General features: G+C 33.9%; 6 protein-coding genes and 1 long non-coding RNA gene across 8 annotated transcripts; 6 read left to right on the forward strand and 1 right to left on the reverse strand.

Moving 5' to 3' along the window:
• Positions 1 to 6,810: 6,810 nt before the first annotated feature.
• On the forward strand, positions 6,811 to 28,564 carry LOC128191147 (uncharacterized). Its single transcript, XM_052863209.1, has 3 exons — positions 6,811 to 7,094; positions 27,495 to 27,591; positions 28,366 to 28,564. The coding sequence occupies exons 1-3, from the start codon at positions 6,998 to 7,000 to the stop codon at positions 28,508 to 28,510; spliced, it is 339 nt and encodes a 112-aa protein (XP_052719169.1). The 5' UTR covers positions 6,811 to 6,997; the 3' UTR covers positions 28,511 to 28,564.
• Positions 7,465 to 20,959, forward strand: LOC128191148 (uncharacterized). Its single transcript, XR_008244417.1, has 4 exons — positions 7,465 to 7,772; positions 14,693 to 14,777; positions 19,892 to 19,963; positions 20,484 to 20,959. It is a non-coding gene; the product is annotated as an uncharacterized LOC128191148 (long non-coding RNA).
• Positions 28,565 to 37,907: 9,343 nt separating the features above from the next.
• LOC128191468 (uncharacterized) lies at positions 37,908 to 40,676 on the reverse strand. The gene is made up of 2 exons (XM_052863547.1): positions 40,193 to 40,676; positions 37,908 to 39,245 (listed from the first exon to the last, which is right to left on the reverse strand). Exon 2 carries the CDS (start codon positions 39,095 to 39,097, stop codon positions 37,916 to 37,918), a length of 1,182 nt encoding a protein of 393 aa, XP_052719507.1. The 5' UTR covers positions 39,098 to 39,245; positions 40,193 to 40,676; the 3' UTR covers positions 37,908 to 37,915.
• Positions 40,677 to 43,380: 2,704 nt separating this feature from the next.
• Positions 43,381 to 45,658, forward strand: LOC128157065 (inositol oxygenase-like). Its single transcript, XM_052819420.1, has 2 exons — positions 43,381 to 43,727; positions 44,725 to 45,658. The coding sequence occupies exons 1-2, from the start codon at positions 43,511 to 43,513 to the stop codon at positions 45,390 to 45,392; spliced, it is 885 nt and encodes a 294-aa protein (XP_052675380.1). The 5' UTR covers positions 43,381 to 43,510; the 3' UTR covers positions 45,393 to 45,658.
• Positions 45,659 to 52,546: 6,888 nt separating this feature from the next.
• On the forward strand, positions 52,547 to 66,745 carry LOC128157152 (MAGUK p55 subfamily member 7-like). 2 transcript variants are annotated; one of them, XM_052819568.1, is made up of 18 exons: positions 52,547 to 54,001; positions 58,368 to 58,437; positions 58,642 to 58,760; positions 59,309 to 59,386; positions 59,898 to 59,981; positions 61,481 to 61,612; positions 61,709 to 61,790; positions 62,038 to 62,123; positions 62,368 to 62,442; positions 62,544 to 62,740; positions 64,360 to 64,415; positions 64,510 to 64,596; positions 64,679 to 64,765; positions 65,123 to 65,203; positions 65,569 to 65,662; positions 65,775 to 65,883; positions 66,247 to 66,387; positions 66,506 to 66,745. In XM_052819568.1, the coding sequence occupies exons 2-18, from the start codon at positions 58,395 to 58,397 to the stop codon at positions 66,680 to 66,682; spliced, it is 1,728 nt and encodes a 575-aa protein (XP_052675528.1). In that variant the 5' UTR covers positions 52,547 to 54,001; positions 58,368 to 58,394; the 3' UTR covers positions 66,683 to 66,745. The 2 variants fall into 2 exon arrangements, with proteins under 2 accessions (XP_052675528.1, XP_052675529.1); XM_052819569.1 differs by having other exon boundaries at positions 62,368 to 62,433.
• A 3,304-nt stretch (positions 66,746 to 70,049) lies between these two features.
• On the forward strand, positions 70,050 to 90,731 carry LOC128155564 (uncharacterized). Its single transcript, XM_052817333.1, has 54 exons — positions 70,050 to 70,376; positions 70,705 to 70,794; positions 71,360 to 71,436; positions 71,531 to 71,704; positions 71,993 to 72,136; positions 72,583 to 72,696; positions 72,786 to 73,046; positions 73,165 to 73,288; positions 73,410 to 73,596; positions 73,698 to 73,838; positions 73,928 to 74,282; positions 74,370 to 74,673; positions 74,781 to 74,904; positions 75,000 to 75,206; positions 75,302 to 75,514; positions 75,621 to 75,889; positions 75,969 to 76,119; positions 76,235 to 76,453; positions 76,543 to 76,696; positions 76,791 to 77,047; positions 77,159 to 77,185; positions 77,291 to 77,488; positions 77,752 to 77,887; positions 77,992 to 78,029; positions 78,134 to 78,269; positions 78,614 to 78,837; positions 78,934 to 79,095; positions 79,190 to 79,382; positions 79,496 to 79,741; positions 80,276 to 80,496; positions 80,602 to 80,707; positions 80,795 to 80,911; positions 80,987 to 81,125; positions 81,244 to 81,421; positions 81,508 to 81,781; positions 81,895 to 82,081; positions 82,183 to 82,400; positions 82,533 to 82,777; positions 82,925 to 83,078; positions 83,307 to 83,494; positions 83,589 to 83,732; positions 83,825 to 83,996; positions 84,097 to 84,229; positions 84,686 to 84,807; positions 84,936 to 85,075; positions 85,178 to 85,325; positions 85,430 to 85,633; positions 85,860 to 86,066; positions 86,309 to 87,088; positions 87,182 to 87,394; positions 87,512 to 87,607; positions 87,905 to 88,230; positions 88,330 to 88,540; positions 88,705 to 90,731. Exons 1-54 carry the CDS (start codon positions 70,228 to 70,230, stop codon positions 88,992 to 88,994), a joined length of 10,287 nt encoding a protein of 3,428 aa, XP_052673293.1. The 5' UTR covers positions 70,050 to 70,227; the 3' UTR covers positions 88,995 to 90,731.
• Positions 90,732 to 92,278: 1,547 nt separating this feature from the next.
• On the forward strand, positions 92,279 to 104,054 carry LOC128156333 (nucleolar protein 58-like). Its single transcript, XM_052818431.1, has 14 exons — positions 92,279 to 92,434; positions 92,609 to 92,685; positions 92,915 to 92,967; positions 93,218 to 93,342; positions 93,500 to 93,636; positions 97,058 to 97,122; positions 97,453 to 97,587; positions 97,699 to 97,844; positions 100,846 to 100,972; positions 101,161 to 101,324; positions 101,443 to 101,577; positions 101,963 to 102,024; positions 102,234 to 102,433; positions 103,774 to 104,054. Exons 1-14 carry the CDS (start codon positions 92,390 to 92,392, stop codon positions 103,845 to 103,847), a joined length of 1,545 nt encoding a protein of 514 aa, XP_052674391.1. The 5' UTR covers positions 92,279 to 92,389; the 3' UTR covers positions 103,848 to 104,054.
• Positions 104,055 to 105,845: the final 1,791 nt, after the last annotated feature.

Raw genomic sequence — 105,845 nt, forward strand, 5'->3', positions numbered from 1 at the left:
CAGAAATTTTCTATTCATTATTAAATTGTAATGTGTAATGTAACTCGTTACTTTAACAAAGTAATTGTAATTAAATTACATAATTTTGTAAATATAAGAAACAATATCATTACATGTATATCCTTTGACATTTTTTACTGTATACAATTAATAACTCCACGTAGCAACTGAATGAAAGCAAAAATGAACATAAGAATATTGCTATCAGCTCTATGCAATAACAGATAGTTGAATACATTGGTTATTATTATACTTTCATGTTAAATACTGAAATCTGATTGGTTTAGACGCTGTTTATAATCCGTTCTAATACCCTCAGCGTTAGCAACACACTTGTCAACGGGTAACATAACAAATTGTTACATGCGCATAAATTATGCGCATACGGTTCGCCGCAGAATTCAGGTCATTTTTATATAAAAGCAATAAATTTTTCTCTAATATTATGACATTCAGTATAATAAAATAAATAGTGCCTGTTTGGGAGGATAACAGTTAAAATTGACACCCCTCGAAAACCATTGTCAACCTCCGCTTCGCATCGGTTGACAATGGTATTCTCGGGGTGTCAATTTCAACTGTTACCCTCCCAAACAGGCACTATTTATATAATAGTACAGTCATGCAACATGTAACATATCTATTCAACTATAAGAATTAATACTATGGAATAATTGTTAGAGTATTATGAGCTGGTCAAATACGGTCAGCGGTAATCAAATCCAAATAAACGCGGAGGGCATTATGATAGATTAGATTCCCCCGACCGTATTAGATTACCTCGAGCTCATGAAATTCAAAGAATAGTACCTTAATACTTAATTTATATAATTTTCAGCAAAAGTACTTTTAAATAATTAGAATAGTCCTTGATAATATGTATTGGACTTAAACGTTTGAAAATCGATTCGTTGTGTTATAATAACAGACATAGACGCTGGAAAATATAAATGTGTATGTGTAACAAGATCTAGAATATTAAAGTTCTTATGATAAGAATTTAAAAAAAAAAGTCTAGGAAGTCAAAAATCAATTTATGAATCGTAATTCGTAAACTATGTGATTGGCAGTGCATACAATTTTTAATGGTCAAGCTATGGTTAAAAATTCCTTTAAAAAGATATAAATAATAACACAGAGTTGTATAGTATACATGTATATTGGATATATGTATGTAAATGTCAAAGATATTGCATGTAAAGTTTGAAGAAAATTGAACCATAACATTGAACGTCATATCTTGAAAATGATATTGTAATTTTAAGATCAACGTGAAAAAAATCCTAAAGATCACTGCATTTCCTTGTAACTGACCTAATCTACGCAGATCTGGTTTTCTGGCCTGCTATTTGATGAATATTCTTGGAGTTTGTTCCGTTAGGTATGAAGAGAGAGAGAGATATACTTGGTCTGATTACGCTAACCAGTGTTGAGGTTAAAGCTGGCATAAGCTGGAACTGTACGACATTGGCTTTATTAATTAGTGTATAATCCAACTATACGTATAACATGCCGTAGGTACGCATATCATCGGGATTTTCATTAATGAAGAAAATATCAATTAATATGCAGTTTTGGATTATTTTATAGGTTGCTACACGGGAAGACTCACTTGCTCTTCAAACATTGATGTTTTACCCGCTGAAATACGATCTGAATAAATATAAAGAGCTGTGTAAACTTACGAACCTGCAGAGGTCGTCGCCATCTTATGATATGCGTACCAAATGGTACGCATATCGGCTTAACACAAGTGCTTATAGTACTTTGCAGAACTCGGTCAAAGACAATGAATGTACTAAAATGGGCGTTACTGATTGGTGCATACGGCTCTTTAATCCTAAATACCAATTTCTAAAGGGACATACATATCTTATAGCAGTAGGAACTATCACAACAAATGACATACTTTCCAGAAATTTGTTAAATATTAAGTAAAATTAAAAGGTTTGAAATGTGTACGACATACATTTATGTGTTAAAAATAAATGCTATCATTATATAAGGGCAGTAATTTGCCTTCTTATAACTTCTTAATGTTGGACAAAAACTGAGACAAGAACTTGCAAATGGAATACTAACCTTGTAACATCTCTGTAACGGCATGTACGAGGGTTGTCCCCAAATAGCGTAGACAATTGGCGTTATTCAGATAATCGAAGACACAGGAAGATGAAAATTGTGCCACAAAGAGTTCAAGTAATATGCTTTTAAATTATGTTTTGAAATCAAATTTTGTTTGAAATTTAATAAGTGAAATGAAAGCATGCTAGATCATAAATTCAACATGCGGTGTCATGTCAAACACGAAAACTTAAAAACAACATAATGAAATGAAAATTATATTGCGAGTCAAAATACTTCTCAAATGAAGAATTTGAAGTAAAAAATACATTCAACCTTGTTGATGATTTTGTTATTTACCCAGAAAATGTTTTGGCTCACTTGATCTTATCGATCTTATCTTATCTTATCCCCGGGGCCATAAAACTTAAACAGCTCACTTTTGATCTCAGTCTCACTTTTCCACTATATGTTCCTTTTGTAAAAGTGAGACTGAGATCAAAAGTGAGCTCATCTAACTTTTATGGCCCCAGGGCCAGGTGTTCTTCAGGAAATCTGTTCATGCATCAATGTTTCCCTGTAACCAACGTCAGAGGAGCATTTATTGAGAGCACAGGCGAACAATTGTGGATCAACTCGGACAATTATTATACACCGGTACATGTTTGAGAGGAATGTCATTCTAATATAAAGTATAATTCCGCCAACCTCTGTTGGATAATGTACAAAATGAAAAATGCTTTGAAACTTGAGTACATGGTTTCATATCTTATGGTATTCCAAAGGAATGCCATATCCACGTTTATGAGAATTGGACTAATTGGAGAAATTTTAGAATTTCAGAGTGTTCTGATGGGTTTAAAGAAGAAGACACTTGGTCAAAAGAGGTTAACCGCTGTTGAGGTTGAAGCTATCGTGTTCATGGCTGGAGCTTTTTGGCGCAGGCTTTATGTGTAAGATAAATAGTCTAGGTCTTATGTGTGTATTTTTATAGGAAACTTGAACATCGACTAAACTGGTATGTAAAAGGTACTAAAAATACTTTAAAAAAATATCAAACTTAAAAAGGACTATTTAAATATTGTTATGCTCTGACCACCCGAAGAATTCAAAAATCTCTTATTTTTATGTAAGGCGAGGATAGTTGTTTAAAGTTAATGCATAATTTAATACGCATTCAGAATTAAATGAATTATGAAATAAGATGATATGCCCATCATATATATTTATTAGCCTATGCATTATCAACAAAATAAGGATATGTTTGTGTGAGTAACACATCAGACAATACATTCAATGAGATTCATATCTCGTCCACATGACCAGCATGGGGAATCTCTAATGCATGTAATTCTGAGAAAACCTTTATTATCTTATCATGCTCTCAGTTAAGCCATTACTTGACTCTAGTGTTATGTCACATTGTACGTTTTGAATGTGTCGAATAGGTATAAATGAAATGAATATTGTCATATTGTAAATTTTAATACTACTTCCACCCAGTAATTTCCAAATTCACAATCCGACAAAGCAATGGATTAAAAAACAATTTTTAAGCAAATAAAATTCCAGCTTTACTCTTAACTAGCTGAAGATTGCAATATTTAACCTATCCATCAACAAATGGCTGAAAAGTGGACACCATGCACTGACCAACTTTTAGTTTTTGAGATTTTATGTTCTGTACTTGTGTGAAATTTGCATACAAACCATTTATTGATTTTTTATCTTCTGACAGCAGTTTTTGGTCAGTTTTTGGTGTCAACAAGGCAGTTCAAAAATGTCCACATTTTTGGTCCACATACCGGTATATGGCGGACATCTCCTTTACACAAAGAAAAATTTAGGACCAACATTCAAACGGTTTTGGGTTTTTTTTTCTTCAATTGTAATTCTGCCTATTTTAGGTGTTTTTCATTTGAGTGCAGTAATAAGCCCTACTTCAACTTCGGTAGATTGACGATGGTGAAAAGTTATGAAAGGAATATTAACTTTACTTGTCTAGATAGATATCTGGTTCTATGAAAACCCTTGCTTAAAATGTACCAGCTAAGTAGATCGCGGGGATGTTACTAGATTGATGAAATCATGATTAAGATGATTGGTCCTCTTATCAATAATAACCACAATTAAAACTTGATGCCTAAATTATTGCAAACGTAAATTCTTGGTGACAAGATCGTGATTCAAATTTAAGCTTTTGGTTTAGTATGTTAATGTTCAAGTGGGCTTTTCTCAAAGATAAAGACTTCAACTGGTGGATAAGACAGCAGATATTGAATATTCTAAGGAATATATTACATTCGTAACTCACTTCTAAAATTGGTGCAAATTATCACTAAATGGTACTGTAAACTGTCACAATGAATCAAACACGCACGCCCACTATCCGCAATGTTGCCCATCATCACATTCTCGAAAGGGAAATCCCCATTTCAGCTAAATAAAAAACAAAACTCCCCGAAACCAAACCATATACGAAATCCTCGGCAAATAAGTCCGAGAAAAGTTGCCTTTCAGTCAATATGTCATGTCATTTGAATCATTTGTACTTTTAAGCTGAATGGTAGTTTATTCAAGATGATTATTGATGTAAAATTAAACAGTTGGGTACAATAAAGGTATTTCTAAATTTGCATTCTAAAAATTATAAACATTGCGTGATAGTATGTTACCACACGCATATTAGTGAAGGCAACAACCATCTCTCAAATCGATAACAAAATAAAATTGAATATACATATATTTACATTATCCAGTGTCTTTGCCTGTGATATCACTACATATCGATTTTGTACAATAAAACCCATAACTTCAAATGACGTATAAATGAGGCGCCAGCGGGGTTTGCTTTTTATTTAATCGTACAATGGCATAACATTATATAAATATATGTAATACGGACTCATTCTTTGAATATTATGAGGTGATAATTTCGGTCGGGGCGTAATCAAATCTATCATAAAGCCCTTCGGGCTTTATTGGATTTGATCACGCCCCGACCGAAATTATCACCTTATAATACTCAAAGAATGATTCCTTAGTCCTTAAATAAACAAATCGAATTTCACGATTTTGATCTTTGTCTGTCTGAATCTGATAAAATATATGACTTTGTTCTTATTCCTTTTTTAAAGCATCACAGCCAGGAAATAACAACAAAACTTATAACCAAATACGAAAAACTGTCAAAGGAAGTTAGAATAATTTTAAAATGATTGTTATAGAAGAAAACACGTATAAAATACTAAAATGCGAATTCCCTCTTAATTGATGCATTTTGTCCAAGTTATTTCTTTGATATCTTTTACTACATACTGTAAAAGTACTAGTCGAAAGTAATTCAATTTGAAACATCTTTTTCCGGATTTAAATTTTGTCGTTTCGATTTTTAATCACAAGAGATAAGCTTCATTTCATAGTGCAGTCAAACTTCGTTATCTCGAACTAGATGGGTAGCTGAGTATTCGAGATATAGAGAGTAGAATACTTAAAATATAAGTAGTTGGGACTTACAAATCACTTCGACAGATCCATTGTATTCAAGATATCATTGTTCGATATATCGAAGTTCAACTGTATATACTTTCAAAACCAAGAATACTCTTTTAAAAAAAGGAGGTATGTAATTTTTTAACATCATATCCATTGTCTTATACGCATATCCAAGCTTCAGAATACACCTACCATTTTACTTTATAGCTATTATTGAGTTTATTTAGTTTATTTAAAAATACATGGTCTTTTTTTATCATGTTTAATAATAGAAATTGTTTTCCAGTTGCAAATAAATACGTCTATGTTCCAGATATCATTCAAAATGATGAATGTATGATTCCTTTTTTTACAATAGTAATACCATATTCTAATTGGATTTAATTCACTCCAACAATATTTCTTAAAATAACAAATTTTAGTATCTTCAAATTGCTGAAATCTAAGGCAGATAATGCACCTCTGACTGTCTATCACTGTAAATATTAATACTGTACAAAACAAAATATATGATTTATATAAGCTATAGTATAAGAATGCTACGTGTACATTTGCAGCGATACTCCATTCTTTGGTATGAGAATGTACATACTTTAGTATTAGTACATAAGATAAAATGATGTTAGAGCCATCTTAACAAGACCTTGGACTTTCAGTAGGCCGTTACTATCTATTTCTTGCGTCAAAAGAAGTTAAACATGACGCGGTTTTAAGCGAAATATACATCGATTTTGTATTCTAAGCTCAAAAACCAGACATATGTTGTTGAGTTCAAAGAGCCATGACTGAGCTGTTTGACACAACTACCCAAAGTCCAAGCTCCTGTTCCATTGTTATTGTCAGTTACTGACAGTTGTTTGACATATTATATACGTTTTGGGGGCATTAAGCAGTGTTAAGGTACAATTAAAAAAACCTTGCAACGTTATAGTTACATCACACATATTTCAACCTGCAAAAGACCACAGTATATGTCAATGTTATCTGTTTATGCCAATGACAAGTATGATTTAGATAAACTTTTACTCATTAACCTTGATTTTATTATTAACACTTAGTTTTTAAACAAATGTAACACTTCATACCTTGTTTAACTAATTAAATAAAGAATACATAGCTATTTATGCATCTTAAATTTGTTTCTTTTCAGTACCGGTACCATACCTAAAAATGATTGTGATGAAATTAAAAAAAAAAAGTTTCAATATCAAAACATGTTCTGGTATTTGGTATAGAATTTGACTGTGGTTCAACTATGGATTATCAGCAGTACTTACACCTAAGATCTTCCGTATAAAAACTTTACGATATATCATAAAAACAAAATTACGCGATACAATATCACTTCAAAGACAACCCTATGACATCTTCTGCAACGTCTTGCACCTGATCTTATCTTTGAACACAGAGCTGGCGATCTTCAGAAATTGTCACAGCAATGACAGGGCACGTATTACAAGAAGTGGTTCTCATCTGCACGTTCATCAGTTTCTTCTTCATACCAATGTCCGGAGGAGCATTCATTTCGAGTACAGGTAAAATGTTGCAAATTCATTTTGACAATCATTCAGTGAAGTAATTGAGTGGAGGTCGTGAAATAGACGGAATATAACTTTCCCCAATCAACGCAGTGGGTTGGTGTACAAAAATGTAATGTTTCTACATGTCAAGTGATTGTTTTATTTGTTATTATGTCATTTAACTTGTTAAGGTTTTTGAACGCAGATGAACGGCCAATTTTCTCAGGTTTTTGATGTAAATTTAATGCTGTTTATTGACTAGGATTATTATGCTAATATGTGCCATTGATGTTTATAATACTAGCGATGGCATATGAGATTATATCCTTTGTTTTGCAATGTTAATAGTTTTGAACGAGGAAAATTACCCTGTCAATGTGTGTGTGTGTGTTTGTAAGCACCTGAATACCACTACACTAGTATGAATACACACGTTTTATCCCACTACATTTTTTCTTCCCACTACATGCACCCGTGTAGTGGGAAGTAAAATCATTCGGAAACGTTATTTCTCATCGTACTTGATTCAAAAAATATAAAATCGGACTATGTTTGGGTTTCCGGTGTGTATGTGAATTTTTTAACACGCATCGTGGAGTCCATAAGAGTACTTTACACACTTTCCTCCATTGGATATAAATAGCGCATGCGCAATCGGAACTTCCTATTCGAAGATGGAAATAATTGTTTACAGTAAGTATCATTTTTTTTCTTCGATATCTAGATAAATCTGGTAAACGACTATAACAAGGTCAGGCATTGTCTTTCCTGTTAAGTTTTTCACTGATAAGAGAACACGAGATCTAATTTTGACATCATGCGATTGCCATATTCATAATCAAAGAAGGGATCGTAACTTATTTAGAATTAAAATGTGTCTATTTTATTTCAAGATTTATTTAATTATGGAACAGATTATTACTTATATTTTTAGGGATATATCAGTACCTTCTTAGTGGCCGAAATTCGGCCCCATTCCTAATCAAAAATAGGTGATATTACTCTCAATTTAGCGGTATTTTTTCCCAACTGGTTAACACTGAGCCTATATTTAATTCTTTTAAATAAATAATATGTATTACAAGCAAAATATGTGATCTTTTAACCTCAATTAGCAGAGCTTTTATCACAATACCTGTTTAAAAACATTCTGTAAACAATGCCAACTTTTAATCCTAATTTCCTCTATCTTTCTAAAAAATCGTAATGCTGTGTTCTGTGGAATCGTTATGCTGTTTCCACATACATGTACTTGATTGAAATTTGAGTAAAATAAAATGAAATAAGCATCATGAGTTATTTTGGATATAAATTTGATTTCAATTAGTGATATGTATTCTTTCATCAAAGGGCAGTACATATACATCAACGATTTTTTCTAGTTATTAGAATCAGATTTCTGGTAAAATACCTTTTCAATTGTACAATTTCATTAAAAATACGGATGAATTACGTTACATATATTAATACCAACAGATTAGGGAAAGTTCCTTTTAAAAAGTGATTTAGTAGGAAATACTGATTTTTATCATTAAAATGAAAAGTATGAGTTTTCTCATGGGGTTAAATTTCAAAATAAATGATATTTTACTTAAGCTAATGGTGATTATTTCTTTATATTAGTATGATCTAAGATAATTTTGGGTACAGATAATGATCCAAAAAGATTTAGAGAGTTCCCTAAGTGATTAAGTGTACAGATTGATTTTAGAACATTAAAATGAAAAGTACAGGTTTCCTCATTGGGGTCTAAGTTCAATAGGAAAGGATTTTTACTTAAACTATTGATGATTATTTCTTAACATTAGTGTAGTTTAGGATAAATTAGGGTACAAATATTGATTAAAACAGATTTAGATGGTTTCCTAAGTGAATAAGCATACTGAATTCATAACGTTTGAATTAAAATTATGGGTTTCTTCATGGGAGTCTAAGTTCAATAGAAAAGGATTTTTACTTCAACTAATGGAGATTATTTCTTAGTATTAGTGTAATTTAAGATAAATTAGGATACAAATATTGATTAAAAAAATTTAGGGGGGGGGGGTCCTAAATAAATACTATACTGATTTTAGAACGTTAAAATGAAAATTAAGGGTTTCCTTATGGAAGTCTAAGTTCAATAGGAAACGATTTTTACTTAAACTAATGAGGATTTATTCATAGTATTTGTGTAATTTAAGATAAATTAGGGTACAAATATTGATTGAAAAAGATTTAGGGGGTGTCCTAAGTGATCAAGTATACTGATTTTATAACGTTAAAATGAAAAATATGGGTTTCCTATTGGGAGTCTACATTTAACAGGAAAGGATTTAACTTACACTAATGGTGATTATTTCTTAGTATTAGTGTAATTTAGGATAAATTAGGGTACAAATATTGATTGAAAAAGATTTAAGGGGTTTCCTTAGTGATTTAGTATACTGATTTAAGAGTGTTAAAATGAAAAATATAAGTTTCCTCATTGGGGTTTAAGTTAAATAGGAAAGGATTTTTACTTAAACTAATGATGATTATTTCTTAACATTAGTGTAGTTTAGAATAAATAAGGGTACAAATATTGATTGAAAAAGATTTAGACGGTTTCCTAAGTGAATAAGTACCGGGTATACTGAATTCATAACGTTAAAATGAAAATTAATGGTTTCCTTATGGAAGTCTAAGTTTAATAGGAAAAGGTTTTTACTTAAACTAATGAGGATTAATTCATAGTATTAGTGAAATTTAAGATAAATTAGGATACAAATATTGATTGAAAAAGATTTAGGGGGTGTCCTAAGTGATCAAGTATACTGATTTTATAACGTTAAAATGAAAATTATGGGTTTCCTCATGGGATTCTAAATTTAACAGGAAAGGATTTAACTTACACTAATGGTGATTATTTCTTAGTAATGGTGTAATTTAGGATAAATTAGGGTACAAATATTGATTGAAAAAGATTTAAGGGGTTTCCTTAGTGATTTAGTATACTGATTCAAGAGCGTTAAAATAAAAAATATAAGTTTCCTCATTGGGGTATAAGTTCAATAGGAAAGGATTTTTACTTAAACTAATGATGATTATTTCTTAACATTAGTGTAGTTTAGAATAAATAAGGGTACAAATATTGATTGAAAAAGATTTAGACGGTTTCCTAAGTGAATAAGTATACTGAATTCATAACGTTAAAATGAAAATTAATGGTTTCCTTATGGAAGTCTAAGTTTAATAGGAAAAGGTTTCTACTTAAACTAATGAGGATTAATTCATAGTATTAGTGTAATTTAAGATAAATTAGGATACAAATATTGATTGAAAAAGATTTAGGGGGTGTCCTAAGTGATCAAGTATACTGATTTTATAACGTTAAAATGAAAATAATGGGTTTCCTCATGGGATTCTAAATTTAACAGGAAAGGATTTAACTTACACTAATGGTGATTATTTCTTAATATTAGTGTAATTTAGGATAAATTAGGGTACAAATATTGATTGAAAAAGATTTAAGGGGTTTCCTTAGTGATTTAGTATACTGATTTAAGAGCGTTAAAATGAAAAATATAAGTTTCCTCATTGGGGTCTAAGTTCAATAGGAAAGGATTTTTACTTAAACTAATGATGATTATTTCTTAACATTAGTGTAGTTTAGAATAAATAAGGGTACAAATATTGATTGAAAAAGATTTAGACGGTTTCCTAAGTGAATAAGTATACTGAATTCATAACGTTAAAATGAAAATTACCGGGTAATGGTTTCCTTATGGAAGTCTAAGTTTAATAGGAAAAGATTTTTATTTAAACTAATGATGATTAATTCATAGTATTAGTGTAATTTAAGATAAATTAGGGTACAAATATTGATTGAAAAAGATTTAGGGGGTGTCCTAAGTGATCAAGTATACTGATTTTATAATGTTAAAATGAAAATTATGGGTTTCCTCATGGGAGTCTTAATTTAACAGGAAAGGATTTAACTTACACTAATGGTGATTATTTCTTAGTAATGGTGTAATTTAGGATAAATTAGGGTACAAATATTGATTGAAAAAGATTTAAGGGGTTTCCTTAGTGATTTAGTATACTGATTTAAGAGTGTTAAAATGAAAAGTATGAGTTTCCTCATGGGGGTCTAAGTTCAATAGGAAAGGATTTTTATGTAACCTAATGGAGATTATTTCTTAACATTAGTGTAATTTAGGATAAATTAGGGTACAAATATTGATTGACAAAGATTTAGGGGGTGTCCTAAGTGAATAAGTATACTGAATTCATAACGTTTAAATTAAAGTTATGGGTTTCTTCATGGGAGTCTAAGTTCAATAGAAAAGGATTTTTACTCCAACTAATGGAGATTATTTCTTAGCATTAGTGTAATTGAAGATAAATTAGGATACAGATATTGATTAAAAAAATTTAGGGGGGGGGGGTTCCTAAATAAATACTATACTGATTTTAGAACATTAAAATGAAAATTAAGGGTTTCCTTATGGAAGTCTAAGTTCAATAGGAAAAGACTTTTACTTAAACTAATGAGGATTAATTCATAGTATTTGTGTAATTTAGGATAAATTAGGGTACAAATATTGATTGAAAAAGATTTAGGGGGTGTACTAAGTGATCAAGTATACTGATTTTATAACGTTAAAATAAAAAATATGGGTTTCCTATTGGGAGTCTACATTTAACAGGAAAGGATTTAACTTACACTAATGGTGATTATTTCTTAGTATTAGTGTAATTTAGGATAAATTAGGGTACAAATATTGATTGAAAAAGATTTAAGGGGTTTCCTTAGTGATTTAGTATACTGATTTAAGAGCGTTAAAATGAAAAGTATAAGTTTCCTCATTGGAGTCTAAGTCAAAAAGGAAAGGATTTTTACTTAAACTAATGATGATTATTTCTTAACATTAGTGTAGTTTAGGATAAATTAGGGTACAAATATTGATTGAAAAAGATTTAGACGGTTTCCTAAGTGAATAAGTATACTGAATTCATAACGTTAAAATGAAAATTAAGGGTTTCCTTATGGAAGTCTAAGTTTAATAGGAAAAGATTTTTACTTATTAATAAACTAATGAGGATTAATTCATAGTATTAGTGTAATTTAAGATAAATTAGGATACAAATATTGATTGAAAAAGATTTAGGGGGTGTCCTAAGTGATCAAGTATACTGATTTTATAACGTTAAAATGAAAATAATGGGTTTCCTCATGGGATTCTAAATTAAACAGGAAAGGATTTAACTTACACTAATGGTGATTATTTCTTAGTATTAGTGTAATTTAGGATAAATTAGGGTACAAATATTGATTGAAAAAGATTTAAGAGGTTTCCTAAGTGATTTAGTATACTGATTTAAGAGTGTTAAGATCAAAAGTATGAGTTTCCTCATGGGGGTCTAAGTTCAATAGGAAAGGATTTTTACTTAAACTAATAATGAATATTTCCTAGTTTTAATGTAGTTTAGGATAAATTAGGGTACAAATATTGATTGAAAAAGATTTAGGGGGTTTCCTAAGTGAATAAGTATACTGAATTCATATCGTTTAAATTAAAATTATGGGTTTCCTCATGGGAGTCCAAGTTTAATAGGAAAAGATTTTTACTTATACTAATGATGAATATTTCTTACCATTAGTGTAATTAAGGATAAATTAGGGTACAAATATTGACTGAAAAAAATTTAAGGGGTTTTCTAAGTGAAAACATACTGATTTTAGAATGTTTGAATAATAAGAATGGTTTTTCTAATGAGGTCTAAGTTCAATAGGAAAGAACTTTTACTTAAACTAATGCTGATTATTTCTAAGTGTTAATGTAGTTTAGGATAAATTAGGGTACAAATATTGATTGAAAAAGATTTTAAGGGTTTCCTAAGTGAATAAGTATACAGATTTTAGAACGTTGAAATGAAAAATATGGGTTTCCTCGAGGGAGTCCAAGTTCAATAGGAAAGAATTTTTACTTAAACAAATGATGAATATTTCTTAGCATTAGTGTAATTTAGAATAAATTAGGGTACAAATATTCACTAAAAAAAATTTAAGGGGTTTCCTAAGTAAAAACATACTGATTTTAGAACGTTAAAATAGAAAGTATGGTTTCTCTCATGGGGGTCTACGTTCAATAGGAAGGAACTTTTACTTAAACTTATGGTGAATTTTTCTAAGTGTTAATGTAGTTTAGGATATATTAGGGTACAAATATTGATTGAAACAGATTTTAGGGGTTTCCTATGTGAATAAGTAGACTGAATTCATAATGTTGAATTAAAAATATGGGTTTCCTCATGAGAGTCAAAGTTCAATAGAAAAGGATTTTTACTTAAACTAATGGTTATTATTTCTTAGTATTAGTGTAATTTAGGATAAATTAGGGTACAAATATTGATTGAAAAAGAATGAAGGGTTTCCTTAGTAATTAAGTATACTGATTTTATAACATTAAAATGAAAAGTATGAGTTTCCTCATGGGAGTCCAAGTTCAACAGGAATGGATTTTCACTTAAACCAATGATTATTTGTTCTTAGTGTTAATGTAATAAAGTATAAATTAAGGAATAAATATTGACTTAAAAATATTTAGGGGGTTTCTGAAGTGAATATTAAGTATACTGATTTTAGAACGTTAAATGAAAATTATGGGTTTCCTCATGGGACTCTAAATTTAACAGAAAAGGATTTTACCTAAACTAGTTGTGATTATTTTTTAGAATTAGTGTAATTAAAGATAAATTAGGGTACAAAAATTGATTGAAAAAGATTTTAAAGAGGTTTCCTAAGTGATTTAGTATACTGATTTAAGAGTGTTAAGATCAAAAGTATGAGTTTCCTCATGGGGGTCTAAGTTCAACAGGAAAGGATTTTTACTTAAACTAATGGTTATTTTTTCTTAGTATTAGTGTAATTAAGGATAAATTAGGGTACAAATATTGATTGAAAATGATTTAAAGGGTTTCCTTAGTGATTTAGTTTACTGATTTTATAACCTTAAAATGAAAAGAATGATTTTCCTCATGGGTGAGTAAGTTTAATAGGAAAGGATTTTTACTTAAACTAATGGTAATTATTACATAGTATTTGTGTAATTTAGGATAAATAAGGGTACACATATTGATTTAAATAAATTTAGGGAGTTTTCTAAGTGATCAAGTATTCTGAATTTATAGCATATAAATTTACTCATGGGGGTCTAAGTTCTAGTAGGAAAGAATTTTTACTTAAACTTATGGTGAATATTTCTTAGTGTTAATGTAATTTAAGATAAATCAGGGTAGAAGTAAAAATCCAAGAATATTTATTAGGTTTTTGGAGTGAATAAGTAAACTGAATTTTTAACGTTGAAATGAAAATCATGGGTTTCCTCATGGAGGTCTATTTAGTTCAATAGGAAAGGATTTTTATTTAAACTATAATGGTGATATAGGTTTTTTTTTAAATAATCAATTACATGTACATAATATCTACTGATTTTTTCAAGTTAAAAGCAAAAGATATTGGTTTCCTCATGGGGGTCCAATACTATACAAAAGGATTATTTTATATACTCACGGTGATTATTTCGTTGCATTAGTGAACTCAACATGTAACCGATATTATTATTCTTTTTTACATTTTCTTTTAGAGACTCTCAAAACCAAAAATTTTGTTTGCAAATAGTGACTGATGTGTGCCTTATGATGTAGATCTTGGATATTGTGCTTTTCCAGGTAATGAACAATTTTTTTTTCTTATTGTAAACAAACACATGCTTAAGAGAGAGAGAGAGAGAGAGAGAGAGAGAGAGAGAGAGAGAGAGAGAGAGAGAGAGAGAGAGAGAGAGAGAGAATTAGATTGAAGGGGAGAAATAGTGAGATGACTTAATACAGCTTATTTGTATAAATGAAGTAATTTTTTTTATTTAGATATTTTACCTGAATGTCACTACATGCGTGTAAATAACTAAATGTGATGTCAATTTGAAAGAGAAAGAGAGAAGTCGATAGACACTAAGTTTGATTTAAAGGAATTAGATTGGAAGGGATAGAGGAAAAGAGAGAGAGAGGAATTATTGAAAAAAAAAATGAAGCATTTTTTCTATTTAGATATAATACATGAATGTCACTACATATGTGTAAATAACTAAATGTAATGTCTATTTGAAAAAAGTCAGAAAACTTGATAGAAAATAAGAAACAAAGGAATTCGATTGGAAGGGAGAGAGGAAGTGAGAGGACTTATTACAACTTTTTGTTTAAAGTGAGGCAATTTTTTTCTATGGAGATACTTTATCTGAATGTCACTACGTGTGTGTAAATAACTAAATGTTATGTCAATTTGAAAAAGAGAGACAGATAACTTAATAGAAAATATGAGTAAAAACATCAGATTGGAAGGGAGAGAAGAAGATAGAGGACATGTTTTTTTGTTCAAATGAAGCAATTTTTTTCTTTAAAAATGTTTGCCTGAATGTCACCACATGAGTGTAAATAACTAAATGTGGTGTTAATTTGAGAGAGAGAGAGAGAGAGAGAGAGAGAGAGAGAGAGATTAATAGAAAATAAGAGAGAAAGAAATCAGTTTGGTAAAGAGAGAGAGATAGATAGAGGATGTATTAAAACATTTTATTCAAATGAAGCAATTTTTTTTTGGCATTTTTAGCCTGAATGTCACTACATGAGTGTAAATTACTAAATGTGATGTTGATATGAAAAAGAGAGAGAGAAAGAGAGAGATGTCAATAAGAAATAGAAGATAAAAATGTCAGAGTGGAGGGGAGAAAGGAAGTGAGATGACTTAGTTGATAGAATTAGATCAAAAGGGAGAGAGGAAGAGAGGGGAATTATTAACATTTTGTTTAAACAAAGCATGTTTTTCAATTTAGATACTTTACCTGAATGTCACTACATGTGTGTAAATAACTAAATGTGATGTCTTTTTGAAAAAAGTCAGAGAAATAGATATAAATTTAGAGATAAAGGAATTAGATCGAAAGGGAGAGAAGAAGTGAGAGGACTTATTACAACTTTTTGTTTAAGTGAAGCAATTTTTTTTATGGAGATACTTTACCTGAATGTCACTACATGTGTGTTAATAACTAAATGGAATGGCAATTTGAGAGAGAGAGAGAGAGAGAGAGAGAGAGAGAGAGAGAGAGAGAGAGAGAGAGATAAGAGAGAAAGAAATCAGTGTGGTAAAGAGAGAGAGATAGATAAGAGGATGTATTAAAACATTTTATTCAAATGAAGCAATTTTTTTCTTTTGGCATTTTTAGCCTGAATGTCACTACATGAGTGTAAATTACTAAATGTGATGTTAATATGAAAAAGAGAGAGAGAAAGAGAGAGATGTCAATAAGAAATAGAAGATAAAAATGTCAGAGTGGAGGGGAGAAAGGAAGTGAGATGACTTAATACAACTTTTTTGTATAAATGAAATAATTTTTCTATTTAGATACTTTACCTGAATGTCACTACACACGTGTAAATAACTAAATGTGATGTCAATTTGAAAGAGAGAGAGAGAAGTTAATAGACACTAAGTTAGATTTAAAGGAATTAGATCAAAAGGGAGAGAGGAAGAGAGAGGAATTATTAACATTTTGTTTAAACAAAGCATGTTTTTCAATTTAGATATTTACCTGAATGTCAGTACATGTGTTTAAATAACTAAATGTGATGACTTTTTTCTGATGACTTTTTGAAAAAAGTCAGAGAAATAGATATAAATTTAGAGATAAAGGAGTTAGATCGAAAGGGAGAGAGGAAGTGAGAGGACTTATTACAACTTTTTCTTCAAAGGAGGTAATTTTTTGTTGTTTATTGAGAGACTTTACCTGAATGTCACTACATGTGTGTTAATAACTAAATGGAATGGCAATTTGAGAGAGAGAGAGAGAGAGAGAGAGAGAGAGAGAGAGAGAGAGAGAGAGAGAGAGAGAGAGAGAGAGAGATATTAATAGAAAATAAGAGAGAAAGAAATCAGTTTGGTAAAGAGAGAGAGATAGATAGAGGATGTATTAAAACATTTTATTCAAATGAAGCAATTTTTTTCTTTTGGCATTTTTAGCCTGAATGTCACTACATGAGTGTTAATTACTAAATGTGATGTTAATATGAAAAAGAGAGAGAGAAAGAGAGAGATGTCAATAAGAAATAGAAGATAAAAATGTCAGAGTGGAGGGGAGAAAGGAAGTGAGATGACTTAATACAACTTTTTTGTATAAATGAAATAATTTTTCTATTTAGATACTTTACCTGAATGTCACTACACACGTGTAAATAACTAAATGTGATGTCAATTTGAAAGAGAGAGAGAGAAGTTAATAGACACTAAGTTAGATTTAAAGGAATTAGATCAAAAGGGAGAGAGGAAGAGAGAGGAATTATTAACATTTTGTTTAAACAAAGCATGTTTTTCAATTTAGATATTTACCTGAATGTCAGTACATGTGTTTAAATAACTAAATGTGATGACTTTTTTCTGATGACTTTTTGAAAAAAGTCAGAGAAATAGATATAAATTTAGAGATAAAGGAGTTAGATCGAAAGGGAGAGAGGAAGTGAGAGGACTTATTACAACTTTTTCTTCAAAGGAGGTAATTTTTTGTTGTTTATTGAGAGACTTTACCTGAATGTCACTACATGTGTGTTAATAACTAAATGGAATGGCAATTTGAGAGAGAGAGAGAGAGAGAGAGAGAGAGAGAGAGAGAGAGAGAGAGAGAGAGAGAGAGAGAGAGAGAGAGAGATTAATAGAAAATAAGAGAGAAAGAAATCAGTTTGGTAAAGAGAGAGAGATAGATAGAGGATGTATTAAAACATTTTATTCAAATGAAGCAATTTTTTTCTTTTGGCATTTTTAGCCTGAATGTCACTACATGAGTGTTAATTACTAAATGTGATGTTAATATGAAAAAGAGAGAGAGAAAGAGAGAGATGTCAATAAGAAATAGAAGATAAAAATGTCAGAGTGGAGGGGAGAAAGGAAGTGAGATGACTTAATACAACTTTTTTGTATAAATGAAATAATTTTTCTATTTAGATACTTTACCTGAATGTCACTACACACGTGTAAATAACTAAATGTGATGTCAATTTGAAAGAGAGAGAGAGAAGTTAATAGACACTAAGTTAGATTTAAAGGAATTAGATCAAAAGGGAGAGAGGAAGAGAGAGGAATTATTAACATTTTGTTTAAACAAAGCATGTTTTTCAATTTAGATATTTACCTGAATGTCAGTACATGTGTTTAAATAACTAAATGTGATGACTTTTTTCTGATGACTTTTTGAAAAAAGTCAGAGAAATAGATATAAATTTAGAGATAAAGGAGTTAGATCGAAAGGGAGAGAGGAAGTGAGAGGACTTATTACAACTTTTTCTTCAAAGGAGGTAATTTTTTGTTGTTTATTGAGAGACTTTACCTGAATGTCACTACATGTGTGTTAATAACTAAATGTAATGTCAATTGGAAAATAGAGAGAGAATTTAATTGAAAATAAGAGAGAAAGAAATCAGTTCGGTAGAGAAAGAGAAAGATAGAGTATGTATCAAAACTTTTTGTTCAAATGAAGCAATTTTTTTGCCTGAATATCACCACATGAGTGTAAATTACTAAATGTGATGTTAATATGAGAGAGAGAGAGAGAGAGAGAGAGAGAGAGAGAGAGAGAGAGAGAGAGAGAGAGAGAGAGAGAGAGAGAGAGAGAACAAAAGGAAATAGAAGATAAAGAAATCAGCTTAGGTGAAAGATAGGAAGTGATACTTAATACAACTTTTTTGTATAAATGAAATAATTTTTCTATTTAGATACTTTACCTGAATGTCACTACACGCATGTAAATAACTAAATGTGATGTCAATTTGAGAGAGAGAAAGAGAGAGAGAGAGAGTGAGAGAGACTAAGTTAGATTTAAAGGCATTAGATCAAAAGGGAGAGAGGAAGAGAGAGGAATTATAAAATTTTGTTTAAATAAAACATGTTTTTTAATTTAGATATTTTACCTGAATGTCACTACATGTGTGTAAATAACGACATGTGATGTCTGTTTGAAAAAGTGAGAGAAATTGATAGAAATTAAGAGATAAAGGAATTAGATCGAAAGGGAGAGAGGAAGTGGGAGGACTTATTACAGCTTTTTCTTCAAAGGAGGCAATTTCTTTTTTATTTATTGAGGTACTTTACCTGAATGTCACTACGTGTGTGTAAATAATGAAAAGTAATGTTCATTTAAAAGAGAGAAAGAAGTTGATAGAAAATAAGTTAAAGATAAAGAAATTAAAGCGGAAGAGAGAGAGGAAGTAAGAGGACTTATTAAAACGTTTTGTTTAAATCAAGGGATTTTTGTTCTATTGAGATACTTTACCTGAATGTCACTACATGTGTGTAAATAACTAAATGTGATGGCAATTAGAGAGAGAGAGAGAGAGAGAGAGAGAGAGAGAGAGAGAGAGAGAGAGAGAGAGAGAGAGAAGAGAGAGAGAGAGAGAGAAAGAGAGAGAGAGAAAGAGAGAGAGAGAGAGAGAAATCAGTGAAATTGATAGAAACAAAGTTAGAGACCAAGACATTTTTGCAGAAGGTAGAGAGGGAGTGAGGGGACTTATAAAAGAAATGTGTTCAAATGAGAGAGAGAGAGAGAGAGAGAGAGAGAGAGAGAGAGAGAGAGAGAGAGAGAGAGAATGTAGAACATAATAACAGCTACAATATTTGAACACTTTTATAAAGGTCAATTATACATTTCTAAAAACTTCCTTGTATAACAAAACATAACCCTTTTTTATAAAGAGTAAAAAAAAGTAAACAAAATGTTTTTTTTATGTTCATTGTTGTCTTATGCTTTCAGGAAAAATATCCAAGCTACATGAGGTTTCCTGAGAAAAGTGTTATGATAAAGTCTAAGATTATACATATTAAGGTAAATGTATAAATTAAATGTTCTTTCTTAAAAAGAAATATGCACGAGAGAGAGAGAGAGAGAGAGAGATTATTATCTATATTATATTATATTATTTATATATATGTCATAGAGTGTAGATACGATGCCCCTGTGAACTGAGTTAAGGCATTAAAAAAATTGAGAGATAGGGAAAAGTTAAAATAGAGAGAGAGGGAGATAGTGTGTGAATTTAAAGTTTAAAGTGAATTTTTAACTTAATGCCTCTACATGTGTTTTTCATTGATAGTTATGAGAGAGAGGGACAGAGAGAGAGAAAGAGAAAGATAGATAGATAGATAGATAGATAGATAGATAGATAGATAGATAGATAGATAGATAGATAGATAGATAGATAGATAGATAGATAGAGAGAGAGTGTGAGTAGTGATACCTTTTAGTATTGCATAAAATCTGAAAAAAGTACACTTAAAAGCCTTGCTCTACAGAGATGAAACACATTCTCAGAATTTTTATTTTGACAAGTATTTTTGTGTTGCAGCACCAGTGTTCAGACAAAGGTTAACTTCCTAGATAGACGGTTGAGGACCAATAGTGTCAACGGAAAAAAATCTACGCCATGAATATTGCTTTAACCAATACTGGTTTAGAAATGAAAATGAAATTCTGGTACAATTTTTATTGATCGTGTGGTTTCATGTATTCTCCCAAAATGATGATATGAGAGAATCAATACACTTTTTACGTGTACATGTACGTGTAAATTCAGTAGCATTGAAAGTTGGGTTACACAATGTACATATTTTGCTGTTTTAATGTTCCTAAACGATCATATTGCCTTGTTCATATTAATATTTAGATGTTTTAGTAATACTCAATAAAAAGTCAGAGTCTAATGTTATGTCTTAATTACTTTCATAATCATTGATATTCATTTTTATTTAATGTATCAACATCTCTACGTCAAAAAAATACATGCGCGGATCCAAAAAAAACTTCAGGGGTGTCGGACGGTTATTTGAGTTTGTCCGGAGGGGAGGGGGGGGGGGTCCCAGGCATATTTTTGGTAATTTTATAACGTAATTTAAAGAAATTTGAATTTTGCAAGGGGGGGGGGGGGTCCAGACCCCCCTGACCTCCATCTAGATCCTAGCATGAAATAAGCTTAGCTAATGCATGATCTTGTTTTTGTATATGCCTTGCAATATTATGTAGAAATAATCCATGTGATTGAGCATTTTGGTGTGAATAATTGCATGAATTTTTATATCATAATCTGTAATTTTACCATTAAAACTAGTGTTCTACTCAGTAGTTGTGCCGTCAATCTGTCTTTAAATAACCATACAGCTTTGGCTGAAAATGAAAGATGATGGATGCTTATATATGCGTGTGATATACATGTACATGTAGGTAGAAGTGGCCTGTGATAGGATTTCTCTTTCAATAACTAAACTGCCACGGTCCATTAGTTGTTCTAATAACAACATTCGGTTTTAGCTATTCAAAAATTAAAAAAATAATTGAAAAACAAATAATTGGGTTTATTCAAAGATTTATAGGTTTGTTACATGCACCTTGAAATATTTCGCACTTTGAAAATAAATCAAAGTGTGTTACTAGTAATTTTGGAACCAGTTAAACGCGCTTTTAATTTTTTTTCAAAGTGCGTTGATATCGTCGATATTTTAAAAAACTGTTCAGAATTTGGTCCAAATAATTGATACTTTTATTGATATACAATAACTGATTGTTTTAACCTTGGTTTGATATTGTTTAGCTCAATGGGATATATTTAAAAAAAAAGAACCCAATGCATTCTCGGCTTACTTTATAAACAGTTCTCGATTAGAATTTTTTTCTCATAAGCTTCCGTAGTTTGACAGTTTACACAAGAACAAATCAGGAGTTTTAAATTATCCAAATATGACATAAACTGCATCGCGTAGCAATTGCCTTTTCCTTTTTTGTCTATGCAGCAAAATTAATGTACTTCTTATCTGATACATTGGGCAACCTTCTTCCTGAAATCAATTACTAGTAAATGATGCACTGGTAATTGACCTGTACGTATGATTGGTTAACCCACACCCACCCCCGTTCTCAAAGACGGTTAATGAGATTTACTAGTGTTAACAATTCATCATACTATCAGCAAATTAGAAATTCAATTCCAGGTTTTTTTATTTTGACATATTTTTTCGAAGTTCGTTAAGTGTTTCGATAATAAAAAATGTTGAAGTTCCTTCATAACGCACTTTGAAATTTTTTTTTTTCAAACTGTGTTTGCTTAGTCCTAAGTATAACGCGTTTTAATTTTTTAAGTGTGTACTTTTCTCAAAGTGCGTTGCCACATACGTTATTTAAAATCCACTATAAATCACAAAACTTGTGTGCTATAATTCTTTAGAAACTGTACAAAGAATGTATGGTGTATCAAATCATTTGATAATGAGAAGATGGGACAAATAAGTAAAATTAATGTAAGTAGTCAGTTTCATGTGTGTATTTCAAACCTGACAATGTAGTGAGAATCATGTGTGTCTAACTGGTGGGTCACGTGGTCTGATGTAGTGGAGTTCAGGGGGAAACCCAAATTTTTAATATAATGAATTTACGAATTATCAGCCCCCTAGGCTAATAAGAGTAGACAGTCTTTTGTAAATTTGCTCAAAGTTTTTCTTCACGACCCTTAGAAAATAGTGTAGTGACTTTCTGGTGAAAAGTCATATGTAGTGAGTTTCATGTCTTTACGAGTATGTGTGTGTGTGTGTGTGTGTGTGTGTCTGGTTTATATATACGTTGCTTTTAATAGTGCCTTTATTTACTCAATAAATGACCTTTTTACCTTTATATGAGTTGCAGTATTTTTTCCACTGCAGGTTGACATGAATTTTGTTCGGGTTCGATGCAATCGAGCATTCTGGAATAAATGTCTGTACTATTTAACCAAATGTTCTTGTGTGTGTTTAAATTAAATGTTCACAGAATTAAGTGACAAGACTTGGGCAGTTTATTGTGGCAAACGGAGTAAAGGTGAAAAAAGGTAGCTGTATTTTTTTGTTAGATAATTATTTGTCAAACTTTATATAGCGGCTTGAAAAAAAGATGGGTATTTGATAGAGCAAATACTCTTATAAACTATAGTTTCTCCCCATTAAAATATATATTTTAATCATAAAATAAAAAAGATTAAATTCTAAGTATACATAATGTAAAGTGAGTTTGAAAATGTTCATTGACACTATATATGGTGTGAGCCAAAAATGGCCCCCTTAAATGAACATCGTCAGTTTACTGTAATTGTTTTTTTTTATTTGTACAGATATACATTTGACATTTTTTCATAATTTTTATTGTGATTTAAGTGTCCAAAATTTAAAAATATGACATCATAAAGTTAACTTTTTCCCGTCATTTTTGCAAATTTAGCATAAGCGCCGAGTGCTTGAACAAACAAAACATTTCATCAAAGATGTATCTCTCCAGTACTTATATACGTGACAATTAGTTCGTTCTTGTTCAAAGAGTTGCTGTATATTTCCCATTCGAAAAAAGATATGAAAAATGTAAATTTTTGCCTAATTTTGATCGAAGTCTAAAAATAGCGTCACTTCTGACGTCATATACTGCCAGTGAGTGCATATAAATAAAATTAATAAGTAGATGAAAAACATATTCTATATCAACTCTTTTAAAATATAGCACAACAAATTATAAACCTGAAACACTTTAAAAAGTGGCGAATTATGGGGGCCAAATTTAACTCATATCATATGTAGTTCTTTGCCTAAATTTTGGCAGTGTCGAACCTTTGTTCAAACTGTAGTTTTTTAACGTTACCTTTGGTCTGGTGGTCTAACCACTGAGCCTTTTTTTAAAATTAACCATGCATCGGACACATACCTTGGATCGGACAGCTTTGTTTATAAATATACAAATAAATGTGCATGCGCTCATGTGTTGTTTCGTATATTCCTGAATTAGAACAAATGAACTTTATCATTATTAAGAATTTGACAGTCACATTGTCAAAGAAATAGCAATATAACGTTAGGCATCGTAAAATGACGTCAAATACGCCATTATTGAAAATTTAGTTACGAAGATTTTACACTAAAGCATTATTTGAATGTTGTGCGTTTGATTGTGAATTAGTGAAAATGCACTCTCTGCGTAAAATAATTAGAAAGAAGTAAATTTTGAAACAAAATTTGATTAAAATAAGTCCAAGAAATTTGAACAATTAATGTCAAGGTCATTTTTGCACCATATGTTCATTTCACCATGGATCGGACACAAATTAACCATGCATCGGACAGTTTTTACTGAATGATTTCTTCTAATAATACGGAGATTATGTGCCCATTCCTTGTGATATACTTTAAATGTGAAGTAAAATAAAAATTTAAAAAATAATTGATACAAACATTTTCCTCGGACCACTTAAAAATCGAGTTTTACGGACACAACCTTTTTAGTCCAAAATTCCTGTAGGAGCTGGCACGATAAAGAACCCCTTATGATAAATATTCCTTTAAACAGAAGCACTAGTCTAAATTCCTATATGTAGATTTGAGGATTTACATTAAAAGAAATCTGATTAGCATTTGAATAAATTAATTTTTCCGAACCTTTGTATTTTTGCATTAAAACCAGAAAATGTTGTTATGTTTAATCTCTTCTGTACTGCTATATCTGTCCGATGCTTGGTAAATATTGTCCGATCCATGGTGAAATAGTTCAACACTTCAATAATTTGCTTTATTTTCTACATTTTTAACAATTTCACAATTTTTTCTCCAATAATTAAGCAAGGGGAAAACCTGTAACTTTTAAAACAAGTTTTATTTATTGTTTAAACAAACAGAACCGCCAGCATCTGATATTTAACTGAACACTTCTATATAGCCTTAAAAATGGACTGACGTTATTGTTTTGCAACTTGAAGAAATTTAATACATATGGAAAATCGTTGGCGCACTATTAATTTTAGCGCTCAGAGGCAGTTGCGCCAAAGGCGCTAAAATTTGTAGTGCGCCATATTTTCTCGTTTTACAGTATTTGGACGATATTTGATGCGTGAACAAAGAGAAAAATCCAAAGGTGTCCGATGCATTGTGAAATCACATCACCCTACTCTTAAATGTCATATATACGGAAGCTTATTGAGGCCAGTTCAGTAAATATATTACATGTAATTTATATTGCATTAAATCGCAATACATGTAGTTTTAATACAATCTTTTGCGTTTATTCGCAATGCATTTTGCGTTTAAACGCAAAAGATTGCGATAAAACGCAATAACTATTGTGATTTAACGCAAAGTGGATTGCTTTTAAGCGCAAAGTTTTGAGTTTAAACGCAAAGTATTGCGTTAAATCGCAAAATTATTGGGTTTAAATGCAAAAAAATGGCTTTTAAACGCTAAGCTTTTATTGCGTTTATATGCAATATATTTTGCGAATAAACGCAAAAGTTTTTGCGATTAAAAGCAATAATTTTGCGATAAAATGCAATGGTTTTGCGATTAAACGCTATGATTTTTGCGTTAAGTCGCAATTTATTCATTTGCTTATACACTTAGTGTATGTACCAAGTCCTTGATTTGATGACAACACTTGACACATGACAAAGACTCAATTTCTGTTTTTCACTTGGATTAATTTATAATGAAATGGTAAGTTGTCATAACTTGAAAGCATCGGGCTCTTCTAAGCAAATGTATGCTGAAAAAGGATCGCACTATATATACAAGAGAAAAAATAAGTCTTTGCTTATACTGTATTTGTTTCCAAATTCTTCCTCAAAGACGGCATGCAAAATGGCTACTAATGTATGCACAAGTGATGTTTGCTTGCCGGATACTTGGTATCTAGACTGTGAAAAACAGTTGAATTGAAAAAACGGAAAAGATTCCTACGCAAAGAGCATAATGTTAAGGGGCCTTTTTAATGGAGGCATATCGATTCGTGTGACAAATTAAAACAAATTGAACTTGCACAAACCGTTGCATTGATGGCTATATATACTATGAAAATTTATTGTCTCCAAGATATTACCAAATTGAATAGGTGATAACACCTTTTCAAAAAGTAAAATCATCTATTTGAATAGGTGATTTCATCTATTTAAATAGGTGATTTCATCTATTCAAACTCAAAGAGTGATACATGTATCATTTTTTTTCAAATATGTGATATTCCTTGTTCAAATCACAAGATAAAAGGTGATTGATAGGTGATAAAACCTATTCTAATAAATGCTATCACTTTTTGGATAGGTGATATCACTAATTCAAATCAGTGATATACATATATGAAACAATTACAATAAATGCCAAATCAGTCCGTCATATTGAATAAACATTTTCACTTTCATTTGACAACGATAAAATAAAGCCTTATGGATGGCATTTATACAGTGTATGTGCGAACTATTTGATTTTATTGAATAATTAAGATTCGATTTATCAGAAACAATATGAAAAAACCATTAGAAATAGAGGAGAAAGCACGACAAGAAAAGCGATAAATGTCTAACATTACGTTTGATGGACAGATTGACGGATGATTGTGGCATAACATTAGTTTGTCCTAACAACATAAACCTCTTCTTTTGGTCGGAATAAAAAAAGTCGTGTTCAAATTAAAAAACAGCTTTGCAAAAAAACGCAATAACTATTGCGTTTAAACCCAATACCTTTTGCGACTAAACACAACGACTATTGCGTTTAATCGCAAAATTATTGCGTTGAATTGCAAAAATGTTTGCGTTTATTCGCAAACATTATTGCGTTTAAACGCAATATTAGCTTTGCGTTTAAACGCAATAATTTTTTACGTTTAAAATTTAATCGCAATTTTTTGCGTTTAAACTTATTGCAATTTAACGCAAAAGATTGCGATTAAACGCAATAGTTATTGCGCTTAAACGCAAAAGAAATTGTTGTTTCTGCTAAGCTGGCCTCAATGAGCTTCCGTACATATACGACTCTAGCGCTTGTAAAACAATGTTTTGAAAGAAAATTTGATTCCTTCTCTTGGTTGCCACCTCTAGACAAATCAGATGTGGATGAGACATTTGAAGAAGTGCTTTGCCCGGATCTAGGCTTACTAGACTGACGTCAAGAGATAGCCACGGCTACAAGAGCATACTCGATTTGCCGAGGGTATCTGATGTAATCTGAATGGATGTCTAGCCCACATAATATAGATCTACATCCCACATAGGACAGAATGAATTTTCATTCGAAAAGCGAATGATCGCGTATGGAGGATGCGAGTGGTCATTTCAGAAAAGTTTTGAGCTCCATTGTTGCTTGAGCTTAACGTAAAAAAGTAGGAGTGTTGTGTATTTATATATCGTTCAGACTGACGTACAAAATATACTATCGAGCTTCATGGAATTGATGCCGGAGCCTCGCGTTTTGTTTTTGTTTTGTTTGTGTGTGTGTGTGTGTTTAAGTTAAAGATACTACAATACGTGTTTTAGTTTTACTGTATTAAGGAAGTGTCATATACAACCTCTGTTTTATGTTGAATGTTTCAGGTCCGTGTCCACATGGATATAAAGAGGGTGACACCTGGTCGGCCGGGATCAGATGTGGAGGGTGTAGCTGTCATGCCAATGGCTGGAACTGTGTGACGTAAGCTTTATTAATTAGTTAAATAGTTTAGGTCTAAAGTTTCCATGTACGATTAAAAATTTGCAATTGTAACCCATTATGAAACAGGTTATATCGCAAAAATGTGTTGTTTATCTCTATAGCGCTACTCTACAGACCCAAAGGTCCCGAGTTCGAATACTGCATGGACTTTTCTTTCCATGAATAGCAGTAAAATTTTAAAAGATTATTTTATTCCCAAAATTGATTTTTTTTTTGTCATTTTCAAGTCGAATACAATCTTATGCTAGAAATTTATATTTTTTAAGTAATTTAGAAGTTCGGGCTCGTGTACAGAACTTTTTTTTAAAGGTGTGAAGAACCCTTTAATTATCGGGCTTGTCGACCGCAGATCGGGAGTTCAATTCTTTCTGGTGCTTTTGTTCACATTTACTTAATTAAATTTTGAATGATCAAAATCATTTCTCTAAAAGTGAGTGTTATTTCGCCTATTTGACTGATATACTTTTTTGTATGATCTCAATCAAGTAATTTTCTGCTGATTTTATAAACTATTTCAAGGTGTAGTGAGTTACCTTAAAATAAAAAATCTTTACATGAGTAAATACCGGTAATATCGACACATAGGCATCTAATTAAGGATCAACATTAACCATGTTATCATGAAACCCGCCGGAATTACATGTGCTAATGTCTTCATGGAGAGAATCACTCAAGATTCAGGGTTAAAGTATCCCTCTTAACGTTTTACTGATGTGGCAAATCTATGTCAAGTCTATAGGTATTTTTTTTCAGGTGTGCAAGGTCAGATCTAGGGTTACGTGTTGACTGTTACGAAATCTATAATCCAAATGCGTCATTCCCAGACTGTTGCCCCACTAGAGTCTGTAAGGGATACGAGAATTTCAACCAAACTCAACTCGACCTCTTTGGCAAATAGGAAGTCTTTATAGTCGGATCTACTCAAGTATTATGCAATAAAGCATTAAATTAATTTGGGTTCTTCTCTAAATACTAGTAACATTTTCCCCTCATCTTTTTACAGTTTACAAACGTATAGTCTTGAACATTTAGACATCTTCTCATTTAAAGTAAAAATTTTGAGGACATCAATGTAGTTGTCACGTGGCCAGTTAGCTACACGTAGCTACATGTAAGACTGTCAAGGTCAAGACCACTGCCTAACAGATACTGAGATCAAATGCGGCGGGGATTTTTGTCTTATACTAAAGTTTATGAACAAAAACACTGTTTTGAAACTCATCCAAAATATCTTTTGTCTGTCTAAAAAAGTATCCACGAGTGAACTATTTTATTTAAAACAAGTTCGTGCTGATAAGATTTTTTTTACAAAGATGTTGATAACTTTTTATTCAAAGTCAGGTTTCAACGTGGAGTTGCTTTTTAATAACCATAAAAAAGCTAGCACAACTTTCCACTGTTTTATTTAAACCAAATGAACTATTATATGACTGGCTTTCTGTAGCTAATCTTTTATTGTAAATTTGTGCAGCCATTTAAATATGTTACCTTGTATGTACAAACTGTTTCAAAATTGTTTTCATGTCAGAGTCAGAGAGAGAGAGAGAGAGAGAGAGAGAGAGAGAGAGAGAGAGAGAGAGAGAGAGAAGAGAGAGAGAGAGAGAGAGAGAGAGAGAGAAAGCAATTTAAATTATTATTTAGAATATTATCATTGTCCAAAATAGTCTACATGAATCTATATGACTTCTATTAATACATAAAATATGAATTAAGATAAGAATCAAACTGCCACCGCATGCGTACTCAATTCAAAGAGTGTCTCCTTAAGTGCATATCAAATTGGGGCGCCAACGCTGATAAGTTAAGAGGAGACAATTGACCTCTCCACATCTTCACAGTGACATAAGTCAATGAAATTAATAAAAGATATATTTAAGTTAAATGCTCATATTTGATTTTAATTTCAAAAGACAAAAAAACCCCAGGCTATGATAATAACATAAAGCTAATTTTACAATGAAACAAAAATCCACGTATCATTAGAGTGTGTGCCCCTTAGGTACACTTCTCTGAGGTACATGTACCAAGCATTGGGTCAATGCTTGGGGAGGATAAGATATCAGACAGCCTCTCCAGACAGGGGAGTCCCAGATTTTGGCATTGGACGAAGATTTGTTTAAGTTTAGCAGATATCAAATCCATAGGCAAATACAATAAGGAGAATTTATCAAACCGCATACACAATATATAGGACGCTGGTCCGTTACAGAGAAATGCATGGTGTTTAATATTTCACAATTCAACCACAACATCTTTTATCCTAATAATAAATCTCTCTCTCTCTCTCTCTCTCTCTCTCTCTCTCTCTCTCTCTCTCTCTCTCTCATCATAAAATCAGAAAAAAGTATTCAAAACCCCATCTTTCTTTTATAAATTGTTTATCTATCATATAAAAAAAGAGTATTCAAAAACAGGAACACCCATACTTATGTAATATATATCAACATATATCATTCACATTGGAGTCGCCACAACGCAATAGCTACATGTATGTAGATCTGTGGCCTAGTTCGGGGTTGAATGCTCTGCATACAGAAACCATACAAGTCTTGTAACTTTACATATTGTCTTTTACTAATTAACAATTTTTTATTGCCAATGAGTCCAAGTGATCTTCCCTTCTTTTTGGCCAATGGCGCTTCTTATCAAATGATAAGGAGAAGTCCTGAATATAGATGAAAAATGAAGATTAATAAGGTTTTACGTCCGTGCGGTTTTATTCAATATGGAAAAGTGTATTATAAAACATAAAATCAAATGAAACTAGATGTGGCTCAAGGCCCTCACAAACAATGTCCCTAACAGTAATTTATACAATGTGAAGAATTCATAAATTCAAATAAGCTTCAAAATAATATTCAATACCAAACCAAAAATTAATAGAAATAGCTTGAATTAAGATTTATGCATTCAATTATTAATTTTAATTCAAATCATAAAAGAGACATTGAAAATATAAAAAGAACACAGACATCGACTATTAACATTATAACGCAAACACCTAATTTAGATCGGGCGTGATCTACTCACAGAATTGTAACTTGGCGCACATGAGTTATCACACAAATCGCGTACGATCGACAATTTCTAAAAATACTTTAACATTTCCGATGTACAAAAACAATCAATCAATAGCTTACTTGCGTTTCAGACAATGTTAACATCACGTATGTAAGTCAATTGACGATAACAGTCTGTAGAGTGACAGTCGTTGTAAACAAAGAAAATATATTTTTAACATGTCGAGCCCGATTCTAATTTCTACTAATAATCTAACTACACAAATTTTTGCCTGCGTAACCGCTACGCTACATTATATGAGCAATTTTAAACAAATTAAAATCATAAGACTTAAATAACATATGTACATAGTTAAAATAATAAACGTGCAAATTATGATCAATCTAATGTTATATTAGGCAGTTACAAAGAATAATTAAAAGCAATTTACAACTCAAAATAATTAAGCCTAACATTCTTTATGCATAGAAAAATAATTATAAAGTTTATATATCTATGTATATAGGTATCTATTCAACATGATAAAAACATGAGTAGTATAATAAACCAATAATAATTCCAATATAAAATAAAGTAAATAGTCATATTTACCTGAATATAGATGAAAAATGAAGATTAATAAGGTTTTACGTCCGTGCGGTTTTATTCAATATGGAAAAGTGACCGACACGGGGACGCGTACCCAGTTTGCCGAAAATGCGATTTTGTAAGAATTAACCAATGAAATTCTTTCTTTAAATTATTCTTTTGTTTAGGGGTGTAAAAGTCACCAGCGCACATGTGTTCATACGAAGCGCGCATGATGATGGCTAATTGATTACATAACAATTTGACAACACATTAGAGGTGATAGAAACTCGGACTATACTTAATCTGAACACAAAGGATAGCTAGCTTTGAGCAATCTAATAAAATCCTACTTTTTCACCTACACAATTTACCTAACAGATCAATTACTTACAAGAGTAATAGATGACAAAACATAAAAGACATAGATTTTAGCAACCCTGACAGAAGGTAAATAATATATGTAATATTACATAACACTTACTCCGAAAAGTAAATTGAGACATGCCATCGGATTAAAAGAAGATTTGATAGCTTTACTTACAAGTTATTAAATGGTAAATCAAAATATTCAAAAATATAATTTTAGTTAATTTGAAAACAAGTTTTCCTCACGACAAATGTCTTTTACTAATTAACAATTTTTTATTGCCAATGAGTCCATGACTAATTACCCCCTTTGCCACGATAGGTTTGGTCCCCAAACCAAAAATTAAAAGGAAAAAAAAAAAATGTAAAAATATCTGTAACTGTAAGTTTATGAAGGAACAAGTTTGTGAAAAATAAAGGAGAAAAAAAAAAGATAAATGCATAAAAATATATATAGCATATAAACCAATAAAAATGAATATTCTAAACTACATGGTTACACCGGCATAAAAAAGGAAAAAAATAATCAACATATGTACACCAGTCCTGTTAATCATTTAAGACCACTGTCCAAGGATTAAATAACACATATAAAATTGTACCAGCTGAAAGAAAAATAGCAATTAACACAAGTCAAGCATGTCACCTGAGTCAACCTGATCTTGAATTACAGTTGAAAAACCTTGATGAGTTACCATGACATAAGCACAAAATGGTTGTTTCAAAATTTTGAGTAATTTTCGATATATAAGATAATTAACAGGAATTTGAGAAGGGACTGTAATTGATTTATTTGATAATTTATCAATAATTTCAAAAGGAGACCAATCTGCTTTTAGTTGACGAGATGTAAAATTAGATGCAGATAGTCTATGAATGATTGGTTTTTGAATTAGGTAATAGGATGGACACAGTGGTAAAGTTATTAATGGAATGATAACACATTCACCACCTGATGTTAGCTCTAAAATGACTTTAGTGTTTTTGGATGGTTTAGATTTATAAAGAAAGTAAATGACAATTAACAGAATAAAAATGATAATAAAACAAATGACCAAAATAGCATGAATCCAAGATAGTTCAGACTTGAAGAAATTTTCTAAGGAAGAAGATGCTTTGATATCAGGTGCAGGAGTAGCTTTATGATAAATGAATGAGGGCAGTGATTGAGAGTGAACACTGGTAATATTCTTAACAATTAACAAAGCTAATGCTAATGTTTTAACTCTGTGCATGAAAAGTACACAAATCAACAAGTTAAAAACCAGGTGATATGAATAAAATGGGAACAAGAAGCTGCTATTTGACAATGAGTGTAATAAGATTGACATGAACATGTTAATCAAGGTACTGTAAGTTTCAAAATAGGGAAGTACAGGTGTTTGTTTAAGCTTGAGAGAGGACAGGTTTGTTAAGTTGTTAAATACATTATTACCACCATTTAAGCTTTGTGGTAAATAAGAGAAGTAAGGTAGATTAGAACAAATATATGCAACATGCTTTATACCAAATGAACAACTGGAGATGACTCTTTGCTCATTAGGAAGGGATTGTGATGCAACCATGAGTATTGGGAAGACAATCAAAACTAGAAGAGGCACGAGCTTTAAGGTGTACCAGAAATCTACAAAAGTTAAGATGGGAAAAAAAAAATGTTAGATGTGGTAATTGTCAATGACTGAGAGGTTGATCAGACCTAACAATCTAGCACTAATGAACAACAGAAACTGTTGGATGGTGACATTACCATATCCAATATTACAAATTAAGAATTAAAAAAATTATCAATGCAAGTCCAAAGTAAGTTTGAAAAAGGTCGACCGAATTTCTGATATTTTACCTTCATGAACTCTATTAAATCCTCAGGTATACCAATTAGATTTGAATTATAATCCCAATAACTATTAATTACCTCAATCAAAACAATGTAACATATTGGGGGGGGGGTACCAAGATGAATGAATGGTGAATTTTGTTTACTGTTGAACAATTTAATGTTCAGTTATTTATTGCATGTATGCACATGCTTTGTTTTTTTTTTTAATCTGTACAAACAATTGGGAACTCGGTTAACTGATTTTGAATCTTTAACCACTGCTGAAAAGCTGAGTTCATAATTGTGAATTACAGAAATTCATTGTATATTACATTTTGTTTATCATGTTGTATAAATGATTTTTTTCTTCACTTTTCCAAGTTAAAGTTGTGAATCAAGGAGGGAAGGTTTTGTCATGCAAGTCTTTCTTCTTTTGCCATTTTTTGTAAATTTCTTGTTGATTTCTGCTAAGAGTTCAGGACTAAAGCTTTCATCTGGCTCCCAAGTTCTGTCTCCATTCTCCCATTCAACTCGAATGAGTCGTCTTCCATTTTTGAATTTTGCTGATGGTAGGCTTTTGATGTTCCATGTTTTTGTTGACGTTTGGAAATCTGGAATGTTGGGTGTATCAGCAGTTTGTGGTGGAGCTAGGTTAGGTGTATTTTCCTGTGCATCAGTAGGTGTATCAGTGTTAGAGTCAGGCAAAGGTTGTGTGTGTATGGGATCTTGTTGCAGTTGGTGATCATCCTCATCATCAGAAACATCATCCAGTGGCTGGTTGACATCTGGAATGTTGTCAGGGATAAGGTGAGCTCTGTGTTCTTCCGGATCATAGTAATGTTTGAGATGAATCGCATTTACTAGTGATGGGTGAAGCTTGTTGTCGGACAAACGTTTCAGTTCATAAGTATAATTTGGGCCTAATCTAACAATGCGGTATGGACCTTGTGCTTTGTCGTACAGTTTGGCTGTCAGTCCCTTGGGTATCTGATGGATTGACATAAGAACTCGATCTCCAAGTTTAAAATCTGGAACCTTGGCTGTCCTGTCATACTTTTCTTTGTTCTTTTGCTGATGGTAGAGTTCATTTTCTTTGGCTATTTTGTGATAAATTTTAAGGTTGGACATAAACTCTTGGATGTAGAGTTTTGCATCACCAGCCATGTTGTCCTTTGGTTGAAGTTCAATGTCAAAAGGCAGTCTCATCTCTTTACCAAACATTAAGAAAAATGGGGAGAATTCTGTAGAGTTGGCTGAAATAGATTTCCTGAATGACATCATAATACCAGACAGAAACTTTGGCCATAGTTTCTGATCTTTGCCGCAATAGGCACGCAGAGACTGGGCTATAACGCTATTTTGTCTCTCTACCAAACCATTAGTATTGGGGTGATAGGCACTAGTATGGTATTGTGATATGTCAAAGATTTCGCAAAGGGCATTAATGACTTTTGACATAAAATTTCTGCCTCTATCTGAAAATAGAATTGATGGAGCCCCATATCTGGTTATGATGTTGTCAAATATAACAGTGGCTACTTCCATTGCATTTTGGGAACGCAGAGGAAAAGCTTCGGGCCATCTAGTTCCAGCATCAATGCATAACAAAATGTATTCATATCCATGAGAGCTCTTATTAAGGGGTCCTAAAATATCAATTTGCCAACACTCAAATTTTTCTTTTACTGGCATGGGATTCATAGGAGGTTTAGTTGGATTGAAATTTCTTTTTGCTTTTTGACATCTTGCGCAAGATTTGACATAGTCTACAATGTCTTGATGCATTCGTGGCCAAAAATATTTTTGTATGATCGAAGCTCTGACTTTTTCAATTCCAAGGTGGCCACCACCTGCAAGACTGTCATGGTACTGTCGAAGGGCATCAAGACGTAGTACTTTTGGCAGAGCAATTTGGGTAATGAAGCGATCCTCCTCTGGCTGTCTCTTGCATCTTCTTTGGAATAGATGCGTTAGGATGCCATTTGTAATGGAATAGTGTCTTGATTCTGCTACAAGGGCATCATGCTTTGCTTTGTCCACTGGAAGGGTTTGATTTTCAAGGTAATTGATAATATCCTTGAAGTCGCCACATTCTCGTTGTAACTGAGAGAGATGCTTTGTGTCCTCTACCACTGGCTGTAACTGATCCTCTTGGAGGACTATGACTTCAGTATCATCCGGGTTATAGAACAGGTTGATCTGAATACTCTGAGAGTTTTTAGTATCCTCTTCTACTTGTAAGGTACTTACCTCAGGATTCTTGTTGTCAGGATCCTTTGTTTCGGAATCATCTTGGTAAGGCAATCGACTTAATGCGTCCGCAACATAATTGTTCTTACCTGGTCTATGAACGATATCAAAATCATATTCCTGTAACTTCAACGCCCATCTTTCTAAACGTCCAGTATGTTTGGCAGATTTTAACCATACCAAGGCCCTATGGTCTGTATATACAGTGAATTTAGCACCACCAAGATATGGCCTGTAAGCTTGAACTCCTTTGACTACTGCTAAAAGTTCTTTCTCTGACGTGGTGTATTTCTTCTCCTGAGCTGACAATGCCTTTCCACCATATGCAATGACCTGCTCCTTACCTTCTATTGATACCTGACTCAAATAGTATCCGATGGCAGTGTCTGATGCATCGCAAGTAAGAACAAAAGATTTTTCGGGGTTAGGATAAGAAAGAATTGGAGCAGATATGAGGGCATTTTTGAGGGTGTCAAAAGCTTGTTGACAATCTTTGGTCCAAATAAAGATAGAGTTCTTCTTGAGAAGTGCATTTAAAGGTGCAGCAATTTTTGCATAATTGTGAATAAATTTCCTATAGTAGTTAGCCATACCGAGGAAACTTCTAACTTGTTTTTGTTTCTTTGGAACAGGGAATTGGCTAACTACTTTAGTTTTTTCAGAATCCACTTCCACTCCATGACGAGAAATGACATGACCAAGAAATTTCAATTGTCTTACAGCAAAATGACATTTTGATGGTTGTAACGTTAAGCCAGCATCTCGAAGTTTTGTAAAGACCTGTGTTAGATCTTGTAAATGAGAATCAAAATCCTTCGAGAAAATCAAAACATCATCAATGTAAACCAAGACAGATTTGAAATTCATTTCTCGTAACACACCAGACATGAGTGTCTGAAAGGAAATAGGTGAATTCATCAAACCGAATGGCATCCTTTTCCATTCATACACACCATCTTGTGTGATAAAAGCTGCTTTGTGTTTGGAGCAACGTGACATTTCAACTTGCCAGAATGCTGACCGAAAGTCTAAGTTCGTAAAGAATTTGGCTTTTGTGTCCCCAATTGCATCAAACACAGATTCTAGGTGAGGAAGAGGAAAGGACATTGGGACTGTGATCTTGTTCAAAGCTCTGTAATCACAAGCAAATCTCAACTGTCCATTTTTCTTCTTTACCATGACAACAGGAGAATGCCACTCAGAGTTCGAAGGTTCAATTATATCATTTTGTAGCATTTCATCTACTTGTTTCTTGATTTCCTTCGACATCTGAGGGGATGTCCTGTAAAATTGCTTCCTAACTGGTTTTGATCCAGGCAAAGTTTCAATTTTGTGTTTGTACAAGTGAGTTTTGCCCAGATCAGATAAATCTGTAGAAAACACATCTTTATGATCATTCAAAAATGTTAAAAGACGTGCTCTCTGACAATCTGTCAAGTCTGATTCTGACAAATCAAATTGCAAATTTGATTTGTGATGAGATTTATCAGAATCTTTAGAAGCAACTCTTTGTGAAGGTGTATTAGCACTGTCAGAGTCTAGGGAGAAAACAGTTGCACTGTCATTGGAACCTACAATCTCTGCAACAGTAGCTAATTTCTGATTGTTTCTCAATCTCACATCACTGTATGTAGGATTAAGAACCTTCAAATATGCTTTTCTACTTTGCACCTTCACTAGGCATTTAGCAGCTGTGATGTGAAAATTTTTCATAAGAGATGGAAGTGGTTCTAATAGCACTTGATCACCATTCCTACATCTTGATATCAGAACAGGAACCATCATTTCTGATCGTTTTGGGATGACAATGGATTTTGTAGTTCTTGCTAAACCTGAGTTTGTTATGATTTGACACACATGTTCATTGTTAATTGTTAGTGTGTTAGAGTCATAATCTATTTGAGCATGGTTAGCAGTGAGGAAGTCTAAACCCAAAATAAAAGAATGGTGAAGATCTTGAATAACATGCACTTTGTGTTGAAAACTGACACCATCTATTTCTAAGTTAGTATCTAGCATTCCTAGCACTTTCAAATAATTACCAGTGACACCTTTAATTTTCTGATGCTGTGGCTTTATCAATTTAGCACTATGATAACTAGTTTTGTTTAAGAAATTTGAACTCATGACACTAATACTTGCACCTGTATCAAGCAAAGCCCTAACATTTTGACCACCAACATTCATTAGCACTTTATTTTCTTTCAGAGTTGTAGCTAAGCAAATTTCATTACCACTATGCCCATCCTGAGACGGCTGTCTAAGGACAGGCTCGAATCCCTATGTTGATTTTTGAAATTGGGTAGCATTTTCTAGTAATCTCAGGTGACATACTTGAGTTAGATGACCAACATTTCCACAAAATGAACATTGAGAATTAAAACCAGGACAGTGAGTCTTATCAAAACAGGACTTACCACCACATCGCAGGCAGGGACCTCTTCGTCTGGGCCATTGATTTCTGCTGGACCGCTGATGGTGGGGGCGAGGACTGTATACTGCATTAACTTCCTCATCCTGTCTGTGTTGACTCACAGTGGCTGGCATAATGTTCATCATTGCTGCTTGTATGGCTGCCACTAGTGCGGTATCCACAGTTCCTTTTGTTTGCGAGTCTGCACTGGGAATTTGGTTGGATGTTGATCGCTTCAAATCCACTGCATCCTCTGCCAGGATGGCTTGCTCCCTTAGCTGGTCCAACGTTGTTGGTCGCTGAGGTACCACAAGTTCACGGAGTCTTTGATGCAGTCCATCCTTGGCTAACTCCGTCACTGCCAATTCATCCATGGTGGAATCTGTGGCCAATTTTCTCACTCTGTATAAATATTCTTCCACGCCTTCTCCTGGTTGCTGTTGAATCCTCAGAAGGTCTTTGTTGATGGGAGAGGATGGTTTGAACCGATCGAAAAAGGCCTGTTTGAACATTTCCAACGATGTTTTCTTCACGGGATCCAGGAATGTAAACCATTGTAGGGAAATCCCAGTGAAGTAGAAATGCAACATTTGGATGGCTCTCACGACCGGGATGTTGGTGAATGAAATGAAGGCCATGAACGACATCCACCATTCTGTGGCTGATCCTCTTCCATCAAACTTAGGTAGTTGTGGTGCTGGGATCCTGGGAATCATAGCTTCCTCTTGGTATAGCGGGTTGGCTGGACGGGGTTGAGGAGGAGGAGGAGGTGGAGGTGGGGGATGTCTGTCATCTTCATTCTCAATATTGACTGTTTGAATGCGGGCTGGTTGTTCGTTGTCCCTGGAGCGTCTTGCTTCTGCCCTTTGTAATTGCTCCTCTAGCTGCAGGATATACTCATTTCTGTCGTTCAGCTGTTGGTCTTTTGCTTGTAGTTGCCTTTCCTTTGCTTGAATATTGGTATTCAATTCCGCAACTGCCTCTTCAAGTCTTTCCTTCGTCACACGGTTGTTGACCACCGTGTTGGATGGAGTTCCTGTTACTGGCATAGCTCTCGGATGGAATGAACAACTTAGTAGTAGGGGAATACTCGCTGTTGCTGTTGTGAGAGGTGTTGAGACGAACCGTAATCTTCCACCAGTGATCTTCCCTTCTTTTTGGCCAATGGCGCTTCTTATCAAATGATAAGGAGAAGTCCTGAATATAGATGAAAAATGAAGATTAATAAGGTTTTACGTCCGTGCGGTTTTATTCAATATGGAAAAGTGTATTATAAAACATAAAATCAAATGAAACTAGATGTGGCTCAAGGCCCTCACAAACAATGTCCCTAACAGTAATTTATACAATGTGAAGAATTCATAAATTCAAATAAGCTTCAAAATAATATTCAATACCAAACCAAAAATTAATAGAAATAGCTTGAATTAAGATTTATGCATTCAATTATTAATTTTAATTCAAATCATAAAAGAGACATTGAAAATATAAAAAGAACACAGACATCGACTATTAACATTATAACGCAAACACCTAATTTAGATCGGGCGTGATCTACTCACAGAATTGTAACTTGGCGCACATGAGTTATCACACAAATCGCGTACGATCGACAATTTCTAAAAATACTTTAACATTTCCGATGTACAAAAACAATCAATCAATAGCTTACTTGCGTTTCAGACAATGTTAACATCACGTATGTAAGTCAATTGACGATAACAGTCTGTAGAGTGACAGTCGTTGTAAACAAAGAAAATATATTTTTAACATGTCGAGCCCGATTCTAATTTCTACTAATAATCTAACTACACAAATTTTTGCCTGCGTAACCGCTACGCTACATTATATGAGCAATTTTAAACAAATTAAAATCATAAGACTTAAATAACATATGTACATAGTTAAAATAATAAACGTGCAAATTATGATCAATCTAATGTTATATTAGGCAGTTACAAAGAATATTTAAAAGCAATTTACAACTCAAAATAATTAAGCCTAACATTCTTTATGCATAGAAAAATAATTATAAAGTTTATATATCTATGTATATAGGTATCTATTCAACATGATAAAAACATGAGTAGTATAATAAACCAATAATAATTCCAATATAAAATAAAGTAAATAGTCATATTTACCTGAATATAGATGAAAAATGAAGATTAATAAGGTTTTACGTCCGTGCGGTTTTATTCAATATGGAAAAGTGACCGACACGGGGACGCGTACCCAGTTTGCCGAAAATGCGATTTTGTAAGAATTAACCAATGAAATTCTTTCTTTAAATTATTCTTTTGTTTAGGGGTGTAAAAGTCACCAGCGCACATGTGTTCATACGAAGCGCGCATGATGATGGCTAATTGATTACATAACAATTTGACAACACATTAGAGGTGATAGAAACTCGGACTATACTTAATCTGAACACAAAGGATAGCTAGCTTTGAGCAATCTAATAAAATCCTACTTTTTCACCTACACAATTTACCTAACAGATCAATTACTTACAAGAGTAATAGATGACAAAACATAAAAGACATAGATTTTAGCAACCCTGACAGAAGGTAAATAATATATGTAATATTACATAACACTTACTCCGAAAAGTAAATTGAGACATGCCATCGGATTAAAAGAAGATTTGATAGCTTTACTTACAAGTTATTAAATGGTAAATCAAAATATTCAAAAATATAATTTTAGTTAATTTGAAAACAAGTTTTCCTCACGACAATATATTAACATTTATGACAAATTAAGATGAAGAACACAATCAAATTTTATTTTAAATCATTTAATGTTACTTGAAAGGTAATTTAAAGTGATACGAGACTTTTCAAAGTCGATTATTAAACTATTTCAACTTTGAGCCTCAGGGTTTATTGGCATTATAAGAGTTTCCACTTGATAGAGCAATTGTCGACTTCTTAAGAACTCCGCGACTCTTTACAGGAAATCAGGCCAACCATTAATAATAAGTCAAAAAAGGAATTACACGTGCATCTGATTAACCTTCAAAATTTACAGTCTATAGTCTGATCCAAACAGAATTAGAATCGGGCTGTATTTTACTGATTAAGTAAATATGCTCTTTTGAGATAATTTTTTTATGCATGTATATATGTAAAGTTTTAGACTGTATTGAAAAAATTGAAATACATAGAAAAGAATTTTAATAATATAACGTTATCTTTAAAATATGTTTAAGATCGGGCATTTTTTAAAAATTTAAATTGCTAACAGCAATCGAGTTGTAAAATACATTGTATTTCACGAATGCTATTTAACGCGGTTTATATACACTTCGAACTAAGACTACGCAATCGGCGCATATTTCCCTTGAAACCGCGTCATTTTTAACTTGTTTTGACGCAAGAATTAAATAGCTACGTCCTACTGAAAGTCCAATGTCTTGTTAAAATGGTTCTATTTGTTTCTGCAATGCTTGTCAACTTTCTACCTGCATGTAACACCAAAGAAAACTTTTTATTGTTTAGAAATAGGCGAATCTTGTAGCTTTAAGTAGTAACTATGGCTAACTTTTATAAACGTGTATTGTTTTCAATAAAAATTAATTTTTCTTTGATAAGGATGGCCTAGTTAATAATTGTTATAAAAATCGTCACTTGAAAGAACTTATGTCTAATGCTTTTGAAATTCATTATCCAGAATAGACGTGGAATCCTAACAAGATCGTTCACCTCTGTATATAAATGTCTCTCTGACATCCTTTTTATCACGAGATTTACATGTATTCACAAAAAATGATGTAATTTAAAAATTGCTTAATTGCTATTGAATACAGTGAACAATACATTTTTTTTAAATTAACGGTTGTGGAATCTAAACTTGAAATTGCATTGTGCAAATTTTCATTGAATATCATCGTACATTAATTTGAAATGAAATTTTCTTCCAACTACATATCTAAAATCATATGATATGCACAGAACCTAAAATTCAATTCACCCGGTAAATCAAGTGGAATACGCGATTTCCCGTGAGACTCAACTAATATCCCATGTATAGAATACCTAAATTAAGGATGACGTTTACTCAGAATGAAAAAAAATGCCACTGATGATAATGAAACCCAATCTATTGTATGTTATAGACCTTTGATTGTAGTGTTATTTTTCACTTTCAAAAAAGTAGGTCAATGACCTACTTTTTGAGTAAATGGCCATTGAATATTTTTTTAAAAATCAAGAAAAATCCCATAAAATTTTACAATACAATTGAAATTTTCTTAATTGTAAATATATTTCAAATAATAAAGCACTTAAAAAAAAATGTTATACATTTTATGAATGGCAGTGGCACTAAATAGGTACAAAACATTAAGATTTCAGCGACAATTCGAAAAAATATTCCAGTCCGAATTTCCTCTATCAGTTTTCAAATTCCTACCCATTTTTGATCTAAGTTTGCAAAAAATTGAATGATGATAATACACAAACATTTATAGCATTGAACTACTTATATTGACCTTATTCTGTTGGCATAAAATTTATATGAGGTCAATGATCAAAATTTTGAGATATGGTGTCTTTTATCGTTTTTAAGCATGTTTTAATATTTTCGCAATTCGTGCCATACAATTATTTTAATGAATAAGTAAGGTAAAACCAGCAGAAAATATGAAAAATTTTATAGACTTAAATATACAATCTTAACTTTCAATATTAGAGTACTGCCAAAAAATTTTTAGCGGAAAACAAAATCTGCAAAATTTAGTCCGAATTTCCTCTGTTTGGCTAAAAGTCTATTTTTGTTGGAGCCTTATTCCGTTATAAAGTAAAAATATCAAATGTTTTGTCAATATTAATTCATTTTATTAATACTTTTTTGTTTTGTACAAATTTTACTTATTACATTGAACTTTATAACAATCCGAATTTGAGAACTGAAACCCTGAGTAAACAACACCCTTAAGTCAATTTAAACAATTTGACAATCAAAATTTTAAAAATTTAAAACTAACAATTGATTATAAATTAATTTGCGTATATCTTTTTTGAAACAATAATGAAGTTGGTTGATCAGTCTCTTTTAATTTATTCTGACTGTTAAGCTGAAAATTTTAAAATATTTAATGCAAAGTATATCTCAAAATTATGAATGAATCAATATCTTAAAACTCGATCACGGTTTTACTCTTTGTTTTGATTTTTGAATTTATATGATCTAGAAAACGGTACATATTTTTGTTAATTACAACGCTCTTTAAACGAATTGAAGCTCTGTATGACTCAATGTATCAGAGATCTAATATGAAACTGACTATAGCTGACCTATATTAATAAAACATACGTCATGTTTGTAAACACTGTAGCGTGTAACAGCTCGAATGTTTAATGCAGTTCAAACCGGTTAGATATTTCACCTTATAATTTGCCTGCAAGGAGAGCAGGATGTTATTTAGCGGTTGTCGATAGAGGGGTGAACAACCAAAGATGTCCAGCCAAGTCCTTACTCCCCCAGAAAATGTCACTCTTCCAGATAAACCCATTTTGTTGGAAGATCCCTCGGAGTATCGACCCGAGCATAAAAAGAAGGAAGATTTCCGGAATTTTAACATCCATACTACCCCAGCTCATGTAGTGGAGACTTACCGACAAATGCACACTAAACAGACACTGGAGTATGTCCGGCAAAAAATGGAATACTGGGGTATGTCTTTATGCAACATGCACTATATATATACACAGCTGCTATAGATATACATAATTAATTAACACAGGATTATGTTCATTGTTGATCAATGTATTAAAGATGTATATACATGTATATATAAACGGTTCTTTAGAGAGAAGGAATATGCTGATATAAAGATAAAGGATTTTTTCCAGGTGGAGGGGGAGTTTGGTTCATATCTACCCTGCCCCCCTCCCCCAACGATAAAATGATTTTTTTAATGTTATAAAAACTTTCCCTGCGATTTATCAAAGAAGCGAATCATTAATTATATTTCATTCATGAATAATTTTGCATACAGTTGGCAAAGCTTGTCAAATGGATCTGGACATTATAACCATTTAATTTATCAATTTTTTCATTTATTTTTTTTATATATTAACCATGATTATATTATTGTTTTAATGTATATGACCACCCTCCCCAAGGGCACATGGTTGATGCATAAACATATTTCAGGGTGGGTTGGGAGGTGTCCGGCCTTTCTTTATGGCATACACAACCCTGACAGCAGTTCTCGTTTTTTATTGTAAGGTCGTGCATTTAGTATACTTTTAATTAAAAAGGACGAGTGGGTTCGTTACACCAGATCACGACTCCCGTGCTTTCCTTATCCATATCTGTACAGGTATTAGCTTATGCATACAACCAGCCATTGAGTCACGAAAAGTCATACAAAGTCGGGATTTTCATCATAATACGTGTATTATGCAAAATAGATGCAGTCACATTCATGCACTTGAATAAAATCCAGGTGGTCTTAAAAATAACACTTGGCAAATAGCCCAAGGTTTAAAAGAATACAATAACGTTCCAAGAAATACACAAATATGATAGCATTGGTTATTGAATGCATGTCCGTATAAAGAGCTTTGTCAACCTGCATAAAATATTATGGCTGTAAACAAAAATTATCGGCCAGATTGCATTTAATTATTTCTATTAAATTAAATAAAAATATTGCTTATTTCAGGAAAGTTTGATCACGCTGAAATGACAATTATGGAGGCCCTTGCTTGTTTGAACTCATTTAAAGACGAAAGTGACCCAGATGTCGACATTCCTAACGCATATCACGCATTCCAAACGGCGGAGGGAATTCGGGAGAAACACCCCGACAAAGAATGGCTGCAGGTTACGGGGTTGATCCACGACCTTGGAAAGGTCATGGCTCTTTGGGGAGAGCCCCAGTTCTCCACAGTCGGGGACACATTTGTCGTCGGCTGTGCTCCAGACGACAGCATAGTATTTGGGCGGGAAAGCTTTAAAGACAACCCAGACATGTATGACGAGAAACTGAACACGAGGCTGGGGATCTACGAGGAGAACTGTGGCCTGGACAAAGTGTTGATGTCGTGGGGTCACGACGAGTTTATGTACCGGGTACTGATGAACCACCCCCACAGTCTGCCAGACGAGGCACTCTACATCATCCGCTTCCACTCATTCTATCCTTGGCACACCAGCGACGCCTACTCCTATCTATGTAACAACAAGGACATGGAGATGAAGAAATGGGTGCTGGAGTTCAACCAATTCGACCTATATACCAAACGTTCCGATCTTCCGGATGTCGAAAGTCTTGCCAAGTATTATTCAGACTTGGTGGAAAAATTTGTCCCGGGAAAAGTCCGCTTTTAGGACCTTTCTGTGACGGACAATTTTGAATTCATAAACAGAAACAAAATGTAACTGTACTGCTGTGGGATTTGAGTTGTGTATTTTCATTCTATGAATGTAAACTGCCATTATTTATGCAAACAATTTACTGTTTGTGAAAGCATATCATTTATGAAATGTTGTGATAACTGTCTTATTGTATTATACAATACAAATTGTTTTATACGGACCGTGAGCACTTTTACTGGTACACGTCGTCACAATAAAAGAGGGGGTAATCTAATGACTATTGTTTTAATTGAGTTTTTTTTTTTAGCTCACCTGAGCAAAAGACTTAGTAAAGATTTTCTGATAAAAATTTTGAACCACTTTAGCAGGAGCTTGGACTTTGGGTAGTTGTGTCAAACGGCACTGTGACGTAGGTCTGTCTATTTCATTGCTGGCCATTCAGCCAAGACTCTTTGAAATCAACAGGATTTGTCTGGCTTATGCAATCGGTGCATATTTTGCTTGAAACCGTGTCATTTTTAACTTTTTTTGACGCAAGAAATAGATAGCTGCGCCCAATTGAAAGTCCAAGGTCTTGTTAAAATGTTTCTATCTGTCAGGTTTTCTCTTCTCCAGAATAATTGCAGGGTAGATATGAACCAAATTCACATTGTAAATTTAATGTAAAATCTCAATTTCCAACACGACATATTCTTTTACTCTAATTCTAATTCCCTGTTTATTGAAAACATCTTTTAATCCCCATGAAGGCCGTAAACAAAGCCAAAGAGTAAAACGTGTTGTTTGTTTTGCTTGAGATTAGTGTCATTTCTCCCATCAAAGAGTCACCGGTGTGAGAGTGTTATACATGTAATTTCTTAATGTGTTAATTGAATGTTTGAGTAAAAGATTCTCGTTGTGTGAGAGAGCGAGTTCCGCTGTGGAGATTCCCGGACGTGACTACATGTAAAATGAATTGGACTTCCTGTCATCTTCTAATCTGTCCAGGCCGTTCCGAGAAACAGAACTAGTGTAAGAAAGCGAGGATATTATCATTACTTCTTCTTATCATTAGGCCATTCAACGAAATACATCATTTCAATTTTATTTTTGTGTTCCATTTATATGACACTCAATTCGGTTTATGACAGTAAGACAAGGACTCATTGACAATTAAAAATTGTTAAAAGACAATAAGATTGGCATCTTTTAAAAAATGTCTTTTCAAAAAATAATGCACAGCAATTGCCTATATTTACCTGAGGGTTAATAATATAAAGTGAACCATAAACGGCTAAACTAAACGTAAAAGAGACCTGAGAGGTGTGCACATTTTTACATTGAGATACTTCAGGGGAATTTTTTTTTTTTTTTAAATAACTGACAGCTGCTTAAGAACTTCAGACACCCTCATCTGCCCTTGCAAGAAAGACGATTCTATTTGCATGTGAATGTAACAGACTTCGCTTTACGTAGTTGGCAGAGTGGTGAAGGTGTTAAAGAGAAAATTGAGGTAAGTAAAGAGGAAATGTAGAGATTTTAATAGTGAGTGTTCTAAGAATTTTTCCTTATAAAATACTTTTAAATTTTTTTTAAGGAAATCAGGTTAGCAAGCATAAAACAAAGCATGCAAGTTACTGTAACTCCATGGCCCGTCAAGCTAAAAAAATGCAGAGATTTATAACGAGTATCAAACGACCACCAATCTCAACTGTTACTCTTTAATAGCTATTTTACGAGAGTTACCATTCTTTACAAGGAAATGAAAACGACTCAAAAATTGATTTATGTCAAACTTCGTTTGTGGAATCATTTATCAAAAATAACCTAGTCGGTCAATGCACTTAGTTACAGCTTTATTGCATAGTGGTGAATGAATAGGATTTATTCCAGGATGTCTTCTATATATACTAGACGCTATTATGAAATACTGATATATAAATACATGTAACACAATTAAGTAACAGGAAATTATGTTGACTCATAAACTATTTTAATGCAGTTGTATACATATTGTTTATTTTATAACAACAAACTGATTTTGTAAAGCCATGTTAATTCGTTTTTTAAAAAAATACTAGTTTTACAATTATTTTTCATCTAATGAATTTGATAGGATTTGTAATTGACTCAAATCAGTACTTATTTTTGCACTACAGTAATTTGAGTATAATTTTTTTGTTCGTTTTTGTCAATCGATCTTTCAACATTCATACTCAAAACATACAATCCACAAATATCCACAAATAAATGAAAACACTTATCCCTTATTCTGTTTTTTTTTATAGCTTAACGGGCGAATTTGGGTTTTGATTTACTCATAAATTACAAAATAGAAAAACAAAACGCGAAAGAGTTCAAGATAAATTTCAATTCTACGAGCCTCGATCAATTCTTTCACTCACAGAATGGACAGTGTCAACTCAAACCTATACAGAAAATACCAAACATGGTCCCATTTTCAACAATTTTTATTATATATTTTTTTTGGGGGGGGGGGGGGGGTTTACATTCATTTCATTTATATAGAGTAAAGTTCTTTCACAAAATGCAAAGTACGGTCTTTTGTTTTAAATGATAATTTTATAGTCTTTTCTCTGATTATGTATTTTTAATTTATTGCAAATACTACGAAAAAAAAGCAAAATTTTGTTTTTGTTGTTGTGTTTATGTATTATGGTAATAATCTCTTTGAAAAGGTACAGGAATGCTACTGATATTGATATAATGTATAATTTGGATATTTTTGTGGATTTGCTGTGTAAAAGCCGGATAAAGAATTCAATTATTTTAAAAATTGTATTAAACAACCCCAAAGTTGTCCGCGATTCAAAATAATTGACCCTAGCAGGGTACCATTCCAGCTGCCAGTGATGACTGAAGTCAAGATACAGTGAGGAAAAAAACCTAAGTGACTCGCCTGTACCATGCACCCGGTAACTTACCGTATTTCTCTGTTGTCTTGTATTAGTTTAAGGTTATCCTGTGCAGTATAACCGATAATGATCCAGGTTTTAACGAGTTTTTATCAATGTGTCCTTGATGGTTTTCTTAGCATTGTGTGCAAAATTTGGGACAAAGCAGCTATTTATGTGAAACCTGAACTGTGTAGGGAACAAATGTAAATTTATCAGGTTAAATAAATAGTATTGAATTAGTATTTCCTGTCTTGTTACTGTCTGTGTAGACTGACTAACGAAGAATAAAAAACATGTGTGTGGTTTTTTCAAATAAAAAAAGGTGTATAAAACAATTACTCATGGACCCCCCCCCCCCCCCCCCCCCACCAAATAAGAATATTACCAAAGACCGAGTCAGCTAGAACAGCTGTTTTTTAACACTGGTGTCTCATATTCAGTTATTTCATATATAAATCATTGAAGTATCCTCCTTTTTCGAATTGCTCTGTGTTGTCACATTGAATGCATTTGGTTCACAAGATAACCTCAAATTCAGCTATTCGACATTTGAAGAGTCACAGCTAGAGAACGTGTCTTCTAAATCGCGTAAAAATTCATGTGACTCGTTCGTTTTTCCCTGCCCTGGAAAAATAACCCCAGCATCAACGGCAATTTGCAACAGAGATTTTAAATACCTTATCAATGCAGATTAACTTTGATTTACAAAGTTTATTATTTTTTGTTAACGTCATAAATGAAATTACTAGTAATTTGGTAGAACAGATCAAGAAAGCATCGATAATCATTGCAGAATATAAAAGAGGATTTAGGAACGAATTCTATGTTCCTTAAATGTTTGATTGTTGGTGATCCTGGACAGTAGACATCATAGACATCGACCGTTATGTTTCTCGGATAGAAATATAGAATGATATAAAACCCCGGGAACAGTGTATCATTGATCAATGAACTTGGGCAAAAATGACTTCAAAGACACCATAATATCATGTTTCGAATTTATTCAAGCATGGAACGAACTTGTATTATCCAGAACTGATAAACATGACACCACTACGATATTATTTCAACTTAATTTATTAAATAATGTCTGCAAGATCACCAGAATCTCAAGGTAATTCAAATGGTGTTTATAAAACCTTCAGTTAAACAAATCATAAACGAATGACGGACTTTGATACAATGAAAAGTTGAAAATGAAGTAGCATTTCATTTTGTTTTTAGGGTCTTCCGTTTCCAACGGAAGACCCTATTGTTTTTGTTAGGTTTCTTTTTCTCTATTTTTCACTATTATTATTCTTTTTTTTCTTAACATTTTTCTTAAAACTCAAATATCTCAAATATGCTACCATGGGTTTTTATGAAAATTTCACGAATAATACAAAATATCAAGGTCTTTTATCATGTACATTTTTGTTGATGACGTCACTTCCGGTCGGCCGTTATATTCGTTTTAAGCTCACCGAGACGAAGTCAAGGGGAGCTTATGCTATACCCTCGGCGTCGGCGTCGGCGGTGGCGTCGGCGTCGGCGTCCGGACCTGGTTAAAGTTTTTGTTGCAGGTCCTGTATCTAAGCTATTACTTGTCCTATCTTCACCAAACTTGCATGTATGATGCATCTGGACCTACTTATAGACTTGAAAGACTTGGATGCTGAATCTGGGTCCTAAATTTCAGATGCTGGAGGAGGTTAAGGTTTTTGGACCAGGTTAAAGTTTTTGTTGCAGGTGCCCTTTGATAGCAATATCTTAGTTACTGCTGGTCCTTACTTCACCAAACTTGCATGGATGGTGTGTCTTATGATACTGATGCACCAGACAGGCTTGAGTGCTGAGTCTGAGCTATATGTTTCGGATGCTGGAGGAGGTTAAGGTTTTTGTTGCAGGTTAAAGTTTTTGTTGCAGGTGCCCATTGATAGCAATATCTAAGTTACTACTGGTCCTAACTTCACCAAACTTGTATGGATGATGCGTCTTATGATACTGATGCACCTGACAAGCTTGAATGCTGAATCTGAGCCATAGGTTTCGGATGCTGGAAGAGGTTAAGGTTTTAAGAGCTGGGTAAAGTTTTTGTGCAGGTGCCCTCTGATGATTACATCTTAGTTACTACTGGTCCTAACTTCACCAAACTTGTATGGATGATGCGTCTTATGATACTGATGCACCTGACAAGCTTGAATGCTGAATCTGAGCCATAGGTTTCGGATGCTGGAAGAGGTTAAGGTTTTAAGAGCTGGTTAAAGTTTTTGTTGCAGGTGCCCTCTGATGATTATATCTTAGTTATTACTTGTCCTAACATCACCAAACTTGTATGGATGATGCGTCTTAAGATACTGATGCACCTGACAAGCTTGAATGCTGAATCTGAGCCATAGGTTTCAGATGCTGGAGGAGGTTAAGGTTTTAAGAGCTGGTTAAATAAAGTTTTTGAAACTGGTGCCTTCTGATGATGATATCTTAATTATTACTTGTCCTTACTTCACCAGACTTCCATGGATGGTGTGTCTTATGATACTGATGCACCTGACAGGCTTGAATGCTGAGTCTGAGCCATAGGTTTCGGATGCTGGATAAAGTTAAGGTATTCGATGTATAACGACCACATTTTGTACCTAATAAATGAATGGTCCGATATTCTTAATCATGATATCATTTTGAAGGTGTTATCAAATAAAAATACTCCACCAAAGGAATTTTCAAAATATTGATTATGGTCCAACTAATTACACATTGAATTTTGCATTGAAGTCTATGGGCAACATATGTTTTAATAAAAAATTGTAAAAAGTAACTTGAAATTTGTAAAACTCTCTTGGTTAATACATGCATAAACTTTCTCTTTATTAAAACATGAAATAAAATGAATCATTTACCGCAGATATTTTGACGAAATTAAAATTTTCTTTTTTTCAACAAGGGGAGATAACTCTTTAAAAATATTTAAGGTGCTAAATGACCGGCTTCTTATATGTTGTCAGTCATGTGAATTTGGTTCATTTCACTTTCATTGTTATTTAGCAATACATATTTAACTGGTTTAAAATGATTCAAAATTGCTCAATATCCCTTCATTATACATTGAATACCTTAAGTTTTTTGGAACAGGTCACATGTTTAATAGATGATAGTACTATTTCAAACTTGCATAGTTTATTTAACTGTAATATGATATTGTGATGTATAGTATTGTATATTATGATACAATATTGTATAATATTATATTGTATTTTTAATTTATTATTTTATCACATGATACAATTACATAAGATATTGAAAATATTATATTGTATCCTATGATACAATATTGTATATTCTATAATATTGTATCATACAATATTGTATAATATGATATTTGTTTCTGTAATACAGAATTATATCATATGAAATTGTATTAAATGATATTGTAATATTATATAATATTGTATCATACGATATTGTATGATATGATATTGGTTAATATGATATATTATCATATCACATGAAATTGTATTATATGATATTGTAATATATATTATTGTGTCATATGATACAAAATGTATAATATAATTATGTATTTTTTAATATTTTACTTTATCACATAATATTGTATCATTTGATAAGATACAATATTGGAACCAAATTATATTGTATTATATGATATAATATCATATTATGTATCAAATATGTTTCAGTGTCATACAATACAATATCATACTATATAATACAATATAATATCATGTTTCAATGTTATGATGTATTATGATATTGTAATATAATACTATATTGTATTATATTTTATGATGTTGTATTATGTGATCAAATACAATAAGGTATAACACAATACAATGTCATATCATACGTTACAATATCATATCTCATTATTGTTTATTACAGTATTTAATTGTATTATATGATATATATTATAAATATGACATGATGCAATATTTAATTTTATTTCATTGTATTGATTAACATATGAACATATGATTATCATAAAAAATTTTATCAGATGATATACAATATTTTGTCAAAACAGAATCCATGAATATCCAAGATCATAAAGTATGATTTTCATATAAAATGATAAAGGTGGTCTTATGAAGGTGATGTCTCATACGGGTGATGCTCCGTCTCGGTGAGCTTAGTAATCTATGATTACCTATGTTTCTTTTTGTAAAAAGTGTTCTTGTCCTCCCTTTTTCGCAAAAACGATTAAAGATAGAAAATTAAAAGTTTCAGGAATGATAGATTTTTGAATTTATAGGGCCGATCAGGTTAAAACTACGATCGTCCGTCACTTCCGGTCCGCTCAAACAGCATTTTTGGAAAATTGTGTTTTAAATTTTTTTTAAATCAAATGATCTACAATTTTTTTCCATCAGAATATGTTTTAAACTTATCAAATTTTAATATGAGCATGTCGTCCGTCACTTCCGGCCGTCAGCGGAAGTAATTCTAATATTTCGATTTTTGGAATTTTAAAGCATATGCGTTTTGTTGACATTTTTGTACTGAATACAAAACTAAAAACCGTTTTAAAATCCGACAACGCATTGCGGTGATATTGAAGTTTAAAATGACGTTTTCTGGAAATCTGCATTTCGCAGTGTAGGATGAAAAATTAGTTTAAAAGGAAGATAATATGATAGTAAATCGTACCAAATGTCAACAGTTTAATTTAACCCTATCAATTCAAAATCAAACGAAAGACCCACTTGTTGCTCGCAACAAGGTGCTTTCAGGTAATTCAGGCATTTTCGAGAAATTAAGCGTCAAAATTCCGAAGCGAAAGTCTGAGTAGCTCAATCGTTAGAGTCGTGGACATGGCCCAGGTGACCCGGGTTCAAGCCCCAATTGCCGCAATTTTTTTTACTATTTTTCGCTTAGATCTACGATTTTATCTTTGAAGTGATAAGTTTAATCTAATCCATTCAGAAATCGGACGGAAGACCCATTAGTTGCTCACAATGAGATCGTGTCTAGTTATTCTCTCTGTTCCTTACCTATCTAAAATGATGCTGCTTATTTAAGATACCGTCTAAAATTATTTTAGATATTGCGGCGAAGATTAAAATTGGATGTCATGAATTGGTTATCTAAGGGAAAAAGAGTTCGTAGAGTTCCACTCAACTTTTCTTAATGTTGATACTCGGCCTTCTATAGCTGCAATCTTTGATGCCAATTAAAGAAAGCAAAACAGTTCAACCTTTAATGACACACAGAATCTGTCTGATTTCAAATGCACGGGTTTCATCTGAATTTCATTGAGGGTATTTCAGTTCCAGTAAATTCCGATACCTTTCAACTCCGACAGTAATATTCTACTTAATTATAGAACGAGTTCCTATAGAGCATAGTCAAGAGGGAAACTTTCAAATGAATCTTTCCTTAACGCAATTACGTAGGGTGCCGATATGAAATTAATTAGATTAAGTTGATGTGACTAGATACATAAAGAAGGAAATCGTAGACCCTGATTGGACTAAATGCTCGGTTCATCCGAGTGACGAATGCCGTTAAATGTATTAATATTAGAATTCTTTAGTCTCTACTTCCACTTCAGTTCCTTCCTCCGCGGTAAAATCGATACAAACAAACGCCTCTGTTTAGTATTTAGAAATGTGCTCACGTTTAGAATTGAGATAGACGAGTCGAAGAAGACTTTTTGTGATATAAAAATGCCTGTCGTCTGCTGTGCACGTGCGGGATGCTGACGTCAAGTTTTACACATTTTTCGCTTCGGTGAGTACAAATTATTATACGAATCATTATTAATCCTTTCACAAACCAGCAAAGGACTACTTATGAATCACAGGTGTTTTTAGTGTATTTGAAAATAATTTTGGCACTTTCTTTCAGGATTTCCTGTATTTATTTACGATTATTTCATGTTATTTTGTGTTACATGTAAGATAGCCATGTGAAACCATTTGAACAGAAGGAAAGTTAATGAAAAGGGGTATCTAGATTTGCCCCCCCCCCCTTTTTCTGATGTACAGCTTATGTCTATATTCTAGCATTTCTCTCCATTCTTTTACCGAGTACCCTAGAGAAATACCTTAGGATTAACCATTTTTTCCCAATTTCCATGGAAAGACAGAGCTAGGAAAAATTGCTTACCATCGTCTTGAATTAGATCGATTTTGTAGAGAATAATTTGTTGTAGTATCGTTTTCCAATTTGTCTGCATGAAATATCCCAAATGAGAAGAGTACGAAATCTGTTTAGACGTTCATCAATCCTTTCATCCTGTGCCGTATATCTGTCATATATGGTAGTCTTTGGGGCCCTGCTCTCACGATTTACTACAAATCGTTTTTTTTATGATTCGTCTTACAAGGCAGTGTATTATTTGTCTTAAACTGCCAAGATAAGAAACTAAAGAGTTGGGATCTTTAGCTCTTATACTAGCTTTAATAACCAACTTTATCGCTTTCGGCCAAAATAGATGAGTCGACCAAAGTGGAGAGGCAAGCAAAGGTACAGTTCATTTAGCTCCTTGCAGTGGCTAAACACTCACGGCAATAAACAGACCAGGTACCACAAATGACGAATCAAACAAATGCAATACAGCAGATAAAATTGTTCATTGAATTCGTGTAATAAGAAAGTTATAATAATTCATTTTGCTGCGTACATCTGCGTTTTCGTTTGAAGGTAGAAGTACGTTGACAGGCACGCTGCACGTGTACGCGTAAAATATATTTGAAATTTCGCTTTGTTATCTCTCTAATCAGATACGATGAAGTATAGAACTAAGTATTGCATCACAATGACACCTTCTGATATACAAACTATATTTCAAGATCATATGCTGGCAAATATGTAGAAGTAAGCAGGATGCAAAAAAAAAAGTAAATTACGGTTTTCCCGTGTAATACATTGGAACAAATACTGAAAAGTGATTAACTAATGTTTTTTCGAACGTAGAAATTGTACATCATAGCATTAACAAGATAAAATTTAAACACCGGCAAATCTTTTTGTATGTAATTTTGATGGTAAAGTAAGAGGGCGAAATTAAAACAACTACAACGAATTAAAATGAATGGAGATCCCGTAAAAACTCCTGCCGTTTAGGGCTATATGATGTTACAGTGTGAATTTCTGGAGGAATTGTTCGATTTACCATTAACTGTTTTTTTGTCGATTTCAATGGTAAAGCGGTTAAATCTTAATGAGCGATGCGTACAACGGAACTGGGTATCTAAAACGTAGCGGCTAGTTTAGTCCTTACAACATGTACATGCATCTTGAACGTTGTCTAAAACTGCCCTTTCTTCACATTGAAGCCTGGGCTGGATTTGTATTTGGGGTTGTCACAAACGACGACACAGTTCATAAGAAAGTCAATTAGTTTCTTCAGTCTTGGATTAAATCTGATCAACACTCCATTACTTCCGCAAACATGGTCTTGTAGCAATAATTTGGGGCCATAATTTACAGCACGTTCCTCGGTTCTGTCGCACGGTGCTGCTTTTTAATTTGTTGTAGACCCTTGTCTAACACTACAGTTTCTACCAAATGATCAAGTCGTGGATAAAGGGAAGATTAATTATCTCGAACAATCAATTGGTTCCTCGGCGCAAGACTAACAGGAAAACTGTTTATTGACCAACAACAAATTCGTCAGTTTTTCAGTGACATTTTTTGTGGAATTCATTTTTTTTCTGCCCATACCTAAGAGCTTCGGGGAAATGATGTCAATATCGCAATTTAATGTGGAGCAGCCGGCTGCAGCATTTGTCTTGTTTCAAGCATATCATTTGAGATCTGTTGCCTCTTGCTGTGACTGCAGTTTGGTAAATCTCGAACAGGGTCCTATTTTTGGATATCAAGTTAGAGCAGACTGTCTAGACAATGAACACGATAAAAACCTTTATGATGGTCAATTATGGAGGAACTATTAAGCCGACATCTGTGGTGCAATGTATATGAGTTGGTATAATTGGGTGTTTCGTATCTTGTGCTCTAAGTCCACGAGTGCCGCTCCATTTTCTTAATTGGGTATCAAACTGTATATTTGTCATAATAATTTTAGCTTATGGTATTCAGTTGTGGGTTTTTTTCTTGATAGTTATTAATGTAAAAATACTTGTTCAAAATAAGGAAGCAGTACCATTGGCGAAATTCTTATGAGGAACTCTTTTATCTGATTCTCATGAGAAAATTGTTTAGATGCTGGAAGTCGTGTTTTTTTTTTTAAAATCTAGCACGTTAAAAAATCGCATGCAAGTTTTTTGTAGTCGACGTTTTGATGCTTTATTGATGACTTCTACTAGTAATTTACTCTTTACATGTCATCTCTTTGACTCTATGTGAAATAAGCACATTGAGGTCAACCTTACTGCCATATCTTCAGAAACCAAACAAATCACCCGAAGTTTCTGTCACTATTTATGGCACTGTTTTCCTCTGATTGTTCTGTAACGGCAACCTTATATAAATAGTGCCTGTTTGGGAGGGTAACTGTTGAAATTGACACCCCGAGAAAGCCATTGTCAACTGACGCGAAGTGGAGGTTGACAATGGTTTTAGAGGCACTCATTTTTTATTATAATGAATGTCTTAATTTTAAAGAAAATTTTACTGCTTTTATATAGAAATGAAATGAATTCTACGGCGAACCGTACGCGCATAATTTACGCGCATGTAACAATTCGTTGTGTTAACCGTTGCCAAGTGTGTTGCTAACCCTGACGGTAATAGAACGGATTACCATCTGCGTCTTAACCAATCAGATTTCAGTATTTAACATGAAAGTATAATAATATTTAGTGTGACATTCTGTTCCATTTCAATATATGAAATAGCTATTTTTAGTCAGTCTTTCATATATAGGCATTTGTTCTTTTCTATAAAACAGAACTAGAAAGCAAATGTATCAGAAAATTGCTTAATAAGAAACATTGAAGATAAGAAAGGATTAAGAGGAAATTCTAGGTTCGTAAATTGTTTGATCGGGATGCTTTGGTATGGTATTTATCATAGACTGCCATCGGTGACGGAGTTTTTTTCCTGAATATAAATAACATCCATAGATATAAAAGGGATTATGGTAATGCATCATTTCTCATAAAACAATGGCCCTAAGACATTAAAAACACAACAATCTTCGGTAATGGTCGTCGGGGTCTCCCTTGTTATACTTAACACAGATAATAGTATTCTAGTTGAAACTGAATTTTGGAACCGCCTACCGGTTAATGAAAAATATATAACTATTTTTTTTTTAGTTTTGTGGGACGGGTATATTTTGTTTGTTTGCATGATGATGTTGTGCAAACTGAATTACCAGGGTCGATATCAACCTTCATCTATTAAAGGCCTCAATCATACTTATGATATCTCATTTATAGAATTAATGCGATTTTTAAAAAAAGTTGTAATACGCAGGAAAATGTGATCTGACAGAAGCCATTCCAAGACAACACGATACCACGGGGAGCAAGAAAAGCAATATTGTTCCATTGTACTCTTTTTATCTATATCTTGACGCATCACGATAGATGAAATCGTTTGCTCCTTTGAAAGAACTAAGCTCCGATTTTAAACGGCAAATACACGTTAAAGTAGCTTAACATTTGCGATCAATGAGGTCTTTCGAGTTTTTCTATAGCATACACTTTACATTTTTCACGAATGAGACGAATGGTTTGATGATCTCTGGCTGTAATGTATTTTAACGACTCCATCATGGTTATGTTTCCCGGAGGGGGAATAGGGAGGGTAAACTCGCTGTCAGTCCGCGATCCTCCATCAATCGTGAGGTCCCCGGTGGTGCCCCGGCCATCAGATGAGAGGTCCCCTAGGACCTCTGTGTTTAACATTCAGATGGAGGAACGATGCCGGCGAGGAATTAAAACATCGGAACTCTTTTTATCTGATGCCTCAAGCTTTTCCTAATGAGAAGAGATCCTAAAAGTATTCACGTGTTAGAGCGATTGTTTAATAATGGAGCTGAATTTCAGAATTGATTTCGTTTACTGAGAGACCTTAGATAATGCGCGGTTTTCATCACAGAAGTATCAATATGCATGAAAAATGAACAGTTTAAGTGTTTTGGGCTCTAAAATGCATAACCTAAATGCATGCCATTTTTCTTCAGTGAAGTTCCCCGTGAGCATGCGTCAATATGCCAATGACACTTCCAATCAATAGCAACTATCACGATAAAGGTGAGCAAATCCAAACTCTACTCTGTAACCCTTTATAAATTTTAATTTCATTTCCAGCAATCTGTTCAAAGCTGAAGTAAACGAAGTTTATAGGAGTTTCCTTTATACTATGGACTATTGTTCGTATTTGACCCTTTGATATGTCTTTTTTAAACAAAACAAACTTTGAACTAACTTACTGATATTTTCCTTGTTGTTGTGTAGATGCCCAGACACTGCTGGAGTACTTACCTCATCTTCAGTCGCAGCTCTCCGTGGGTGAGGAGGAGGTGGCCTTCCTCAGGAGGTTCCTTAGAAGGAAGGAGGTGCAGGCCACCATGAAAGTAAGACTTGGTACCACTTGTAGGTATGAGAGTAACTAATACAGGCCACCAGGAAAGTAAGTGCTACTAGTTATGAGAGTAAATTGTTCATGTCACTTAGAAAGTAAGTAATCAGCACTGTGTGACTGAATAGTATAGGCCGCAATAAAAATAAGTCAGGTGGTCACAATGAAAGTAAGTACTATTAATAATGAGAGTGAATAATAAAGGTCACCAAGAAATTCAAAGTGAGAAATACCCAGTAATACAGTGTGAGTGAATCGTTGGAACAACTCGCTTTTGAAATTTAGTTAAAGAAATGTATTACTCTTTCGGCCAAAATGAACTTGACTCACGCAAAACAATCGTCAAATATCCTCATATTTTTTAAATTCACGACCGTTGCCATATCCTGCTATGTTTTATAACGACTTTCTGAGTATTTGTTTCCAATATATAGTTCAATTTTATTTCACAAAGAATTATTATCACGTGTGACGTTGATATGAATATGAGAAATTAGACTCTCGCTTTGATAAAACAATATCCTTCAATTTCTTTCGTTGCAGTCCTATAAAAGTATATCAATTCTAAGCTACAGAAAATTGCGTCCAGTTTCCATGGCAGCCGTTGCTCTCGCGGCAAATGTGAGTTTCTTTTGATTTCCATTTATATAATTATTTTCTATCTGCCACTAGGAAATTTACTTTGGCGTATTAAAATGTGTTTGTTTTCATTGAATCTTGTATTTGATATAGATGTCTACCACATCAATATACAAGCGCAGCAAAAAAAGTACATTAAGACACAAAAAATCAATTGTTCATCATTTATTTTTTATTTTGAAAACTTGGAGACCAGTATCGGATTAGCATTGCCTTGTTACTGAAATGGTTTATTCTTCTAAAGTACCCTGTTAATTATCAAGATACTGCACACGGCGGTCACAATTGTCCAATTCGTTCTAACAGTTTTATTGCCCTTTTGTAATAAGACTTTCCATTCTCTGGTGAACGTGCGTGACAGCGACTTCCTTAGAGAGCGAATCCAAGTTTTATGGTCCTCTTTATGTCCGTTGCGGTTTCCAATTCCAGCTCTTTGAAGCGTCTTTGCAGTTTGTTGAATGAGTTCATGGTTATTTTGAAGTTTTGATTACAGATTTTCTGTGATATTCGAAGATGCAACGACCATTCTGAACTTTCTGAGGAACTGCTAGAAATTCTGTCAAAACCAAACGTACAGGTACACTACCTATTTTTAATTAGTTATTGGCAACAGAGAACGTCATCAGGCATATGTTGTCCATTGTGCAGATCACTTTCAAGTGCTAAACTTCTGTAAAACTGTTTCCTAACAAGATGCAATGAGGTATTAGTAGAACAGTTTTATTTTGCCGCGACAGGTCAGTCAGCGTAACAATAGTTCGACTGTCGATTTATTTTGTCAGAAAACGTATATAAATATATGTGTATACAGAGATTTCTAAAGTCCGATGTGTAATCTGATGATCAAAGAACTAAATATATAATATATAACTGTCCAGCTTACAAAAGATGATTCTTTGATATACCTAAATAGAGATTCTATTCTATTTCGGGGAATGTTTTCTGGTGCTTTTGCATAAACAAATTAGGTGTTGTTGTACGTGAGAATATCAATAGTTCTGTTACCATGAGCACATCAAAAGATAGTAACACTAGACAATACTTAAGATTTGCTTCAAAACATACAACAAATTGAACAAAATTTGTTTTTTGTAAGTTGATTGCTGTGTACGAGCTTGATGGTATAGCAATCAATATCTAATCAATCTCGTACACCTTTTCAAACGAGCTTCATACTCTTTGATTGCAACTAAAGGTAATTGCATTACGTAAAAACTGGCTCCAGGATTTGGACTACTGGTGTAAAGTATCCCATCCAAAACCTCGAGTCGGGAGTTCTAGAGCTCCAAATCTGATTTGATTACGATAGAGGCGATTTCCTATGAGAGAAGACTCGCAGAAAACTCATCGAAACACTGAATAGACAATATAACGTTCGTTGTAGCGAATATGGAGATAGTATTCACATACTAAAAGATGCATTATTCTACGTATTTAGACCTTTTTTGTACATTGTACAATAACAATATCGACCACATCACCTTAACAATACTGTATGTTTCATTGATGTCAAATTAGTATTTTCTTTCAATAGTTGAACTAAAGACGACGTTGAAAGGGAAAAATCAATTCAATTTAAATTTTCCTCAATAAAGTGGTTAAAGTGACACTGTGATTCAAAATAGATATTTTACTTTTTGATTATGACAACGGAAATAAGAAGAGTTACTCGAAGTGTCACCATGCTGGAGGTTTTTAAATTCCCCATCGCTTGCTAGGCTATGAAGCGGAAGAAACACTCATTGTTTTTGTGTTGGGCTAACGCTTAATTCTGTATTTCTTTTTTCAATTTGATTAATTTACCTTTGAACACCTTAATTTTTCAACAGTTCATCTTTTCATATGATATATAGAATTTGTGGAAATCGTGTAAAAATTCGATATTTGCTAAATCATGGGTTTGTGCGTCACCATGTCCCTTTAAATTCAAATTCACTTAGTTTCTAACAAATTATGTCACTCTGTGCATTCTGGAGTTGTCTACTATTCTATAATAATTTCAATTTCTTTCGAAAATTGTTGAGCGAATGTACCGAGATATATCGACCTTAAACAAACTAAATTATACCTTTCTAGGCCCTGCTTTACACACATGACGTCGTTGCCAAACGTGACTACGACACCGGAAATTGCACTTCCAAAGTAGACAGACAAAGAGAGGAGAGTAATGTTAAGGTCGTGCAGCTGGTGAAAAAAGACGAACCGCTGGTGAGACCTGACTCTGAGCTTCCTGTGAAATCCATTGTTACAGAGTGAGACCAATCGACTGGGGATCTAATGGTAGTCTGTTCTTCTTCTTTATAGGGAGTAACAATTCAGGAAAATGAAAACACAGGCATTATAGAAATTGCCCGGATATTGCACGGCGGAGCAGCCCATAGAAGTGGTCAGCGATTTTTTTCTATTTTTTTTAGAGTAGACGAAACAAACCTAGCAATTAAAGTTATTCCGCATTCTACACTGTTGAGTCTAAATTAACAAAGAAAAAAAAAAGGTCTTTCAATACTCAAATTGAAAGCAGATGTCTACGGTTTCTGGCTGCTTAATTAGAAATCAAACTATTCATTTGCTCAGAAAATAAAAGTCATAAAATAAAAGTGATTGTTTTCGACACATTTCTATCTTTCTATCAGGTCTAATTCACGTGGGAGATGAAATTCACGAAATCAATGGAATCAAATTCATGGGCCGAAATCCAGACGACATGGCAAACTTGTTGGTAAATGTATTACCGTTAACATTGCTATAGTAGTTAAATTGTGTCGCAATATAGCCAGTGTCAATCAAATCATAAATATTGGAAATCCACTGACAGTGGACTGGAAATATACAGAATTGTCAGGGTTTTTTTTTTGCATATTTACATTTTCTTATTAATATTATTTCCCGAATTGTACCGTGACAAAAAATGACAATTAATAAATTCCAGAAAACACCTTATATCATATTGCATTTCATTATAGGCCAGAATAACTGGACCCGTGACACTGAAACTCGTACAAAGGCAGGAAGAGCCCTCCCAAAAACGGGCAAGTAATGTAAGAATAATTACATAAAGGAATAACGCTTGGAAGTTTTAAAAAAGACAAAATTGAAATGAGATTACAATTGTATGATTTTATTTCGGCTTTATTTATAGACACGAGTGAAAGCACTGTTTTCTTACGACCCAAAGGAGGATACAATTATACCTTGTCAAAATGCTGGTCTTTCCTTTACAAGAGGCGACATTTTGCACATTGTTTCCCAAGAAGACCCAATGTGGTGGCAAGCTAGACCTGAAAAGGATTTGGAAGGGATGACGGGTATTATACCATCACAGCTTCTACAGGAAAGGCGAGTACAGCTAGCAGGCTTGGGGTAATGCTAAATGTAATGGTAATGCATTGCAATGCATTACATGTTTTCAAAGTAATGCTAGTAATGTGTAATGCCTCAAAATTAGCATTACAAGTAATGCTAATGTAATGCATTACTTTCTAAAATCTAGTGTAATGCTGGCATTACATGGCATTACTTTGCATTACTATGCTTATTTATGCATGTTCACTTTAAAAAAATGTGATGAATAAATGAATAGTTGAAATTGAATTTGATTAAATTTATTTTTAAAGAAGAAGGAAATAATTCTAATTGAGAAAAAAATGTTTCAATTGTACATGTTTTACTAAAAAAGGTTTTTTAAAATTCATTTTTGAATTGTTTATGTTACTAAAGATAACAGCACAATTTCATAACATTTTTAAGAGTGTTGTTATTAAGAGTTTTTAATCATTTAAACAATTTACTCCAATTAGTTTGCACTTCAATAAGAAATGTGTCAACAACACACTATGCCCCCAGGATAATCTAAGTATCAAAACAATCTATTGTTATAAGAAGTGCTAAACACCCCAATCCCCTTCCCTTCGCTGTCACAATAGAATAGGAGACAGACATGCACCTTTAAAAGCAAAATGAATGCACTGTCCATCCATGATGAAAATCAATATCACTTCCAATATTATAACCTATTTGAGAATAATCTTACTTATTCCCTCTCTCTCTCTCTCTCTCTCTCTTGTATATTAATTACACTGTACATTAGTTTGGACTGATAGAAAATACAAGATTTATGTATTTAATCTATTATTGCACTTAATATATCCTAAGATAAAGATCGTCAAACAGTATTTTCCAGTCCAAGCTTTGACTGCTCCTGCAAAACATTTATTTAGTATAGCCCGGAAGATGGATGCATTTAAAAGATGAACCCTTTGAAACTTCGATCTTGAAGTGCAACAGCAATCTTTGTCTTAAAGTGTCCTCCGTAAAAAGAAATACGATTAAAATATATTAAGAAATATAACTGGGAAAAATCATCTGTTTATAAATTTATAAAATTAAGTGTCCAAAATTATAAAGATTTGTGTAATCTGGGGATATTTCTATATTTAGCTTTTAAAAACCGCAACATTATTTCATAAATTGTTTTTTGTTACGTATCTGATATAGTACCATGCGAAATGTCTATAAATATCATTTTACTTATGTAATATGTTGTTCATATTGCCACAATATGATTATATATTGAGCAAATAAAGAATAACTCTTGTTTATTCATTGAATTTGAACCTGATACTGAGCGTGAAGCTGTAGATATGTTAAAGAGTGTTGTATATTTGAAACATTTGCAAAAACTCTTTATTAGCTTTACTTTAAAAAAAAAGTAATGGTAATGGTAATGCATTACTTTACTCATGTAATGGTAATGTAATGCATTACTTCAAGAAAATCAAGTAATGGTAATGGTAATTAATGCCCAAATTCATGAAGTAATGGTAATGTAATGCATTACTTTACAATGTAATTCGCCCCAAGCCTGACAGCTAGTGCATGCAGCTTATCTATATATAAAACCAAAAGTTTCAAAACTAAACGTTTGTTTTTGTTTTTTCCGGGTTTTCTTTTGACAGACGTGAAATGTTGCAAGAACTTACAACAAAGAAAGAAGTAAAAAGCAGAAGAGCACGTAGGTACATAGAGTCTTTGCTCTCATTAATGTGTGTATTGTTACAACACAACGCTAATTCAATTCAGAGGAGTTTGGTAACTTTTGATTTTAGGATCGGTCAGTCCTTGTAAAGTTAGTCCTCGTATCCCAAGGTCAAAGAAAGTCAAAAAGGTCATGTATCAAGCAGTTCAAAATGGAGGTATGATGCATTCTGAATCTGCATCTTCAGCAAAGCCATACTCAACATCCTTTGGATAATTACATTTAATGCATATTTTCAGAATTTGAAATGGGCAATATTCCTACATATGAAGAGGTAGAGTTGATGAAACCCGATCCCGACCATAATAGGCCGCTCATTCTGGCAGGTTGGTTAAGGACCCTCTAAGATACATTCACTTGTCTTTTTTTAAAGTACCTAATATATCAATAAAATCAACTGTTACCATCAGGTGAATAAACATGTTTCTTCTGATGAACGCACGATGAAGACTAATATGGATGGTTTTGAGCAGTAGTTTTGACTATTGATTGTATAGAATGGTTGTATGATGGCTATAAACGACAATGATGGGAACTACTGACATTATCATTTATATCTCCAACTACAATTGGATTGCGGCCTCTAACTCCCTCAAGGGGCATTAAGATGTCGAGTGCAATTCCACTTAGCTGGACAATTCAAGAAATGTTAATGTTTTTATTGAGTCTTTTACCCCATTTAGGTGTTTCTAACGTTGGCAGGAACGAGCTGAAACAGAGACTGATGGGAAGCAATCCGTCACAGTTTGTTGATGTTGTCCCATGTACGTATTAGTCTCTTCTTTATGGAGTAAACGATTTTTGGTGTCTTTGAACACAGCCACTTACCATTCATTACTTGATCGTCTAACAATGAGAGAGAGAGAGAGAGAGAGAGAGAGAGAGAGAGAGAGAGAGAGAGAGAGAGAGTCTCCAATAAAGATCAGTGAAAGATTGGCAAACCTTTGTGAAAACTGAAAAGGCAAGACTTATTAGCATGTATGTGACAAATCAAAATTTTGAACAATGCGCATATTTTGAAAATACTTAAAGAAGGATCAGAGAATGTATATAGTTTCGGAGAAATTATTTTGAAATTACAAATACATAGGGAAAAAGATATTATCCATATCTTATTCTATGGACACAGATACCTCAAGACCACCCAAATCCTATGAAGTCCAGGGTCGAGAATACAACTTTATAACGAGGAGGGAAATGGAAAGTGCAATTTTAGCTAGAAGGTATCATTACCAATTAAGTTAAGACGTCATTAAAGAGACAGTTCTGGTCAATAAATAGAATGCTAGATGTTTCAAAACATATTCCACTACAAGATAATGTTCCATTCTTCAGATTTGTTGAACACGGAGAATACAAAGATCATCTCTATGGAACCAGAAGGGATTCCATTTTGTCTATAGTAGATTCCGGAAGAGTACCCATTTTAACTCCAAGTGCAAAGGTTGGAAAATCGTTACCCTATCATGTATCAAGTGTCAAAGATAATGTGTCCATGCAAGCATCTACAATTTAATAAATTAAAATAATACTCACCATTGAGATGTTGACACAGAAATAAATACTTGCATTTTTAAAAATAGATATTTCAATTTAAATCACGTAATATACAAGTAAATGTCATCAAATATTTAAAAGTTTAAAGGTTACACTTTGTTTAACTTAAAATATTAAAGTACAGATCCCCATCCCTAATAAACTTGAAAATTAATTCATAAATCGCATAAAACTGTTGATCTCGCGCATGTTAAGTTATATTTACTGATTGCTTTTTATCTAACAAAAAACATTTCTCGTGTGTTTACAGGCATTACGGTATTTACGAACATCTGAGATCAAACCATTCATAATCTTCATCAAACCTCCGTCTTCCGCTTGTTTTCTGGAATCACGGCTCAAATACAACGCCATGTTTACCAGCGAGGACGGCAGCGCCACTCCTTGTTCAGTAAGTTGTCGGTCCTTGTTAATATATTAACATCATCCTCCTCCATTCAACAATTTCATCTCTTAAATCGTAGAATTTGCACATGTACATACACTTTCTTTTTTTGTCGTTTGATAAGGAGGGCATCATATCAGCTGTTATTGAAAAAAGTGCCAAACTTGAGTACAACTTTGGACACCTGTTTGATTTTGTTATTGTTAATGACGACATATCACGTGCTACGGAGGAGCTTATCAAGGTAGCGGGTAGTGTATCCAAAGATCTCCAGTGGGTGCCAGCTGCGTGGGTGGAATAGAAGGACGGAAGTCTGAACCCCTCAAAATACTAGAAATATGCATATCTGATAAATCAAAATAAATTGTTGTATATTCTGTTGTTCTTCAATTTTTATGCAAAATGACAACGGTCAAATGAAAACGAGAATAAGGAAAGTGGGTGAATATCATTTGTAATCTAATTTGGTTAAAATATGGACGTATTACACCATTTACATGTACAGGAATGTCTTGAAGTGATAAGTTTATAATTCCAATATTTCAAGAGCGTAAGCGTATTTTTCTTTAAGAACAGAAAATTTTCATGCAATATTATTTCCATAAATTTTAAACTGTCAAACATCTAAATTTATTATTAAAATTAAAAAATTTGGTCCCACTTAAGTATCAATAAATGTAAAAATAATCACTTTTAAAAGAGGATAACTAGATTTATATCGTGTAAATCAATTTTTGTTTTACAAGTGTAAGAAGTGTTAGTTTCGCGTTACTCGAGTTTCTAATATTTAACGTATATAAATTAGCCACGCCTGCTAACAGCTTTATTATTGGCTCACGTTTCCAGAAGTTGTCTTTCGTCGAACAAGATTGACTGAATTAAAAAACAAAGTACCGAAGAACTGACGGGAGTTGATTTTATCGACGGTTATTTATTTTAAAATCAATAATATGTTATTTTGCATGACAAGTACAGGTAGTTTCTTAGCTGCAATAATGTAGCCCTCTCCCGATTTTTTTTTTTATTTTTTTTTTTTTGGGAGAGGGCTACAACTCCATAGGATCTCCGTAATGGTGCAAGTGCGGGAGTGATTCACTCCCGCAACGATTTCGTCTCAAATCGTATATAAATGACAATAACATCTGCATTTCTTACCTGAACTCAAATATTGTGGATGTCTATGGCATAAATAAATCCAAAAATATCAAGTATAGTCCATATATCGGTTATTTTTCGTGTATGTCAACAACGCAAGTTGAATTTGTCCGCCATGTTTACTGACCTTGACCGGTTTTATTTTGGGACAGCCAATGAGAATTTAGGAGCGGATCTTGAACTGAATATAGGAATTCCCCTATTTTAAACATAATTAACGCGGTAAATATGAATTTTCCTTTATATACCATTTCCTTAAATGATTTTTTAGTGATAGAACGAGGTAAGATCGATTATTTACACTGACATTCATGTTATCAAGCCCATCAAAACTCCAAGCGTAAATCCCATAAAATCACGCGAGAACTGTCATGGCTGCTGAAAAAGACGACTGGTAAACATGCTGATGTGTTTTATCTGGTTTTGATTCATATACGGTTAGTTTGTTCAACCTGAATTAAAAAATCATTTTATCTAAAGGAAGTCAAATATAAAATCGATCTTTTCAGACCGAAGTCAGTCGCATTAAAAAATTAATTTTGCACCATTACGGAGATCCTATGGAATTGTAGCCCTCTCCAGTAAACATCAGATATAAAAAATCGGAGAGGGCTACATTATTGCAGCTAGTAGTTTCTAATCTGTATTTGAATTACGCACATTTTTATAAAATGAATTTTCTGACTTTTTCGACACAAGAATGTTGATAAAAACCCCATATGAATCATGTTAAGTAATATTTAAAGATAGAATAAATTCAATCAAACTATGTATCAGTGATAGAAATATTTCTGGAAAATTTATGGATCCAAGCAATATTGAACTCTCGTCTCGTTCAACAAAACGCTCGGCTCTCGCTGTTAATCTCCGACAAGCAAGAGAGACTCTCTGCTTGTCGGAGATTTACTTAGACAGCCGAGCGTCGAATTGAACGTACGAGACTAAATTGAACTCTGGCGTAAGAATACATACAACTACAAAAAATATCTAAATTGTTCGTAACATTTAAACTCTGATTATTTTCAAGGTATTTATAAATATGTTTCCTTGAAAAACAATGCTTTAGCATACAATATTTCGGATTTATCAATTATTCTCAAGAACTTATTCTTGTCAGCGGCGTGATTTGTGCTTTGGTCCAAACACTGTTTCACTTTCGGTTTGTCAGAGTAACTGCATAGGAGAGTTGATTAAAATCAACTCCCCAAAATACCTCAAGTACAGTGTACATGTGTACTAGTATTGTATATGTCACAGCACTTGGAAAACGAAGCGATCTTTGCAGGTTCAGTGACTGCAAAGTGCCCGATACCTTTCATCGCAGTCGGTAGTGTGTTCAGCTTGTTATCAGCGAATCCAGACTTACCAATGAAAACGATTTATCTCATTGACTTCTATTTCATTGTTTTGAATAAAATATTTCAAAGATGCTGACCATCAAAGTCAAAACAGTGACAGTGTATATTTTAACTACATGTAGTATTACTTCTGATGTATTAATAAGACGTTACTTTACTATGCAAAATGTCTATAACATATAGCATATTACAACATTCTCATTTGAATTTCAATAAAATATGATTAATTTATTTAACATTCTCGACCTACATGTAACTGGTTCTTTCATGTCGATCTTTTTGTTAAGAAAGCTACCCACTCGATATCTGAGGATTCGTGTACCGTGTCTTTCGGTAAATATTCTATTGTAACAAATCAATTCATTTTTTAACACTTATGAACGGTTTTGTAATCTATCATTCAATTATGGCTAATTCATTCATTAAGACTATAAGGTATCCGAGGATTTTATAAAAAATATGTAAGAAGCATTACCAATAGCCCTTGATTACGTGAATATTTTAATAAAACAGATTGGAAAATTTGCTGTAACAACAATTTAAACAAATAAGAAATTCTTCTGAACATATTGCAGGTATACATGTACCTATAACGATGTGTTAGAACAGTTACACGTGAGGTAGTTTAAACATTTACAGGTAACATAGACACACTATCTAAACGATCTACTAATATTAAATACCCGTACCATTTGCCAGCGAGGGGAGGCCACGCGCCATACGCTGGGACAATACCCGATCACAGACCTTGGAGACGATAAGAAAAAGGTTCCTTCATTCAGATACTGGGCAGTCATGAACAGTGGAGGTAGATTTATCCCGAAGCTATTTACACGATAAAGTTAAATATACTAAAACAGTTTCTTTATTTAGTTTTATCAAAGTTTCTTTAAATAAAAGAATATTTATTGTTTGACTTTATTATATAAATTATAAGATTCTACCTGTATTGCTCTGGAAGTTTATTTTTTATAAAATATATAAATCAATTTTTTAGTTGCATAAACATTTTTTTATCACCATTTGAAATATTTGAAATATGTTCAATTTGACCAATGCTTACACATGTACATGTATGTATAAGATAAGCAAACAAAATAAATCTAGGCGTTATTATTCTATGAGAATCATAACATTTAAAGCCGATCTGTGATAACGGGGACACCAGTATGACAATGGCGCGGTTATGATGCATTTAAAACAGATACAAGATAACCGACGAACAATCAAGCTTTAATTAGGGTTGACATTGCCTATACGGACCGTCATGTCGACACAAACCCTCACCCAGAGGACAGCCACTAAGGGGATGTCGTAGTGCCATGTCGTCATTATGGGATTACATTGGACAACATTTCTATTTCTGGTAACACTTTCTTCCGTGGGTCACGTGATCGCTCTCTCTGTCGAGCCCGACTGTCTCCCGTACGAGCCCCCGGACTCTGACAGTGTGTTCCTGGACAGTAATGTAGAACCACCAGGGTAAGAGAAACTAACCACGACAGAATATTGTTCAGAAAAATAACCATGGGAAAAACATCGTGAATATCATTAATCGCTACACTATAATCAAATTACGAGAATGAACGTCGTATCTATCAGTTTCATAATATAAAGGAACCTGTCACCATTTTTAACGTTTGGCTCACATTCAAAATAATGTAACAGAATAAGATAACACTTTAGAGTCAGGATTTTGTGTTGTTTTAAACTTGTAGTCAAATTATTACCCAACGTTTATGCAATATTAAATTACTGGTGATTTTTTTCGCAATCTCTTTTGGTTTGAAGAAACTTATTTTGATTGTAGTATAAACGTGTGTTCAGTGAACTATACTCGGACCAAGACAGAAGACAGGCCGTGCGCCGGGATCCCCACCTCTAACTGTCCGGTGGACGTGTAAGTATTGCTGATGTTGAAAGAAAATCAAACCACAGATACAGCACTTGATAGGAATTAACACTTCACCGATAGAACAGACGATAAATAATAACAGTTTAATAATAGAACAGTTATAAGAAAACAATACTTCACTGGTGGGGCAGATGATAGAAAAAACACTGATAAACGGTTTATAGAGAACAATCACTCTTGACTGATATATCACTTAATAGAAATATCACAATTCGCTGTTATAAATTCAATATAAAGAAAAAACTTACTTCATTGATAGAAAGGCTGAATTTAAAAAAAACCCACCGGTGATAGAAATGTTGAAAGAAAATCCGATAGTTAATAGAAACAAATTTTCCTAAACAGAACTGATGATAAAATATTTAGAATATTTCACATAAATGGTAGAACAACATACCAACAGAAAATAACACTTTACTGATAAAAATAAGTGAAAGAATATTACACAAAATTGATAGAATAATCAATTGATAAAATATGGGCAACACTTGTGTATTAGGTCCAACAAATCATAACAAAATTTGTTGACCATGTTGATAATCTCTCTCAGGACAGTGATTTGTCCAAGCTACAAATGTTGTAAAGGATACTCCACAGAGTCGGACGCCGACACAGAATGTCCCGCAGGTACTTTAAACACTATTAAAGGCTTGACTTCTCTCATTTTGAAGTTTACAGAAATTCATGAGTAATTTATGTGAGAAATGTGTCGATTTTGCAGCGATTTGTGATGGTCAGATCACAAGTACAGGTGCTTGTCAAAATACAGCGGACGGTGGTCTATACCAGCTGATTAAAGGGACGAGGGTATTCACGAGTAGTGGGCAATGTAACGAGCCCGAGGTCTGCTCTAGTTGTGGCTCGGGCTTTTATGCAGATGGACCCAAATGCAAAAGTAAAGTATATTTGGTCCTCTTTACTTCATCGGTTACAAAAACGTTGAAACAAGCAATACATGTATTATTAATGCACAAAATACTTAAGATTAATGATTGTAATACAAATCATATTGAAAATAAGATTATATTCAATGGAAAATAGCTTGAAAACTCACAACTTCAAAAAATGTAAAGGTATCATTCCATATAATAATATTCAACATGGAATTCTTCTTCATAATTTTAAAGTTCATTAGATAAGAAATTGAAGAATCTTGATAAAAAGAATGTTTTTTGGTGAACAGTCTGTGCAGCCATTGCAAATTGCGAGCATACAGAGTGTTCGAATGGAACCTACACCCAATGTGTTCAATGTGAAGGGACGGTAATTAACGCAGTGTACGGGCGAGCCTTGACCCCAGCGGCTGACAACGGTCAATCTTGTCAAGGCAAGACACTTAGAGCAATAAATAACTAAATGTGACGATTTCATTACTAGGTGGAAAATACTTGAGAATCTTATTGCAAACTTACAACATGTTTAATATTAATTCTTTTTAATTACCCCCATCTGCTTACTGGTTAAAATTGTCATTTAGAATAAGTGAGAGAGTGAAAGTTTGTGTTCTGTCTTTTTTGTGTTTCTCTTAATTCATCGAACAAATGTACTTGTAATAAAAATAAAGCATTGAAAAAAATAGTTATATAACTAAACGTACTACACTCTATGAATATTTTGTAAAGACAAGATATTAAGAGCAAGATATAACTAACTTAAAAAAATCTACAACCGTGAACATCGCGTCAAGACAAGTTTTAAATGTTTATGAATCACTGTTACCCTATCTGAGTTTCCATACGCTTGTAATTGAAATATTTCGTACATTGTTTTAAGTGACATGTTCATGGAGAAGTGACAGCACACGATGCTACCCCGGGACTTGTCAAGATGAGCTAGCAACCAACTGTAACTGCTCCACCGGGTTTAGTGGCACGCACTGCGAAAAAAGTAAATACCCTTGGCTCCATATTTGTTTTGTGCTAGTATTTTAAAAAACTTTTGCGTGACTAACGTTTTTCAAACTTTCTAATTTTTAGTTACGGAACCAGTTTCTGTGACCTATAATGAAGCAGCATTAGAATTTGGAATCAGCACCAGCAAAAATCCTACCGATCCTAATAATGTCACCCAACCACAGCCAACGATATGGGCGAATGAACTGCAGTTTAACACCCTCAAGACCAGGATAACAGCTTCCTGGGTTCCATCGGTAACGCCTCCCGATATTAGGAACCATTACGTCACAGAGTTCCAAGTTGGTCTTGTAGAGGGCTCCGTCGATTATGAACTCACACAAGGTAGTGCTTGACAGTACATCATTAGACATATTTTGAATTTAAACATTTTAACAATGCACAAATCATGTTGCATCTTTAAGCACTGAAAGGATTACTATATATGGTATGTTTTCTGTAGCATCTGGCCTTTTGGTGACCGGTACCAAGAGTTGTAGCGACCTCACCGTACTGGCCCCTAAGACGTCCGCTTACACCTGTGAAGTGGACTTTACGTTTGCTAGTTTGTTCAGTCACAATGACACGTACGTAGAGAGTATTTCAGTCATTCTATGCTGTATAAAAGAGTAAAATCCGTATGAGTTATCAGTGTCATTACCTTAGTTTACTCAATAAAATTATTATAAAGACGTGATTTTTAAATAGGTTGAAGTGGTCCTACAAAATGAAAAATGGTGGATTTGTCAAAGTTTTGAATAGAGAAACATCCACTGAAGATATATTTTACTACGAAGGACAAGAATCAACGGCCAGTTACATTTACCATTTCGACTCGGTAAAACCAACTTCCGGTAGTGATGAGCCGCTGGTCGCACCCGACCTTACAAACATGGTAATACTCCTTTCTTCAAACTAGTAAATAAGGTTATCAAAATATAATTGAGTATATACCAGGTTTCGATCTGATTCCAAATGAATATCTGTTGTTCTTAGTCCCTGATTACGATAACATGGAACAATTGGACAGATGACCTGTCGGGAATATCTCATTTTGAATATGAGCTCACAGATATCGGATACGGAACGACAACGCTTGTGAAAAAGGTCTCCAATATCACTGCTGATGTTGAATCGGTATGATACTACTTTTTTCTCATTTCATTAGTGCATACTAATTCTGTATGTGAACTTTGTTAAACGCATATTTTTTTCTATTTTCACAGGAAACATTTACAGCTCCTGCTGATGGGCTTTACCAAGTTGTTCTTACATGCTACGATCTAGCCGGGAATTTTAAGTCTGCCCGACAAATATTTCTCTATGACAGTTCCTCTACAATCGACATCACCCCAGGTCATAAGATTTCTGACTCGTTGTCCTCCACAAACACTACCCACACGTGGGTCGTGACCCCCGCCACTAGTGTGACGATAGAGTGGGATGGACACTTTGTGAACACTCGCCATAAAAACAACCAATGGCTGACGGGTGTTAAGGCCTATGGTGGGATAGACAAGACCTCTAAATATGAAGACAATACAGGAGTTATTACAATTAACAGCATTGATCATGAGGACGGTAAGTGATGAGTAGTAAATAAAAAACGTGTTCGAATGGTTTTGAATTTGAAGAATATCTACATTACACAATTCTATCTTTGTCTAGGTATCACTGATTTTAAAGTAAAATTGGAAGTAAACAAGGACGAAACAACAGTGACGCAACAAATTGCAGAGTATTCAGTGTTCAACATCCACAAACAGTCAGAGACATTCACAGGAATCACGTGGGGCGATGGAGATCGCATGAAGATAACAGTGACTGCTTTTGACATAATGGGCATGACTCGAGAAGACAATGTTGTACTGTACAAAGATATGACACCCCCAAATATTACAAATCTATGGCTAACCCAAGATGACGAACTTGGTGTAAATGTGTTTGGTCTGACAGATTTTAATAAAATGACGTAAGATGTAGTAGAATTTTAAGCTCAATTTAGCTCATTATTAATTATATCAATCTGGATGCCACAAACCTGTTTTGTATCTGATGTATAACCTTTTTTTTTTGCAGCATTGAGTGGTCAGCAGAAGATCTACATAGTGGCTTAGATAGTATAACGTGGAGAATATACGATGCAGATGACACCACATTGCAGCATGGAATAGAACATGTTCCTCCTCAAGGAAATTCAGAGGTACTTTGCAAACTCAAATTCTAAATTCGTCGATAAACACTGTACTTGTATATGGTTAAAGTCCGGTGTATTAATTCTATTGTTTGCAACTGCAGAATATGACAGACTGTATCGACAAGTATCAGACAACTGCACGTGGAGCAAATTGTTATTGCACTGCATTTGTCGGTTGCTTCCATCGCCATTTTGTTGTCAAACCAACCGTCCCTAGCAACGGTCTTCAGGGTGTCCATGATGCAGATTATTTCATAGAAGTGGTGGCTACCAACAAGGCACAGCTCCAAACAGTAGCACAGACAAGAGTAAGACCATATAGACTTGTGGATTTTGTTTTTATAAAGGAGGGAAACATCTTGACTTTTTGTATACTTATGCTGTACTTCTGTTGTGTGAATAGATCAGTGTTGATACAACCCCGCCCCATGCAGGGTTCGTTATGGATGGGTCGCTTGGACAAGATGAGGTCGATTACCAGCAAGGAATGACTCTGCAAGCTCATTGGTCGGGCTTCTTCGACAGAGAAAGTGGCGTTCGCTTCTATCAATATGGTTTTTCCACTGAATGTTTAACATCTGAAAACTTTTCTCTCGTTGCAAACAGCAGCACTATTGTAAGTCATTTTGTGTGTAGTACATTTTTTTTAAATTGAATTAATTTTTGTACTTATTAATAAAAACATTAACGTTTGTGCATGTAAGTTGGATGTTATGTTTCAGGTTAGAACAACCACGTCCAATGATGCAAGCATGACAGTGACATCAGAGGATACTTATTACATCACAGTTGTTGCGTATAACGCCGCATTCATGCCCTCAGACCCAGTTTGCTCTGATGGAGTGACCATAGACACAAGTGACTCTCATATCAAAGAATTGTCTCTCAGTAACGCTCGAGTCAGAGGAGGGTTGGTCGTAGCCTCCGGGGAGTACTGGATGATCTCTGACGACCGATCCAGGAAGAGGATATACAACACAACAAGCTGCAGGTTCAATGTCATGCTATAATTTGAAGTTATCTATTCTCAAAGAAATATATTAACAGCTGTTTTCTTAATATTGTTACAGTTCCAAAGCCACCGCCATTACAGGCTTAGATTTGATTCCCATTGAGAGAGACCCCGATGGTAATATTATGGAGGTTGATGGAGATTCGGTTTGTGCGAGTACAGCAGGTGCCCCCGCAGATCTGACCCCTGTCCTCTCAAGTGCTACAACGGTGCGGTTTGTATACGTACATAATTCTAAAAAAAATTGATGCCTACCTAAAAGAAGTATGCTTAAAAATAGAAATACTGGTTTAACAAGAGAAATATAATGGAATTGTATTTTAGTATCACCTGGATTGGTTAGAAAATGCCGGAAAAAGTGGGATTTATAACTTCGAATTCGGAATAGATTCTACCCCAAACAGTGCCAGCCCATCCATTTTGCCGTTTACATCAACTGAACACCACCCTAGCTTCAGACTTCCGGCAAATGTGCTGCCCCTCAATTCTGAATTTTATTTAACCATCAAAACCATCACCAAAGCAAACAAAGAAAGCATTCAGGTATAGTGGTTATAACAAGGATCGCTCCTCGAGAATAATTTTCATTGAAAAATGTGTAAGTGTTCATTTCTGTACTTCATTTTTTGAAGAGTGTGAAATGTATCCTGGATGTCACGGCACCAGTTTTTACTGGCACAGTGACAGTCTCGATCAGTAGCGACAACAAATACCTCACGGCGTCATGGCTGACAGCAATCACCGATACAGAAGATCCGTTTGAATTAGATATAGAATTTGCAATAGGTATGTAACAATATATTTCCAGTTCTACCATAAATTGCAGTAGACAGTAAGCATGACAATATATTTGGTTTACAACATTACGTTCTAAATTTAGGAACTGAGGTATACGGAACACAGATTCAGAAGTTCAGTCCTCTTCAAACTGGAGGAAGTTGTACGTCACTGAGCCCCGCCCTTTGTACAGGTGTCGCTATAGACTCATTGGACTGGGATCTGCATGGCTTCCACGTGTATTACGTCACTGTCAAGGCTACGAACAGGGCAATGCTGTCTACACAAGCCGTGTCGCCTCCATATGAACACGGAATACAAAAAGTCACTGTTGGATTAGTGATCGAAATACCACCAGCGGTTAGAAGATACACGAAATTTCAAAAGAATTATCAATTTTAGAAACTACGAAATAAAGAAATAAGTATCACTATTAAATAAGTATATTCTTGATTATTCTTATTCTTACAGGATAATAGGCCATACATTCCAGTACTGGTAAGATTTACCTGTAACTTTACTGAAATTTGTTATATTTTATGCGCTAATATTTATTGAAAAAAGCATTGTTTTAAAATATTAATTAATGTTATGTCGTTTAAGGATATTGAGGACATCGATTTTCAAAGCGAGACAGACAAGATTTCTGCGCGGTGGAGCGGTTTTTATCACCCACATTCAAACGTGACTTTCACGATGTCGGTTGGCTCCACTAAAGGAGGGACTGATGTGGTGAATGCCCAGAATGTGGGGACTAACACCAAGTACACCCTCACCGGCCTCTCCCTGACCAACTTACAAGTAAGAATAAGAGATCTCGCGAACAGTGGGGAAGACTTAAGGGGTATTAATAAAAATATATATAATTATCAGAAAATCACAGTGCGTAATTATTATATTGAAACCTAGGTATAAAAGCACATAATATCCAACACAGTTTAGACTGTTGACGTCAATAAAATCGTATCTTAAATGTCATAATTGCAAATTATTATTCACCATTTGACTTTCCCAATAAGCAAAGTTGAAAAATCAAAACAAATTACGAAATCTTTGTTTTGAAGACGTATTACGTGAGCATCACGGCGTCTACGCCCTATCAAGATACCACTGTGACGTCAGACGGAGTGACGGTGGTACAGGACAATACACCGCTCTCTTCTGTCACCATTAATGACGGCGTACCATGCACCATGAATGGTAAGAAGTTCTAATTTATATGGAATTGGTTAGATAAACATCTTTGTTTATCAGGTGTTTTGTTTTCCTCAAAATCGATACACTCGTTTTCTCGTTCTTTTTAGTTGACAACAATATGACGGTCTTTACCCATCATGACGTGGTAAGTTAAAATGACGTCAAAAATCAACGTATATCATTTAGTTCTTTATAAAACAAAAAAAAAGAAGATATGGTTTGAAATTTACCGTAACAATCTTATCATAGGACAATCGTAAGAAGTGTGAGGATGACATTGACTACCAATCGTCCGTCACGACGCTGTCGTCTCACTGGGACATCCCCGCGGGCGAGGACCACTACCTCACCGACGTCTTTATCAGGGTCGAAGTAAAGAATGGAGGTCAGTGACAAAGAATTGATACAATATTCACTGCTATTTGATGATGCTTTGGTTTCATCAATATTAGTTGATTACCAATTTTCGTATGTTCATTGAATGAAGTGCAGGTTCTAATTACATAATTATTGTATTTTAAAATAAGATTATTGGCCACGAATTTACCTATCTTCTCATAATTAACAACGAAAAGGAATGTTCACTCATATAATAAAATCACAGTATCTTAACAACAGTGTTTTGTCATTTTTTGTCCATTTGGCTGTCGAGATAAGAGAAAAAATAATGAGAGTAATGATATGTTTTTATCGATGTAAAAACCAAGACTGACTTACATAAATCTACAGGGTCCTGGTCAGGAGTGACAGAGTGGGTGTACCTGATGACCCACTACCACCACACCTTCACCGGCCTGAACCTCTCTCCGGGCCACACCTACAGGTCCTCCGTCAAATTATGTGCCAGACTCTTCTGTTTTGTCCCTATTAATAGCAATGGTGTAACAGTACTGGCTAATAACCCTATTACTGGAGCCCTGACTATAAACCACCAAGGTTCCGGAACTGAAACGGTTCGTTGGAAAATTTTACTTGAGATATTTGTTAATAAATGATAAAAATGTTGCAATATTTTTGAAAATAAATGAGATACATTTACCTTTTCTCAGCTGGCCATAGAGTTTGATCAGTTTTACGACCCAGATGTTCTTCTCCCTGGCGATAAATATAATGTAGTTGATAAGTATGAATATGCAGTTGCCGACAATTCAACCAATGGCAACGTGCACACAAGATGGGAGACCATTACTTCTGCTCCTTCTGGACAAAAGGTACAGTGGAATCTCCAACTACTGTATCAACTGTTAAAAATTCCCACTTGTTACTGACAATGTTTTAAGGATACATTTTTTTATTTGCATTTAGATATCTTTCACGGTGACTCTGACTGGTACAATGGATTTTAGTAAGTGCAGAAACATTGTCATCAGAGGCTATAACAAAGCAGGGCTCCATAGCACGGTATCTGCTGGCATCAAAGACTGTGCTCAGTTCAATCCCATTCTGATTGTCCCCAATGTCATCGTAGATGCCGTGGGTCCCGCTGATCCAGCGGACGGTAACGTACATTCCCGTGCAAATTCAAATTGGTTCATGTGTGTTATTTTGTTTGGGTTTCAATTAAATACATGTTCAGTTAACCAAATTAAGGTGACGACTTGCAATTTTCAGACAAGAATGGTTTAGGCGTGTCTCTTCCGGAGAATGCCGTTTGGACTGTGGCTGATGCCGACTACACGCCATTTCGGACAGTATTATCTGCTGTCTGGCATTCTGGGAGATATTCCTCTTATAAGTGGGCCGTTATAGAAGACAGAAGCCCAGAACCAGTCACATACAACAAACAGACTTCTCCTCTGTCGCTGAGAGACCCTTGCTCCCACGCTGACGTCGTACATTCCAAATGTGGAACTACGAGTATGCTCTGTGTCAATAGTTTACTGTATACAGGGTTATTTTCGCCCAGTGTTATTTTCCCTCTTCCTCACTTTCGCCCCATCTTGAATTCGCCCAAACATAGTTGTTTTGTTTCAAAGTGGAATAATTTGAGACATTTGAGAATTAGCCTGCTGATAACGAGGGCGAAAGAGGCAAAATTGAAAAAATGACAATAACAAACTGTCAACCATCTCAAAAATCCATAAAACGAAATACAAATTCAAAGCAGAGCAACACAGACCTCTAAAAGATAGAGGTAGGATCAGGTGCCATGGAGGAGTTAGCATCCTCTGCTGACCTGTCACACCCGCCGTGTGCTCTTTGTCGTAATCGGGAAAAAAATCGGAAAAGTCCGTAGACAATTAGGTGATTAATTATGGTCTAACAATTAGCATGCGAAAGTAAAACGGAGGCGAATATTTCCCTGTATACAGTTCACATGTATTTTGTGTCACGTATCTTACCATCAGATTAATCAATAATGGTTTCAAAATAATATACACTGTTTTGCAGCAAATGAATTTGTAAACGTCATTTTCAATGAAAACGAATATTTGGTGCATGGAAAAACCTACACGATATGTATCCATGCCGACGAGGAGAATGTGACCAATGAGCTCTGGACAAACCTTCTACCTGAGCTTAGTGTGTGTACTGACGGGGTGGTCGTGGATCTCACTAACCCCACAGTGGCAGATGTCTGGCTTGGAAACGTTAAAAATACCAAATACCAGGTTAAACAAATACTATCAGACTAGTTATTCCGTTGTAGTGAATAAAACAAAGGCTTTTACTTGATTTCAGTTGAGACTCTCTTTAATGTTTTCATCTATTTGTAGGTTGCTGCGTCTGACTTTTACGTCAACTGGAAATCGTTTGTTGACATTGAGGAACTTGGGGTAGGAAAACACCATACGGGCATCAGTTACTACGAAGTCATCATCGGTATGTCCAGTGTTTGGAAACAATACTCTTTTTTAAAACTAGGATCAAATAAATGCAAACCATAATATTAACGATTTCCATTCTTAGGATCAACGGAAGGAGGAAATGACGTCGTGGACAACACAAATGTAGGGGTGGTTAACCACGCCCACTTTGGATCCCTTACCTTGCACTCGGGTCACAAATATTACGCAACAGTCACAGGTATATATTTATTTATCCATTCATCCGTGTATGATGCAATATGTGTGTTTTCGAAAACGTTGAATTTTTTTTCAGGATATGATTTTGTTGGAAGAAAAGCCAGTAAAACTTCTGAGTCTGTCATTGTGGATTTCACGCCCCCTGTTATCACTGATGAGCCAATCAAACTTAAAAGTGGTCGACACATTATATCAACAACCGAAGTTTCTGTTTGGTAACATTTTAAAACCTTTTTGAGTCCAATATTTTGCCAAATCTTACCTAGTTTGATCATGTAAGTAATTGCAGTAATTTCTCACAACCTTTGTTTATTTATGCTTTTGATTTCATAGCTGGTCAAATATTTTCGATGACAAGGAAAGTGGACTTGATTATTTCTTGTGGTCTGTTGGTTCCATGCCGGGATATAATGATATGATGGAATTCAAGAGAGTTAACGATGTGTGTGCGACGAATGGTCCTTCAACGTTAACCATGGAAGAGGGGCATGCTTATTACATCAACGTTAGAGTAAGTATTGTCGATAGTCATCCAAAATACATTAAGTTAAGCATACAAGTGTCATGCTGTATAAATTAAAGTCATTTCGTTCATAGGCTTATAACAAAGCTGGTCTCTCTACTACTGTGACGTCATGGGCCTTTACTGTGGAGGCCTCGCCTCCAGTTGCTGGTCACGTGTTTGATGGCGACAAATCACAAACCTCAGACCAGATAGATCTGGATTTTCAAACACATTTAGACTATTTATCGGCTTACTGGAAGGGGTTCAATGACCCCCATTCTACGATCACTGAATACTACATCAGTATCGGCACGTGCATCCTCTGTCAGGACGTGCTTCAACATCAAGCAATAGGAATCGTTTACGGTACATATGTTTCATGTTGTTTTTGCAATTGCAATGTTTTCTTTGCATAAACGATATCATTTGTTTTTCAAGGTAATAATTTGAAAATTTCATAAGTTTCTTATGATATTTAGAATATCGACTTACGGGTATCGGACTAGCCGTCGGAATGACGTATTACACGTCAGTTACCGCCTGTAATACAGCAAACCTGTGCACTACCGTGACCTCTGATGGCATCATCATTGATAATAGTCCGCCAAGTCCAGGGCGGGTGAAGGATGGACCTGGAACGGAAGACATTGAGTATCAGGCTTCAAGGTTAAACTTTCTCTTACGAGTCGTTTTATAGTTTTTACTTGGCATGCAATGAGTCTTTCATAATATTATCTTCAATTTGTACGGGTTTTGTTTCCTTACAGATCTCACATTTCAGCATCTTGGAATGGTTTTTCGGACCCACAGTCAGGATTGCAAAAATTCGTCTGGAAAGCAGGAACCAAACCAGGTGGAAATGATATATTCAATGTGACGTTCCAGCACCTTCATTTAAGCCTGTTTGCGAGAAGCTTACCCCTTCCTTCCAATCTTCTAGTTGGGGTTAGGATTTATGTAACCGTTGGCTGCTATAATAACGCTGGTATGTAATAAACTTTTTTTTTTAATTTTGAGGTATTTTACGATGATCAATCGAGTATAGTACCTCTTAACCACTGTAATGCTGTGAATAAAAAAAATAAAAAAATAAATCTTTGGTGTTTGTGATCAACAGGTCTGTATGTGGAATCATCATCTAATGGTTTTATCGTGGACGATACTGCTCCTGAGATCGCCTTAGAGCCTTCTTTTCCCGCCAATCTGGTGACGTACGACACTGATACTGACCAGTTTTACCAGGTACATAGGACAACGCTCAAAGTGGAATGGCAGGCCAGCGATCAAGAATCTTACATCGAACGCCAGTATCTCACTATTAAGTCCCATATTGGGGGAGAATTTAACAGTGCTCCTACACAGGTACTTGATAATGAAATCGTCATAGATTATATATCAGTTAATCATTATTGTGATTGAAAGATTTAATTGCAGAAAAAAACCGAAAAGAGCCTCGCTAGTAGAATTTATGATATATAGATCTCTTAAATCCATCATTTCGTCTTATAGATCAACGGAATAGTACGAGACTACACGTTCAGCGACTTAGACCTGCATGATGGGGTGGAGTACTTCGTGGTACTGATAGCCTGTAATGGAGCGGGACTCTGTTCCAACGCCACCTCCAAACCCCTGCTGGTGGACAGCACGCCCCCAAACAGAGGTCAGTCTGTAACCTCCATCTCTCAACAGTTTACTAATGAAGACAAGTTAATGTCATCCAAATAGAATATTATGACCCCACTATCGATATCCTCCTCATCATTGTGGAGTTTGAATCGTCAAAATGCTGGCAAAAATGATTTTACCGTGCGTTTTTGTACAGTGAGAAAAAGTTCGTCTGCCGTTAACACATGTATAATTATTTTTTCGTTTATAATTCATTTTCTAGGGATGTTTGCCATTCAGACAGACCATGCCGCCAATCTGTCCCGCCATGTTGATGGTCACATGACCTGGACGTACAAGAAGACGGTGTCGGTACTGTTGGCGTGGATAGGATTTGATGACAGTCACTCAAATATCCGCCATTACAGTGTCAACATTGGATCCTCATTCTTTTCATCGGATCTGAATCAAGTACTTAAACAAAACACCAATTACTCTTTCTACATATCAAAATTGTTTCTTCTTTAGATGCTTTCTTGATGATATTCGTTTTCTATTGCTCTAGGACCCTGGAATACCATTTGTTATTCCCCATAATAACACCGGTGAAACGAAAGAAAACGAAGGCATTGTGCAATCGAGCACTCTTCCTACACAGAGCCTCACAAGGCATACTTTTATATACATCCACATGTGGGCAGAAAACATGGTTAGTGCGTTTCCATAACAGTTGCTTCTTAATCCATGTATCAAGCTTGCGGTATTTAATTAGATCCAATCGGTTTATTTATTGTTTCGTAGGCTGGACTGAAGAGCGCCATCATTCATTCCAAATTCAAGAAAGAGGCTGGTGGTCCTCTTCACTTAGTTCGGCGTTGTGATGCCTACACGTGTGAAGGTCACTGTACCTGCGCAGCCCAGGACGAGAGATGTCCAATCAAAGCATCTCTTACATGCGTCAATGACACAGACAGTGAGACTAATTTTGTCTTCTTAATAATCCTTTTAATACTGATATACCTTTTTGTTATATATTTGTTCATTTCTATGATTTAATGTTATTTCATTTTTAGCTGGTTCACACAGTATTGTCATGGTTACGGACCACATCGGGTTCGGATCCAACGACGTAGATTACACGCCTTCAGACACTGTACTGCAAGGTTCTTGGACAATCACGCAGATTCAGAACTACAAGCCTGTCTGGTACTTAACAAGTCAAACTTAAAACTACAGTAAAACACGCTTATAACGAAGTCCCAGGGACGTTCAATTTTACTTCGTTATATGCGTAATTCGTTATATCCGTCAAGTTTACAACATGTAATAAAGTCACGGGGAATGAAAAACACTTCGCTGTAAGCGTCAATTCATTATAAGCGTGTTCGTTATAACCGTGTTTTACTGTATTTTGATAAACCAAAGAAGGGGCGAAATTGCAAATTATTTGAAACATTGAATAATAAATGGATAAATTAAGTTTCGATTCGAGCAAAAAGGGTCTCGCTGTATATATATTCCGATGACGCTGGAATTAAAGAAATTAAAAAAGAAGTAGAGTATATTATGTTTATATACTATATATTATGAAACGAATAAAGTAAATAATCTTTATTCATTATGCTTGATAGTTGCCGTCTTTGATTAATTTTTAATGAACAGGTACCAGTGGAGTGTCGGGTATACCAGTGAAGACGCCCCAGAAGGCGTCTTTGATGCGTCCTCAGAACTCGTTTGGCATGACGCAGCGTCAATCACTCAAATGACCTTCACCACAAAGAAAGGTTTGTTTGCGCGATGTTTCCATCATTAAAAAATCTGTTAGATAAACTTTCTAAAATAATTTATTTATTACATTACACTGGAAGATAAAGTGCTTTGTATCTATATGTTATTGTAATGCATTTACTAGGCAAAAAGCTGAAACAAGGAATGAAATATTCATTCTTTGTACGAGTGTGGTATTCAACAACTGTGTTTGGCGACTTTAAGTCTGATGGAGTGATCGTCACAAGTCAACCTCCGATTACAAGCGTACTGAACGGGGCAGCGGTATGTTGTTTTAACAATAAATTGATACAAACAAAGCCTCCTTGTCTTTCCTTTAGAGAAATTGTCTAAAATGGTTAAAAACTAGTTTTATATTTGGTTTAGGTTACAGAGGTTAGAAGATACAGTAAAATAAAAGACATGGACTTCATCAAGTTTGGTTCACAAATCACAGTCGATTGGGCCCACAAGTTTGTGAATGCTTCTAATGATGTTTCCAAAATCGAGTTATACGTCAGTACCAGGCCTGGAGGTATAAACATTTCTTCATACAAGCAATGCTTGATTTATATAATTTAGTAATGATTTGATAAATTACTAACATAAATATTAATTAATAATACATGCACACATTAGGTCATAATATTCACTCGGAGGCGACCAGGTTGGGTTCTTCTGACACAAGCTTCAATATTCTGACTATGAATGGTAGAAGTGGGGTGCGGTACTACAGCAATGTTATTGCCTACACCCATTCTGGTATACACCGTACGGAGTCCTCTGACGGGTTTGTCCTTGATTCAGATCCACCAATCAAAGGGGTCGTCTACGACGGTCCAGGTGACGTCAACTATCTATTTTCACTATCAAAAAGTGGTATCCCAATATATGTGAAACTTTTGTATGCATGAACTATTACATTGTGTATTCAGGTATCACTTAATATTGATCGATCTCCTAATGTTAAGATGCTGCGTTTATGACTTTTTAAAGAAATGGAGGATAGAATAGAGATAGAAAATATTATCAGCGCAAAGTAAGGTAACAATTTAAAAATATTTTGCAGGGTTGAAAGATTTACAGTTCCAAGATTCTGAATCTATTGTGGCCGCTCACTGGCACGGTTTTATTGACCTGGTCTCTGGCATAAGATGGTACCACTGGTGTGTGGGTTCCACCCCCGCGTTGTCTGGCCCTGCTTGCGATGTGGTGTCTTGGAGGAATGTAGGCCTCCATACCAGAATGACATTACAGCTGTCAACCACTCTTCCAAGTAAGACTGGCTGGCTTTGTGAACATTGTCCTGAGTTATAAGTCAAATTTACTAGACGTAGTATTTTATATTTACGCATATTTACTATCCACGTAAGATTATATGTTGTTAATATATATGCATTATAAAAGTTTGTTTTTTCAGGATTAGAATTACGAATTACGAATATCAGATTGATATTCGTAGTATAAGAAATCCTACCTCATAAAATTGATTTCTTTTTCTTTTTTTCAACTTTGTAGGGTGTGTGTATAACAAGGTGTATGCTACCGATGTAGTAGGATTTAACTCCCCTGTGGCTGTATCCAATGGTTACTGTTCCGACACTACGTCACCAGTTCCTTTGTATCTGGCAACTCTGGAACACAATATTGTTGTAAATGGCGCCTTCAACACATATAAACATAGTGTCAAATTTACGGACTTGAACACGACAGACATTTGTGATGGGACCAATAATATCGGGGTCCCCGGGTGGTTCCTTCAGCCCGATGCTTGTGCCGTTATTGTGGAATCAAGTTTATCCCAGACTGAAAACTTTTTCATCCACGTGCGTGGTGGGGTTCAGCAAGAAGTGTCACTCTCCCCAGGCTTACACAGACTAACTTTTGTTTCTAGTCACGTGCATATTAACGCTGCAAGAACTGCAAACCGAGAGGGATTTGCATCGCTTGGTGTACAGCGCCACATTTTCATATTATACACAAAACCATACCGCCAAGATGGGCATAGTTTAGAATCAGAAAGAAAGATATTGTCGTGGCATAATCATACATTCTACTTCAATGTCACTAGAGAGGGAATGTATGACCTTGTGTTAGGGTCGGTAGGTCATCATAGTGGGCTCTATATTGATGACGTCAGGTTACAGTTGGTTAATACAAGTGACGTAACTGGTTTGGTCAGCAATGACACAGTTCACGGCCATACTACGTTTTTGCACGAGTGGTCTTCTGTACATGCAGGATGGAGCTTCTATAATCCAGGACCAAGTCCAATTACAAACTATATGTGGGCTATTGGTATGTTAGAAAAATCATTCAAATTAAGTTTTGTTTACTGCGTAAAATGTTTGTCTGATCTTGTTTTAGTATTGCTTATTTTTCTGCTTTTAGGTTTCTCTCACGGTGGAATTCAGATTCAAAATTTTAAAAGCACTGGTTTAGTTCCATTTGGTTCTAAGAACGATGTGACATTGGTACACAATGCCTCGGTATATTATACAGTCATAGCGAGTAATGCAGTCGGGAAAATGGCCGTATCGTATTCGGGGAGAATTCTTGTTGATTTGACCCCTCCACTAATACCAGAAGTCAATGATGGACGAGGTAAGCGGAAATGTTTGTTTGGTTTTTTTTTCTTTTGTTAATGTTAATTAATGATTTATTAATGAATCATCAATTATAATCTCAAAAGGTCATACTAAAGATGTTTATCTCATAAAGGTCCCGATGAAGATTTCAGTGGAATCAGCACAGTGTTCGTGAACTGGGAGGCTAATGACCCAGAGTCTGGAATACGAATATGTGAATGGGCAGTTGGTAAGTGGGTGTTTTATAGAAAATTCAAATGTATATCTATTTATGTATTTAGTTTTCCCCTGCCCTAGTATTTTTATTGACAGTCGTAATTTTGATCCTTCGAATTTTGGCACAATTTCCAAAATTTCAATAAGTTAGATGTGTATTCAAAAAATTACGAACAATACTATATGTAATATTCAAAAAATTCTTTACAAATTCACAAACTTGTACATTTTTTATTATCTCTGAAATTTTTCAAAATGGCACACAGATTTGTTGTAGAAATATAATTCTGCTATTTGCTGTACTGTTCAGGTTATTCGCCAGAATCTTCTGACCTGAAGAAGTTTAGCGTTATGACGACGTACTCCGGATACATTGACGTCAATTTCACGGACACGGAGAACAACACTATCTACAGCACTGTCCGATGCACGAATCACGCAGGGCTTATCACGTACGCTTACTCCGACGGAATAAAGATCTCTCAAAATGCACCAAACTCATCCAACGTTCAAATTAGTCACGTGGCTCTGTCTCAGACCGAATATTCTCCATCCGACGGATTTCAAGGGGTTTCCGATTCCCTGCGATTGTATTGGTCTGGATTTGATGACACTTTTGGAATAAGCTCCCATAAAGTAAGATCCATGACTGACTTGTAATTACATATATCTAAGCCAAGATCTCTTTTTCCGGATTATCAAATTGTATGTTTAAATTCATACTATTATTCTCAGATGGAGATCGATTTTGACAAGTCAGAGGATGACCTGTTCACAACCATGACATTTGCACAGAATCAGACGGTGCAGTACGTACACCTTAGCAAGCTCGCCATGAAAGATGGTGTTCAAAGGGTCAAGGTCAATACGAAAAATGCTCTTGGAATATCAAGCGAACACGTTTTTTACAATGTTTCGTTATACACTTTGCCTCCAGTCCGGAACAGTAAGTGGAAAAGCCATGTAGTTATAATAAATATTATATTTAGGTATTCTCGTTAAAACTTTCGGGTTTGTTTGTTTGTTTGTTTTATTTTGGAGGGGGTGTGGCTTTGTACATGAAATAATGATAAGGTAGGGTAATGATGTATTGGCTTCATTTTTTAATAGATAGTTTCAATCCAAAAGTGACTTGGAATGCGGCGACCCAGAAGTTTAGTGCTTCGTGGCCTGATGTATTTTTCTCTCCTCATCCTCTAAGGTTTGAGGTCTCTGCTGGTTTAGCTGAGGGTGGAGCCGAAATTTTACAATGGGCGGAAACGTTGAACACCACACTGGAGTTTGAAATGCCCAAAAGCATAACAGACTTTAGAGGATATGACGTTTTTGTTTATATCCGGGCAATTACAGTTGGAGGGTTTTACACTGGTGTGAAAGGAAAAGTGAAATTGCCGTCGTAACGATTTACTTTATCAAGGCCATTCTGTTGGTGCTTCTATAAAAATGGCGCTTTAACATATATGAAACTAAGTTACCAATCTATTTTCATTCATTATTTTTTTTTACGAATCGGAAATACAAGAGTACTTTTCATCTTGTTCATTAATGAAAGATACAATGTACATGTATAATGTCGTTAGTAATGGTTGTGTAGTATCGAAGACTTGTGTATCAGCTGTTGTTTCTACCAGTATTTTGGTACCTGTTGTAAAGGATGCGAATTCATTCCACTTTGGGTTCTGTGAAATTATAGTACAGTATTCTAAACATAGGACCTTAGTTTCTCTCTGGTGGGTTTCAAAATATACTTTTCACCTAAAGGAACAAATTCTTAGTAAATATATGAGCGCTGAGTCCTTGAATATACCCATCAGAAACTTGTCTTCTGTCCCTGTGTAAAGTAAAAAGTAACTTTGTACGAATGTTGTACTTTGCACAAAAAATCGCCTTTAAGTTAATATTCGTGCTGTCCAAGTCCAAAGTTGTTTCTACTTTTAACATTACCTCTAAGGCACAAATATTCAATCACGTGATTTTTTTATTTATTTTTCATTTATGCAGATGCAAGTATCTCGTAGACTGAGTTTTTGATGTTCTATTCTGTCAGTTATACAGACAATCCCCTTTGAGTATCCATACCATTTATATCCCACAATGTGCTCAAAAATTAAAATCTATATGTACAGTTTGTTGATTTCTTAGTTGCAGAAGTAACACTATACTAGAAAGGATAATGTTGGAAGTAGAGATTGGTTGGGTTTTTGCTCTTTAATTTCAAAACGACATTTCCTCCTATATCTACGGTTTTGTGTTTCGTTAAACATAGAATTCACTTAAAGGGACTTGGACACGATTTTATATTAAAATTTTCTTTTTCTTTTTTATGTATAAAATGGTTTATTTGTTCATTTTGAATTATTGACCAAAATATGAATGTTGGAAGTCAAGTTATAAGAGAGATACAGCGGTAAGAATTCATTGTTATGCATACAAAGCTCGAGTCTTATATTTGTTTACAAATAAAGTAAAGTATGGAATTACCATTTCTTTGACCAAATTAACAAGTAAAACTGATTCAATATGTTCATAGATAATATGATAAACAGAAACAAACAAAATTTAATTAAGAATTTTACCAATAAAACACATTTGTTTACAAAACAAAGATTTTCAAACTCTGTATTTTGCTTATAACTCAATGTTTGACTTTCAAATTTTGATGAAGCATTAAAAGTACCTATGATAACCATTCTAAGCATTAAAATTGGAAAAATAAAATTTTGAATTTTGAGCTCAAATCGTGTACAAGTCCCTTTAAGCCTTATATATCTGTTGTCTGATTAATGATTCAGTTTATTTCTGTCATGATGTATGTTTACTTTTGGGAAAAACAATTTCTTATTTTAAAAAAATGTACAGTTTTTTGTCAAAATGACAGCAATTTAATATATTCATTTTTTGTGGTTTTTCTTTCTTTCTGGATTTGCGTATTTATTCAGATTTGAGTATACACATACTATCAATTGTGTGAAAATAAAAGATTTTAATTTTGTGACTCCCAGTTTTTCGAAAGAATAAAGACAATGGGTTTAGGAACAAATCACTACACGTCTTTCATCATGTTTAATTACCGTTAGTGGTCGCCTTTAATCATGTTGTTTCTGTTTGTTTTATCACATAAATCTTTGAATAATTTAGATGTGTGTTTCTTTTTTGGAGTTGATTTTAATCAACTCTCCGGCAAACCGAAAGTGAAACAGTGTTTGGACCTAAGCACAAATCATCACCGCTGACAAGACGTAGATCTGGAAAATAATAGATAAATTCGGTGAACTGTATGCTGTACCTTAGTTTTTCAGTATTTATAAATACCTTGAAAATAGTCAGATTTTATATGGTACGAACAATTTAATTGTTTTTTGTAGTTGCATGTATTCCTACGCCATAGTTAAATAATTATAGTCTCCTTCAACCAGACGCTCGGCTGTCCCCGTAAATCTCCGACAAGCAGAGAGCCTCTCTTGGTTGTCGGGTTGTCGGATATTAACGGAGACAGCGTCCAGACGTGTATAATTTTTAAAAACATTTCGATTACTGATAAACAGTTTGATGGAATTAATTCTATCTTCAAATATTACACAACATGATTCATACGGGGTTTTCTCGAAATTCTTGTCGGAAAAGTTCGAGAATTCATATTATAAAAATGGGCGAAATTCAAATACAGATTAAAAACTACTTGCCATGAAAAATAATATATCGTTAATTTTAAAATTGATAATAATCAATAAAATCAACTCCCGACAGTACTTCAGTACTTTGATCTATATATCAAAATTCATAGCACGTATACATGTATGAAGCGCCTAAAAATCTTTTAATTTTAACATTTAAAATTTACATCCCTCTTTTAAAATCTTTACATACAATTATTTCAATTATATCACAAGTAAAAGTCCTTAAAGTTTATAATCGTTTTTGTCGATCAGTACATCAGATAAACGAATTTTTACATCCTTTATTTCGAAAGAGTACAGGTACATGAAAGTCTGACTTCTGTGCGTGCAACCCGTACTCTCAATGTAGCCACATGTAAACCATTTCGACCGGATCACTAAATAAGATATTTATAATTTAATTTTTCACAATGTATTCATCTGTTTAAAGGGGTCCTATTTTTATCCTTTTTAGGTGGAGATACGTTGAATATTATATATTCTATGTCGCTTATATGAATCAATGAAATTGCTTGATTTATTATATTTTTAACAAACAAAACTGGATGTGCTATTTAAATAATGCGTTTAAAGGCAGTTTTTAATTAAAGTTTAAGGAATTTCATATTCAAACGCAGACTGATCGATATTTGATAGATTGGGATCTGGTAGTAACTGTACACGTTTGAAAACATTCAAATTCCTTTAGAAATGGGAAATACTATATAATCGCTTAATGCATATACATATATATATCGTCATTGCTCTAAACTGGAAAGATCGACCTAGGTTTAGATAAGAACATCGCAGGCTATCGGATTTCTTCTGAAATAAAGGTAAATGATAAATGTAATGTAAATATTATTGTCATTCATGTATTAAGTTATAATAATTTTGTTAAAATCGTAACTCCTGGAACAATAATAGTGTTCTGGAAGGTTTCACATAATGATAATAGGCGATGTTATATTTTAGTCGATGTGCAATGCTACATGTAGCCCAAACTTTATAAATATTTTCATGCAGCCCCGCAATTAAATCGGGATCGATAGTCAACATTTTCTGAAATGCGCAAGCGCAGTAGAAGGAAAGGAACCTCGTGGTGTTGATGTGCGAGGAGATCATTTTATGAAAACAAAATGTTGGTATTATTTGAAACAGCAGCCGGTTATGCGGTGTTTAAAGTAAGTTATTAAGTCTTTTATTGGATGCGGTTTCATTAAATCGAGCTGACAAATGAAAACGTCATAAAATTTATCCTTAAGATTATAGATATTTGTATGTAATATTGCCACAACGTGGAAAACATGCCTAACAAATGCAAACAAATGCAATCATTAAAAACATGTATTTTACAGCTGCTGGATGAAAAGAAATTAAAGAAAACAGAAAATTTGTATCTAGATTTTGAATCAGCAGAAAAGGCTAATCAATTGTAAGTTGTTTATAACAAAAATGATTTCGAAGATTCTTGCATGCCAATCAGCTGCCAATGTTAATGTGCAAGGGAATGGCTCATATGTGTTTTAAACGATAAATTTCAAGAACTAAATAAAAAATGTATTAAAAAGATTAAAGAAAATGATTCTTGATAATTCTTGTAACATGTGCAGTGATTGACTGATTATTGGTGTTGTATTGATTAAAGGTTGAACTTGTTTCAGATTGAAAATGAAGCATTTCAAAAAGTTCCAAGACACAACTGAAGCCCTTGCAGGTGTGTATGATTAATAGCAACTTTTGGCTTATATAGGTTTTGTGAAAAATATATGTTCAACAGAATCTCTCCATGACTCCTCCAATCTCTGTTCGCAGCCGCAACCCTTGCTAAGCTCATGATCTCCATCCACTTTCCTCTCTTTCCTTCATGACTGTTCTTCAACATGTTGTTTGGGGTCTTCCTCTCATTTCTTTGTTAATGCAGTTAGAATAAATAAGTCGAAACCTTACTTTTTTCCTTATTGCAGCTGCCACGGCCACTGTTGAGGGCAAGATGAGTAAACCTTTGAAGAAACTCATGAAGAAGGTCATAGCATCAGATGCCCAGGAAGAATTGGCAGTTTCTGATGCTAAGCTGGGGAACGTTATAAAGGTGTTAGATCAACCAAATTTATGAATTGATCAGCCATTTAGATGTTTTTGTTAATTGAAAACTTTTGAATTCAAAGAAAATGATCGTCTCATTACCAGAAAATTTTAATTGGCATATCTAGTTTTAATAAAATAAAGCAATTTTCTTTTATGAATAGGAAAAGTTTAATATCAGTTGTGTCTCAAACTCTGCTATTCATGAGCTGATGAGAGGAATCAGATCCCAGATGGACAGTCTTATAACAGGCCTGCCACAGAAAGAAATGGCAGCCATGGCACTAGGATTAGCACACAGGTATATTACAATCTCTCCAACTTTGTACGTTTTTGATATGGTCCATTTCCTCTCTTTGTTGTGATATTGCACAACTTTTGTATATGATTGAGGACAACACTGATGTCCTCAGACATTACATTTCATTATGATTGTGCTGAGAAAGAAGTCTTAAAAATAATTGTTCTGCAGCAATACTCCTATTGCCTATTTTTAGCTGTGACAGAACAATTATTAGCTCACTTGAGCTGAAAGCACAAGTTAGCTTTTCTGAACAAAATTTGTCTGTTGTCTGTAGGCGTTGGCATTGTAGTAAACTTTTCACGTTTTCATCATTTTCTACTCCAGAACCCATGGGCCAATTTCAACCAAACTTGGCATAAAGCATTACTTGGTGAAGGGGTTTCAAGTTTATTTAAAAAAGAAGGGCTAAACCCTCTTTAAAGGAGAGATAATTTAGAATTATTAAAAATTTGTAGGTATTTTTCAAAAATCTTCGTCTCAAAATTGATTAGGCTAGAAAACCTGTAACTTATATGGAAGGTAGTATAGATTCAAGTTTGTTCAAATCATGGTCCCCAGGGGTAGGATGGGGCCACTATTCGGGGATGGAATTTTATTTAAGGAATATGTAGAGAAAATCTTTAAAAATCTTCTTCTTAAAAATTGTTAGGTTAGAAAAGCTTTAACTTGTGTGGAGGCATCCTCAGGTAGTGTAGATTTAAATTCCTTCAAATCGCGGTTCCCAGGGGTAGGGAAGGGCCACAATGGGGGTCAAATTTTGACACGGGAGTATATAGAGAAATTCTTTAAAAATCTTCTTAAAATCTATTCAGCCAGAAAAACTTAAACTTGTATGGAAGCATCTTCAGATAGTGTAGATTCAAGTTTGTTTAAGTCATGGTCCCCGGGAATAGAATGGGGCCACAATGGGGGGATGAATTTTTACATAGGAATGTATAAAATAAATCTTTAAAAATCTTCTCAAAAACTATTAGGCCAGAAAAGCTCAAATTTGACTGGAAGCATCCTCAGATAGTGTAGATTCAAGTTTGTTCAAATCATCATCCTAGGGGTATGATGGGGTCACATTGGGGGGGGGGGGGTGAAATTTTTACATAGGAAGAAATAGAGAAAAATCTTTAGAAATTTTCTTGAAAAGTATTCAGTCAAAAAGCAGCAACTTGTGTGAAAGCACAGGTTGTAGAGATTAAAGGGTACCTGCAGTGCCGGTCAATTTTTGATATAATGGAGATCTATGTGTAAAAACATCATCCTGAAAATTTTACATCGATCGCATAAGTAGTTTTCGAGATATTTGGGGAAAACCCGATTTCACACCTGAACGAGTTTTGAATCAAGCCGTTTTGGCGCGAGATGAACTGTGACGTCACGGGGTCAACGCCGCTGTATGAGAAACAGGAATATCGTATGAAAACTGTTCGTTTTCTTGCATTGTTTAATCGATATGTGAATATTTTTTTCTGTTATTTTGTTTCCGTATCAACCCTGAATGACTAATTATACTGTCGTTTGAGTTTAACCCGTATTTTATCGAACAAAAATGCCGAATTTGGACAATTGTTTGCTTCATGAATTTCGTCAAATGTGTAACACATTTTACATATAAATGCACACCATATGTAGCAAAATGACAATTAATCAAAGCATTATTGTTATACGAAACATATTTTGTTAATATTGTCATTCTTTCGAATGATTTCTCAGTGACATTATTAACTTATTATAATAATAATATTGATGATACATAATGATATTTCGTAAAAGGTAACTCGGGGTCTATTCCTCGTATAAGGCATAACATTACAAATGATGTCGCCCGATTATTCAATAATATTGATATCGGACCAATAACAATCAAAATAGTATGCATTCTTTAACAAACAAACACGGGATTATAAACGGATCAAGGCGAAAGTCCAAGATGGCTGCATGCATGATTATGTCTGTCTCGTATTCTTTTAAAAATACGATAATGGAATTTAATTTTACATTTATTTACATCCTTTGTCAAAATGTTCCAGTTTATTTAGATTTCATAATGATTCATTGTCAGTATTACAATTTAAGCTATACGGAGTTATAAAGCGTTTAATTGCTGACCATAGCGCTCGAAAAAAAGTTGCACTTTATTAAATAAAAAAATTATAAATCCGAAATAATTACTAACTTGATCACATAAAAAAGGTTTCAATTGCAGAATTGTAAATTTTTGTCATTATTTAAGTGATAAGATAAGTAACAATAAAGGCATTTACTTTGAACATTAGTTTTACTATTCAGTAGTATCATGCATGCTTCTTTAATCACTGATTGTCGGACTATACACATGTTTTAGCTGACGAATGCTTGATTTTACACAGTCTAATTTATTTTTCTGTTTTATCTTTTAACAATTGAGTAGCTAATTATACACAAATCAATTTACCAGTCTAGAGGTGTGAAACCCTCTCTTTGTTCACCAGACTCGTGTACCTTGTGTATACATACCCCAGATACACGTGTGTCTGGAGCAGTGGCTTCGTTAGTTTACCTGTTTACCTGTGTCATTATCTCGGATCACTCGTGTGTGAAAGGATATTATGTAATCAATAAAATGAATAATGAACATAAATTTGCCCATGTAAGCGTTTTAAGATATCGTATTCATCGGTAAAAAGGCGACGAGAATAACAAATTTTAAAATCGTTTAAAAAGAAATCAGATTGTAATAAAATAATAACGGATACAAATTTCTAGATCTACAATACTTAAATTAACAAAATACGTCAAAACATCAGACCTATATCAATCATTTTGGCTGAAAAATCGGATTTAATTTGTATAGCTTTGTAAGGAAATTTCCGTCGTGTTGACCTCGTGACGTCACTTCCGCTGAAGCCTCGTTATCGCCTAATTCTGTTTTCTCTTGATTAGATTTCCCAAAGCAGGTAAAAATAGCCACTTTGAAGGGGCGTAACTTCATTATTTTTGCACCGATTTCGATGCGGTTTTTTGCATTAAATTTTGGTAAATAAACTCTTTAACATATGTTTCACATCGGCTGGGCTGCAGGTACCCTTTAAAGTTTGATCAAACCATGATTCCCTGGTGAAAAGAAGGGGGGGGGGGGGGGGGGGGTTATATAGGAAAAGAGAAAAATCTTCTTACAAATACTAAAACAAAAAAATGGGCTTGGTATTTACCATAAAAATATGTGGATAATAATCGATTTTTTTAACATTTTTTAGGCAAGATCTACTGTACTTCGTTGTCAAGATATTTTGATTTTTATGCTGTAATGCGGATTTGATCAGAGTTAATGTTGCTCAGGTGAGCGATGTGGTTCCTGGGCCTTTGTTTTTTATTTTACATGTAGTTCATTTAACAGAAAAACCATTTCATTCCTGAAGTATTACTAAAAAGTAATTTTTTCTTGTAGTCTATCTCGATACAAACTGAAGTTCAGTCCAGACAAAGTTGACACTATGATTGTTCAAGCTATATGTAAGTATGCACGTACAAAGAATTACCATTGTATACCAAGAATTCACAAGACTTAGTACCAATATTCATCAAAAGTCCTGTGCATGACAATATTCTAGGCTATTAATTTGTTGAATTTGTTTTATGCAAAGTAACCCTTGGTTAACAAATCAAAAATTTGAAAAAATGCTGTTAATACATCACCACTATTGTAATCCTGTTGGATTCAATGCAGAATGCGTACACTTTATTCATAATTTTGTTCTGAGAGTTGAGTTATAACAGAAAATGGAGAAAATGTTCGCAAATTATCTTAACAATGCATATAAGACAGTGATCATAAAATTTCAGCATTATTAGATGATCTTGACAAAGAGCTGAACAATTACATAATGAGAACCAGGGAATGGTATGGTTGGCACTTTCCAGAGCTCACAAAGATCATTGGAGACAACCTAGCGTATGCCAAATCTGTCAAGAAAATGGGTAATCTTAACTTGATTTAAGAAGATAAGAAACTGCTTATTGCTAATTTAATTAATGTCCATTCTATATTAAAATCTATTATAAACAATCACTTATCCTTGCTTCCATCAGGTTACAGAACAAATGCAGTTAACACAGACCTCTCGGACATCCTACCGGAGGACATAGAACAGGAAGTGAAACAGGCAGCAGAAATCTCCATGGGAACAGAAATCTCAGAGGAAGACATTTTGAATATCACATACCTCTGTGATCAAGTAAGTTATTTACTTTTTATTGATAGATTTAATTACAGCAGAGGCTGTAAATTCTGGCCTCCTTAATGACAACCGATGATGCATAAAAATAATTATCATCTGATGAATATTGATGTCTCATTATTTCGTCACTACCACTGAGGTTGTCTTGCTAAAAAGACAAGAAACAATATTCAATGTTTAGACAATTGATTGTTTAAGATTCAAACAAAATTTGGAATTTTGATGTGAATTGGTTGCTTGTTGTGATAGAAAATACCTCTCTAGATGTTTTTCCAACTGTCTTAGAGTTTTGTTTTATGTCTCTTTTCACATGGACTAAGTTTTGATGTAATCATGGTGAATTGTGTACTATCATTACATATGTTATGAGTCAGGGTTTCAGTTACTGTAGGACACCTTACATATTTATTATAAAAGTAATTAGACATTCTGTTCTTAATCTTTAAGTCATCAATATTCTCTTGTACATCATATTTTTAGCTGAATGCAACAAGTTTATAATCATAGATAAAATCTACATACTTGTTGCCTTTTTATGGGGGGGGTGGAAGGGAATGAATGTGGTTTTCTTTACAAAAACTAAAGTGATGTTTTTCACTAAGATTCCCATGAGCACCCTAGATGACAACCGATGATGCATAAAATAATTATCATCTGATGAATATTGATGTCTCTTTATTTCGTCACTACCACTGAGGTTGTCTTGTTTAAAAAGAACAAACTTTTATGTTGAGACAATTGTTAAATTTCAAATAAGATTTGAAACTTGAACATATGTTCTGTTCATCAGCACTTGAAAGTTGTTTTATCTGAGTTTAAAAAGTTCCGTTTTTAATAAAGTTCAAAAGAACTCGGACACTGACAGCTACAACCATATCTCCTAGTGGGAGTAGTCTCACTTCGATATTGTATTTGAATGTTTTCTCAGATTTGTCTTTTCTTGGATTTTGTGCTTTTGATATATGCCTGTTATACTATTGAAAACAGTGTGTTAATATTGTTATTTTGTTGGAACTAACTTTATCAAAATATAAAGGTGTAAGAGGGTTGAAGGTGTCCATGGTTAGAACATAGTTATAGCAAAAACGCTTATTAAGCATTGATGCTTACAGCAAAGTGATTTCTATTCCCCATGACTTGATTACTTGTTGTAAACTTGATGGATATAATGATTTATGTTGAAAACGAGGTAAAATCGCCCGTCCTGTGAGTATTACTGTATTAATATGACATGCAGTAAAAGTCTTTTTGTACGAACATTGATATATATTATAACAAAATCTAGGATATAGCAAAGTTTTATGGAGTCCCCGGCTGCATTTTTAACAAATTATCGCAAAATTTTACAGAGATAACTATTTTATGGCTATGGAATGAATTTAAGTGTTACATATATTTTTGAATCACAATCTGTTTTAGGTTTCGATTATTTTAGGATTCATTAAAAATAATTTTTATTCATTGCCGAAGTAAATACAAATGTGTAAAAAAAACATGTACAAGCTGAATTCTCTTTGCAAATAATTATGAGTTCAATATACCGTTATACCGAGATATGTAGATATAGCTAAGTAAATCCAGTAGTTGTTAGAAGTTTGCAATAACCACATTTCACTGTACTTTGTTTTAAAATAAACAAAGAATTGTCCGAAACTGTATATTTTTCTTATGATTGGGTGTATAATAACATCGTAATTAGTTTTAAGCAACAGCTACTGATCTGAAGGGCATGAGTTTAAAACGTTCAAGGGCCTCTAATTATGTTCTCTACCAATCAAAATATGTCATTCAAAGAATGAAATATCATTGGTTGTCTATTTATCCATCGGTTGAAAACATTATGATTAAAAACAGCCTACCCAAGCATGTACTCCCACCAGCCCATGATGAGGTAGTATTCTGAGCTGAATTCTCTGATGATATGTCATCATTTGTTTGTCTGGCCTGAGGCTACGGGAGGTTTAAAGTAGCTGTCTTGTAATTTAACCATTCTGAACGATCAAAAAAACCCTTTCTGTAAAATGATTGATATTCAGTATATTATGTTAAGGTTCTCTTGACACTAACACACATCTGTTGTTATTTTAAAAACCTTTGTTAATGAAAGGAAGCCCACCCTCAACATGTATGTATATTTATACACCCATTTATTTTCCTTTCTTGATACTGTCAAGTTTACAGAGTGTGATCCGATTTTCTGGATTCCACAGTGTGGATTTCTGATTCCGCATCACCATTATCTGAAACAGATGACATAGTACACATTAAATAGCATCTGTATTTTAGCGCGTTTTAAAAGTTTTCCTTTCGAAATGGCTTTGTTATATAAGTTTACGTCATACAATAGATTTAATTTGTACATGTATATGTCATTGACTCTCGGGAGGTTGACTGTATCCATTCTTTGGGAAGTGAAAGGCGTGGGGTTTACTTAGTAATGAATTTAATTATTTAACAAGTATTTGACAATTTTATTGACTCTTGTATACCAGGTATGATAAACAGAGTGGGCCAAACAAGCTACAGACTTTGAATTAGATTTCAGAGGATTTGTTCTTATCATAATGTTAGCTTTATTTTACAACTTTTTTGGGGATAAACGTTTTCTTTCTCTGTGATGATTTATCCAGGTTTTAAGTTCCTGAAGCCTCATTGTTACAGTCAATGATGTGTCAATATTCTGATCATCTGATTGTTTGTGAGGACAAGAAATGTCTGAGTATATCTGAGACTGTGAGCCAAGAACATAGGGGCACCTGTTGCAGTAATCTGTTGCATCCTTGATGAAGTAAAAGAAAACTAATTCTTTGATATGAAATGTTTCTGAAAGAAAATAAGTGTGATTAAAAAAAAATTCAAAAACTTGTTTCATGAAGAGTGAAAACACTTCTACTGTTATATATTCTTTCAGTCTTGCACTTTACAAATTGAGCTGTATGGATGAATTTCATAGATTTATAAAGATTTCATAAAGATCACAAAGCTATTGTTTTTGTAGGTCATAGAGATAACTGAGTACAGACAGCAACTGTACGAGTATGTGAAAAACAGGATGATGGCTGTGGCGCCCAACCTAACCGTCTTGGTAGGAGAGCTGGTGGGAGCTCGACTTATAGCTCATGCAGGTAACAATATGAGGAGTGTTCATCATTTAATACGTAAATGTGCTTAACCAAATCATGATGCTGTTTTTATGGTTGGTGCCTAAGTGTTGTTGAGGAGGTGTTAAACACAAGGAGACAAATAATCTGTGATTATAATGTCACGCATACCACTCCTCTCGATGTAAAAATGGCATATGCCTCTTTTGCAGGCTCCCTGCTGAATTTGGCTAAGCACCCTTCCTCCACAGTTCAGATTCTTGGGGCAGAAAAAGCTCTATTCAGAGCCCTGAAAACCAAGCATGACACCCCAAAGTATGGTCTCATTTACCATGCCTCTTTGGTCGGGCAGGCCAATCAAAAACTCAAGGGAAAGGTGGGTTCTTGAAAACTGCTTACCTTAAATGGTATTAATGTAAACTTTTTTCTAGTTTATGCATGAAATTACTGCAATAAAGAGACCTGATGGTGAACCTACATGTATTTGTTATTAGATGTCCAGAATGCTTGCTGCTAAAGCTGCCCTTGCGATTCGTGTTGATGCCTTAGGAGAAGACACTAATGTTGAGCTAGGAATGGAGCACAGAGCCATGTTGGAAAAACGCATGAGATCATTAGAGGAGGGAAAGGTTGGTGCCCCAGGGGTTCTGGGCTCCACTTGTCAGTGACTTGGTACCCCAGGGGTTCTGGGCTCCACTTGTCAGTGACAGCACTGCTCCAGGGCTCCGCTGTTTATTGACAACTTTGCTCTTGATTTGTTTGGTAATTAATTGAAATTAAAGAAAATAGGCACCATTGATGTATATATTTATTTCTGCTTATACATGTATCATCAGACATACAAAGCAAATGTTGAGACATACTGTGCTATGAAATGGCTATAGTCATTATTCAAATTTAGGTATTTAATTATACATGCACATGTAGTTAGACTTACAGTATGTTGTTTAAGGTCTGTTGCTTGAATAGTTAACATTTGGAAAGTTTTGAAACATGAATTATATCAATTTTCAGGCAAGAAAAAGCACAGGAAGTGGAAAAACTCCTGTAAAATTTGAGAAGTATTACAACAAAAGGTAAGAATTACTTCAGGTACTAAAACCATTTACAGTTCAGTAAGAACACAAAGTCAAACACTTTAGATAACTAAACTTCAACTTTATAAATGTCCTTGGGGGGGGGGGGGGGGGGAGAATCTTAAGGAGAAAGGTTATACATATACCTCTACATTTTCTCATTATGTTTATAAGATGTTATATGGTATTTATGCATTCTTTACTTTCAGTGAAGTAAAAACATATGACACAGCATTTGACTCAACTTTGCCAAGTGCCTCTAAGAAACGAAAATTTGAGGAGAATGGGGATTTGGAAGATGTAAAGCCTAAGGTTGCCAAAGTGGAAGAAGGTGGTGATGCCCCAAGCTCAGAGAAAAAGAAGAAGAAGAAGAAGGAAAAGAGGAAGAGTGAAGAACCATTGGAGGAAGGTCAGAATAAATTGCTTCAGCAACATTAAGGATGTTGTTTACTCAGGGTTTGAGTTCTCAAATCCGGATTGTTAAAAAGTTCAATTTCATGAGTAAAATTTGTTTAAAATACAAAAAGAATTTGTGAAATGAATTATTATTGACATAACGATCGATATGTTTTCTAAATTGTGGAATTAAGCTCTGACAAAGTTTGACTTTTAGCAAAACAGGAAATTCGGACTAAATTTTTCAGATTTTGTTTTCCACTGAAATATTTTTGGTAGTACTATAATATTTAAAGTTAAGATTTTATTTGTTAGACAACAATAATTTGCATATTTTCTGTTGGTTTTATCTTGCTTTTTCATTTAGATAATCGTATGGCACACACTGCAAAAATATTGAAAAATGCTTAAAAATGATAAAAGACACCATATCTCAAAATTTTGATCATTGACCTCATTTAAATTTTATGCCAGCAGAGAAAAGTCAATATACTTAGTTTAATAGTATAAATGTTTTAGCATTACCATCATTCAGTTTTTTGTAATATTGAATCAAAAATGGGTAGTAATTTGAAAACTGATAGAGGAAATTCGGACTAGAATATCTATAAAAATTGTGAATGAAAACTTAATACTTGGTATCCATTTAATGTCACTACCATTCATAAACTGTATTTCATTTGTTAAAGAGTTAAGCAGTTTGTATTATTTTCACAATTAAGAAAATCTCAATCATAGTGTAAAATTTTTATGGAATTTCTTAATTTTTCTAAAAATATTCAATGGCAATTAACTCAAAAAGTAGGTCATTGACTTACTTTTTTGAAAGTGAAGAATAACACTATCATGTAAGGTCTATGACACACAATAGTTGGTTTTTCATTATCATCAGTGGATTTTTTTTTCATTCTGAGTAAACGTCATCCTTAACTAGCTTGATTTATGCTGTAGATTCCTTATATTATGCAAGTACTTAATTCCGCTATTTCTCCTTTGGCATTAAATTGCGAGAAGATAAAATTGCCAGTGTTAAATTTGTATCATGCTTTCATTTAGTTTACATCTCTCTGAAAAATAAAAGCAAAATTAAAAAATCTGTGAGATGTGCTGTTTAGGTGGATATTAACTCCTCGCGTTTAATTAGGAATCTACAGTATACATTGGCCAATTACATGTATGTTATTTTAGAGTATTTATTTATTGTATTAGTCAATCCATAGGTGAATAACTTCATAATATTATTGATGAAAACAACAATGACTTGTAATTTAACATGTGATTCAATTTGTAGACAGGCCAACCCATGACAGGGTGAATGTTACTTATGCAATTGATTATTGTTTATGTTTCCAGTTCTGCCATCTGGAGACTCAGAAAAGAAGAAGAAGAAAAAGAAGAAAATTAAAGAAGAACCAGATAGTGACTGATGATGTCATAATGACATCATGTGATCAACCATTTTATCATGTGTTCATCTTGTTGAGTTTTATAGACTGGTCAGAATGTTAAAGGAAGAGAGAGAGAGAGGTGGAGAATGTGCCGGTTGTATTCAGAGTCATCTATGTCAACTTTGTTAAGGATAATTTGTTATATTTTACCTCCAGTAAATAGACTGATTGTATTCATATACCCAATCATGTTAGTTGTTTTCATTTATATGACTATATGAGGTGTTGAAAGGTCTTGTTTTTAAAAAAGAAAGACAAATCAAGCTCCAAAAAAATCACAGGCACAATGAAAACAATTACTGGGTATTTTTATAAGTTGATTATTTCCTTTTGTACTATGATATAACAAAAACATTGATATTGGTACAGTATGGGCAATTATTTACTTACAAATAGAAATGTCTTGCATGTCAGGACAAGTGTCTGTGCCAAAAACATAGGAAAAAATGTTCCATCTTAAATGATCTGTTTCAAAAGCAAAAAATCCATTTGTATTGCTGCTTCTTGAAAGTAGATATACTGTTGCAATATAAGATTATTTCGGTAAATTATGAAATGACTGATGTTTTTAAAATTTTTTTTTACATATACTGAGTATGAATCCCTCTATTTCTTGCAAAAACTAGTTCATAGCTCTATAGAAACAGCCAAACTGAAATATACAAGCCCGGTTTATTGATTGGTCGAAACCTACAGTGATCTAAGAATAGTTAAGGACTGTAGGAACTAATCGTGATGAAGCCAGACTCAAATTCCAATAGGAGACAATTTGGCTGTTTCTTTTAGCTGATGTACATTTACAGTAATTTAGTGAATATGATATACTTTTTACAATCAGTTTATTTAAAGAAAGACAAAATTTAAAGTCCCTCTTGCTTGTCGGAAATAAACGGAGACAGCCAGTATTTGGATGAACAGAACTTCTCGGAAATATTTCGATTACTGATACTACTTGCCATGCAAAATCACATATCGTTGATTTTAAAATAAATGATAATCGATAAAATCAACTCCCGTCAGAACTTCAGTACTTTGATTTTTACTCCAGAATGGCACTTCATTAATTCTCGACAGGTCTGTGTATGGGCTATGATACTCTGATGACTATTAAGCTGAAATATTTGGTCAGTAAAGTTGAAACCAATGTAAAACTTTCTCGAGTAGTGACGATTTAATCAAGATTAAATTTTGATTTCCGGGGTAGGGTTAGGCCACTTTTTTTCGGGGGAGGGGGTCTTTTTTTTTTTAATTTACATAGGTACATATGGCTTTAGCAGTTACAATAAAACATTTGGCCTTGGAAGTAGAAACTTGTGTGGAAACATCCACAAGCAGTTTTAGATTTAAGTTTCCTTAATTCATGAACCTTGTGGATTGTGTGGAGTCCCAGGGGCTGGGGCACATTTCATATTTTTCTCATTTAAACAATGAAGTGCTTTTTTTGGGTGAATCATGAGGGATAAGAAAAATAATGAGTTACATGTGTAAATTTTTTCTACGTCGCTACCTTCAAAGGCCGAATGAGTCATCAAAATATTTTTTGTTTTTTATCATTAATAGTAGGTAAAAGTAAGTAAGCTATTGTATATAAGATAAAAGAATAAGCCAAGTCTTATATGGGTATTTTAGTATGGCAATCGTGATTATTACATTCGACCAACGATGCCCGTGTGTAAACTTGTCACTGTAGGGATCCATTTAAGTGTTAATGAATAGCGCTGAATATAGATTTATGATCAGGTATGACGTCATCAGAGACATTTGGTATGATGATTTTTTTTTAACTTTTGCAATCGTTGATCCCCTACTGGTAATCATCTGAACATAATCAGCTACTTCCTGGATATGACGACCTAAATTCGTGCAGGCACGTAGCATCGGGGAGAGTAGGGGGGGGGGGGTCCCACTTTTTCTGGCAGCCGCCATTTTTCTTAAATTTACATGTATAAAAATGGATTATAGGGGAGTTGCCCCCCC

Source organism: Crassostrea angulata, chromosome 7 (genome assembly GCF_025612915.1).
Source record: "Crassostrea angulata isolate pt1a10 chromosome 7, ASM2561291v2, whole genome shotgun sequence".
NCBI classification, from domain to species: domain Eukaryota; kingdom Metazoa; phylum Mollusca; class Bivalvia; order Ostreida; family Ostreidae; genus Magallana; species Magallana angulata.

Excerpts from the sequence above, each read along its gene's own strand:
- LOC128191147 (XM_052863209.1), top strand. The coding sequence starts at position 6,998 with ATGACAGGGCACGTATTACAAGAAGTGGTTCTCATCTGCACGTTCATC. Across the intron at positions 7,095-27,494 it reads AGCATTCATTTCGAGTACAG|GTCCGTGTCCACATGGATAT; the intron begins GTAAAATGTTGC and ends TGAATGTTTCAG. Across the intron at positions 27,592-28,365 it reads AATGGCTGGAACTGTGTGAC|GTGTGCAAGGTCAGATCTAG; the intron begins GTAAGCTTTATT and ends ATTTTTTTTCAG.
- LOC128191468 (XM_052863547.1), bottom strand. The coding sequence starts at position 39,097 with ATGCCAGTAACAGGAACTCCATCCAACACGGTGGTCAACAACCGTGTG.
- LOC128157065 (XM_052819420.1), top strand. The coding sequence starts at position 43,511 with ATGTCCAGCCAAGTCCTTACTCCCCCAGAAAATGTCACTCTTCCAGAT. Across the intron at positions 43,728-44,724 it reads GCAAAAAATGGAATACTGGG|GAAAGTTTGATCACGCTGAA; the intron begins GTATGTCTTTAT and ends TGCTTATTTCAG.
- LOC128157152 (XM_052819568.1), top strand. The coding sequence starts at position 58,395 with ATGCCAATGACACTTCCAATCAATAGCAACTATCACGATAAAG. Across the intron at positions 58,438-58,641 it reads TAGCAACTATCACGATAAAG|ATGCCCAGACACTGCTGGAG; the intron begins GTGAGCAAATCC and ends GTTGTTGTGTAG. Across the intron at positions 59,982-61,480 it reads TGTCAAAACCAAACGTACAG|GCCCTGCTTTACACACATGA; the intron begins GTACACTACCTA and ends ATACCTTTCTAG.
- LOC128155564 (XM_052817333.1), top strand. The coding sequence starts at position 70,228 with ATGGGATTACATTGGACAACATTTCTATTTCTGGTAACACTTTCTTCC. Across the intron at positions 78,838-78,933 it reads AAGGTTCCGGAACTGAAACG|CTGGCCATAGAGTTTGATCA; the intron begins GTTCGTTGGAAA and ends ACCTTTTCTCAG. Across the intron at positions 83,733-83,824 it reads ACATGTGGGCAGAAAACATG|GCTGGACTGAAGAGCGCCAT; the intron begins GTTAGTGCGTTT and ends ATTGTTTCGTAG.
- LOC128156333 (XM_052818431.1), top strand. The coding sequence starts at position 92,390 with ATGTTGGTATTATTTGAAACAGCAGCCGGTTATGCGGTGTTTAAA. Across the intron at positions 97,123-97,452 it reads TATGATTGTTCAAGCTATAT|CATTATTAGATGATCTTGAC; the intron begins GTAAGTATGCAC and ends ATAAAATTTCAG. Across the intron at positions 102,434-103,773 it reads TGAAGAACCATTGGAGGAAG|TTCTGCCATCTGGAGACTCA; the intron begins GTCAGAATAAAT and ends TTATGTTTCCAG.